This window comes from Prionailurus bengalensis, chromosome B1, assembly GCF_016509475.1.
Source record: "Prionailurus bengalensis isolate Pbe53 chromosome B1, Fcat_Pben_1.1_paternal_pri, whole genome shotgun sequence".
NCBI lineage: Eukaryota > Metazoa > Chordata > Mammalia > Carnivora > Felidae > Prionailurus > Prionailurus bengalensis.
In genome coordinates, this window is record NC_057344.1 from 92547890 (window position 1) to 92692068 (window position 144179).

The 144179-nt window shown below is 35.7% G+C and overlaps 1 protein-coding gene and 1 long non-coding RNA gene across 4 annotated transcripts; one reads left to right on the plus strand and one right to left on the minus strand.

Annotated features, from left to right (window-relative positions):
• Positions 1-52770: 52770 nt before the first annotated feature.
• On the minus strand, positions 52771-115115 carry PCDH10 (protocadherin 10). 3 transcript variants are annotated; one of them, XM_043568457.1, is made up of 5 exons: positions 111542-115115; positions 109902-109960; positions 109242-109348; positions 100999-101304; positions 52771-53270 (listed from the first exon to the last, which is right to left on the minus strand). In XM_043568457.1, exons 1-5 carry the CDS (start codon positions 114170-114172, stop codon positions 53203-53205), a joined length of 3171 nt encoding a protein of 1056 aa, XP_043424392.1. In that variant the 5' UTR covers positions 114173-115115; the 3' UTR covers positions 52771-53202. The 3 variants fall into 3 exon arrangements, with proteins under 3 accessions (XP_043424392.1, XP_043424411.1, XP_043424402.1); XM_043568476.1 differs by lacking the exon at positions 52771-53270 and adding an exon at positions 70824-75318 and having other exon boundaries at positions 111542-115114; XM_043568467.1 differs by lacking the exon at positions 52771-53270 and adding an exon at positions 95108-95384.
• A 1129-nt stretch (positions 115116-116244) lies between these two features.
• On the plus strand, positions 116245-117206 carry LOC122467976. Its single transcript, XR_006293120.1, has 2 exons — positions 116245-116680; positions 117129-117206. It is a non-coding gene; the product is annotated as an uncharacterized LOC122467976 (long non-coding RNA).
• Positions 117207-144179: the final 26973 nt, after the last annotated feature.

A 144179-nucleotide genomic window follows, 5' to 3' on the forward strand; every position in this document is an offset into this window, starting at 1 on the left:
CACTTGTTATAACTCATATAGTGCTTCCATTTCTATGCAATCAAGTTCAATATGAGGTAGCCATTTTCATAATGGAGTAATTGCAAGTTTTTATACCAGCACTAACAGCACGTATTTAATTATTGGCTTTGGGACTCCTGGGTGGTTCAGCAAGTTAAGCAACCAACTCTCGATTTCAGTTCAGGTCATGATCCCAGGGTCATGGGATGGAGCCATGCATCCAGTCCTGCATCATGCTGGTCATGAAGCCTGCTTAAGAATCTCTTTCTCTCTCTCCCTCTACCTGCCTCATGCAGATGCAGTCTCTCTCACTCAAATTAATATATATATATATATATATGTGAAAATGCCTGAACTTTCTTTTAATCAATAATCAATAAGTGTTAGTAATTAATATCATGAAAACTTGTTTGATTTTAAATCATCTACATATTTCAAAAATCTCTAAATTTAATTTTTTCATAATATTCTACATTTTAATGTGAGTTTTTACAGGATTCGAGTATATGTTCAACAGTCAAACTTTTCCATTTGAAAATGTGATTTAAATTATTCTGTTTCAAAAACTTAAATAATAAAGTGTTAACATGAAAAATAAAATAATGACTATAGATATAATCGTGGTTAAATTGCAATTAAATTCAGATTATTTCTTTTTAATAATTTTGTATCATTAATTTATCCCACTTCATAAACTTCTAATCATGAAAAGTGTAGCATGAAATAAGACTTTGAAAAATCTTTCTGTAATTATCTTTTAAATCTTAAATTTTTGAACCTCTTCCAAACAAGGCTGAAAAACTGACCTTCTGAAATAATGCAGGAAAGAGTTTTTTCAGATGAAAGATAATGCCCACAAACTTGCCCACTTCTGACCATTAAAAGGTTTTGATCATGTCTCTACTTATGTTTGATGATGAAGGTGAAATACACTAATTAGACTTTTACTGTTACTTGCTTAATCTTTTTCTTATCCACATTTCAGAGAATGTGTTTGATCTAAAGATGTGATTTAGAATAAATTTCAATTGAGTACAAGATGGAATTTTAAAAAGGTAATGAATTTAACTTCTGATGAACTAGAAATTTTATATAATCTTGTATAATAGCAATGTGGAACACTCAAACAAATGAGTATGTCAAGATAACGTATATTTATAAAATGTCTTAGCAATTTCAAGTAGTTTTTATATAAATTTAATTAATTACAAAAATTATTAACTCCAATAGTGGAAACATGAACAGTGGAAAATAGTTGAAAACATCTTAAATGAAGAATAATTTTAAATCATTTTTGAAGCATTTTTGTTTTGCAATATTTAACTGAAAACTCCTAAAATTTATAAAACATTGCACAGCTAAAGGAAGGAAGAGAAATTTAACTTTTTGAGCTCTATTTTAATATATATTATTATAAAAGTTGTTTGTAATTTCCACAAGTGGGATATAAAACCTGTTACATACTTTTGGACTTCTATATTAAAGAACTGCTAAGAGATCTTTAATTCAACTGAAAGATCTTTAAGGTTTTTAAATAAAAACAAAGATCTAAACAACAAAATCTAGTTCACAAGAGATTAACAACCCAATCAAGTATTACCAAATATCAGTGAATAATTCTAGGAACAACGAAAAATTTTAACACACAAAAGAACAGGGGTGCCTGAGTGGCTCAGTCGGTTGAGGTTAAGCATCAGATTCAGCTCAGTTCATGATCTCATGGTTCATGGGTTCGAGCCCCTCATTGGGCTCTGTGCTGACAACTCAGAGCCTGCAGCCTGCTTTAGATTCTGTGTCTCCCTCTGTCTCTGCTCCTCCCTTGCTCGTTCTCTGTCTCTCTCACTCTCTTTCTCTCTCAAAAATAAATAAACATTAAAAAAAAAAAAAAACAGGACTGTAAGAGGGACATAAAAAAGTAAAAAGAATAGAATTGTAATAGCTGGTGTGTTAGGTAGCCAGGTTCTCCAGAGAAACAGAACCAATGGAAGATCTATCAATAGATATATAGATAGATAAAATTAATTAATTAATAATTATTCAACAATTAACAATTATTAATTATTGAATAATAATTAATAATTAATTAATTATAGGCATTGACCCATGCATGTATGAAAGCTGAAAACTTCCATGACTTACACCCTCAAAGCTGAAGAACCAGGAAAACCAGTGGGAAATTCAGTTTGAGTCAAAAGCCCTGACAGGAGGGTTGATGTCAAGTGCAGGAGAAGATGCATGTCCCAACTTAACCAGAGAGAAAATATGCCCTTCCTCCATCTTTCTGTTCTATTCAGGCCCTAAACATGTTGGGTGATACCACCCTGCACTGGTAAAGGTGATATTGTTTACATAGTCTAGTAATGCAAATGCTAATCTCTCACAGACATACCCAGAAGTAATGTTTTCCCAGCTATCTCTGCATCCGTTTGCCAAACTGTCACATAAAATTAATGACCACAATTACTTGAAACTATGAATTTTAGAGTTCTGAAGAGACTGAGAGATGAACAGATTTTAATCTATATGCAAGTATTACTCAAAAAATATATAATTTGAGGAGAAATCCAAGCCACCTAAAACATTATATCAGTTTATTTACCATAGTACACAATAATAAATGGTCCTGACTTGGCACTTATATCTCTATAATGAAAAAAGGAAGTTTAAGATGCTGTTGTTTCATGAAAACATCTCTAGAAACTTGGTGCTCTGTACCCATTAAAAGAAAAATAATTTTGGTCTAGCATGTGACTTTTGATCTTGGACCCATGAATTCGAGCCCCACACTAGTGACAGAGTCTACTTTAAAAAAATATGTTAAAACATATGGGTTTTTATTACAGAAAGAAAGGACTAATTAGATGCTGATGTTTTTCATTTAATAATAATATTAAATAATATTAATATTTTATATTATATGTGTTATATTATATTAGATAAATAATATTATCATTTATAAAAATGGTAATTTGGCATTCTAATTTTAGTATAATTTTCACAAAAAATAATTAGCAAGACAGCAAAATTATTGTGGAAAATGGTACTACATATTAATTATAAAAAACTCTGCTTGGAGTCTTGTCTTCCATTGTACAGCTTTGAATCCTTGGGCAACATACTTAAGCCCTCTGATCATTGGTTTTCTCCACATGTAAAATGAGGATACTAAAATAGGATTGGTAAACTTATCTTTTTTTAAATTTTTTTTTCAACGTTTATTTATTTTGGGGACAGAGAGAGACAGAGTGTGAACGGGGGAGGGGCAGAGAGAGAGGGAGACACAGAATCGGAAGCAGGCTCCAGGCTTCGAGCCGTCAGCCCAGAGCCCGACGCGGGGCTCGAACTCACGGCCGCGAGATCGTGACCTGGCTGAAGGACGCTTAACCGACTGCGCCACCCAGGCGCCCCTGGTAAACTTATCTTTAAGCCAGGAAATAGATATTTGTTAAGTGAGAATACTGAAACCACACTTTAAAAACATTGGATTAACAAGATCTCAACCATATAAAAATAAAAGCAGACAGCCTACAATGAGATATTGCTGTAATTCCTATTGAATAAAAATGAAAAAAAATAGGTATAGAATCAATTTATTCAGCCAAACTGCACATGTCATAAGTTAATTGTTATATTATCCTTGACTTATTTTGTCTAATTATTTTTTTAATGCTTATTTATTTATTTTAAGAGAGAAAGCACTCGTGGGAGAGGGGCAAAGAGAGAGACAGAGAATCCCAAGCAGGCTCTGTGCTGTCAGCATGAAGCCTGATACGGGGTTTGATTTCACGAACTGTGAGATCACAACCAGCTCTGAAATCAAGAGTCGGACACTTATGACCAACAAGTACATGAAACATTAGCCATCAGCGAAATACAAATTAAACCCACCGCGAGATGTCACTAGGCACCTACCAGAAGGGCCGAAATAAAAACGGTGGCAGCGCCAGATTCTAATGAGGATGTAAAGCAACTACATCACTCATTCACTGCTGTGGCAACAAGAGATGGCTTGCCACTCTGGAAAACAGTTTGGCAATTTCTTTTAATAAACTAAATGTACAGCTACCATATGGCTCAACAATCACACTGCTAGGCTTTTACCCTGGAGAAATGAAAACTTACATTTGCACAAAAACCTGTGCAAGAATGTTTATAGAAGTTTGTCCATAAGAGCCAAAACTTGAAAACACTCCAGATATCCTTTCGTAGGTTATTGGTTAAGCCGTGGTCCAAGCATTCCGTATGCAAAGGTATCAGCAATAAAAAGGAACCAACTACTGATACGCTGATGAATCTCCAGGGAATTTTGCTGAGTGCAAAAGGTCAATCCCAAAAGACTTCATACTGTGTGCTCTCATTTACGACACTTCTCTGGACTGAAAAATGTTATAAATGGGAACAGTTTCATGATTGCCAAGGGTTAAGGTAGGGTGGGGGTAGTAAGGAAGTGGGCGTAGCTGTAAAAATACAACACGAGGGACCTGGCAGTGACGGAATATTCTGTATCTCGACTGAATCAATGTCAACATCCTGGTTTTGATACTCTGCTGTAATTTTGCAAGATACCACCTTTGAGGAAACTGGGTATAGGCCTCATGATATCTTTCCATTGTTTCTTACAAGTGTGCGTGAATCCACAATTATCTCAAAATAAATAGTTCAATTTAAAGAAAAAAAAAAAGAGGCGCTTCACCAACTGAGCCACCCAGGTGCTGCATCCCTGACTCACTTTTCAATGCTAGTTTAAGGATATGATAACAATCATTGCCACAGTGACCGTGGAGTGTGGCTCTCGATCAAAATATGAATAATTATTTTGGTTTACATTTTTAAATATCTGAACATCTCCAGAATTGACTGAGTGAAATGCCTGAGTTGTTCATTATAATCACTAAAATGATGTGCTAACATCTTTAATTGAACCCAGGTATTTATGTGTGTTTTAGCCCACCAGTGCATTTTATTGTTTGTAGAATCTAGACCTAAGAAGTGAAGAGGGGCGCCTGGGTGGCTCAGTCGGTTGAGCTTCGGGCTTCGGCTCGGGTCATGATCTTACAGTTTGTGGGTTTGAGCCCCGCATCGGGCTCTGTGCTGACAGCTTAAAGCCTGGAGCCTGTTTCGAATTCTGTGTCTCCCTCTCTCTCTGCTCCTTCCCTGCTCATGTTCTGTCTCTCTGTGTCTCCTTCAAAAATAAAGAAAAACATTAAATTTTTTTTTAATTAAAGAAAAAAAAGAAGTGAAGAGAAGCTGCAATATTGATGCCAGAGAGCTAAGAAGGCCCTGTAAACTAGTGAAAATTGTGAAAGTGTTACTTTTTTCTTTTCTTGTAAAGTATTGTGTATAGTGACCAATAAATTCTAATGTATGTGAACAAATTAAAGAATATATGTTTGCAATAAAGAATTACTTGTTTTTTATGCAATTTTAAAATTAATAGACAAGACTTGTAAAACTTTTTATGTTTATGGACAAGATATTAAAAATATATAAAGTTATGGATTTCAACACTTTTGTTGTATATTCCAGGTCTCAATGAAGCAGAAATATATGAAACATAACAGCAGGAAACAGGTTGAAAGCATTTATTTTTTAAAAACATAATATTTGTGTATGGAGCTTCATTATAATGCTATCTAAAGGCTAAGGAAATTGCCTTCTTAGGAAGGCATATTTTATTATGAATTTCCTTAGTAATTTAGTAAGGATATATCCTTGAATATTTTCCAATGGTATCCTTTTATATTAGTTACTTTACATGCCAAAATATTTTATTGGAATTTTCTCATTTTTGAATATATTTATATGTGCATATATTAACACAAATTTAGACACATCATGCACTTATTTATTATGTGGAGTTCTGTAATGATCAAATATTCAATATTCTATATTGTACATAACAAAATATTCAATCTTCTACACGGAGTAGGTTAACTGTAAATAAGAAATCTGATATTGCATTATATACAAAATATTACTAGAATCATGTTTATATTCTCAAGAGAAAACCATATTAAGTGTTAGGAATTATGTTTTCTATCTTCTCTATTTCACACTGATTTTAGCACTTTCCTAGTTGACTCAGTAGTCGACATGAACTTAGCAAAAACAAGTTATGCCAAATTACCTTAGCTTTATTTTTAGGTGCGGTTTCCACTCTATAATCCAGAGGAAGTCCTGGATGTAGTGGATCTTGTTTTCTGTGAATAAAATGCAAACTGGCTAGCCATTTGCCAGGATTCTAAAGGGATTCCAAGAGTGGGTAGAAGGGATGATTACTTCTTCTATGTGTGGCCTCCTCCAGCTCAGATGATCTGTAACCACCTCTTTTCTTGTGCCGTATGCTGGTTTATCGTGTACTAGATAAGACCTGCAATGCATGTGTCACTTATTCAGTGATATGATTTTACATGAATGCTTACCTCAAGGATTCTTGTTTTCCCACTCGTGTCCCAATGTGGTTTTGCATTCCGCTTGTTTACCTGAGTCAGGTCCATAATAGGCATTGGACTCTGAACTGAACTTAGAATCAAGCCAACATAAACTTGTTATGTGTAGAGGAAAATAAAATATGTGATGAAAACTTTAGTGAAGATATTACTGACTCTCCTATCTTGTTTTGGCCTTGGCCTTCATACATTGCCTATACAGATGTATGTAGGATATTTAATTATCTGTATGCTCTAAAAAATGTTTATCTGCTACCTAAATTGTATTAAATGTGTACTGTCATGTCCCCATATACATTTCATTTATAGATCAATTTACTCTCAAAACCCAAGCTCTTTATGACAAGGAAAAAAAAAAAAAAGCAATGTTACTTAGGGTATAGACTTTGGAATTATTGCCTCCATGCTCTTAGCTCCAAAAATGATTATTAATTTTTATCAAGTTTACCTCCACAATTACTTTTAATGTTATTCAATTTTCTTCATATCTGTTGCTATCTTATTCTGACCACATTCCCAGCTGTGTTACAGCAACAGCCTCCAACTGCTCTCCCTAGATCCAGTAGTTATCTCAAAACTACCCGTCAAGCCATCCTTCCCCCGTCACCAAAACTCCAAAGTATAAACTCCAAGTCTAACCATACCAATCTCTTGTTTATACCTTTAAAATGTTCTGATTTAGGGGCGCCTGGGGGGCTCAGTCGGTTAAGCGTCCGACTTTAGCTCAGGTCACGATCTCGTGGTCCCTGAGTTCGAGCCCCACGTCGGGCTCTGGGCTGATGGCTCGGAGCCTGGAGCCTGCTTCCGATTCTGTGTCTCCCTCTCTCTCTGCCCCTCCCCCATTCATGCTCTGTCTCTCTCTGTCCCAGAAATAAATAAACATTAAAAAAAATTAAAAAAAATAAAATGTTCTGATTTAAATCAAAACTTCTGAACATGATTTGCAAGTTTTTCATGATCAAGAACCAGTTTTACATGCAAAGTACATTACTGAATTATTTTCAGTCCCATTAAAGTGCCATGTTCATTCTGTTCTAACTCACCTCTTTACCTTTGAGAAGACTGTTTTCTTTCCTGGAAATATTTTTCCACCACACTCACTAACTTTTCTCTGAGCTACATGATTCATCTATCAGTTTAAGTTTTCCTTCCCTGAGATTGCCTTTGCTGACCCCCAGAACACTCAGTTTTGAAGATTTCATGTGTGAATTTATGCAACCTTAGGACCAAGTCCCTGCCCTGTAAGGGAAGTTGTCCTGTTCTGTGTATTCTTATTGACTTGTTACTTTTTTCCAGAAGAGTTTTTAGCACGGAGTGAATACTCAATGTCCCTTTTGAGAGAAAAGAAGGAATAAAAAAAGGGAGGGAAGAAAGGAGGCAGAAAAGGAGGAAAGGAGGAAGGGGGAAAACGAATGGTTAAAGCAGGAAGAAAAGTAAGAAAGTATTTTTTTAATTAAATAAGTACTTATTCATCAATTATTAATTATAATTATTAAATTAGTACTCATTTAATTCATTATCAACCTAATGAAATAAATATATTTTACTTTTATTTAATATGGTATTATAAGAATGACCATCAATGACATTTTTCAATATGTGAAAATCATAAGCAAGTTTTTACTTTTTTTTAGATTGTCCTAACCATGATGTGTTCAACCAATTCATTGGAAGAGAAAAAAAAACAGAAAAGAAGAAGAAAGATATTCCAGGTGATAAAATTAAAATTTTAAGAGAAAAACAGAAAACAGTCTATTAGATACCTTTTTACTTAGTAACACTACAACTTTTTAGCATTTTAAAACTTTGTTATTTTAAGTGTGATAATTAGGTATTTAATTGAACAGAGCTGACAAAATATTAAAACGTAATAGATTTGCTCATTTGTTCAGTACTTTTACTAATTCAATGAGATTCATACACAGGTTAGTAACTTACACTTCTGCATGATTCATTATAACAGAACACTATTTAATTTGAAAGTCTCTGAGATAAAGTGATGATACTCTGTATAAACATGTAAGTTAAATTATCTTGCTAATATCAAACTTAGAAGATGTTAGACTGAGAACATAAGACACAAAGTATGGAAAAGATACAAGCAGAAAATACTAAGTTCGGTGGTGATTTATAAGAGAAAAAAATTCCAGCAATATCCTTATTCCAACTTGTTTTCAAATGCAGATCTGTGGTTTCAAATGCAGATCTAGGTCTGTGGTTTGAAGTGTTTAATTCTTTTTTTTTTAAGTTATTTATTACTTGGAAAGAGAAAGAGAAAGAAGAAAGAGAAAGAGAAAGAGAAAGAGAAAGAGAAAGAGAAAGAGAAAGAGAGAGAAAGAGAGAGAGAGAGAGAGAGAGAGAGAGAGAGAGAGAGAAAGGGAGAGAGACAATGAGCAAGAGGGGTAGAGAGAGAGAGGGAGAGAGAGAGAATCCCAAGCAGGCTCTGTGCTGACAGCACAGTGCCTGACATGGGACTCAAACTCAGGAATCATGAGATCGTGACCTGAACTGAAACCATGAGTTGGGCACTTAACTGACTGAACCACCCAGGTGCCCCTGAGGCGACTAATTTTTTATTCACATAATAAATGTTGAATCTGCATAAAGGTGAAAAATATTTGAAATCAGTGCTTAGCAATTCTTTGTGACCAAATTATGAATTCAATTTGGAAAGAAAAACAGTATATAAATCTCTCACAAAATAGCACGTTAGCTAAACTGTGATTTGAAAGTCATCATGGACACTGTGGGAATACTACTATAAATTTCAGAAAACTGGAGATGTAATTGGAAAGACTTTTTTATTCAATTACAAGTGAAATCAAACTAACTTGATATGTTCTTAGATAAAAAGGGGGGAGGAATTTCACAGAATCGTTCTTCTCCCTCCCCCCACCCATCACTCCATGCATCTGTTCAGCTTTCTTTCTAGCCCTCGTCTTTCTCCCTGTCCTCCATGCCCTTTTTTTCCTCACTACTCTCTGCTGTCCCTGTTTCTGGATGTTCCTTCTTTTTTATGAAGACCAGCTTCTTCAACTTAACAGGGACCAGGACTCCCGAAATTTCTAGCATCACATGTCTCTTTACTTTCAGAAAGGAAGTCTAAGTCACTGCCTGAATGGAGGAGGGAATAAGGACTGCCTTAGCTTAGATCAAGTGCCTACTTCCAAGACAGAAAATTCTAAGGTAAAAGCTCTCATTTCAGCCACATGTTTAGGAGAATTTTCCGGATACAGGGGATGCTGCTTTTGTCAGCAAAACGGTAGATGGCATTTCACAAGGTGTGCGGGATTATATAGGAACAGAAAGAGGCAAAGATAAACCTATGACAGTTTTCTGAAAAATATTTTCTAGAGGAACATAATCATGTCAATATATCAAGGAAAGAACCAAGGCTATTTCTCTGTGAAGTGATCTAAAATTAACTAGAATTAGTCAATACATCCATTTAAAGCTTTTTATAAAAGCTACTTTCTTCTTGTTCTTTTTTCTACTGTCCAAACTCCTTTTGCCCGACAACAAACTATTATATTTTGGCAAATTTACTTTCTGGCATTCCTAGGGGAGTTGCACACAGTCAAACCACAGAAGGGCATGTCTATCCCTATTCTAGGTTACAGTGAAAGCAAATAAAAATGCTTGCCAGGGCACAATGCCTCACAAACCCATTTCTAGTTTGGGATTCAGCCCAAAGTAGAGGATATTTGGGCTGCTGGTTTGCCCACTTCTGTTTCCAAGGTTTGTTTACATTTTATGACTCATGAAAACATCAACAGTCTCAGAGTACCTTAATTTTAGATCCACAAATGTATTACCTTTTTCATTTCCACCTAATCAGCCAGCATTATCAATATTTACAACATTTCGTGGTTTTATAAATTTTCTAGATATTATGCATACATTTTCTCAGCAAAGTTTTTTCTTAATCATTTCAATGGCTGCATCAGCTAGTTATATTTGTTTTCATTTTTGAAGAAAACAAAGAAGCAAGGTTAAAGAACTTCCCCAAGTTCGTGTAACTAGGAAATGTGAGTTTCACTCACAGCCATGACTGACAGTGTTGTCTGTGTTCTTAATACTTCGGCAACAGTGACATCCAAATATTTCTTAAACACATTGTTTTTGTTGCCTACTGCTGGCCTTATTACCTAATGTTTGCATATTTCATTAAGTATATAGCCCATCTTAGGTCTTTCCTTAGCTCAGTCTATTCTTCAGGTCCTTGCCATATCGGATTTCTTCCACATTACGGTAAATGGCACTCACTCTCAAAAACCATCAAGACCAAATGGGATAATTTACATACCATTTTCTCGTACATTCCTGATGAGAAGTAGGTATCCAATGTAAGCATTAAGAGAAGGAACACTGGTTATTAATTGCAATCATAATCAAATCCAAACAACCCCCAATTCTACTCTACATTTAACTAAATGGACACCTATTTAAGGCCCCCCACTTTGAGTCTTTACATCTTTGTGCTGCCTGTTGTGGGCCACTCAGAAATCATTATTAGCTCTTAGCTCCTATGGATCTCCCATGACTGGCCACCTGCTATCTAAGTTTTTCATATTTACCCTTTCTGCAGCTGTTTGGCCCATGTACTTGAGACGTGAGGTTAGGAATTGTGTAAAACTTTTTGTATACTGAACAGCATCTATCAATGGTCTTGGATATAAATAATCCAATAAAAACCTTACTTTCTCTTAGTTGTTCATAACCTTGTTTAACTAATAATAGGTAATTTCATAGCGGGATTAAAATATTCTCAAGTAGTAGTATTTTTGTTTGTTTTCCTGCTAAGAATTTACCACATACCTGCTTAGGGATTTTTTTTAATTACAAGAAGTGAAGGAGATTAATTCAACTGGGAGAAAGAGAAGGCTATGATGATATAGATGATGTCTATACCAGATATAAATAAAAAGTAGAACAGATACTTCCATTCATGTAAGGAGAGACAGAAAATGTGGCAGGTGGGTAGTTTTGGGGAATTCATATAATGAGACAAGTAGGTTCTAGCTGCTATCCTCTATGACAAAATCCTAGAGAGATGTTACATAATATGGGTAGCAAGACAAGAGATTGTGCCCTGAAATACTTTTGGGATTTTGGGGGCGACCACTAAGCAGGCATTCCCAAATGAAACCAGGGAGAGAAGGGGTATCTAAAACAAACTAAAAATGACATCATGACATAGCAGGCTGAGAAAGGAACAGAATAGTACTCCAGAGGGTCTTACAAATTCTACTCATCAGGAAAATCTTCCAATTTTCAGTATGCCTCGAGGCTGAGTTGAGACTCGTGGGTCAGTCATGTAAGGGGAGAGGTGACCTTACACTGGAGGGTGATTATGAATGGACATCCCAAGCCAGACTCTCAGTGGAGGACATGGCTAAAACTCAAGAAGAGTCTGCTGAGTCTGTGTGATTACAACTGGGTTTGGCAGAGAGAAAGCACTGGGCACTTACCCAACAAATGAATGGAAGATTTCATCAATGGCCATTTTGACAGATAAAAGTACAAGCAATTGGGAGACCACTCAAGCCAGCAACCTTGCAGCTGAGTCCAGTTCAAGGACAAAGAAAAAGCTCTGTGTTACGTTAAGGATTTTCCTCCTTTATCCAGGGTTTAAAGGAACTTTCGCACTCAAATCCCTTTTGGGACAGGAACAAGGAGAAGGAAATAGTTATAAGAAGACTGGTTAAAATAGAGAAAAACTGCCTCAAATAATAATAGATCAAAGGTACCTTAACTGGAAAGTTTAAGGACTTCATTTTTCTGCTGGTAACACACTGTTTTGACTACTACAGCTTACTAGTATATCTTGGAATCTGGAATCATGATAGCTACAGCTTTGTTGTTCTTTCTCTAGATCGTTTTTGCTCTTTGGGGGTCTTTTTAGGTCAGTACAAATTTCCGTATTATTTGTCCTAGTGATGGGAAACATGCTGTTGGCATTTGGATAAGGCTTGCACTGAATCTGTAGATTACTTTGGGTAGTATGGGCATTGTAACAATATTAATTCTTCTAATCCACGAGCATAAAATATCTTTTCATTTGTAAGTGTCATCTTCAAATTTTGAATCAATTTTTCATTGTGTTCAGAGTACAGGTCTTTCATCTCCTTGCTTAAGTTTATGTCTGGGTATTTTTTTAGGTGCAATTATAGATAAAATTGTTTTCTTAATTTCTCTTTCTGCTTCTTTGTTATCAACGTATAGAAACACAACTGATTTCTGGGTATTAATTTTGTATCCTGCAACTTTACTGATTTTATGTACTACCTCTGGTAGCTGTGGGAGTGAATAAATCATGGGACTCAGGCACAGCGTAGGGAATATAGTCAATGATATTGTAACAGCGCGATATGGTGACAGACGGTAGGTCCGCTTGTGGCGGGCATAGCACAACATGTAGAGAAGCTGAATCACTACGTTGTACGTCAGAAACTAAAGCAATATTGTGTGTCAACTCTACTCAAATTAAAAAAAAAATTAAATAGAAGAATTCCTTCATCCAGTAATCAGGAAGGAGAGGGATTCTTGAGATTAAGTTCAGAGAATGTATACAAAATAAAAGTATTTTTTTTTCCTTTGCATTTAAGTAAAGAGCACTAAATTTGGGAATTGGATGCAGTTTAAATTCTATCTGTAAGGACTGGGTATTGAAGCATTTTTGTCAAAGGTTCTAATTCCAAGTTTGAGGGAAAAAACTGAACAGACCTTTCGGCAGACTGGTGAATGTCTACTTCAATGTCTACTCACACTTATTGCTTTAGAAATAAAAACCTCTAAGCATTTTAACTGAACACATAGTCATTCAAAATAAGTACTACAGTTACTGACAACCTCCCTACCAGGGGATGTGACTAAGTTCAGGACAGTAAAATATGTGAATCCTTAAGTGATATCTTCTGGAAAAAAAATGATTAACCCCCAGTATACTGGGAAACATGGTTATCACCAGTTACTATCTGGCTCCAATGGACTCTTAACTCTTCTTTTTACAAGTAATGAATGTCTTATAAATAATGTGCTAGAGTACAAAATAAGGAGTTTAAAGAAGCTTTATTAGAAATATCAATAAAAGATAAACGTAACAAGCTTCTCTGTATCAGATTAGTTTTGGAGCACAAATATCTTAAAGGCTAAAAAGAGACACAGTCATTTTTCCTTGCAACATGGAGAATGATCCAAATTATTTTAGAAATGTATGATGAAGTCCTTTCTGCAAGTGACTAACTGGATGAGGATATCATTGCCTAAGAAATGTGTATTTCACAAATTAATTCTTGTGTTTGAGAAAACTTAACTAGGGTATTGTAGTCTGAGTATTCATAGTCTGAGATTCCATTTACAAGATCAATTTCCCAGTCACCGTTAGAGTCTAGAGGAGTGCTAATAGAATTCTATGAGTTACATATATAATTTAAAAATATTATAGTCACATTAAAAATGTAAAAAGAAATAGGTGCAATTAATTTAACAATATATTTTATTTAATCCAACACATCTAAAATATTATCATTTCGACAGGAAATAAATATAAATTATAATGATATATTATTTTGCATCTTTTTTTTCATACTAAGATTTCAAAATATGGTTATGCTCACAACACATCTTTTTTTTTCAACGTTTATTTATTTGTGGGACAGAGAGAGACAGAGCATGAACGGGGGAGGGGCAGAGAGAGAGGGAGACACAGAATCGGAAACAGGCTCCAGGCTCTGAGCCATCAGCCCAGAGCCCGACGCGGGGCTCGAACTCACGGACCGCGAGATCGTGACCTGGCTGAAGTCGGACGCTTAACCGACTGCGCCACCCAGGCGCCCCATCACAACACATCTTAATTTGAGCTCATTCCAGGTGCCCAATAATCACAGGTGGCTATTAATGACTATCAGATTGGATGGTATCTTTCTAGACAATTATTTGCCTCCTTGCAGTTAACTTCTAGTAATTGCAAAACATCTAACTTTACCAAGTTTTTCCTCTTTGTCATTATAGGTGGAAAATGCTCATCTGAATTATCAACTGTGTTCAATAAAAGCTCAAAGCAGACTATCAGTTTTCTTTATACCTTCTTTTTTAATTTTTAATTTATTCTTCATATTTATGTACTTTTGAGAGAGAGAGAGAGCACAAGCAGGGGAGGGGCAGAGAGAGAAGGAGACATAGAATCTGAAGCAGGCTCCAGGCTCTGAGCCGTCAGCACAGAGCCTGACATGGGGCTCGAACTCACAAACCCTCCAAAGTGGGATGCTTAAACAACTGACCCACCCCAGTTGACCCACCCCACTCTATAAAGAGGAACCCTCTTGAAATAATGATGCAATACCTGAAACAACTGAGTAAGAACACTGACGGATGGTGATACTATTATAGCATTTTTTCATATAGTGTCTTTTTTTTTTAGCATGGTTTGGAATAATTGATGAGTGATGAAATAAATCCAATGAGGATCACGGCAAAAATTTTCAAGACATGGCAAAAATAAGTTAAGAACCCATAATGTATCTAAAATTGATAAAAGGATCCGGTAGACACATACAAGTAATTGCAAAATATGAATCTTATTCTACTATCAAAGAAAATGATGCTTTTTTCCCCCTCTGATCTTTAGAAGACCTCATAGAAAATAATAAAATATTAACCACCATGAACAGTTAGAAGTGTTCAAACAAAAACTGAAACTATGTACAATGCACACTAATAGTATATTGAAGACTAAAGATGTATGTTGCATACCACTGGCCATTTTGTCTGTGCATTCCTCTCTTGAACTGCCTACCATGTGATGTCGTTTCAGACACTATAGCAGTCATCTTGACCCCTGAGCACAAAGTTCACACACTCAGAGTTATTAGAATGGTGAGATGAGGGGCGCCTGGGTGGCGCAGTCGGTTAAGCGTCCGACTTCAGCCAGGTCACGATCTCGCGGTCCGTGAGTTCGAGCCCCGCGTCAGGCTCTGGGCTGATGGCTCAGAGCCTGGAGCCTGTTTCCGATTCTGTGTCTCTCTCTCTCTCTGCCCCTCCCCTGTTCATGCTCTGTCTCTCTCTGTCCCAAAAATAAATAAACGTTGAAAAAAAAAATTAAAAAAAAAAAAAAAAAAGAATGGTGAGATGAAAGAATCTGGTTACCAAACCAGAAGCTACCTCCTGGCTTTTTATTACTAATATTTGTTTTTACCATTCGGTGGTTGCCCTCAGTATGGCCCTCTTACAGAATGGTGAACAAATGAAGATTATGCCCATGTTTTTAAGGTTATTCTCCCAACCAAAGATACTTTCACATCGGGCAGTGATAAAGTCAATAGTAAATTACACTGAAAAACAAAAACAAACAAACAAAAAACCACCTGTCTTTTTTATTTAAAATATCTTTTACTTAACTTCCGTTGTTTTCTTATTTTTACTTTGTACTTGTTTACCGAATGACCAGACAATGCAAATGTCAATCAGGGTTTCTTTCATTTCGAAGAATGCGTTGATGTCACAATGATGAGATCTTATGAATAATAATTATCATGTAAAGTGAACTATATTGGAAAAATATTGTAAAATACTGACGGATTTTTGAACAGATGAAAATTCTATTAGTATGTTTATTCCATCTCCAAATGGTGCTAGTTCATTCAAACAGGACTATAGCTGTTACAGTATGACTTTTAGCTTTTTTTTTTTTTTTCTGCTTGCTTTCTTAAGTCTGGGCACTATATTTGTATTATCTGTATTTGTTTCATGGTTGACTATGAATAAAACATCAGAAACTAAGTTATATGTCCAAGTAATATAAAATTGCCTTGACCTCTTTGTAAATATCATCAAATGTAGCAGAAAAACACATTTTCTTTATTTCCAAACTAGAGGGTGGTTTGTTTTGAAATGAGTAGGTCAAAAAACAAATTGTACACATTTTAAAATATGAATATAGGAAACTACAAAGAAGGAAAGGAACATGTGGGTCAGGCTAATGATGCTTTGCTTATCACAACCTGACCAAAATCTATAAATGGTAAAATATATTTTAGGTTATTTCCTCTGCACCAACTTCCAGTGTAGGAAAGCCTGCACAGAAATGTGACGTTAAACTACTGTTTTCTAAACACTCAGCCCAGTTTTCCTTTTGGTGTTCACACATCTAAGAAGATATATAAACACCGCGTTTATGACTACAGGGGCTTAGATGGAGAGAACTAGAATGACTAAGTCAGAAAAAAACAATGTTTTGGGTGAAACAAAAAAATACATGAACTTTTCTTAAAGAGAAAAAAAAAAGTAACCACAAGCATCACGCATCATTCTTCAAAAGCATCTTTGTCTTAGTGGCGTTTAGCGTGAAATAAGATTAAAGGTGAAATTTACAAATAAATGAAGGTCTTGCGAGTTCATGTCTTCATTATTCATCTCTAATACCTGAAAAAGACTTGCAACATGTATTGTCCTTTTATTTTAAAAATAAATCTATTTGTGAGCAGACTCTAGTTTGAAATAATTTATTGGAAATTAAAGGCATAGCAACAAACACACAGAAGACAATAACTGCCTTCTGAATTCTACCCTGACCTTTATCTTTCAAAACAGTAACTCTCCAAAATTGCTGAAAGGTTAACTAATCTCTTAAAAGGTCACCTGTCTTTAAACTAGCTACAGTATATAAATGCTTTTCTGCTATCCTGGAGCAATTCATCAATAACTCATTAAAATAGCACTGTTTCTTTCTTAAAGTTTTTACTTTCCTGAAAGGCTATTTCCTCTTGGTCAATATAACATTTAACATATGTCATAAGTTATGAAAATATGACTATATAAGACTATTATAGCTCAGTTCGTGTAATTAAAACTATTTATTGAGTACATAGTATATGCCAGATGCAGGTCTAGTTGCTAGCAAACGGCAGCACAGAAAAAATCATAGAACGGAAGAAATGCTTGCTGCAATATGTGTTTATGTTTAGCGAGTATAATGAATATCAGCATGTGGTATTTAAGCCTAAATAATGTTTCATTAAACACTTTGAAAGATAATGCATTTGATATTATTGAATTGATTTAAACATTTTCAAAACTATTTTTTTTTTCCTAACTTGAAAGGCTACAGTGTTTCTTTCTTAACATCTTGAATGTTAAATACAAATCACCGCAAAACTCATCCTTGGAGATCCAACTAGATATTTAAACGTGATAAAAAAAAAATCACTGAAAGTTTAATGGGTTGAATAAGGTGACTATAGTAGTTGAAAAGGGGCTTCTAATTGTGGACAAAGATGGGATTCCAGAGTAATAACGCAGGGTTTCTTTCTATGTTCTGCAATTTGATATATAATCTTTTTTTTTGGTGTTGCTATTTAAGGGGATACAAAATATTTTTGTATATTTTTTGTTTATTATTTAAAAATGAATCTGACAAAAGTCCTTGTATAGGAATTAGACTTAACCATTGCCCACTCATTAATCGAGGCCCGGTGTGCAATTCTCCTCAGGAAGACCATGCTATGCTTCATGAAGAAAGACCTACTTCTTCCAAAGAAGTAACAGTTTATCTGCCCTGTGGATGAACAATTACGGTTAATAATAAACGTGCAATGCAGTTTATAAATCCATCTTGCTTAAAAGTGTTCTCATTTTTGACATTTCTTAAATTCATATTTTTCAAGCTATGGCTCTGACATATATTATGTTTTTTCCCCAGCATAAAAAAATATAGAACAGAAAATGAATCAAGAAATATCAGAGTGTACCAACTATAGTAAAGCCAAGAAGTGCTTTATGAAACTTGCGCTTCAATTATGTTTATTGGCGTGTCTCTGTATATGTATTTATGTATACTTGGTTGCAGTGTAAATAGCTTTTCCTATGAAGTTTTTTCATTATTTGAAAGACACTGAATTAGAACATTAAATCAGTCTTGAAAGCATCAATAAGAAATAATGTTTGATTTTCACAAATACTCATTAAGTCCACATCTCTTACTTTTCCTGAGAATAAGCCAAAAGTTATACCATTCATTAAATTGAAGGTACGGAAATCCACATTGATTTGAAAAGAGAATTCAAAGTTGTGATTGGAGTTGTAGGAAAAGAGAAAAATAAATGGAAGTTATCGGAAGGCACTTACGTTCAGAAAGTACAAGTTCATTCACCAGTGCACCCAACTTAGCTAAATGACTGTGAGATAAACTTAACTAATACAGTTCATGCAGAAGGTCATTTACAATTTTAGCTATATTAGCTATCTAAGAACATCGTTTTAAACACAATTTTACATCTCTTTGTTTTTAAAAATATATAGTCAGGCTTCTAATTCAATGAGGGAAATTGAAGCAGTCATTCTTTATCTTAGTGCTGTTATTGTTGCCTTTTAAACTATCTGCATGAAAGTCTGTATTATTTACTTTATGTATTTACTTACTTTTGAACTCTCGCCTATAGGAGTGTCTTAGCTCCAATGTACTCCCTATGAGAAACTTCTCTTTTCTTCTCCAAACTAAAGCACTATCTCCTTTTGCAATGCCAGTCACTAATTAGAATGTCGTTCTGTTTTATTTTCTTGATAGTAATTTTGTCATTGGAATGACAGCACTTGATTATAGAAAACCAACAAAAACCATGAGAGGTTGGAAGTCCTTTTAATGTAAAGACGCTTTTTTTTTTTTAAGCTTTCTCTACAAAAGAACCTATGCAGAGAAAGCAGAGGACAGATCAGTACATTGCATTTCAGATAACCTTCCCAAGAGCCCTTAAACTCCAGCACATTCTATGTTTACCTTCACTGGAGGAAATGAAGGCAATTTATCTGGAGGAGGAGAAATAGGCTTCAGGCTTGCTTGAAGTCCTTTTCTATTAGTTCACCTCACCTATGTTTCAGTATTTTTACAGTACCACCTTTCCAGTCTTATCCTGACTTACCTTTCTAAAATGTTTCTTTTATTTTTCATAGCTATTGTTTTTACTATGATAAACTACATGCACCGCACCACCCAGGAAGGGAAGGGTATTACATTTAATTAAATAAATCTAAGCATTCTACATGTATTTGTGAATTGAAGGTCACTTCTCTTTTTTCCTTTGGGAAAGTAGGCAACTATCAATTGACTCACATGGACAGGTGTATATTTGTTGTATCACTCCTTATTCTACTTATACCACTTGAGGATCATTATGGCCCTATAGTCATTCGTGAAGTAATCTCTATTTATTGTGTTGTTTTCCTGCTCTAATTGTTAGTAGTGTGTGTGTGTGTGTTTATATGTATATACATGTGCATATATATGTATTATGTATATACATAATATGTACATATGTATATATGTGTATGCATATATATGTATTGTGTATATGCATAATATGTATCTGTGTGTATATATATACATATATATATATACACACACATATATATGTATATAACATACACATTTTGATTTTGATAATTTTTTTTGGTTTCTTATTAACAATATCTGTTAAGGGCGCCTTGGTGGCCAGTCAGTTAAGCATCCGACTACGGCTCAGGTTATGATCTCACGGTTCATGAGTTCGAACCCCGCATCTGGCTCTGTGCTGACAGCTCGGAGTCTAGAGCCTGCTTCAGATTCTGTGTCTCTCTCTTTCTCTCTGCCCCTCCCCCACTCAAGCAGGAGCATGCACTCTTTCTGTCTGTCTCTCTCTCTTTGTCTCTCAAAAATAAATAAACATTTAAAAATTTTTTAAAAATATGTTAAGGCTTAGCTCTGAAATCTCAATGATATCCAGCACTTGTACTCACCCCGCACCATTTTGATACATGTGCCACTTGTTTTTCCCTTGAATTTTTTTGTCAGTTTCAAGTCTTCTTTCCTTAATCAGTGTTAGATGCATTTGCTGCTTCTTTCTTTCTTTCTTTCTTTCTTTCGAGTATGTTATACTTTTTTTCATGTAACCCCTTAACTGAGGGCTTCTAGTCATTCTCTGTATTTTTCATTATTGCTAACAACTCACCTTCTGAGCTACTTTTGCTTTCGGTTGCATCTGATTCCTTTTCAGCAAGTCTGGTGTTATTTTTCTTTTTTTTCCTCATGGTCAAAGATACATTTATCCCTCTCTTTGCAAATAGATGGATACATTTATTTTGTTTTCATTTTGCAGGGACTTGCAAATATTCAATTGTTAGTATGAAGGGGTCACATAAATCTTGAAACATAGTTTCTAACCCTGCTCACCTATCTCATAGAGGGACATTTCTCACTCTCTTTTGGACCTAGAAGCCCCTTCCAAAGTCACACATAATCCCATTAAAAGTATAAAGAATTACTCACAGGGTACTTAGTATAAGATGTATTTCATAGTAAATTTTTGTTAAAGAATCCATTATAACATTCATTCTGGTAAAGTAACATTATTCATAATATAATACACTTTCAATAGTGATTTTTTTATATTTAATAGTGGCACATTTTTATTGATGTAAATTTAAATTAAATTTATTTAAAGTGTAGATATATTATTAAGTTTGTAAACGGTACATTCTCTTGTATTTTGTCTTTGTGTGGAAAAAAAAAGGTTTGCATGTTAACTTAATTTTACATCATGGTATCAAAATAGACAAAAGCCATCGTTGTGCTTTGAATTACTTGTTTCCTAACAAATAAAAACTTAATTTATTTTGATAATTCTATAGATAATTTTCCACTGAAAAAAATTAGAAAATGGCTTCAGGATGCTATTTGCTATCTCTTTTCCTCAACAAATTTTGAAAAATATTTTACAATTTTATGCACAGTGAATAAAATCCACTTAGCAGAAATCATCGTTTTACTCTTACTTTATAATACCAGTTTTTGACATACAGAAATATTTTTGTTTGATCGTATGAATAAAAACTTGAGATCTTTTGAAATTTACCTTGAGGCTAATTTTTAAATTTTAAGATCTCTGTTTCTTAATATTGTAGTATTTCAACGTTAGTGTTTTTTTTAATCTAATAGGCTGTTATGGATATGAAATAAATAACACATAGAATTAACAGTGGAAATAAATTTAATGGACTAACACTCAACACACCACATTGGTGAACAGCTTTTGCCTCAGTGATTATCAAAGTTAATGAGTGCAGCATCAGTTTTCTCAGCTGAAATTCACAGTTAGCTATACATGCTAACACAATACACGCTGTTAAGCTCTCAAAAGATGGCATGAGGGATATAGTTATACAGTTAAATGTAAATAAAATGTTCTAAGTTGCTTGCATTGTGTGGGAAGTAGAGAAAGTGCTCTTACATTAGCCTTTCATAAGGTAAGGAGCCAACTTGTGGACTTTGAAGCAATATTGATAAAGAACTACTAAAAGAGTATAATCAGCAAGCTAAAATACAATAATAATAATAATAATACTTGACTTTTCTGAAAAGAGCAAAAAGTGGGCTACATATTCCAATTAAAAGAGAAAGTCACCATAATGGATTGAACTGTATCTTTCCAAAATTCACACTGAAGTCTGAACCTTCAGGATCTCAGAATGTAACCTTATTTGGAAATAAGCTCTTTGCAGATATAATTAGTTACATTAAGATAAACTCAAACTCAATAAGGTGCGCCCCTAGTTCAATGACTGATGTCTTCATTGGACACAAAGACACACATACTTAAAAGAAAGCTGGTTGAAAATTGGAGACATATTCTCATAAGTCAACAACTACCAAGATAGGAGGAGTTCTCTGGAACAGACTCTTCCCTAGTGTCATCAGAAGGAGGGAGCATGGTCCTGCTCACACATTGATCACAGACTTGTAGCCTCAAGAGTAATGAACAATACATTTCTGTCATATGAGCCACTCAGGTTCTGGCACTTTTTATGGCAGCATTTGCAAACTAAGTCAGAATTTTTAAAAAAGAAATCCAAATATATTGAATATATGTAGTTTGCAAAATCTATACATTACAATATAAACATTAAATCTAAAAGTGGAAGGAAAGAAAAAGTTACACTATGTAAAAAACTAACCATTGAAACTAATGCGAATTACACAAGGTAAAGAAGGATGTTTCACGTAGTGCTGGAGCAAAGAGACATCCACAGGCAAGAAAAAAGAAAAAAGACACATTGAACTAAATCTCCTACTTTATACCAAAATTAACTCATAATAGACCACGTACTTAAAAGTAAAATGCAAACCTGCAAACTTAAGTAAAAGAGACAAAAACTTCAGGATCTCGGGATAAACAAAGAGGTCTTGGGCTCAACACCAAAGCACTAGCCATAAAAGCAAAAATTGCTAAATTTGATATCAACAAACATAAGAAAAGGAAAAGAGAAAAGAAAGAAAATAAAAGTGAAAAGAGAAGAAAAGTGAAAAGAGAAGGAAAGGAAGGAAAGGAAAGGAAGGAAAAGAAAAGACAAGGAAAAACAAAAAAGAAAAAGACAAGACAAGAAAAAAGGAAAGGAAAGGAAAGAAAAGAAACTAGGAAAGAAGGGAGAAAGAAAAAAAGAATGAAAGAAATGAAAGAAAGAAAAAAGAAAGAAAGAAAGAAAGAGAAAGAAAGAAAGAAAGAAAGGTTAAATACTTGCATACCACATAGCTGAGTAAAGCTATCTAGATTATATAAAACACTCTCAAAATTCAACAGTAAAAACAAAATCTATTTAATTAGAAACTATATTTTTAAAGTATTAATTAGACATGAGACATGAAGAGGAATTTCACTAAAGAGGAGATATAGTTGCCAAATAAGTGCATAAAAAGATATTCAATGCCATTAGCCATTAGGAAAGTGGAAATTTAAACCAAAAGTACACATCTCTCAGAATAGCAAAAATAAAAATAATAATAATAATAATAAACGATAGTGTGGATACAGAGAAATTGTGTCATTCGTATTTTTCTGCTTGGAATATAAAATGGTAGAACCACCCTGGAAAAGAGTTTGGCAGTTTCTAAAAAAAGGGAAAGTTGCAACTACCATATAGACCAGGCATTGCACTCTTGGGAATTTAGGCCAGAAAAATAAATAAATAAAAAGTTGTGTTCACACAAACACCTGCACATGAATGTTTATAACAACTTTATGTATGTTGCCCAAAACTGGAAACAACAAAGGTACTTTTCAGCGGGTGAATGGTTAAACAAAATGTGGTGTATTCACACCATGTAATACTCTCAGAAATAATACTTCTAATGATACTTCTAACTATATGGATGAATCTACAGACAATTATGCTTAGTGAAAAAAGCCAATCCCAAAAGGCTCCATACTATATAAATCTGCATAACATTCTTGAAATAACAAAATTATAGAAATACAAAACAAGTTAGTAATAGGCTGGGGCCAAAAGAAGAAAAGAGTCAAAACACAGAGAAGAGAATGTGGCCAGAAAAATTCAACATAAGACATCTTTGTAGTGATGGAAATGTTCTGTATCTTGATTATCAATGTCCATACCCTGGCTTTGATATTGTACTATGATTTTGCAAGATGTTTCCATTGGGGCAAACTAAATGAAGAGTCCATGGGCTATTCCTGTATAATTTCTTACAACTGCATGTGAATATACAATTATTTCCAAATAAAAAGTTTAATTTAAAATATTTACTCTTTATAGGAACATGGAAGAACATCACATAAGTAGGAAAACATCTAAGGAACAGGTATCTACAAATATAACAATAGAATGTTACTGAAGAAGACCTAAATAAAGAAAGGGTTAGGGGTGCCTGGGTGGCTGAGTTGGTTAAGCATCCAACTTCAGCTCAGGTCATGATCTTGTGGGTCATGAGTTTGAGCCCCAATTCAGGCTCTGTGCTGACAGCTCAGAGCCTGGAGCCTCCTTCGAATTCGGTGTCTCCCTCTCTCTCTCTGCTCTTCCCCCACTCTCACTCTGTCTCCGTCTCTCTCTCCCAAAAATAAATACACATTAAAAAATTTTTAAAAAGGGTTATACTGTATTCATAAATTGGAAAACTTTATACCGTAAGGATGAAACTTTTCCACATACTGATTTCTGGAATCAAAGCAAAGCTAATCAAACCTACAGCATTGTTTTCTGTCTTTGTTTTTTTCTGGAATTTGAAATTTTTATTCTAAAATGTATGTGGAAATGAGGCTCCTGGGTGGCTCAGTGGGTTAAGCTTCTGACTTCAGCTCAGGTAACGATTTCAAAGTCTCTGAGTTCGAGCCCAGCGTCGGGCTCTTCCCTGGCAGCTCAGAGACTGGGGCCTGCTTCGGATTCTGTGTCTCCCTCTCTCTCTGCCCTTCCCATGCTCATGCTCTGTCTCTCTAAAAAATAAATAAATATGAAAAATTAAAAAAAATAATAAATTGTATGTGGAAAGACAAAGGACAAAAGAATGGCCAAAATAATCTTTAAGAATACTTACCTAATATTAAGGGCATTGCTACCAGTTTTCAGGATACATTATGAAATTATAGTAATTAAGGCATATTAGAGTTGCCCAAGGAAAAACAAATTTGTATCAAAGATCCAACTCCAGTTTAGTGGAGAATACATGGTCTTCCCAAGAAATAGAGTTGAGTCAACTGGTTATCTGTAAGAAAAAAAAAAAAAACTGTATGTATATATATGTGTGTGTGTGTGAATGTGTGTGTGTGTGTGTATATATATATATATATATATATATACATATATATATATATATATATATATATTCCTGGCACATATCTCATACAATACATTTCATGTAAATGAAATACAAGTAGACTTTAGATACAAATGTAAAAAAAACTAAGTAATAATGTTAGTATAATTACTAAAATATATCACAATGGAGAAACAGGGTAACTACAAAAGAAAATATTGATAAGCTAGGCTACATCACAAGTAACAACTTCTGCTCATCAAGAGTCACCTTAAAGAAAATGGCAAGACAAGCAACAGGATGGAAAATGTTTTTTTTCAATACATACCTCTGAAGAAATATGTGAAATCTTCTTTCACAACTTTTTATAAATAAGAAAATGGCGACCAGTCACATCTGAAAGGAAAGGTATAAGAATAAGACAGAATGTAGCATGCTCTACCCAGGTCTGCTACTCATTTTGGGTAAATTATGCTTTCTCCATCTTTGAAGGGAATTTCAATTTTGGCTATGTTAGTGGGGTACTCTGGAGGGGTGCAGTGTGCTATCTAACCGTTACAAGTGAGAGTCCTGTGCAGAGGCAGATATATACAGACATGCAAACCTAGATCCTGGATCTAAAGAATCAGATAGTAATAATTTATTTTTTTTTTTTTACGTTGAAAAGTAACAGTTGGAAAACTATTGGGAGTGACCTCTGTCAAACAGACCTTGGTAAACTTTTTTGGTAAGCAGTAACAACAACCAAGTAAGATCTAGCCCAGGTGTACGGTCCAATGTTGAGTAACCGATCAATTATTTTTGTACATTCTATTGGATTTAATTATAAAAATAGTCACTTTAGTAGCAGTAATAATGTAAAGCAAACCATATAAGATGTTATATATTCAAGCATTTATAAAAGAAAAGAATACAATTAAAATCAGAGAGTGTGCAGATAAAAGAACGCTCATATCTGTAACTTCATGTAATATCAAACAAAGCATGAAGTCTTTCTACCAGCCACTGTAAATTAGATTGAGAGTCGTGAAACACAAAGTCTTATCCTATACGTTTTTCCTCCTGTTGGATGATACATAAAAATGTTGATTATAGTATAGTTCCTCTGATTTCAAAAAATGCACTTTCCCTTGCAATGTTAGGGAAGCAGTCTTTGGAAACTTCTTTTCCCACTGAAGTATTTTCTAAATAGACATAAGATTTTTCAAAGTGATGTTACCTTAACATCATCTTGTATTAGAAAACCTAAAATATACATGTAAATTAATTCATAGAGTGGTCTGCTCACTCTGAAACTTAAATCACTGCCTGGTAAAAATATAGACACTTCAGAAGGCACATTTACTCTTAAAAGCTACTGCCACATGTAAGTTAGCTCACTGTAGCAATAGTGTGCTAAATGGCACCCATTAATGTCTCATTACGTAGAAACCTATTTTAGAAGAGCTTCTAATCTCTTTCAGAACACATGCAAAAGACTCAGAAATCTTCATTTTCAGTACTAACCACTAAGCAAAGTTGCCAAACTTAAGATAAGTACTCATTATCCCTGCAATCAATTTTTTAAAAGAAAGGAACTAATTGTCAGCTTTGTGGCCAAATCTTAACAGAGACGAACTATTGAATATTTTTAGAAACTTAGGGGTGATGTATAAGCTCTCAATATAAATTTGTTCCTCACTCTTACTGTTAATTATTCCATAAAAAAGGAATATAAAATACATTTAGGGAACTCTATAAATCAACTATTGAATGAAATGACAGAGCTTATTTCACTTCTCTAAAGAAAAGGCACAGCAATGACCTTATAAGAGTCATTACACAGTCTTTTCTATAGTGTTACAAACATGGAATTGGAACACGGATTATCTTCCATTATCTCCACTATGTACGCTTTCTTGGACACTCAACTTCCATACAGAAAACAATTTACCAGAGATAATTTTGATTTCATTTATTCAATTTTCACTTGAAGGAAAGTGATCAAGTACCTTCAGTTTTAATCAAGTTGCATTTGGTTGCAAAGAATACATTGAATACTATCGTAAAATAATTCATGATCAAAAGATCATTTATCTCAGCTGCTTCTAAAATTCAAAGAACTAATAACATCAAATATCTTTTTCTCTCATTTGCCTAGTTTTGCCTGTCTTTGGTATTCTTTATTTCTTGGTTGTATTCCTTTCTTCTTCAAATAGGCTGCATCTCTTTTCTGGGAAGGGTAGACTCCCAGCAGCCCCCATCTTAACATCCTTGTGAGGTAAAACCCTAAAAGAAAAGGAAACTACTTTTTCTAGCTACTACCTAAATGACAGTTCAGAAGAATCTAGACAATGGGATATTTGTCCTACTTTTAGACCAAAGCCTATACCCCAAGTCTAGGTTCAGTGAATGATAATCACACCAACACTACAGGAGATGGGAGAGAAATTCTCTAAAGAAAGCATAGTGGGTTTTTTTGTTTTTTGTTTTTAGACCAAAAATGTGTGGGAAACCATGCTAAGCAGATGAAATGAACAAACAAATAAAAAGCACAGTCTACCACATCTTTCATATCTAAAGTATTTAAAATTTCTATTTGGCCTTCTATGAGATATATAAAGCTAATGTACTTTTCATATAGTGAAAGGTACTTATAATTTTATTTTGTTTTAGATAAATGATAATATGCAATCATAATAATCAAGTCGAGCACTTTTAAAAAACACACATTTGGCAAATGACTGCATTTAAAAAATTATCATTTCTGTTTATGATTACCACACTATTTTATTAATTTAATATTAATTTTAAGAAGTATACGAAGAAATAAAATATTTCCCTTAACATTATAATTCAAAACTTCTTGGTGTACAAACCATGATACCTTGTATATACAAGGCCATGTATGGAGTAGTACATGCAATTTAGAGGGCCAAGATTTAGGAGATAGGTGGGTAAATTAATTTTATTCAGAGGAGGCTGCTGATTTAAAAAAAAAAATGTTTAAAAATCATATTCTGTGAGAAATTTGAAGAACAGAAAAAGTAATTCCTAAATGTTAGAATCTTTAAGCATACAATTTTAAAAATATCTACAAATAGTTGAAGAATCTTTTGTTAGAAGAATATATTCACTGCAGTTCCAAAGGCCACTAGAAGAAATAAATGCAAGTCGCATTTATAGGTTGAAGTTGACTCCAGCTATACATTTTAGTAACGTGACAAATAAAAATTAAATGAGGGTCTCTTGCAAACTACCTCTCATTCAAAATACTTTGCTTTTAATTTGTTTAATGTTTATTTCTTTTTGAGACAATGTGCAAGACAGAGTGCAAGAAGAAGAAGCAGCAGAGGGGCAGACAGAAGGAGACAGAGAATCTGAAGCCTACTCCAGGCTCGGAGGTGTCAGCCCAGAGCCAGATGTGGGGCTCGAACCCATGAACCGTGGTGAGCTCATGAACCGTGGTGAGCTCATGACCTGAGCCGAAGTCAGATGCTTAACCCACTGAGCCACTGAAGTGCCCCTCATTCAAAATTCTTAAACAGAGACAGAATGAGTGTTCTAAGAGCTAAAGGAAGACTTCAAGCGGTTAGAAGTTAGGAAAATAATTAATGCCTGTATGGTTAATAATTCTTTAAAACAAACCCGAGATGTGTTATTTCTATTTTTACCTTGCGTAGGTCACTGAAACTGAAATAAATGTTCATCTTGATCAGGAATGGAATAAATGATGAATATTTTAGAAAGAATGCCAATTAATTATTGTATGTCTTAACCTTTTGACCTCATACATAGCTATTTTTGAGAGTCAATTTTGTTTAAGCGAATAATGCCTGAATTACAATCAACCTAATTGATATATTATTGATGGCAGGAAATGATACTTATTGTAACTTTAGTAAAATGCTAAACGAATTGGTTTTCCCATGATATATAACAAATTATTAAAACATATTAAGTAACATGTTACACTAATAGTATGGTAGCATTACATTGTAGAATTATAGGAAGACACCAGAAAGGACCTAAAGGTAATGTCTAGATACAACTTATCTCACTGATGAGAAAACGGAGTCAGGTATAAGTTATTTATTTCAAGACACCGGTTAATAATTTATTCCCAATCAATGATAAATTCAAGTTTCTTCACATATTTAATGATCTCACATACTGCTACTCTTTACTGATCCGCTCACTTGGAGATTCTTGTTCTTTAGGACCGCATTTACAACATCATCAAGTTAGTGTTTCCTCCGGAAAAGTGTGACCAACATGTAAGAGGTTTGGAGGACGCGACACGTAGGAAGCAGTTTTGGAAATGAGGGATCCCTTTACGAAAATCAGCAACTAAGTCTCAGGTAATGAAACGTTGAAATTTGAGAGCTCAGGGTAATTTGCTTTCTTCCTTAAATCCAACAGAGTCAAACACCGCTGAAACCAGCGCTTCCACAGCCTTCACTATTTTAGCCCCTGACCTGCCCAACCTGCACTTACTTTAGTGTTGTGGTCTCTCAACTAGCTAGCCTCCCTCATTGTCATCTTCCAGAGCACCAAATGCCGTGACCAGTACATAATATAGCCTGCTTGAAAACTATGTGATTCTTGGGGCGCCTGGGTGGCTCAGTCGGTTGAGCGACCGACTTTGGCTCAGGTCGTGATCTCACGGTTTGTGAGTTCCAGCCCCGTGTCAGGCTCTGTGCTGACAGCTCAGAGCTTGGAGCCTGCTTCTGATTCTGTGTCTCCCTCTCTCTCTGCTCTTCCCCCACTCATGCTCCGTCTCTCTCTGTCTCAGAAATAAATATGGGCGCCTGGGTGGCGCAGTCGGGTAAGCATCCAACTTCAGCCAGGTCACGATCTCGCGGTCTGTGAGTTCGAGCCCCGCGTCGGGCTCTGGGCTGATGGCTCAGAGCCTGGAGCCTGTTTCCGATTCTGTGTCTCCCTCTCTCTCTGCCCCTCCCCCGTTCATGCTCTGTCTCTCTCTGTCCCAAAAATAAATAAACGTTGAAAAAAAAATTAAAAAAAAAAAGAAATAAATAAACATAAAAAAAAAATTTTAAATAAAATTACATGATTCTATCTGCCAGTGATTCTCAAAGAATGGTCCAGGAATTCCCAGAGTCCCTGAGATACTTTCATGGGGTCCACAGTATCAATGCTCTTTTCATAAAAATAGAATTTGAAGAAGTTTATTGATATGGCTTCAGATTCTACATTGCCACATGTGGAAACAACCATCTGTCAAGTGTGGTATCAGAGAAAATACCTATAATTATCTGAAATGCCCCTTCCTTTTCCAACTACATATGTGTGTACTTTATATAGATGTTACTTATATTCTTTTTTTTTTAATTTTTTTAATGTTTTATTTATTCTTGAGAGAGAGAGAGAGAGACAGAGCATGAGTGAGGGAGGGGCACAGCGAGAGAGGAACACAGAATCCAAAGCAGATTCCAGGTTCTGAGCTGTCAGCACAGAGCCCGACCTGGGGCTGGAACTCACGAGCTGTGAGATCATGATCTGAGCTGACGTTCAACCGACTGAGCCACCCAGATGCCCCTCTTTTTTTTTTTTTTTTTTCACATTCTTGAAAGCCTGGAAATGGGTCAGGCTTGATGTTTTAAAGACCACTGTAGCTGTTGCTCTGTGAAAAAGAGGAGAGTGTTAGAAAACATAGCTAGGCAATCAAAAGCTATATTAATAGGGCCTTTATACTTAAAAACTGATTTTAATTTGGATACAAAGACAAACCAATGGACATTTTAAGTTAGGCTAGGACAAATAAGGTTTGGAAGGTAGTGATATGGTCCAAATCAAATTCTAAAGACTTCCAGTGCCTAAGTGGAGGATGCAATATAGTAAACAATGGAAGCAGGAGAAAAATTAGTATAACTTTGCAGAAATCTGGGAGTAAATTGGTGTGGCAAAGAAGTCATCCCAAAAGATATATTTTGAAAGCAGAGCTGATGTATTGACTATTGTATTGGATTTAGAAAATTCTTAATGTTTATTTATCTTTGAGAAAAAGGAGGAGACAGAGCAAGACCAAAGGATGAGCAGAGAGAGAGGGAGACACAGAATCCAAAGCAGGCTCCAGGCTCTGAGCCGTCAGCACAGAGCCTGAGGTGGGGCTCGAACCCACGAACTCTGAGATCATGACCTGAGCCGAAGTCGGACGCTCAACCCACTGAGCCTGCCAGATGCTCCTAGAATTCTAAGAGAATTAATAAAGAAAGACTTCCAGATATTTAACTTGTGAAAACGTGTGGACAATAGTTTCATTAACTGATATGAGAAAGATATGCATAGCGACAAGGGTTGGGAAAAAAATTTCCAGATCTTAGTTCTAGACACATTAAATTTAAGTTACATACTAGACTTCCAAGTGAAAATGGTAAGTAATAAGTTTTATAGTCAAATCTATAACTTTAGGGAAACCTGGAAGTCTGTACTGTCTCAGCTGTGCATCTATCTGTAACCTAACAGTGCCTGACCAATTGTATGTACTCTCAGAGTATTTGTTGACTAAATGATGCAACACCTAGTTCCCTTACTCTTAATCTTAACTCTTCATATAGTCTCCTAATTAACTCATTTATTATTAATTATCCTTCAAGCTTACACCTTATGAGGATGAATGATGACATAAATAAGAAATCTGAGCATTTCCCTCACTGAAAAGAAAGCTCCTTGAATAAATTCTTAGAGTGAAATATTTCATGTAAACTGAGATTGCGTTAATACTTACCAAACATATAACACCGCCTAATATCCAAGAAAATTTAAGTTCCGGGTGTTACGTGTCTTGTCATTGCTGTTTACCATGACAAGCTCTGCCTATGAAGAACGTATGTATTTATTTATATGTTCATTTATTTCACTGATTTTGACAAATATTTATTGCTCAGTGCTCTCCACTAAGCATTTCAGGTGGTCATATGGAAGAATAATGTCTCTGCCTTAGAGTCTAGGCACTGGGGTCTAGTCATATTCCAGAATTACAATCAATACCTTGCATCCAAGAGAATGGTATTCATAAGTCTAATGGAAACAAGACGTGGGATGTTCTAGAGAGTTCCTGGCAGTTAGGAAACATTTTGTAATATTTTACATGAAACTAGTAACAGAGAGTTTGAAAGGGTAGTCCAGGCAAAGGGTACAGTGTATCTTCTGATTGGAATATTATAGAAAATACTGTGGCAATATTTTAAACAATAAACTGAAAAGGTCAGCAGTAAAAGGAAGAGAAGGAGGTATGAAACTAGAAACGGGGAAAAGGATAAGAAAGCTATTTGAATAATCTAAGGGAACTCTCTGAACTAAGGCAATGACACTTTAGATAAAATATGGCTTCCAAATTTCAGACTTTGACATTTTGGTTGGCTAATACCATCATCTAAAGGTGCTAAGGAAAAAACAGGAGAGAGATCTTGAGACATCCATGTGGGGATGTCTAGAAGGATAGGAAGGTCTGGAGGAACACTGAAATTTAATCCATAGTGAATAGTTATATCAATGATCATTTAAGACATAAGTGTGACTATATTTACCCAGCAAGAGTAAAAAGAGCCTCTACCAGAGGCAGAGTCCAAGAAAAGAAATGTAAAAATAAGGGGAAAAGGGTGTGTGTGTGTGTGTGTGTGTGTGCGCGCGCGCGCGCGCGTGTGTGTGTGTGTGTGTGTGTGAAACTGAGTCGAAATAGACAGAAATACACCTACAGAAGTAATAGGATGCAATGTCGTGAAAACCAAGAGAGCAGTGTGTAATGAGCAGTGGAGACTTAATAACGCCAGAGGACACAAACATAAAATTGAAATGCAAAACATTGAAATAAATTTTGATATAGTTATGCAAGATGGAGGAAGACAATAGGGCATTTCTTCTGCCATCATGAACAATGGTCAAAGTTTTCATAGGAGAATGTGTAGCTTTTTTGAACAATGTACTTCCAAAGAAAATTCTTTGAGGAAAGTTTGAAAGATAGTTAAAAGACTGCAAGATGTGGCACAGCAACAGATGATTTTAAAAAGCCGAGGTCTTTAGTCTATAGGAAATAGATTTAATGTAGTTTTCCCAGTAGTCCTTACTTATATGAAGGGCTCTTACATGGGATCTTCTCTGGAACATACCTGTGGGAATTAAGAAGTTAATACCAGAATAATATTTCACTGGGAAACGCCATACTCTAATTTGGAAGAAAGGAACAAGATTGTGACTAATGAAGTAAAAAAAAAAAATATATTTGAATTTGTTTGGCTTTGGAAGAGGTAGGAGTCATAAAGTTATAAAGATACATATTATGGTACCAAAGGGAATGCCAATGTTTAATTGAAGAAAATAATGTCTTAATGAAGTAGTTTTATTTTCAGACTAATAAGTATGCATTAGGGTTTTGTTTGTTTGTTTGTTTGTTTGTTTGTTTTTGCAGACTACCCTAATGTAACATTTCATGAAGATGAAACAGGTTTTGCTTCCAGTTATAAGAGAATATACTATGTCACTTTTATCTTTTCTTGAAATTTGATGCAGTTTCATGTTTCTAGAATGAGTATCATAAGCACAGTAAATTTTTGCTTTTCATTTCCAATTGCTTGCAAACCTGGAAAATATTATACGTATTAGAATCATTATTTAATCTTTATTAGGTACTGAAACTTGCATACTCTGAAAGCATATGAAGATTGAAATTATACTTCCATGACAAAAGAAAGTATAAACCTCATCAATTGTGTTTTTTAATCCAGGAAAATCATGTAGATCTAAATTATCCTGATAACTCCAAGTTTTAATATGTATTTTTTTTGTGATCTCTTTAATATGAAAATGACAAGAAATAGTCTCCTTGAATATATATGAAAACTATTTAGACCTTAAGTGGTATAATAGTATATTTTAGGAATATATGATTGACCTTTCATGACTAATGGCTGGTGATTTATTATTTTACCTCCCTTCCATAAAAACAGACTGTAAGACAGTGACAGACACTTAAAAGGAATCGAGGGTCTTTTTCCTGGCCAAATTTATGATAGACTTTACTATGCTTCCAAGAAAGAAAAGGATATCTTCAAGGATGGTCATCTTGGGCATAAATTTAGCCATTATTGATTATATTGTCCTCTAGTTGAAGTAACTAATCCTTCAGCTGATGGCAAATGGAAGTAAAATGGTCTGATTATTTCACTTTGAATTTTAAAAGGCACACAGTCAAGTTTAAACTTAGCCAGCTAAAAATAAAATAATGGAAAAAGGTGTTGTCAGCTAGCTGAATAAAAATAGAAATGTTTTCATTACTTCAAAAATAATGAAAATATATTTTAGTAAAGAAGAAATCAACACTCCATTTCCCAGCATTATTTTGGAAACAGATCATAGGATGATAATGTAAGAAGACCAGATGGGAAACACAAGAAACAAGAATTAGACTTTCAAAATACTTCAGTGTAAGGTACATGGGAACCTGGAAAATAACTCCATGCTTTATAAGTAATTTGTTATTAATTACACAAAAATTTACCAAGGACACTTTATATTAAGACTCACATGGAAAAAATTAAATAAAGCATATATATATATATGTATATATATATGAATATATGTATTTGTGTATATATGTGTATGTTTATACAGTGTGTATATATGTGTGTGTATACATGTGTGTGTATTATATATATTATATATATATATAATACACACACATGTATATAAAATACACACACACACACTTTAAGCATATTTTGGTCTTAATTAAATGAAACATAAAATGAAAACCATTCAATGGTTTTGTGGAATTTATTAAAATATCAAAAAAAAAAAAACTTTGCGAATGTTGTAACATATAGTGTGGTACTGAATGCAATCAACTGTAGCATATTATAAACTTTTCCACAACTAGTCTCTACTTTGACTCTAAGAAAAATTACTGCTAATATTTTCTTCATTGGAATTTGTGCTTTATATTTGAAAAGAATTCAAAAGAACAGTTACAAAGAAAAAAAATATACTACTTGATGGAAGGTGTAACACTAGTTGCAATTTAGCATATTGCTTTTGAAAATAATAGGGTCAATCACTTCTTTTCAGTTTGTATGATAAAAATTGCATACCACCCAAATTAGGGCTAATGCATCACATATTCAGTGTAGCATTTGTTTCAATAGGCCATTTACTCAAATTTCAGTGGCCACTTTTAAAAATCAGAGTCTGTAATTTCTTAATCAAATACTATTGAATAAAGTTATTTGTGAATTTTTCACAGCTGTGAAATATCAAATATGACCAGAACTCCACAGTTAAAAATAAACAAAATTTATGAAATTATTTTGATACTTAAGAACTGACATGCTGTATATATATTTTTATATGACTTATTTTTCCAAAGCAAAGCAAACTGAGACAACATACATAAAGAGGAATTATGGAATTGAAGCGATTGACAATTAAAATTAGGTTTCTATGGTTTCAAATGGCATGATTAATTCTAGAGAAATCTATGCTGAAAATAAAGAAGACCAGTCACGAGATGACTTTGACCTATTAACATAAGTTCCTGTGAATACAGTTTAAGTTATTTATAAATAAGAAAATCACAGAGCTCTTTCATATGTTTATATAAAGCGTTACCCTTGATTCACTCATAGGAAAGAAAAAAAGAAACTTACTATTACCCTAGGACTGTGAAAGGTACTTAGAATAAAGAATTGTATAAAAAGTGGTTTCCTCATCTTAAAGTAACTGAGGATCCTGTGCAGCAGGCAGGTATTACAAGGTAGGCTTTGTACCTCTGAATCTGTCACTACCACTCCCTGTCCTTCTCACTTCTATCCGGCCACTGATAGCCTGCCTTTATTTTTCAGATGCACAAAAGACTTTCCATCTCAGGTGCTTGCTCTGAAGTTTCTATCTGGCTGGGGCGCCCGATGTGACCAGCTATTTCCCAAACTAAGGTCTTAGGAATTCACTAATAGTTGCCAATTCTGTATGCTTATCTCCTGTCTTTTTGCCTAAAATTTTACATGGAGGAAAAGATGATGCCTATTCCAAGCCAAGTATAATAAAAACTGTATGCTTTCTTAATTTCCTGTCTATTAGGGCATATATATTCCCCAGTTGTAATACAATGTAGGCAAAAATCTGTTGGACACTACATTGGGAAATCTGTTGTTTCTCTAAAAACATACAACAAATGTAACTACTCCTTCTTTCTTTCTGCTTTGAAAAGAGGTGGGATAGATGGAAATGAAGAAGCTATTGGGTAACCATGAGGCAGCAAGCAGGAGGGAGAAAGCAACAAGCTAACAATAAGTTTGTCCTGTTTGCATAACTGAACACTTAAACCACTGTAGCAAAGGACTACTTCTAGATTTCTCAATGGGAAAAAAAAAACTACCTATTTTTTTAATAAATTTGTTTTATTTTTTAAAGTGTATTTATTTATTTTGAGAGAGAGAAAGAGAGAGAGAGAGAAAGAGAGGGAGAGAGAGAGAGAAAGAGAGCCAGCCCAGGCAGGAGAGGGGGAGAGAGAGAGAGAGAGAGAGAGAGAGAGAGAATCCTAAGCAGGCTCCACACTATGTTTAACTGACTGAGCCACCCAGGTGCCCTTATAAATTTTTTTTACCTTTTTTTTTTTTTTTTTTTTTTTTTTTTGAGAGAGAGAGCAGGGGAAGCGCAGAGAGAGAAAAGGAGAGAGAATCCCAAGCAGGCTCTACACTGACAGCACTGAGCCTGATGTGCAGCTCTACCTCACAAACCATGAGATCATGACCTGAGCCAAAATCAAGAGTGGGACACTTAACTGCCTCAGCCACCCAGGCACCCCAAAACTATCTATTTATTTTTATGCTACTATAGTTAAATGCCATTACTGACTGGTACAAAGCCCCAGTTCAAGTTCTCTGTTCAAACCATAGAGGACGTTCTCTAAAATTCCTTCCCCAACTAGTTATGTTTAAGTACCTGAACTTTTTTATTTACTTCCAAGCGTGTATAATAACATGTGATTTTCTCATTTACTTTATGTGTTCACTTGTTTGTTGTCTCTCTCCAACTCTGGATGGAATGGAATCTCCACGAAGGCAGGGACTTTGTCTTTTCATGTACCTTTGTATTGTCAGCACTTGAACCTATCGGAGAGACAACCCGGGGCAGGTGAAAACTGTCCGAATCTAGGAGACAGAGGAGAAATTGTGCATGTGCGTGGAAAGGAGAAATATTCTAGGCAAGACAAACTAATTTGGGAAAAGACAAGGAAACTTGAAGTGGCAAGCAGTTCTTCCTGGGTGGAAGAGTGTGATTGAAAATAGTACAAGATGAGGTTGTAAAAGATGTCACGTGGGCAGGAGATTATCCCTCACCTGCTCTAACATGGGGACTCACTGATGGAATTGAGTCAACAAGGAATGCGATAGTTATGCCTTTCCAACAGGTGAGTTTGATGCCTTGTGTCTTAGGGAAGAAATGAGGTTGCTACCAGTAAAAAAAAAAAAAAAAAGAAGAAGAAGAAAAAAATTCTGCCACAGTGAGTTATGCAAAGAAGCTTCAATCAGGCTGAATATACTGGGATGGAAGAGGACAGGCGTATTAAGGAGACTTGGAGCTAGAACCTATGTTTTGGTGATGAATTATAAGAAAAAGTTAGTTTCATATCGGTATTTCAGAAGAAGGAACACATTAGGTATAACAATAAAATTGGTTTTATTCATCTTGATTTTGAAGTGCCTGTAGAACAGTAAGGTGCCAGGATGTAATGATAATCAATAGGCGGTAATTAACCTGGACTGGAACTAAGATAAACCATCACGTCTGAAGATGCATACAGGTATGAGTTTAAAAATGTGGACGTGGAGAGATACCTTTCAGGCAGAGCATGTAGAAAGAGATGATGGAAAGGCCAGAGGAGAACTTTGGAGAAAACCAATATTGGATGGAAAGGAGGAAGAAAAATGAGAGAAGTTATAGTTAAAAAAAAAAAAACCTGAGAAAATCAGAAAAGAATAATTCTTCAGAATGCAATTAAAAGGACAGGTCGGCATCTGGTGAGAAAATATTTGAATCTCTCCTCTTGGAGCACTAGAAAACTCTCTATTACATTTAAAGTTTTTCTGCCGATATGAGTATACGTGCACAACTCTGCTCTTGTCAAAAGAGGAATAGAAAAAGAGGAAGGATCTCCATTAGTTGGACATCTCCCGACTGTGGTAAATGTGATAGGAGAACCAAATTCAATTTAATTTAGGAAATCGTAAAATGTGCTGCTTCTGGCACACACATGTTCTGCAGCATAGTATGCCTACGGGGTACAAATCAACAGCACGACTAAAGATGACTACCTCGTGCACAATAAATAGAATACATCTTGTCAGTGGATATAATTCCATCAGGAGCAAACCATCCATCCTTAACTTACCATTTCCAGTTATTTTTAAAATCCGAAATGACAACTGGTAATAAATGTTACTGAGTCTGGAAGAGTAGCACTCACTATTCTCTCAATGAGAGAAAAGACTCCTCTATTTAATGAGGGATATTTCTGACTTACACTTACATGGTAACAGCTGAATGTGTGCCTCCGTGTTACACGGCAACTCATGCACAAACGCTGATTTAGTTTTGTCATCTTTTTTTTTTTGTCCTTAAATTCTCTTAGCTACTAACTGTTTCTGCATTTATTCCCACAACAGAATTCCCCCACATTTCTGAAAAGGGGGTTCGTGTTTTTGTATGTCTCTGGAATAACTGTGTTCTTTGGCATGTTTGAATTTTTGCTGAAATTAAACTGCATTGAGAAAACTGCACGTCATGGGGTCGCTCACAAACAAAGTTCCCCTGAATGATCAGCACCTAAAGCAAGACCTGGAATTGTACCAGATCCTAATCCTTCCTTATGCCTGTTCAGATATTACTGAACAAACTATAACCATTACCCTGAATTCTAACATCATATATTATTTGGTCTTTTCTTGCACCCTATCTACACAGAATTTTACAACGTGTACTCTTTTGTGTCATATTTTAGTAGCACAACATTATGTTTGTGACATTTATCACATTATTATATGTACTTATAGATTATTCATTCTCATTACTGTATAATATTTCATTGTATACCTATAACTAAAATTTATTTAGCCATCTATTTTTGTTAGCCATTTGAATAGTTTTAGTTTGCTTTCTGTTTTCTTTTATGAGAGTTACCTGTTTGTTTCTTTTTTTTTCCCAGGTTTTGTTTTTTGTTTTAATTGTGTATTTGTATGTCTGAGTATATGTTTACTACAAATAGAGCAGGATCTTAAAATATGTTTATGTTCTTTAGCAAATATTGCCCATATTTCCATACTGTATGAGAATCCCCATTGCTCTGAATCTTGCCCCCAAATTTGTATTATCTGTTTTTCATTTTAGCCATTGCAGTGAATGTGTAATGTATCCCATGGTGGTCTTGATTTGCATTTGTTTGATGACCAACACAGTTAGCACCATTTGTATGTTTACTGCATTTTGGTTATTTGGATTTTTTCTTTTGTTAAATATCTGTTGAAATCTTTTACCCATATTTCCACTGGATTTATGTGTTTTCACTATTACTTTGTAAGAGTTCTTAATTTATTTAAAAGTCTTTTATTTGAATACACGTACTGTAAAATCTTCTCCGTTGTATGGGTTGTTTTTTCACTCTGTGTCGAGTGTGAATTGAAGGTAGACATTCTTATTTTTAATGCAGTCCAAATTATTTTCACTTCTCATTAGGTCTGTTTAAAAAATCTTATCTACTTCAAAGTCACAAAGATACTGCATGATATTTTCTTCTACAATATGACATCAATCTACAATTGATTTTTATGTATGATGCAAAGGAAGGGTATGTAGGCATGTGTGTGGTATATATGTGTATGTATATATATATGTGTGTGTGTGTGTGTGTGTGTGTGTGTGTGTGTATTAGTTGTGCAACATAAATGGGTGAAATTCTAAAGCTGTGGATTATACAATTCTTTACTCTTAAATGTTAACCTTAACCCTCTGAAACTTTCTTACAATTTTAACAAGGAAAAAAAAATGTTGCAGTGAAAGCAGACCTTGCTATCCTAAAACCTACTACAGAGAGTTAATTACAATAGGACACGGAAAATCACAAACTAAATCTGTATCTTCATCAGAAAGATCCAGGAAAGGTATACTCACAGAGAACAGTGGGCCCTGGATGAAAGGAGACAGAAAGCCTGGAAGGCAGAGTAGAGAGCTATATAATAGAGATATATTTACATATATTTCACAGGAAATCCAGCATACTATATAATGTAAACATTTTAATATGTTTCCCCTACAAAAATCTTTGGTAATTTTCTAATAATATTCACTAAATGAAGAATATTAATTTTATCAATCTGCATTTGGCAGCTCTATTTCTTTCTTCAATCTTCGTACATATTCAGGTTGGCCTTGTATTATATATTCCATCATGTTTCATATTTGTTAGCCAAGAACATGTAGCCTAATGCAATGTCTGATAATAAAGAAAGAGATATGGAATGACAAATATAATACCAGATTTGCATGAAAGATTTCAGTAGTCTTCCTTATTAAACACATAATTTGGTCTACAATTCATTAGATGGCCCAGGATATTTTTATAGCAAGTAATGAAATATCAAAGTTGTATTGTTTAAATTCTGTGAATCAAATGACATTGATGGCTTAAGTTATCTGTAATATACAAATACATAAAAGTCAAATAGACTCTCAAAAAAAAAAATGCCTCGGAACAACCTAAGTTAACTATTAAAGGAATCAATGAATTTATCATTATCAGAGGTTTCTTTTGGCATTTTAAGTCCGTAGATCAATTACCATTGATATTTAACTTGCTTTGATGGGAAAATAAAGTCAGCATTTGTAGCCCATATAATTTAATAAAAATTTCATTGGGGTACTCGTGTTTTGCTTCATTTCAGATTTGATTTCAGACTTGAAGAATGGTTTGTCTACTATGGAGCTCACAGCAAACCTCAAACCAGAGAATATGCTCAAAAAACATATTCCATAGTTATTAGGAAATAATGCTACTGAGCACACTATCCTTGACTATACAGAAGATAGATTCTTCCTAGTGGCTGTATGCTTACATGTATATTGTAAACAAAATGATATGTTCATTCGTTTATATAGTTTAGAGAACTTTTTGCTCATTAAAGCTTCTTACTCCAAAGCAGTGGTGGTTTCTTGATAACGGCATTTTCCTGACTATGGCAGTGACAGAATTGATACACCTGCTGATCACGGACAAGACAGTGTTTCTCTTACAAACTTGCTCTTGCAATGTCGCATTAAAAGGGGTTCCTAAATTCTCACCCAAAGATCTCTTTTCCTTAACTCTACTTAGGATTATGTGAGACACTTAACAATCTGTAATAAATTCCCTCCTGCTTAAAATAGCTAGAGAGGATTTCTTTCTTTCCAATGTACTTTGACCAATAGTATGTGGTGCAAAAATTAAGTGTGATGTAAATTGATTAACACAGTGACTGGGATATAGTTAATGTACAACAAATGTTAGTATCATGATTATTGAGGAGTCCTTAAATATGTATGAGTTATAAGGTATAGCTAACTAGTTGTAGATTAAACAAGTTTTTGAGCAAAGTTTAAAGGCAAATAAAATTCCTGGGAATTTTAAGATACCTTTGGCTATCTTTTACAATCTTTCTTATTGTCAATTGCAATTTACTTTACAATAACTTGGGGATGTTGACCTTATTCTTATCTTCATAGATGAAAATTTTGATGCCATTCTGCCTCAGTTACAGTTCAGAGACTCTGTAAACCTCATTTGTGATTGCCTTTAAACAGAGTCTGGTACGTAAGATATACTTGAAGACCAAATGAAGGAATACAACTCCTCTTTGGATGTCCTCTAAGCTTATCTAAGTGTTTATTTCTAGGAAAAAAGGATATTATTCTGCTCCATCTGAAATGAAGAGAAGATGAAACCTTCAGACCAGATGAAGACAATTTGGACAAGCTTAGCCAGTTTGCATCATAATATTTTTCATGATCATGGAATACTCATGCAAGCAACGGAACATTTGGATATGATGTTCTGAACTGCCAAAGCTGCCTCACCCATCAATGAATCCCATGATCTTAGCCCAGGGCTGGTAGGGCGGCTCACTTGAAAATTATCCTTGTCACCATTAACACCATAGCAACGAAAAAAAAAATCTACCAATTACTGCCACTTTATAGTTTGTCCATGTAACAGTGTTTGGGGAAAGATATTACAAACTCAAATTTACCCAAGTAGGCTCTGAGAATCATTGAAATTACCCACTATTACACCAATAGAAAGTGGCAGAACCAAACATTGAACAGAGATTTTTCTAAAAGATCTCAGTGAGTGAATGGTAGAAACCTCCTTCAGTATGAAATATCGTTCTCCCTCCCCCCATGGCAATTCGGAGATGTTGCTACTACTTGCCTTCCCCAACTATCATTTTTATCAACTGAACACAATGCGGATTTACTGACCCCTCTACTTCTACAACTAAAGATATTGTGTCTCTTCAAGCTTCTCCTCTGCCTTAAAGAAAAAAAAAAAAAAAAACAGACCTACAGGAATTCCTTCTTGAAGCCATTTTTTCTCTATGATTAAATGAAATAATTGTATTTATTAAAAAATGACATTGTATTAAATAAATAAATGTCAAAAAATAAGATAAAACTGGGGCACCTGGGTGGCTCAGTCGGTTGGGCGGCCGACTACAGCTTAGGTCATGATCTCGTGGTCCGTGAGTTCGAGCCCCACGTTGGGCTCTGTCCTGAGCACTCAGAGCTTGGAGCCTGCTTCCGATTCTGTGTCTCCCTGTCTCTCTGCCCCTTCCCTGCTTGTTCTCTCTATGTCTCTCTAAAATAATAATAATAATAATAATAAACAATAAACAATTTAAAAAAAGATAAAACTAAAATGATAAAACAGATTCCATAAGAAAAAATGGCAAATATTTCATATATTTTGTTTTTGTAAACACTAAAATAAAACAAAAAAATAAAAATAGATAATGAACATTCTTTGAAAACTATTATATGTACAGTTGGCAATTGACTTTTAAATAACGTGGGGGTAGAGGGACCGAACTCCTACACAATTGAAAATCCACATGCAACTTTTGACTCCCTAAAAACTTAACTACTAATAGCCTACTGTTGGCCAGAAACCTTACTGATAACACAAAAAGTTGATTAACACGTATTTTGTATGTTTTATGTTTTTATACTGCATTCGTATAATGAAGTAAGCTGGAGACAAAGAAATGTTAAGAAAATCATAAAGAATAAAAAACACATTTACAGTACTATACTGTGTTTATTTTTAAAAATCCACGTATAAGTGGACCTGCTGTTCAAACCCAAGTTGTTCAGGGTCAACTGTAAATATAATTGTGTCTGTAAAATTAAAGGAAACAGTTATTCAAAGAACTCATATCATTTCGCTAAAGGCAATTAAGTCACACCATGGAGATACAGTTTCAAAGAGTTGGAAACCTATCCAGATATTCCTTCTGTTGCCAAAATAAACTTTCTCTGCTTTTATAACATTCTATGAAAAAAGTCACGTTACTTCTCAGATTAATGCAGATCATCACCTGAATTGAACTGCTTCATTCATAAAGGCTTTTAACTCAGAATAAATATTTAAAGTATACTAAATATTGGACAAAGTGCCAAACTCCTAGGATGATAAAAATTAATTCTTTATAGTTCCTGATATTGATATCATTACTGCTAAGCCAAACGCTGGAAATAGAAAAATCTTTCCCAAATAGTTTTGATGAACATGGTTAAGAAAACTCAAAATGCCTTTTATTTCAATGTTCTAAAAAGTCTAGTCTGTACTTCACTGACAATGTACAGATAAGATGGTAACTTATATATACAGCAATAATAATACTAACTATTCATAAACAATTTAAAATCTATGGCTGTTATATTAAAATGGTCACTTTTTCAACATATTGCTTTAATGTATAAACATTACATTAACAAAATTGGAGCACTTGGGTAGCTCAGTCGGGTGAGCACCTGATCTGATTTCGGCTTAGATCATGATCCAAGGATCGTAGGATTGAGCCCCACGTTGGGCTCCACGCTCAGCATGAAGCCTGCTTAAGATTCTCTATCTCTCTCTCTCTCTCTCTCTCTCCCTCTGCCCCTTTCCCCCACTTGTGCTCTCTCTCTCAAATAATTTAATTAATTAATTAATTAAATAATTAAAGCGGTCTTTACTATAATACAAGATTTATAAAGAGCATACATACAGCTTATTACTAATAAGTGATAATAGAGATAAACTAGTCACACATAGTATACTTTCCTTTGTTTTCTGTAATCTCTAAAACTAATCTGTATAAATAAATCATCCCCAGTAAACTCTACATAGACTTACTCCATAATTTCTCACTTCATAACATATCTTTTTTTTAAATGTTTATTTATTTTGAGGGAGAGACAGAGAGCGGGCAGGGGAGGGACAGAGAAAGAGGGAGACACAGAATCTGAAGCAGGCTCCAGTCTCTGAGCTGTCAGCACAGAGCCCAACATGGGGCCCAAACCCACGAACTGTGAGATCATGACCTGAGCCAAAATTGTATGCTTAACCAACTGAGCCACCCAGGCGCCCCACTTCATAACATATCTTACTTAGACAATGCTTGTAAATTGTCTTCCTCATTATTAAGCATTTTGCATGTGACTCTCAGATATATCTAGATTATAAACAACATAGTGGCAAAAGTCATTCTTCGATTTATTTTCAAGTTACTTCTAGGAGAAGTGGAACAGAATCAAGTAAAAGAAGGGTAGACATTTATCTAGAGCAAAGATGTCACAGAATAATCAGCATTTGAATGATTAAGGAGTGAAGAATGAATTGGGGTTTCTTAGAAAAAGTGACTGAGACTGTTCCACACAAAATGAATATCAAATGCCCAGGGCAAAGAGATTGAGGGAGGTTTGTTCAACTAAGAAATACAACTCAGGGTTCCTAGACTGAAAAATGTGACGCAAAGTTAGGGAAAAGAAAGGTTGACTCACTGGTCAGAATATGCACTGAAGTTGTTTATGTTTTATCCAGTAAGTCAATGGTGTTAAAATATTTTAGAGGTAAAAATATTTTGAAATATTCTTTGGTATCTTAAACATAAAATAGACAAAAGGGAACTGCCAATAGTTTCTGGATAAGTTGCTGTAGCTTTTTTTTTTTTTAATGTTTATTTATTTTTGAGAGAGACAGAGACAGAATGTTTGTGGGTTAGGGGCAGAGAGAGAAGGAGACACAGAAGCAGAAGCAGGCTCCAGGTATACCTCAGAGATACTGTGGGTTCAGTTCCACACCATAGGAATAAAACCAATACTGAAATAAATCAGGTCGAGTGAATTTTTTTGTTTTCCCAGTTTATATAAAAAGTTATGTTTGCACTGTATTATAATCGATTAAGTGTATGATAGCATTATGTCTAAACAGGTACCTACCTTAATTTAAGAATACTTTATCACTAAAAATTACTCTCATCTGGGCTTTCAGCAAGCCACAATCTTTCTGTTGGTGAAGGGTCTTGCTTCGCTGTTGATGGCTGCTGACTGAACAGGATGGTGCTTGCTGAAAGGTTGGCAATTCTGAAAATGTGGCAATTTCTGAAAATAAGACAACAGTGAGGTTTGCTGCATCTACTGATTCTTTCCTTCATGAATGATTTCTATTTGATAGCATTTTACCTGCAGAAACTTCTTCAAAATTGCAGTCAGTCCTCTCAAAGCTTGCTGTTGCTTTATCAATGAAGTTTATACAGTATTCTAAATCCTTTGCTGTCGTTTCAACAACCTTCACATCATCTTCACCACTAGTGGTTTCCGTCAAGGAGCCACTTTCTGATTCTAGTGCTTCTGCTATTTCCACGACACCTGTTCTTACTTTTCCCACCGAAGTCTCGAACTCCTCAACGTCATCCATGAGGGCTAGAATCCACTTCTTTCAAACTGTTGATGTTGATATTTTGACCTCTTCCCATGAATCATTAGTGTTCCTTGTGGCATCTAGAATCCCTGTTCGAAGACTTTTTCGATTTACTTCATCCAGATCCATCAAAGGAATTACTATCTCTGGCAGTTATGTCCTAATGAAATATATTTCTTAAATCATAAGACTTGAGAGTAGAAATTACTCCTTCGTCCATGAGCTATAGAATAGACGTTGCATTGCATGAATCTTGTTATATACCTCTCCATCAGAGCTCTTGGATAATCAGACCCATTTCCAATGAGCAGTCATATTTTGAAAGGAATCTTTTTTTTTTTTTCTGAGCAGTAGATTTCAGCAGAGACTGAAAATATTCCGTAAACCATCTTATAAAAAGATGTGCTGTCATCCAGGCTTTGTTATTCCGTTGACAGAGCACAGACAGAGTAGGTTTAGCATAATTCTGAAGGGCACTAGGATTTCCAGAATGATAAATGCGCATTGGCTTCCATTTAAGACACCATCTGCATTAACCCCTCGCAAGAGATTCACCCTATCCTTTAATGCTTTGAAACCAGGTATTGACTTCTCCCTTCTAGCTATGAAGGCCGAGGTGGTATCTTCTTCCAATAGAAGGATGTTTCATCTACACAGAAAATCTGTTGTTTAACTAGTCATCCTTCTTATTTATCTTATCTAGATCTTCTAGACAACTTGCTGTAGCTTCTCTATCAGCCGCTTACCTCGCACTTTTATGCTGTGGAGATAGTTTCTTTTCTTACACCTCATAAACCAATCTCTACTAGCTTCTACTGTTCTTCTGCAGCTTCCTCACCCCTCTCAGCCTTCATAGAGTTAAAAGAGTTAGGGCCTTGCTCTGGATTAGGCTTCGGTTAGAGGAAATGTTGTGGCTGGTTTGATCTTCTATTCAGACCGCTGAAACTTTCTCCATAGTCAGCAATAAGGCTGTTTTGCTTTCTTATAATTCATGCGTTCATTGGAGAAGCACTTTTAATTTCCTTCAGGAACCTTTTCTTTGTATTCACATTCTGGGTAACCGTTTGGCACAGGAGGCTTAGCTTTTGGCCCATCTCCGTTTTCAATAGGCCTTCTCACTAAACTTAATCATTTTAGCTATGGTTTAACGTGAAAACCATGTGACTCTTCCTTTCACTTGAACACTCAGCGACTATTATAGGGTTAATAATTGGCCTAATTTCAGTATTTCAGGGAATAGGGAGAGGGAGAGGGGTGGGGGAATTACCAGTGGGTAGGTCAGTGAGAACACATATTTATTGACTCAATTTTCTGTTTTATCTGGGTATTGTCAATAGTGCCTCAAAATCGTAGCCTCAAAAATTACTGATCACACACACAGAAAAATCACTGATTACATATCACCGTGACAAATACAATAATAACAAAAATGTTTGGAGGGCACCTGGGTGGCTCAGTCAGTTAAGCGTCTGGCTCTTGATTTCTGCTCAGGTCATGATCTCGCAGTTCAAGAGATGGCGCCCTGCATTGGGCGCTGTGCTGACAGTAACAGAGCCTACTTGAGGTTCTCTTTCTTCCTCTCTCTCTCTCTCTCTCTGCCCCATCCTCATGCACTCTCTCTCTCCCAAAATAAATAGAAACTATAAAAATTTGGAAATATTGGGAGAATTACTAAAATGTGACACAAAGACATGAAGTGAATAAATGCCATAAGAAAAATGGGACCCCAAGACTTGATGGAGTCCTTTGCCACAAATCTTCAATTTATAAAAAATTTACTTATCTGTGAAGGGCAATAAAGCAACTTATGCCTGTCATTCCTTTAGTAAGAGGAGGCCTTGGCTCATTTAAGTTGGAAGTGAATCCAGAAAATCTGTTAAGTGTGAACAGAAGAGCTGAAAAGCAAGGATTCTCAGAGACTAAATAGTGTTTGGCTCTAGCTTTGGAGAGTACCTTGATCACTTTTGTGGCAGAGGTAAATCAGCAGTACCAGGACAAATTCTGTAGGGTCCACAGCGAGGCTTTAATTTTCTGGTGTGTTGAGTTTGAGAAATCGGCATGAGAAACATGAGGGTTTGAGGTGCAGGGACATCTGAGTGGTTGAGCTAGGATATACAGAGAGAAAGTGAGAAACCACACATATATCAATCCAGATGTTGTGTAAGTGTGTATTTTTAAGTTAGGGTAGCTTGGACATGTTTATATACCGAGAGACAAACATGAAATGTTACTGGAGAGGAGGAAAGAAAGGAAGAGATAATTGATGGAGAAAGATGTCCAAAGAGCAAGCAAGAAGAAATGGGATTAAAATCGCAAGGGAATGGATCAACCTTAAATTTAAGACTTAGTCTTGTTTCTCACTTGGATCCTTGAATACACCCATGCATAGACCTTTCAGTTACCTGAGCCAAAGTACTCCTTTCCTCTTAAGTCAGTGTAGGTTGACATTCTGTCACTTACAAGTCTTGACAAAGACAAACAGTGACAAAAATTTTCCTTTTAAGACGTAAAGATGGATGCAGATGATGTTGAGACTATGAGACGTTTAGAAGAAGTTACAGGATCCTTTCTGATGGCCAAACTATTTCTCTAAATTAGGAGGCAAGCTCACCCCTGAAATGTATGGGTGAGACAGGCTTAGGGTTCAGGCTTGAGTAGAGTAGTGATGGGTTAACATTGAGCAGGGAAGGAATAGAAAATAGTATGAAATGAGATGGCATTGCAAAGCCTAGACTGTGTGATGCCTGATTCGAGGAAATTTAACTAACTATAGAAGGTATTGTCAGATTATCCAATTTGCTAAGAACCATTTTTCAGAAAAAAACCCACATTTTTATCAAATGTTATGTTAATTCTGATATCCCTTGGGTTTTGAATTGGAAATCTAGGTATCCTTACCCTATATCAACTATTCAAACTTGAAAATGTAGTTACATGATCTGGTATTCCTGATAATTGCACACATCAAACATTAACTAGACAAATCATATTAGAAAGGCTTCCCATTAGAAAGGCTAAAAAAAAAAAAACCTATCATTTCCTCCAATGCTTATATTAATTCCCCTCTCTCCATTAAAGTGTGTTTTCGATTCCTTTTAATTAAGAATAAGTAATGAATACAATTTATCAGTGTCTTAAAAAGTTCCTTATGAGCCTTGATTTCATGCAAATCAATTACAAATAATTTGTTTTTAAACAAAAAACACTGTTTTTCACAGCATTTCTGAAGGATGATATACTTTTAGATCATCAGGTAAAATGTTTATTGCATTTTATATATTGTATAACATGCAGGTCTGTATTTATATGTGTGTGTATACATATGCACATACTTGGCTAAAAAGCATTAAACAGGACTTTTGTAAGTTGTAAGACTCCTGTGAGACTTTTAACATGGCAAGGTGAATTATAAATCTTTCAGCATGCAATGTCTACTTGAAAATTCCTGGGGCTCCTGGGTGGCTCAGTCGGTTAAGCATCTGACTTTTGATTTTGGCCCAGGTCATGACCTTACAGGTTTGTAAGTTCAAGCCCCACATCCGGTTCCATGCTGACAGGGCAGGGCCTGCTTGGAATCTCTCTGCCATCTTAAAAAATGAAAACCAAGATTCCTATACTTTTCCCTTTTCCCCCACTTTCAATGAAGTGAAACTGAAGTTCATGTAACACGTTTTGGGAAATTTTAGACAAGGAGATCTCTAAATCCCATTTTACTGCAGCATATTCTATGGAACTTTATTCTATACTATTTTGTTCATGTCCAGTATTGTGACCATGAAGTTCCTACCTCATTTTGCACACACACACACACACACACACACACACATATGCATACAGAGTCTGTATGAATTGTAATTTAAAGGTGTAGCAAAAGCATACAACCTACAATTTAAATCTGCTCATCTTTTTCCTCATTTCTAATACGTGTAATACACACTTTGTTTAAACCACAAGGATACGTGGTTTAAATGTGAGAGAAATATGTATATCTTGGTTTATATTTAAAATTTGGCACGTATCTATTTGGGGCATTTCTAATGAAACATAACATGCTTAATTGCCTCATTTTATTTTTTCTTCTTTCCATATTATTTTTTTTAATTTTTTAAAATGTTTATTATTTTTGAGAGAGAAAGAGCAAGCAGGGGAGAGGCAGAAAGGGAGGAGATACAGAATCTAAAGCAGGCTCTAGGCTCTGAGTTGCTAGCACAGAGCCCGATGCGGGGCTTGAACTCACAGACCATGAGATCATGACCTGATCTGAAGTCAGACACTTAACCGACTCAGCCACCCAGGTGCCCCATTCTTTCCATATTATTTAAGGTAGCTGATAGCAGGGGTCCATATGTCAGAAGTTACTTTTAAGTTTCAACACTCACTAGCCTTATAATTAAGAAATAATCAAGTGTACATGCTTCTCATAGTTTCATCATCTGTAAATTGATTAAAAATATCACTTTTTCATACAAATGTTGTGATGAATAGCACAGTACTTGTCACAGATGGAATATTTAAGAAATATTCGTTTTCATTATAACTTTAAAAGCATCATAGTTTTGATTTTAATGTGAGCCCTATAGGTTTACCTTGGTTTGTGCAACAATTTGGAATTGTAAAAAATTCATGGTAGCGATCGTTTATCACCTTTATCAAGAAAAGATTATTCGTAACACCCACCAATATAACTTAGAATATAACTATTCTCCATCACTAATAACTAGAACCATCTTAGTAGATGGGATTGACAGAGTTTTTTTAGTTTGTTTTTTATGCTAATCCAGAACTTCCACTGAGCAAGGAGTTTCACATGAATTCATGGAATGAGTATGCCCCCCACTCTGATCATAAAAGATTCTCTCTAGAAAATGAAGATTGTTTTCTTCTTTAAAAAAAAATAATGTTTATTTTTTATTTTTATGTTTGAGAGAGACAGAGAGAGAGGGAAGGAGAGAGAGATTGAGGGAGCGGGAGAGGAGCAGAGAGAGAGGGAGACACAGAATCCGAAGCGGGCTCCAGGCTCTGAGCTGTCACCACAGAGCCTGATGCAGGGCTTGAACTCACAAACCGCGAGATCATGGCCTGAGCCAAAGTAGGACGCCTAACGGACTGAGCCACCCAGGCACCCGGGGATTGTTTTTTTCTTAAATTATTCCCAACTCAACTTTGATTCCTGACCTTAATTTAGATATGAGAACTGATTTGAGTCTCCAGATCAACTTCAGAAATTTACCTAGGTCACATGATTTTCAGCAGTAGACCTAGCAGAATCCAGTTTGAAATAATTTCAGAGGTATCCTGCTGATCCTTACACACTGTGTATTTTCTACAGTATCAAAGTTAAGAGTGGTACTAATCTAATATATACATTAAGTTACATGTCATATATATATATATATATACACACACATATATATTTTTTTAAATTATAGCGCCAAAGCTAATTAATGATTATGTTTTTCTCAACTACTGCTTGAGTTATCATTTCCTTTCATATATATTTTGCAGATTAATCAGTGGTAAGCTTTGCAAAATGCCAAACACAGTACAATTCCCTAGCTGTATTGAACACATAAATACTCTATTCATCATCTTCTCAATTCTGCTTGAATCAGTATTAGTATCAAAGCGTCTATTTTGTCCAAAGTTTTGCCCCCCTCTTGCTCTGATTTCAATTATACTTTCTTAGTATCTCTGCACAAGCTAGAAACACCAGAGTTTAGGCGATTTTCATCTTCAATTTTAAGACATATTTCCCTTTACTGACAAAACCAGATGAGATGAATATTTCATTCTTCTGTTTGGATTATAATTTCAAGAAAGAATGTGCCCTTTAAACAGAAAAAAAAAATCTTTATTCATGACTGCTCCAAAGAACACTTCTAAGATGTACTTTTACTTAACGCAAAGCGGTTGGGATATTAAAAATGAGCAGTGCGTACTCTTTCAACATAAAGTTAGGGTTTTTAGATTCTCCTCGTAAATAAACATAGTATTGATTTTCAGGTTTGGAACATAGAAAATGCACTGGTTTCCTTTTATGCTTTTATCTTCCTGCTAGCTGTAAGGAAGAGTGTGGGCGCTTTAAATCCCCTTGATGTGTCTGTCACTGGCACAATAAACTCCCCTCCTGTGCAGAAGAGACCCGTGTCTGTCACTGGATCTCTACGGAGGTGAAGATTGCCAAGTGGGTTTTCTGTCGACTTCCGAAAATGTAACCTCCTCATCTAGGCTGCCATCTCTAGGGTGACAGATTGGGTGGATGATTCCATCATCTCATCATACTATGTTTTACCATGTGGGGCCAGATGTCATCTTTGGGGAAGAGAGTTAAAGCTTTTGTCAGAGAGTATTTCTCTTGTTTCACTTAACATCTACTCACCTTTTGGTATTGAAAGAATAAAAAATACAAACTGATAAGACTATCCCCAGGCAGAGTTTTCGTGCTACCCAAAGCAGTCTTGGCAGTTATAAAGATCCTTCAATAATCTGTCAAAAACTGACATCACTGTGTAAAGAGCTGTTCATTTCTATATCTCATTTTGGATTGATGTACGTGCACTTTTATATCCTTCAGTTCGATATAACATTTGGCCTTTCATGTTCTCAGTTTAAGCTACAGGGAATTCAAAGCTATTTCAAAGCATAATTATATCAATCTGCATATAAAAGGCTCTATGTCCTACAGAGGGTTCGATGGAAAAGCAAACTCTTTCAAAGAAGAAAATTAGAAGTAATTCCCACAACTAAAATTCACAAAAGTTAATACATTTTTCATCTGATGAGAACAGTTTTATTTTTTTTAAGCCAATAGGAGTTTAATCAAGAAAGTGATGGGGACTTTTGTGTGAGGTAGGGAGGAGAAGAGGAAGAAAGGAGAGCAGAAAATTGGAGAGGAAGGCAAAGAAACGATGCATGTACATTATACATATTGTTCGATTATACACATCACATCAGAAAACATCAAGAATTCATATTGCTGTGGCAGACAATAGGATTCTCACTTCCATATTGTATTAGTTATCTATTGCCGCATAACAATATATTCCAAATTCAAATTCGTATGATTCAAAATTCTTAGTGCACTTTAACTGGGTGTCTCTGACTAAGGTCTCTTCTGGGACTGCACTCCAGATGTTGGCAGAAGCTCTGGTCTCCTTTGAAGATGCCGCCTGGGGAAGGGAGTCTGCTTCAGGGCTCACTCATGTGTTTGTTGAGAGGCCTTGATCTCGCGCCGCGTGGGTCTCACCACAGAGCTGCCTCCAGATCTCTGCAAGCAATCCAAAAGAGAATGAGAGCGTGTATAAGAAGCTTCCCAAGATGGAAAACATAACCTTTTCATAACTTAACATCAGGACCACATTCTGTTTCATAGAAGTGGGTTCCGTATCTCAACAAGCTTCAAGGGAAGGGGGGTACTCAAGCGTTCAATACCAGGATATGGAAATCACGATGGGCCATTCCAGGGGCTGCCTACCCTGTGTATATACATCCATGTGAAGTTGCTTTGGGCACTTTTTTTATATTACGAAAGACTTTTCAAAATAGAAGTCCTGTGAATATGGTTTTAACCTGAAAGTAAATGTGACCACACAAATTTATTTTTTCCAAATATTTGCTCTCCAAATATGATCTTAGTAGTTTTCAAATGTTTCATAACTTGAAAATCACAAGTACAGTTGCTTCAATCTTTAAAGTGACCCTTTTTAATCTTTTTTTTTTTTATCATCACATAAGGAAATTTTTTTTAAAAAAACCTCCCAAACAAAATTCTGTAAATTCTGGAGCTAGCGAAATACTTAGCACCGAAGTTATGGAGCATATGGTTATCCTAGTCCCAAACAGTAAAATGCGTCTGTCTGTGCCAGCTCTTCATTACCGGCTCATTAACACTCAGGTGCCAATTGCTGGTGGCAAAGGCAATACCCAAATGGCCTAGTTTCTGTCATGCACAGTGTAATTACATTGACCTCAAGTACTAAAGCTCGCAAGTTGCCTGATACGATTTGGACACTAATTTCAGGCACTATTCAAAGTAGAATAATATGGTGAATAAACCAACGTAATAAGAGAAAAGCACTATGAGGTTTCCAGGTATTTTTTTTTTCATATGTAACTGTAACCTTAAAGACAGTCGACTGTTCTGTTACATACGACAACACATAGGACACGTTTGGCTTTAACATTATTGATCTAAAATTTTGTTAGATCTCGAGATAATGATAAAGTTGTTACAAGCCAAAAGTGAAAACTAAGTTGTTGTAATAGTCACGTTTGGGAAAATAGAAATTCCATATCATAGTTTATAATCTCACTTATTGATATGTAATGGGAGCATTATTTATATCTTATTTAAATTATGAATTCCCAGGGGGGCCTGGGGGGGCCCAATCGGTTAAGAGTCTGACTTCGACTCAGATAATGTTCTCATGGTTCATGAGTTCGAACCTCACGTTGGGCTCTGTGCTGACAGCTCAGAGCCTGGAGCCTGCTTCGGATTCTGCGTCTCCCTCTCTCTCTGCCCCTCCCCACTCTCACTCTGTCTCTCTCCCTCAAAAATAAATAAACATTAAAAAAATTTTAAATATTAATTTAAATGTGACCAAATGTAAAGCAAATCTATATAATCCTAGCAACCAATAAATATGTACTTCCAGCAAGAATTACACCATCTCTTAATAATCTAAGAGCAGATTTCTTCATCACTTTCTGTTTCAGACTTTGCTATTATGTGCAAAGCTTATTTTTAAGGTTCCAGTTGAAAAGACAGAGGGGATGAATTCATGCATGAAACTTAACTTTTTATAAAACTTCACAGAAACGAAAAGAACATTTTATATGGAAAAATTTACAAGAACAATTCAAAGACAAAAAACAAAACAAAATAAAACAAAACACCCACTACCAACAACAACAGTGAGAAAACAACCGTAACAAAATTTTGGAAGTTTGGAAGTGGACCACCAAAATGTTATCGACTTACTAGTTTTGAAAGTGTTTAATTTTGAGCTGAAAGTTAAGAGTTAAAAGAAAAAAAATCTGATTTATCCCACAGAATATTCCAAAGTCTCAGGAATTAATAGAACAAATTAGTTCTGAAGTGGGAGTGAATATAAAAATAAAAAGAAGGATCAAAAATGTCATTTAGAGGCAATTAGACTCCCAGGTTTCCCTCATCCACTGTGCATAAGTAGGTGATCAATTATCCCCTCTGGTTAGAAGACAGGAGATTTATTCTCGAAGGAGGTTAAAACAGAGGTGCAGAAGACAGCAGGTACAGTTTAATGTGAGATCATCATACCCAGAAAACTTAGGATTTTGAGTATTCCAGACATCTTTCCCCAATTAACTTTCAGAATGCATGTGCCCAGGCAGAAGACCCAAAAATACTTCCCTGAATATCTCTAACTAGCCTAAGAAGAAAAATATACTGAACACATTTACACTGGGATTTCCTTAACTAAATGATCCAGCAAGATCACCCTATAGACAAACATATTCAACAAGCTTTCCACACAAACCAGTTTTACCTTCAGCAATTTTGAATACTGGTTTTTTTTTTTCGATAATTTATTGTCAAGTTAGCTAACATACAGCATAGTCTTGCCTTCAGGAGTAGATTCCCGTGAATCATCACTTATGTACAACACCCAGTGCTCATCCCAACAAGTGCCCTCCTCAATGCCCATCAACCACTTTCCTTTCTCCCCCAACACCCATCACCCTCAGTTTGTTCTCTGCATTTAAGAGTCTCTTATGTTTTGCCTCCCTCTCTGTTTGTAACTTATCTTCCTACTCTTTTTTTTTTTAAGTTTATTTATTTTTGAGAAAGAGAGTGAGTGAGAGCAGGGGAGGGGCAGAGAGAGAGGGAGACAAAGGATCTGAAGCGGGCTCTGTGCTGACAGCAGAAAGCCCCATGGGGGGCTCAAACCCAAGGACTGTGAAATTATCACCAGAAGCTCAACAGACTGAGCCACCCAGGAGCCCCTAGAGTACTGTTCTTAATTATGGGTACACAGCTAAGTGTAAATGTCACCAGACATCTGCAAAAAACCCCTACCATAATTCCTGGAAAGAGATATTATTCAGGGAAAATGAAATGAAATATAAACTATCATCACTATTTTCAGATGAATAAGAGAAAATATTGAATACATGAAAAGAGTTCAAAATACCTTAAAAAAGAATTTTGGGAAAACATGAAGAACTTTTATACTTAAAATAATAAAATAATGAAGTTAAAAACTCTATAGAAGGTTGGAAGATAAACATAAGAAAATCACTGAGAAAGTAGATTAAAAAACTGTAGAAAGTAGGGAAGAAAACATGAAGAATATTGGTAGGGTCAGTAAAGGAGGTTCTATATTCAAATAATAAAGGATAAAAAAGATGAAAAAAATGGAAGAAATGATGAAAGCAATAATTCAAAAAAAAATCCAAAACTTGAAAGGCTTGGGTTTAAAGATTGAAGAAACTTAATAAGTGTCTGCGATTCAGATGGAAACAGGTCCACATCAAATTACATGATATTATGAAATTTCAGAACTTGATGACAAAGAGACCCTCCCATAAGAATCCCATAGGAGGTGGGGGACCTATGTTCATAAAAAGTTTAGTTTAGTTTTACTTTGGAAAATGTTCTACTTTAAAAAAATATATAGAAAACGTTTCAAAGAATCAAAGCTTAATATCTGACAAATTTGGTTTGAATCTAGTGACTGAGACCTACATCCTTCAAGGGGTCTCAGGGATTTTGGTCCTCTGAAACAGCCTACTGTTCATTCTTGCAGTATGACCAAAATTAAGCCCAATATATGTGTTGTCTTGACATCTGGAATAACCAGGAAGACTTGAAACAACCTAACTCCAAGTTTCTCTCTCCATTCTGCTCCCAAAGATGATATTCCCTAGCAGGACAACCCTACTGGCCAAAGGGCTCAGGTGAAGGTGGGTGTCAGTTCCCTACTAACTTGCAAAACAAGCCAATTCAAAAAGCCTATCCTATCTCATCAGAATCAGGGAGCACCTCACCCTCTTGATGCTACAAAGACCTGCCTCCATGACCCCTGGTTGTTCACTCTGTTCCTGAGTGCAGCCCTGTGAGGCCTTGTGCAGGATCCTTCCTGCCACCTTCCACCCCAGGGTTGTGATTATATGAGACTAACAAATTGCTGTTGGTCTATTCTGTCCTATGTCAGGTGCTACATAGTCTCCAATTCCATTACTCTGGAGCAAAAATTTTCCCCTCACCAATGGAGTGATTAGGAGGCAAGTTAAACACCTTAAACAAGATGATCCAACAATGACCCAGTCAGCTTGAATTAACTTCTCTTGGATAACTAAATGGTTTCATGATACAGGGAAGGCTGCCTGGGACTAAACTGCTTGTTACTGGTGGACTTGCACTTCAGCCTACTGGACCCTGTGTTGTCTTTAGCGGGTATTTCCCTCCCTTTCCACCCCAAAATGCTCTTGTTCTAAAGAAGAGAACTGTGGTTAATTCCCTATACCTCAGCATGATGTTTTGTCAGTTTTAGTCTACATTTGGCAGGTGTCTCTAGGACCTCTGCCTGTAAAAGCAGTGATAACACAGCACCATACCTGGTCTTCTGGTTCTTCAGCTCTACTTACCAAGGAATAAGCTAGAGCTCTCTGGTCACTGGATCTAACTTGGGAATCATTACTAGCTGCTTGGATAGCCATCTGGACATTACTGTGATTGCACACCATCAGAGGGATTCCAGGGATGGCTCATTATGTGGTTCGTGGAAAAGAAGGACATCACTACCCTACAGAAGATTAATCATGGGACCTAAGTCACTTAATAAGTCACTTAATAAGAGTCGCTCAGGCAATGGCAGCTACCTTGCCCATTTCCTGTGCTACTGTTTCCCGTGCTGCTATCCCAAGTATTTTCCTGATCTCCAAGTGTAGGTATACATGTCTGGCAACCCATGGACCAGGCACTGATGAAAAAAAAAAAAAAAAAAGGAGGAAAAAGAAGAAGAAGAAGAAGAAGAAGAAGAAGAGGAGGAGGAAGGAGAAGGACTTTATAAAGTCCAGGAGAAGAAGGGGAAGGGGAAAGAGCATTGGGTACCAGTTCCTCCCCAAACAATGGAAGAGGTAGCACAACTGCCTTCTCAATGAAAAGGCCCTAGCAGGGATGACTGGGTGTCTCAGTTAGTTAAGCATATGACTTTGGCTCAGGTCATGATCTCACAGTTTGTGGCATTGGGGTCTGTGCTGATAGCTCAGAGCCTGGAGCCTGCTTTGGATTCTGTGTCTCCCTCATTTTCTGCCCCTCCCCTGTTTGTGCTCTGTCTCTTTCAAAAATAAATAAACATTAAAAATTAAAAAAAAATAAGATAAAAGTCCATAGACAATGTGCCTGGGCTTGTCTTAGTGCTGCTGGCTACTAGCATGCCAAAGGGCTTTCTAATCATAGGGCTTGACTGCATGACTAGCACCATAGACAGGAGGATTTTACTAGAGGTGAACCCTGACCTTGGGAACATCGTTCAACTCTGGAAAAGGAGATAGCTGTCTATAGGAGTTGCTGGGCTGCCAGGTTTTTCTCTTCCCCTATGCAGAAGGTCTGCACCAGGTTGTAAGTTTCCCGTGGACTTCTGATAAAGGAAACTGCTCTCCTTGGCCTTACACTATATACCATTAGAGTGGTAGTTCTTGGCCACCCACTGAGCTCTTCTGAAAACGGTCTCTCACAGCCCCTGCACATCTATTCCTCCATACCAAGCCAACCATTACGCCTTGGGTCGTGGAGCTAACATGCTCCGTGCTTTGCACGGCTCACAAGCTTTGCACAGTTATCAAGCCTTCCGTTCTACAAGCTGGAGTCAAATCTGACCCTCTGACATATCCCATCTGCAGGGTGGTGTAGCCCCACCTCTCCTCAGTTCCTTGACACATGACATGGTGGTAGAGGAGATCAACCCTCTCCTAGACCCCTTAGCCACATGGAGAGCCCCTTAGGAGCAACCGATTGAAAAATTAAAGGGAGTTTATATACTTTATGGGCCATATTGCCACTCTTCTCATATATGATGGAACTTGGTGGAATGTTTCTGGGTTTCATTCTTTATTCAGGATGTCCTTGTAAAACAACAGGATCTAAGGGTCAGCCATACATCAGGTAGTCATCTTAGCACCACATACCCTGGCCAGAAAATGGCTCCATACGTACATATTCATAAACTCTTGGTGTATTACATAAGAATTGCTTCCTTTGAGGTAAAGCACTCTGGGAACCGCTTGTCTCACAGAGACCCAAAATATAAATCAAGGTAACAGATGTCACTACCTGTACTAAAGCCACAATTCAAGGCTTTGCCGGTATACTCTTCATCCCCTTTGGAATTTCAGAGATTATTGATAGTGGCCAAGGCATTCATTTCACTTCTCAAAACAGACAATGTTGGACTCTTGAAGAAGACATTCAATACAACTTCCATGCCCTCTATATACCTAATGTCCCCTTCAAAGAATTCCAAATAGAGCAAATAACCCCCCATGATTGCCACAGATATGGTTTAGTCTCAATCCACGTGCCATGGGGACATGCAGTCTCTATACTAATGCCACCAGCTTCCTTAATTTCCTTTACTGGTCATAAAGGGAAGATCTCTAAAGTTCATGTTTTCAAAGGTCACCTCACTATGTGGCCCTCTGTGTTGGGGGGGGGTGCGTAGCTGATGTATTAAATTAAAAAAATGCAGTTTATGATCTGCTGAATGAGGAGGCATAAGTCACCCATACAAGTTTGGCAGATAGCTCCCTTAGCATCTGAGCTCCCACTTTGGGGAAGTAAAACCCAGGATTATTTTGATCAATAACACAGTTTCAATACACTCACACAAAGGAAATAAAATCACAAGGTTTAGTAGTTACAAATCTCAGGGTGGGGGGCAAAGAGCCAGGGAAAGGGCAGTCCCCTGTCCCAGGCCACGAGTAAGGAGACAGAGAGCAGGGTAGTAGGCACCTATAAGGTGGTTGGGGTGGAGATCACTAACTTTTCACTGGCTTGATTCTAAGTGGTTATTCTAAAAGGTGTCCTGGGAAAAGCAAAGCAGGAACTTTTGATGGGAATCCTAAGCTCAGGTCCTTATCTAAATGTCCAGACTCTGGGTCTATGCAGGGTTATCATACTGTGGAATTCTTAGACAGCAACTCAAAATAGTTCTTTTTCTCATCACACTGCCTCTTCCTCCAGGTCAAGTGCCTACTTCATGTGTTGGAGAGGTACTTCTCTTACCTAGAAATCTCAGTTCATCACCAAGATAAAAATTGATGTCAAGACATCGGGGAGTCAATTTGATATGAGGACTAAAATTAAAGCTCAATATTATGTGGTGCCTTGACATCTGGCCTATCTTAGAGTGCCTTGAATGGTCTAATCTTACCTCCCTCATTCCCTTCTGGAAAGGGAGATCCAAAGAGCCGAACAGCTCTGCTGGACAGGGGAACCAGGCCCAGTTCATTCTTAAGTAGTGAGGTTTCATTTCCCTGCTAGCTCCACTTAATTCTCCCTGGTCACATCCTCCAGCAGGAACCAGAGAGAATCCCTCCCTCTTGATACCAAAAGAAAGCCTGCCTCTCACGGCCCCTGGTAGTGTCGCCCTGTGTTTCGTGTGATATCCTTCTTCCCCAGCCTGTGAAAATACATAACTCATAAATTGTTGTCAATTTCATCTGTCTGTCCAGTGTCAGATGTTGTATGTTCTCCATCCCCATAACCCTAGGATGGAAATCTCTCCCTCTCCAACAGGGTGAATAGTGGATGACTAAAACCACCCTTTATCTAACTTCTTTTTCTTTCAGTATTTCACTAAATTAGTTGAACTTAGTTGACGATGATTTTATAAAGTCCAGTTATTCAGACCTATTCTTGGTGAAGCGGCAGTTGCTATATGGGATTTCTCTGGGAGATGTACTCATATTTGTTTGACTTTAGTTTTGCTTATTCACTGCCAACATAGCATGTTGTTAAGAGGAATAAAAATGCATATGTTAAAACAACATTTTATTCTAAATATAAACCATAAAAGGACAGTCAAAACTGTCTAGTTTCTTAGGCCACATTTCATGGTGCCTTATACATGTGAACCATCCTTAGAAATGAGCATGTGGCATAGGGGGAGCATTGAAATTTAAAAATATGAAGTGGAGTTCTAGATGCTATAACTTATTTTTATATTTTTTAAATATAGTTACTTCTAGGATTTCAAGTTAAAATAAGACACAGGGACTAGAAATGCAGCCTGGCACAGGTGAGGAATTCAGTCAAGAGATAGGGTTCAGGCGTTAAGTTCATGGTTATGCTCTGCCATCATCTGGTCTATATTGGTCTCATTTTCTTCATAAGTAGGTTAAGGACCAGAATATTTTCAAAGACTTGCTCTGCACTAAAAGCCTATTATTCTGTGGGACCCACTTAAAAAGAAATAAAGCATAGAAAATAACATTCATTGCTGATAGTAGTTGATGAATAAAGGTCAAGCACCATAAAGGTGTTTTGATTAAAAAAAAAAATCTGCTGAAAATGTTAGTTGAACTTAGATGGAAAGGAAATATAAATAAATAGATTTTATGATTCTTATAACTTTATTTTTATTTATGTATCTTCCTCTTCATTATGTAGTATCATGCATGAGTCGCAAAAAGAGTGAGAGGGTTTGTGACTTAATCTGCATCCTTTTTAAATTAGTCAAGACCCCTTTTGGCATATACACTAGCCAAAGTTGCACAAGGGAAAAAAAGAAAACCTTTAAAAATATTTCTAATTTACATATTACATATGTATTACATATTACATATGTAATTATTTCTACATAAACATAATGAAAAAATTCAGGTTAAGAGACATAATTTAAATGATTCTAGTTATATTACTACATGGAGAATAAACTAGAATACAGTAGAGAGACTACTTTTGATATAAGGATAAAAATCTAAAATTTTATGGTATGTTTAAATATAACTCAGTTCAATTTCCACTTGGATAGCAAGCATAGCAAAAAATTGAATGATAAAAGGAAATTAGCAAACCCTGCTACAAATAAGATTACCTTTCTCACAAAGCTTTTTCTTTCTTTTATGTTGCCTTATTTAAGTACAGCATGATCCACTCAGGTGCACACAAAACCCCCGTCATAGTTACTTGTCCCTCTCCTTCATCAGTCAGGGAGCAAGTATAATCTGTTTTCTGAAATGTCTCCCAGTTGTGTCCTTCTTCTTCCGTTTTTACTAGTCCAGACTGAAAGTTAATTGTGCTCACTTGCTTCTTAGCTAAAGATTTACAATAGATCTCTGTTATCCCAATTTCTTTTTTTTCTCTTTTTTTTTTTTTTAATTTATTTTGAGAGAGAGAGAGAGAGAGAGAGAGAGAGAGAGAGAGAGAGAGAGCTGCATGAACAAGGAAGGGGCACAGGGAGAGAGAATCTAAGGCAGGGTCCATGCTCAGCACAGAGCCGGAGGTGGAGCTTAATCTTATGACGCTGGGATCATGACCTGAACCAAAATCAGGAGTCAGTTGCTTAACCCACTGGCCCCCCGTGCCCCCCCTTTTTCTTGTTTTTAATGTTATGAATCATCTCATAACATTATCTAAATTAGTAATGCTTTTACATTATGTGCAGCATTTATTTTCATCTTTTCATTATTATTATATCTAATACTGGAATAGACTCTTCTAGAGTGCCAAAGGAAGTATTACATTTAAACTAAAACTGTGCTTCATATGTAAACTTTAAAAATACTAATAGGGGTGCCTGGGTGGCTCAGTCGGTTAAGCGTCCAACTTCGACTCAGGTCACGATCTCGCGGTCCCTGAGTTCGAGCCCCGCATCAGGCTCTGGGCTTATGGCTCGGAGCCTGTTTCCGATTCTGTGTCTCCCTCTCTCTCTGCCCCTCCCCCGTTCATGCTCTGTCTCTCTCTGTCTCAAAAATAAATAAACGTTATTTTTTTTAAATAAAAATACTAATATACTTTGTTCACTTCACCCAATTGATGTGCGATAGAAAACACTCTTCCCACCTCAGCAGCAATACTCTTGACTAATAATCAGTGTTGTAAACTTGCCATGTAGCTTTATGAAATGTTATGCCAGTGTCACCTGATTCTGCATGATCTGTTCACAGTATTCCCAGTTTCTCCCCTGTACTGGTCCGTATAATTGGAAATGCATTTTCTTAAGATGATTGAGACGCCTTTGAACCCAGTAATATTTGCACACATTGCCATGTAAATCCATACATCCTTGTCAGAGAAACAAGGCACACAAAGCAAACATCTACAGAGGCATTCCAATGAGATAGCTTGGTATTCTTAGATTTTAAAATAAAATTTATATATCCTTTCTGTGTTTGATTCCTTTCTAGGGTATACCAGGTCACTTTACCTCATTCTTTATTGTATTTTAACTAGAAATACTCAACCATCTTTTATTTTCATTACTTTTCTCCTTGTTTTAACTTATATATGTATACGACCACATGAACTTTGAAAATCATAGCTGCTTCTCAGTCTTTTAAAACTTACTGGAGAATGAAGGAAGACAATTGTTATATTCTCTTTCCTTCTTTTTGGCCTCACATTTCTTACTTTCTCTCTCTAATTCAACTTTACTTGGTACATTTTATTATAAACATTGTGTTGTCTCTTTGTGGTCTTTGTCGCCCAGTATAAAATAAGGGTTCTTATCAGAGACTGTCAAAAGAAATTGACTATTGATTGCCCACCAGTGGAAAAGCCCATGGTAGGGGCACCTGGCTGGCTCAGTCGGTTGAGTGTCCGACTTTGGCTCAGGTCGTGATCTCGAGGTTCGTGAGTTTGAGCCCCGCATTTGTCTCTGTGCTGACAGTTCAGAGCCTGGAGTCTGCTTTCGATTCTGTGTCTCCCTCTCTCTTGCCCCATCCTTGCTCATAGTCTCTCTCTCCCTCTTTCTCTCTCTGTCTCTCGAAAAACAAATAAACATTAGAAAAAATTAAAACAAACAAAAATAAAACCAGAAAAGTCCATGGTAGCTTGTTGAAGATCAACCAGGTTTTCTGATAGTCTAAATATTAATTAATAAATGGGCACAGAATGTGTGTGTTTGCATATAGGATTATTCCCTTCATGTATTCCTCCATGAGTCTCCTTTGTGTTGCTTAATACCTCTCTCCATCTCACACACACACACACACACACACACACACACATCAATTTTGAGAAAAATGTATTGCCAGAAAACCTTGAAGTTGGCCATTCTCTCCATTGTTAATTAGGAAACACAGCTAAGAATATAAACACTCTCACACTATGAGGATACAATTCAGTTTCAGGCTTATGCAATTCACCACACCAACGCTTGTTTTCTTCGCTTTTTTCATGATTAAAAGAAGAGTCACTCACAATGATAAAGGGAAAAAGAGGATGGTGACTGTGTTCCAAATTAGATAATTGCAACATTCATTAAATGTTTCTTACGCCCAGGCAGACTGGTTGAGCAATGACCCAATGATTAGCAACTGCTCTCAAAGAAAAGTAAATATGTAAGATGAAACAAAACAAAAACTGTCTTCAATTACACAATATTCTCAATAGAAGTTTTTACATGGATTGATACATTTCTTTTAAAATAGAAATGCTCCCTCTGAGACATTTAGTCACAGATTAATATGAACTGCTTTATTTGATAAGTTTAAAACCCTAGCTTTCAAAATAAGGAAATAAAAATTGCGATTGATTAACAGAGAAAAGCGGAAAATAAAATAATTTTGAACAACCCGAGGACAGCTCTAGAGAACCGGGTCTGCCGAGCTAAGAAATTACAAGTTCAACAAGTCTACATTTAGAACCACCAGTGAAAAAATCCATTTGATAGAGCAGATACTAAGTACTGCAGATTTACAGGGCACCCTTTTAACTAACCCTGATGTAATCTTGATGTTTACAGGTCATGTTGTAGAAATGAAGAAAGACATTTCCAAGCTCACCAGGTGCTTGCTTTCCAATAAGGACTATTTGAAAGGGGGAATTTCCCAACAAGTGAAGTCAGACCAACAAGCAGATCCCAGGCCCTCACCAGACCATGTCAGTTATCAGAAGGACAAACTGTTAATATTTATACTAACAGCCAGTATGTTTTGAGGGATGTTATGGAAACAAAGGGGTTTTCTTATGCTCTCTGAGACCCCAGTCAAAAACAGAGAAATAAATGAACTATTCTTTTACTTTCTGAAATTTCTCTCATCAATATTGAGGCCCACACTGAAAGGATTGAACCTGAATCTCAAGGAAATGCCCTAGCTGACTTTCCTGCACAGACAGCAGCAACAGAATCTTAAAAGTTGTGGCTCAGGTGGTGGACTTTATTCTGCTTCGGCAAAAAATTAACCCTCATTGTCAGACTTTTTTGTCATCCTGATGTTCTTGGCACATAGTAATTGTCTGTTCCTGATTCAGAAAAAATAATAATAATAATAATAATAATAATAATAAGATAGGCAAACAGTGGTTTAAATCAAACAGTTTGGGGCTATGGGAGACCCAAGATGATAGTTTACCCTGGCTCCCTAGTAAACCCCAACTTTGGATTTTTGCACTCCTTTATCTGCCATGGTGCATTTAAGAGGACTCAAATTATGAATAGACATTGGTATAGCAACTTCTATACAATTGAGAAAACAGTTTACTACCAACATCTAACCTGTCAGATCCATAACACTGGAAAAACTATTTTTGTCCCAAGAGGCCTCAGACTTAATCCTTCTGGTCCTTTTCAGCACTGGCAGCTGGACTTTATTCAACTGCTACTTATTATGGGTTATTGATATGTATTTCTTATTTTATTTATGTTTTCCACATGGTTTGGAGCCTCCCCCTGCCACAATGCTGATGCTCTCGCCATGGCAAAGAGATTATTAGAGACTGTGTTTCCCACTTGGGGCATACCTTCCACAATCTCCAGGGATCAAGGCACCCACTTCACTGGATAAATCATATAAGCCTTAATGAAAATCTTGCAGACTTCTTGGAATGATTGCTGTCCTTATTATCCTCAGTCATCAGGCAAGGTCGAGAAAACTAATGGGATCCTCAAACTCAAAATCTCTAAACTTGTTGGAACTACTGGACTCCCTTGACCTAAGGTATTGCCTCTGGCCTTGCTGACTGCTCGCAGATCCCTTTCGGGAAACAAACTAACTCTACATGAGATAGTCACCAGTAGACCAATGTCTATTGGTATACAACTTTCTGCTGATCCCTTGTTGTCATGATAGTATGACTCGTTACCAAAAGTATTTCATGTCTTATATTAATATATATTAATAAATATGTCAATAATGTCTTATTTAGTGTCTTATATACGATCATTATTTAACATTTCTAAGTATCAACAGATTAAAGAAGACTTCCAAGTCTTGGGATCCAAGATCTCAATTCAAAAGATTCTGTTTGTTGGTCATTGTCTGAAGCTTAGTGACTGGGTATTCTGGAAACATCAACCTGAGCCCCACTGGAAAGAACATTACTGAGTCTTCTTGACCACTGACACTGCTGCAAATCTAGAAGACACTGAGTCTAAGGTACACATCTCACAGCTAAAGAAGGCTTTACCTGACATCTTGGCCTGTACAGAAGCTGAAGACCCCCAAATCAAACTGACGAGGAATAGAAGCAGCTGACATGAGTGTAGGCTCCTTCTACCCAGGACACCAGATCCACATTTCATACTTTAACTGAACATGAAAGCTTTTTTTTTTTTCCTTCTCTTTCTTTCCTTTACTCTGACATTGGTCTGGAAAGATACACAACACCCCCATCCATATTTCCTACACCAATGCTAATGGGGGTGAACTCGTCAATCTTGGAAGTCTCTTACCAAGTTCCACTTTTATGATCAGAATATCCAGTGCCTTGTTTTTTTCCCTTTCTCCAATTATAGCTGTATTTAAGCAGTTAGACCCATATACCTATGTAAATCTTTGTACAATCCCACTCCCACATTGCCATGAGCATCTGGATCAGATCTGCCCACTAAGAAATCTCTTCAGCAGCACCCATATTTGCAAGGCCTTTTTATTTCAGACAATGAGATTTACTTTCTGAATGTGCTGAGAACCTCATTGACCCCTGGGTTGAATGGGGTAAATGCATTAATCTCTGTAAACGAATCCATTAACAGAACCTCCTTAATGGGAATGGTTTGTGCCCTAATTGGCTTTGTCTTTGTCTATGATACTTTTCATTCTTCTTGGACCTGAATACCTAGTTATGGCTGGTACATAACTGGGCCATGCCTCTTGGGTTATCCAACTGTGCCTCTAATTTTCCACAAACTAAGATACTTCGTGAATTGACTCCCCTGAATTCACGCCATCCAATTAGAAAGAACCTCTCAGGAGGCACTAGTGACTCAGGATTTGCTTCCTTTGGCAGGGCCATACTTCCTTGGCCAGGAGTAAATGTAAATGAGAATATGATGGGAAACCTCTCCCTAATTCTTGAAGATATTGTAGAATCTGATGCTAAAACAATAGCTACCCAAGAAAAATTTTTAGACGTTTCTGACCAAGGTAGTTCTTAAGGACAAGATAGCTCTTAATTACCTTTTTTTTAATTAAAAAAATTTTTTTTATTTATTTTTGAGATAGAGAGACACAGAGCATGAGCAGGGGAGAGGCAGAGAGAGAGGGAGGGAGACAGACAGAATCTGAAGCAGGTTCCAGGCTCTGAGCTATCAGCACAGAGCCTGACGCGGGGCTTGAACTCACAGACTGTGAGATCATGACCTGAACCGAAGTGGGACACCCAACCGACTGAGCCACCCAGGCGCCCCAGCCCTTGATTATCTTTAAGCTCAGCAAGAAGGTATCAGTGCTATGGCCAACACCAATGTGCTGTACCTGGATTAATACTTCTGTGGAAGTTGAAACCCGGTTATATAAGATCATTGAGCAAGCCACTTGGCTTAAAAAGGTGACTCTTTTAGGGGGGTCTTTCTTTGACTTTTTTGATTTTGATTGGTTTGGGTTTGGGGGACCATGGCTCCAAAGTGCAGGCCACACATTAAAAACTATCCTGCCTATTATAATCATAATAATCTCCCTAGTGCATTGTATTCTCTCAAAAGCTTTAAATGTATGTTCACAGCTGCTAGCCACCAAGAAAATGATGTCCCCAAGACTGGGATTTCAAAAAAAGAAGCAAAGAGAATGATGAATCTAAGGACTATGAACCTGGAACAGTGACCTATGGAAACCACACAAAGAAACAACAAAAGCTGCGAGTGGTAGCCGAGAGGGGTGCTAATGCCTTCAATTTTGATGACATATCTCAGTCAAGCTGACAGTCTGATCTAAAGGAAGGAATTGTTGAAAAGGAAACCACACATCCAAAATGGAGTTGCTTCTGCTAGGCCCGCATTGCCAAACAGGGGCTTTATTCCTAACCTAATTGTAGTTTCAACCTTCCCCAGAAATGCAACCTTAGTCAGTCTGGAATTCTCTGCTCAGCACCAGTGAAGTAATCCACATAATAAGTCCCTGTTAGCCCCCAAAGGGAGGCGATCTTGCCTATCTTGCCTGAAATAGTCCTTTATTTGGTTTATGATTCCCTTGTTCTGGATTTATGAAACCTTTCCCTTTCTGTAGCCCTTTGGAGCTCTTTTCTACTTGCTAGATGAGATGTCAGATTTCTGAATTGTTCGATAAAGCCAGTTAGAACTTTAAAATTTACTCAATTGAATTTTTGTTATTTAACACTGTCCAGATCCATTTTATGATATGTCATATGCAAAAAAATATGATTCTGTCAATTATTCAGTAACTCCAACAAACATTTATTTGCATGGAAATAGAAAGTTATTCAAAAAGCACATTGGGGGTCAAGGGGGAAATATCAGGTAAATATATCCTAGTGCAATCATACATATATATTTTTCAATAGTAGGGATAGAGGGCTATTTGAGAGTTGCAAAGGGGGGCGAGGGAAACGACTGGAGCTCAGCAGCTGTGAGTTTTACTTCCTGGACTCCATACCACCAATAAATAGAGAGGCAAAGGTGAACTGAGCTGATGAGTAGATACCAAAGGCAAGTTAACTTTCATCTTGCAATTTTGCAATCAGCGCTGGTTAAATACAACTCAGAAGCAGACTAGAGTTTTGAGAAAGGAATGATTTCCATTTGTTGCCTGTATTCCATACTTTTGAGAATCAAGAATAGCGACAAAGTGATGAAAAGCAATATTAATAATTAAATACACCACTTAATGTGCGTTAGCATTGTGCTATGCATTTCACACGTGTCAGTTCACCTAATTCTCATAAGAATTTCACAGCTAAGTGTACTTCGTATTTTACAAAAGTAAAGATCAAAATTCAGATGTGAGATAACTTTTTGAAAAGATCTCCCCTGACTTTCTATAGCATTAAAGAAATTTAAATTTGAAATAGTGATCATACGATGCGGTGCTTTTCAAACATTTGGGTAATGATTCACAGCGAGAAATATATTTCACATTGTGACCTATTTTACACATGTATCGGAAAAAAAATGTTTCACAAAGAACTATTTGTTTTTACCATGAGTGACATGTTTTCATACTCTTCTACTCTACTTTTTTTCCTATTCTATTTACTTCTAGTTTTATTTTTATGTTATCGTCTTAATACACTGAATTACTCTTGTGACCCACTATTGGGTTTTGACCACAAATTTGATTACTTAATTATTTGACTGTTGAATTATTTCACATTTTCCTATAGTTTCTTTGGTTCTCAAAGCAAACTAGAATTTTCATGAAGGCAGATATTACTATGCAATCCTACCTCTCCTCATTGTTGGACCTTAATAGAAGTGTGTAATTTAATAAAATTTAATTTTTACATCTGAAAATTCATAATCTTGGTTACATAGAAGAGTCCATGATATGATTCCCAGAAAGGGTAAAAGTAAGGGACAGGAGGGACAGGTCTAGGGGAACAAAGCAACTTGTAACTATCGCTGTTAACATTCTCTTGAGAATCATTCCTGTATATTTTTATTAGTTTTTTTTTTCCCACCATAGGGCTGGCTTTTTTAGACATAAAGAGCAAGAGAAATACCTAGTCCTATCCCTATCCCTTGTTGCTTCATAAAATGAGTTTCTGTCCAGGTATGTGTAGTTTGAACTCAAGAAAATTGGTTATGTAAACCACACATTAGGTTACAAAGCACACTTTTCTTTTACCTTTTAGTTATTTCAGAATATAAATTTCTGTAAGATTTGTCCAGATTATTATCATTATTAAAAAACACTATACCTTAATTTATGTTTTCTTCTTGGAATATGATACCCATATGAATTTTATTTTTTTTCTTATGTGTCCATTGATTTTAAATATGAAATAATTTGTGTCTAAAATTTTAGATAAAATATTTTCCTTTTATTGCTCGAAGGCACTCATATCCTGTGTCAAACATCTACATTATTCCTTGTGGGCCCTTGGTATTACTACAAGTCAAAAAACTTAAGAAGAAAATATAACAATAGGTGGAAAAATATATACATTTAAAATATTCATTGTGGGTATCATGAGAATCATATAGAATTAAATGCCTACTTTCAAAAGTGTAAATATCGCAAAATCCTTTAAACCTAGCATATGTTTCTTCGAATGAGACTCAGTTTTGAACAGATGTCCCCTTAGACCTGTTATATTAAGACTGAATTTACTAAATCAGCATTAGTTGTTTTTAAACTTAGGGCCATATTTTGCCACTGATTTTTATTCAAAGCTCCCACGGGCGTCAGTGGAAGATCCATGCATGGAAAAATGGCATAATATGTATCCTAGTTTTATTTATTTCATGTGTATACAGCAGTATAAAATAATATATTACATTTACACTCACTTTACTTATGTATTATTATAGCATTCACAGTAACAAACACTATAGTTAAGATTTAAACTCATCTTTTGTTATAATACCCTGTTTTCACTCACAGATAACTGTCTTGAAAATGTGTTTAGAGCTGAAATTCCCTGCTTACTTTCAGCTCTATGATGTACGGATGTATTGGAAGTCTGAGTTCTATCGTTCAGAAGCTTTTGAGTCTCATGCGAGATTTTAATATTTGCGTCAATAATGCAAAAATTGCACGCAACTCAAAAACGTCTGAAGTGTAAAACTTCAAACTAAGCATGTGACAAGTTTTCAAGAAATAAAAGTCATTTTTCTAATTTTACAAATACTTAAAAAATAACAGTGGTTAGAAATACATGCATGCACACTAAAGGTATTAGAATTTTAGTCATATTATTGCCTGCAATACTCTGGCGGCACCCATCTCCCAGCATTCTCATAGAATGCTATAATCTAAAACCTATGCCAAGTTTTAGAAGAAACAAAAATATTCTATTGAACAGTAGCTTCACAAATTACTGTATAAGGATTTTGTTCGACCTAGCAGAGGGATAGTCCTTGAAGTGCTAACAATATATATAAAATAATTTTACTACTCCATGGCATAAAAAATATGGAATTTTGTCATTTTCTGTTTTTCCTTGTTAAAAAGGAACATAAAAAGGATGTTAAGTGCAAAGCCTTTACCACTACAAAATTAGAGTTTTGAAAAAGATAAAGAACCCAAGAAATTGCAATATGAAAAATAGAAGATTTTCAGAAAAATTATCAAGTATACCAAGATTTTAAATGTTTTTGAGTTCCTCGGGTATTAAAAGCACACATAGAAATATGAGGGGGAGAAAGAAACCACATGTCATGACAAATAACAGTGCTATGATCAGTCAGCACCGTAAATAATTTTCTTTATGCTGCCTAACATTTGCAACATTGAGTCAGTAGTCGTATTAAATATTAATTTTACTCCAGTAAACTATTTTTGTAAAGTTAAAACGGCATAATTAATAGACAGTTATTAAAGTTTATGTTGAGAATTGTGAGGATGTTTTTTCTTCCCCTTATTGAAGAAATAAGAAGGTTTCTACAGTACAGGAGATCCGGCGGCAAATTATAACACTATTAAGAAATGAAACAGGAGGAAATTAAAAGGAAATGGGAGTAATTAAAATATTTAAATCCTCTACTATAGTACTTAATTTGCAATGTTTGATAAAGGCATTGCATTTAATATCTTCAAAAAACAAAATATACATATTTCTCAATAGTTCCCAAGAAAGATGATACACTTAGAGTGATACCATTATATCTGTAAAGTAATTATGATGTGATACTTAAATATTGATTTAAAATGATTTCACAAAATTATGTTTACAAGATAAGAATTAGAATTTTACACGTGGAGGAAATATTTCTAAAAATTGTCGTTTGACATACCTTTGAAACGTTAAGACACTGTTTCCACAGGAAAATATTTTGACATTTTTACTACTTTAGAACGAACTGTGTTTATCAAGGAGTAAATGTCATGATCATTCGTTTCTGAAGTAATTTATTGACCAAATGTCATCTAATAATTTAGATAGTATTTTTTGATATGTATGAAATTATGTAAGACTGGGTATTAAGATGACTAGATTAAACAGAAAAACTATTCTAAAATTCCTTTTCATGGTAATCTAATACATGTTTTTTTGTAAACCTTTATTATTGATTGGTTGCTTTTCTATTTTATAGTCCCCCTCTCATTGGTAGAAAACATCCTAGCCAATTAGCTAAAATTATATCATTACTCTCTGGTAACTTCTGATTTATTCTGGATACAATACATGATTAATAACTGTTTAGCATTTTAGCAAATTCTATCTTTCCCACAAATTGGGCAAAATTTTCTTGTTTTTGTTGTTTGTTTTTGTTGATTAATGATATAATTTAATAATTAGAATGTAAATTAGAATAACTGTTACTATGATATATAAAAACCGAATGCGTAAATATATGGCATAAGAAGTTTGTTCAAGGGAGATGATATACGATGACATAAAAGTCTAAATAATTAAAGAAACCTTCTTAACATTGAATGAATGAATATAAACATAATACATGGAATGAATATAACCTTACTTTTAATGCATGTGATAAGGCAGATGGATGTGTGTTTTCCGCCATAATTGGAAAATGATGAATGAAAGGTTTTAATTAAAGCAGTGATTCAACAAGAAAATCATTTTCTTGTTTAAAAAGCAATTACAACAAACAGACATTTTTCCAGCTAAATTATATAGAAACATATCCTTATTAAAATAGTCTATCATTCAAAATCTTAATGAAGTAGCGCCAAAAGTTTGAGAAAATGTTACTGCTGCACTTTTGTGAACGTATGTGCTTTTGTGTCATATGCGATGGATTGGTTTTTACGTGTTTTTAAAGGGTCCCCAAAAGACTGGAATATTACACATACTTCAATAGATAAAATGATTGGGATTACGACATATTAATCTCTGTCATTTGGTAAGTCAAATGAGTGATGCCAAGATATCACTCAAATCTACATATCAAGGTCCTCTGAAAATATGTATGCATTTTATTGTTAAATCGAAGGAAAATATTCCCATTTACATGACCATAAAACTAGGTGGGAAACATTTGTTATGTGTTAAGCTTTAGTCTGCTCTTTAATAATATAGCACAGCTCAAACTATCACTGAATCCAGAAGATCAGTTAGCAGTTAAGGTAAATGTGTCAAAATTGATCTGTAATTTGGATTGGGCAAACATTTAGAAATGTTGAAGGCTTTCTTAGGAGGGAGCTTTGAGAATTCTGTTTTTTGCTAAGATTATCTCACATCCTCTGATTTTTTTCTCTTAATGTCTCTCTTAATTAAGCAATAAAAAACAGCTGGTAAAAAGAAAACTATGTAAAAGAAAGGAAAATACATCTAAAGGAATTTAATAATTGACTACGTGGACATGAAAATAAAAGGCAAGCTTAACTTTTCAAGGCTGACTCAAAGAATTTTCTCATTAATAAAACACTGACTATATTTAAGCTATAAAATCTTCACATGTAAGATAATACTGAAACAATAATGTACCATATTTCTATCTCCAAATTTATTTAACTTATTTTAAATTTAGAGATCACTTATATCTTATAGTTACTCTTTACCAGTTCAGATACTTATATATCTCTATATGTTCATATAGAGTTATAAATAGATTTTATATTCATGTGTTAGTAAGAGTCACAAAACTATGTAAAACTATGTAAAATAAAATTCTGTGTGAGTTATACGGTTGAGGACTTCTTAAAATAGTAATCTCGATTACGTATTTTACACCACAAAATGTACAGACACCCAGTGTTTGTTTTTGTTTTTTTTTCTAACAACAAATACAGGTGGATTTATAGATTCTTTATAAAAGCTTTAAATGATTCTAAATTCAAAGCCATAGAAATAGAATCGAAAGAATGTAGATTGTTAGATATTCTGATATTACATATTCAGTGCTCTTCTGATAACATCGACAGCTATATCTTTGGCATTGAAAATTCAGTACAAGTTCTTGACAAAATTGTGTAGCTTAGAGCTTCATTTTCTTTTAAACAAGGAAAAACAGGGTTGTATAAGATGAAAATTGGGAGGAAACTATTAATGATTATTCTTTTCTTAGTAAGTTTATCTTTGGGACCCTGAATTACCTTCACTTTACTATATGATGTGGACTGTATGAATCCATTTAAAAACCAACTGAGTTGTACCACATTTTAGGAAAATTATATAATATAATATATATATTTTATATTTATTTAGAAGCTTTGAAATAGTACAGTAAACACTTTGCAACACGGTGTATAAACTACAGAATGTCTTTGATATTTTGTGGGTCTTCAGAATACAACATTTTTTATAACCCACAGGTGAAAAGAACATAATCACAATCTGTCTTGTAAAGTTGGAATAGTTTGGGGAACACTTGATCACACAAAAAGAATATAAAACAGTCAAGTTTAAAACAGTGATATTGCATTTATAATGCACAAATTTCCTTTATCTTTATGACTGGCTTCTCGTGGTGAATATAAACATGTAAAGGGCTCAGTGACATTTGGAGAGAGAAAGATATATAGTGCTGTAAACAGGCACACACTGATCGGAGAGGCAAAAGCAGTTGCCTCTAAAGTTTCTACAGTTCTGCACATTTCAACTCATTTCTCAGGCCTGCTGAGAGCAATTAGGTCCTATAATTGGCCACGATGACTCCGCCGGCAATCTAGTACTCGGTTACACACAACTAACTGATGGCCAAGATAATGAAGTTGAAAAGTTGATGCTTTTGTTGGTCGACTTTGTGCAAATCATGCTGCTTCAGGTAAATCCTGTAGAATTGACTAGCATATCCTTTTCCGTGCTGTGAAAAAGAAAGAAAAATACTCTAAGAAAAGGAGCCTGCGTTTGGGAGTTTAGAATTGCACGTTACTGGAAAAGAAACAAATACAACTGGAAATAAGTCGTCTCCCTATACCAGACCCACGTCGTGTCAGAGTATTTCAGTGTTAGCCTTGGTTTCTAATTGTCAAGTCAATCCGTTGCGTGGGTTTCTAAAAATGTCAATTTTGGTATTTTAGAAAATGAGTTTTGTGTGGGAAAGGTATGTTTTATATATCAAGCACCAATTATGTGGAGATTAAACTTTTGAACTTACATACAGAACAATCCCCACTTCATTACTTATGCACGATCAGAGTATAGAAAAAAAAAGTGTGGCCTGTAAACATTCTAGAATGAGTCATTAGAATATCTACAAATAACTGGTTATACGTTTAATTGAAAAAATTCCAAATTATATATATTAAATCAACATATCATACAGAAACCTGTACTAGAAAATGTTGATGTAATTAAAAAGTTAAAAAATGCTTCACATTTTCTGGTTTTACTTTACTTCATCGTTTATATTATGTAAAAACCAAACCTTTTAATGTGTATAAAAATAATAATAATAATAAATTTATTCCCTAAAAGGAATCCGTTTTCTTATAAAAGGGTGACAGGAAAAAAGATATTGAATTTGGTCCAGTCTTATAAAATGTACTGAATTATGAGGTAGAATTTCCAAATCCAATCAGTTAGATTTTATGATTTTAAGTATTTTACTTATTTATAATGATAACGGATATTTCTTCCTACCTTTCTATAATCTTTATATTAGGCAATGAGCACAATGAGAGCAGAAACTGCATTGGCTAGGTCAGCATCTGGCACGTAATAGATATATAATGAAAATGTGCGGAAAATAGTGTTCAATTGTGATAAAAAGCAATTCTGTTGTGTAAAATCGATTATAATAATATATATACATATATAAATTAAAATATAATTAAAAATTAAGAATTACACTAAATGGCATAACTGGATTGTCTCAATCTGGTAAATAGTTAGCTTTTTTGTTTCTTTGTTTTTTTTAACACGAACATAAGAACATACTGATCAGAATAATTTTTCTTCTGTGGTATTTCCATTTATTTCAAGTAGATTATCTAGTTAATAATATTTTTTCTTAATTTATTTCTCCAATTCTCACATTTATTTTTCCTCACAAATTCAGTTTCTGAACAAATCACCAAACATTTCTTCCCTAGGTCACCATTTAGCAGACACATCAACTAAAATTGGAAAAGTCAGGCACCATAATTGACAGAAATAAAGTGAAAATGAATATTTACATGTCCCTGGTGGTAACTCATATTGAGCAATCAAAATATATATATTTTTGTAACATAATATCATGAATTATAAAACCAGTTAGCTACAACCCAGGATTATATGGTAGTTATTATAACTTACCTGGTCATAATGCTATAGAGAATATTCTATTAAAGGAAATAGAAATTTTCCTCTTTTTAAGCAATCAAATCTTATTTTCCTATGTCCTTGAATTCGAATTCCCTGTTTCATGATAAACGTGAATATATATAGTTTAAATATATTTTGTTTATACCAATCAGAATTTAAAATGCCTCAGTAAATGACAATAACTAAGCACCATGGAAATTCAGGTTTGTAAAATGAATTTGAACAAATAATTGCAGGGGTCAAATAATTTACTGTCTAATCCAAATAATTGTGTGAGTAAAAGGAAGCACAGGACATAATCTTGTGCTTTCATGGATAACTCAGGACACACGAACATCCTGCAAATAACACTACTTTTCTCAAAATAAGGAGGGGATACTACTTACAGGATGAAACTTTTTTTTTCTTAAACTACTGATTTATAAGAAACAACTTTCTAGTAATTCGAGGACAAAACAAACTCGAGTGACCTATCCACAACCTATAGAGTAATTTATTATGTGTAAAAATTAATATACCGAAAGGCACATGGCAGTATAAGGCAGAAATTAGTCAACCTAACACATATTTAAATCAGTCAAATGTTTCTCATTAGGTTATAAAATACTTATGGAGAAACCCTTTAGCGTGGATATTACATGTTTATTTCATGTAGTCAAAATACACACACAAATTGTTTTTACTGAAATAGTCCAGGATTTTAAGAACACAGAAGTTTAGCACACATTATACTTGATACCTTAAATCTCAACATAAATTTAAAATGCATATTTTAGTTACTGCTTAGGGTTACTTGTGTGCCGCTTTTATTTAAAGTGCACCTATTTCAAGTAGTTGTATGAATAATATAGCCGCCTTTTATTAAATTACCACCTCCCACCTATCTGTTAAGCCAGGAATGCAAATCTGAATAGGACAAGCGTAAAGGCTGAGGTTGAAGGTCAGAACCAAGTAGGATGGGAAGGAAAGATTTCCTCTATTTCAGCATCAAATTTCCCACATGTGAAGTAGTGCCAGATAAACTAGAGAAAATGAAATATTATTACTAAAGTTATAGTCACATACATTTTGTTTCAAGCCTTTTAAGAGCTGATTTTGAATACTGAATATTCATTGTCCTTGGGGGCTGTCTGGGTTAATGTTGGACATGCAGCACACAAATATATATACATATATAAAAGCAATGTTATTACACTTTAGAGTCAGTGCCAAGGACAGTTATTCCGCAGTGTTAACTATTATGGGTATGCATTTGCTGAAACATTTCAGGCTAGAGAGAATGGGTCAAATACGCTGAATCTCTATGCTTTATGATATATTCTACATATGTTTTAGAATTATGAAAGCGTACTTGAATTTTTTTTTTTTTTTGCTTTTTCTCTTCACTTCACAAATGCATTTTTCCCCTAGTTATTCATCAGCATACATAAGGAGCTGGTCACTTGATACAGATGAAAGATTTTCTTTTCAGTCAAATCTAAAGTAAAGGCAAAGGACTGTTGGTATTCTTTTTATATCAATTTATTCATTCACTTCATTTATTCTTCAAAGTGAGTCATAAAAATCTTACATTTAAGACCTTTATATTATTTTCTGAACTATGGATGAAAAAATTACTCTTAATGGAAAAGAGATATTCAAATATCTCCTTTTTTATAATTTTGCATACATGTATGTATGCATATATTTAACATTATAGGTATGTATATATTTAACATATAGGTTTTAATGACACTTTTATGATACAATTTTTCTTTGACAGAAACAGAGTACGAGCATGACCTGGGAAGGGGCAGAGAGAGAGAGGGAGACACAGAATCCGAAGTAGGCTCCAGGCTCTGAGCTGTCAGCACAGAGCCTGACGCGGGGCTCGAACTCACAAACCGTGAGATCATGACCTGGGCCGAAGTCGGATGCTCAATCGACTGAGCCACTCAGGCGCCCCGATGCATATTTTTCTTTATATTGTGTCATCCTGTTATTGCCTTTGATCATCTGTAAAGTATGATATTAAACTTTGGGACATTTACAAATTCTGATTAATGACATAAGAAGAATAACTATAAGCATGTATGCTGCAGAAATAATTGTAAAAATAAAAGTGCTGATAATCTATTTATACCATGAATAATATTATAATTTGCCTGCCGAAAAATAATTTAGTATAATATATTAAAATGAACATTAAATAACTAGAATATTCACATTTCTATATTTGCATAACAGGAAGCAAGTTATCCTTTATACTTTATGACAGTATGAACCACAGAAGCTAAAGAAATATATAAACGTGTGAAGTGATCTAACCTACTTCTGTGACTGAAAGAAAGAACAGCCTTCAAATATCCCAAATGACTGAGACTCCAGTGCAGTGAAAAACTTCCAGATACTGAGATCAGTAACCTACTCCAGAGCGCATTCAAAAGTTTAATGAGCCTCAAGGTCAGGACACTTCTTTATAAGTAAAGTGAAACTAGCAGAGACAAGTTAAAGCCCATTACCCATTCTAGAAGTCAGAAACACCTGCCCTCTGTGTCCTGAGTAAAAGCATATCATAAACTGAAAGATCGTTTAAAAGGAAGTCTCCATTAGAGATCTGTCCAGCTGAATAATCAATTCATTTAACTTTCCTCTATCTTATTCCTGAGACATTTTTGAGGATTCTCTTTAAAAATGTATTTTTTTTTCTGTTTAACAGTAAAGTCCAGAGATAAGCATAGTAGAGGTTACTATTAAAAGTGGGTCACTGCTTGATTTGTCTTTTATCTTCCCACTTGAACAGTATTATATTTGTTTTTATATTTTAAGATATAATCGTACATTGTCCATATTGTAAATGCTTTCCTTTTCACAAAAAAATGACAAAAAGGTTTAAAATTTTAAGATCCATATAAGGCAAAAACTGATTAAATGTTATAATTATTATGAATTATAAAAAGCTTGAAAGCCTTCTGTTATTATATATTGTCTTTTGTCTAATAGTACTAACTTAGTGCAGCATAATCTTGAGGTCTTACATTTATTTCGTAATATTCACACCATCCTCATGTTAAATTTCCTTTTTTCCTTTCATCAAACAGTATGCTCTTTATTTTAGGTTGACAGAGCTAAGAGATTATAGAATACATTTAGAAAACGAGAGTTCATCTGGAGAAAGTGGTTCCCATATGTAAACTTGATTAGTTTTTTAGAAAGAAAAATTTATAAAATGAATGACTCAAACAAGCCTTCAGAACATTCATGCGACAGATATGTATTAAATCCAAGTGTTTAGTTTAGTCTTTAGATTTATGTAATGCTTACAATGTAGTTTACAATTAATAAATGTTTATTACAAGTTAAATTCATGGGTGTTCGCAGAGATAGGTAATTGGCAAGTGTAGTTTTGTGGTATAGAATTTTACACCAAGAATGAGCAAAATGGATCATTTCTGAGAGAAAACAAGCATGTTGAGCATATTCTTTTCAGAAATATTAAAAAGAAAACCATTGCCTGCCGTTTTCATCTTTCAAAATGGCATCACTTGGACCAAATTCCTATACAGGAGCCTCATACCTAATCTATTTGCAGTTTCAACCTCTCCCTCCCAGAAATCCAGTGTTAATCGTCAGTCAGAAGAAACTTTTCTTTTTGATTAGCGATTAGGGACACAAGGGCCCTCTCTCTTCCCCAAAGGAAGATGAGGTAATTTGCATGATAAATCCCTTTCTTACCCCCGCTATGGGAAAGCAGCCTTGCCTGGAACAATCCTTTCCTTCCTTCCCTTCGTTTTGCTAATAACTTTCTTGCCCCAACTTTCTTCTATAAAAACCTTCCATTTTGTAAAATTCCTCAGGGGCCCCCTGTATTTGCCAGATCGGATGCTGTCCAATTGGTGAATCATTTAATAAAGCCAATTAGATCTTTAAAATTTACTCGGTTGGATTTCTGTTACTTAACAACAGTCACCATCCCCCCTAAAAATCCAAAGTAACCAATACTGCTATATTTCACTTGTGGTAAAGACTATATACCAATTTGAGGCTATGGATTAAAAATGAATTAGGACTCGTATTCTCACTAAGAATGGTTATGTACAAAGATACTTTATTTTATAAGCTGGAATATGCTCCCAATATCAAGTAGAGGTTGATGTACTGTACAAAGCCCTGAATTTACTACCAGGGAAAATTTAGGAATTCGTTGCTCAAAATTTATTTTCAAGCCAAACTTTATCGTTATTTAAAAGATTTAACAACCTTCAAAACAGGAGCTTCTATTTGTCCACAAGTACAGTCCACAACTATGACATATATCATGACCCTCACACAACTCTGTATGAGGACGTTAGTCTCCTGAAACATCATGGGTTCTTTCTAGATAGAGGATCCATAGGCTTTTAGAAATTTCTATATACTTGCGTGTGTTTATGTGCATATGGGTATGTGTTATTTAAAATGACCTTCTCACAAAGGTACGTTTACAACTGGTTCACTAGAAAATATCTACCCTGTGGGTTACTGCGACCATGTCAACTATCACTACTATTTTTAACAGGAAAGCTGTACAATTATAGTAACTGAATTTTGTTTTTAAAATCTTTAATTCTAATTAGCTAAATTAATTAAGAGTGCTTTGAACTCTACAGCAAAAACCAGTGATCATGTATCAGGTCCTTTAATTAGACAATACACTTTGATTATTATCATTATCTAAATTGATTCAAGCTAGATATCTAAAAACACAGTAATCATGCATAATTTTTCCATCTAAACACAAGAGTGGTCAGTATTCTAAATATCTGTTCTTGAAAGATTAAAACCATTAAGCTTTTAAATTATTTATGAAAAAATAAAAACCCATATGACAAGGTATTGCATAAAAGTTACAGATTGAAGGAATCATCTAGAAATGTGGAAAATTATGCCTTAGAGGCTTAAGAAATTTTCCCTGAGAGGGGAAAAATAGTAGAAGGCGACAATACCTAGCACACATTGGCCACTCTGTCAGGCTCTCTTGATGAATAAAACCACCTTGCATCATTGGTATCTTAAAATCAAAGCTGGGGATTGAGTTAGTTTTTTAATACTTCCATCCCACATCGGCATATATTTAGGCAATGGAACTCTAATATATATTGCCCTCTATGTTTATAATATCATCGAACATTTTTTCTGGAATCCTTTATCATAATCCACTAAAATATGAACACTATGATTTGTTCCAGAGTTATTTGAAAACCACATTTTTTTTATGTTGGTAATAAAGAAGTACCCTTGAAATATCTCTTGAAGACAAGCCACTCAGTTATCTTGCTTTAATAATGACAAAGGATGCTTTCACTTAAGTTACACAAATACCATTAGTTTATGTATCTAAAATTCTAAGAGGATATCCTTATACTCCTTTACAGAATAAATGGTTCTTCTTTTTTCTTTGACAATTATGAGCGATAACATTTACTGACATTTAGACGCTTGTATTTCAACTAGTTTTCTTCAAAACATTATAAGGAGATCAAATTAGTTGTTTCCCTGTAAGGCTGCAATTAGCATTAATTTTCAAAGCAGAAAACATGAAAAATGCCTGAATGGGATCGGTCATTCCTACAGGTATAAGGATCTTATGTACATAGACCTATCTGCAACAAACATCATTGTACCACAATATTAGATCAATTACTAGTGATGTGTGCACCTTTGTCTTTTATATGAAAACTAATCATAAATTCCAGCAAAGAAAGATAGGAAAAACTTTAAAAACAAATACATAAAACCTTCATTTAAAAATATATAGCTATGCATCTAATTTATTAACCACTAATAACCTACTTAAGCCAAATACAATTTCAAAATAATGTAAGTAAAACCTTAGATAATTAAGCCATGAAAATAAATGCAAAATCTTCAGGACTGGGAAATAAAATACTTATGACACAATTCACACAAATTTATTTTCAAAAAAGACACACACGATACACACAGCTTAGAAATTATGTATAAAAATATGGCTGTATATTTGATATACTTAATGATCCGATTTCCCCTAACATAACTCAGTTGCTTCTATGTGTGAACAAAGAGCAGATTAAAAAGAGGAATTTGCAGGCTCAGATAGGGGTTGAAATGCTGACATACTGAGAAGTGAAAGCTGACCACTGTTTTTTCTGTATTCAGAAAACAACCCTCACACTCAACCATGTCAGAAACTCCAAGACTACGTATGGGCTTCCATAACGCCTTGAGCAGGATTGCCAGATAAAATACAGAATGCCCTTACATTTGAATTTCAAGTAAATAATGAATAATTTGTTAGTATACATAAGCTCCATGCAACATTTAGGTGTCATGTCATTTATTTGTTAAACCTGGCAGCCCTATCCTAAAGCATCTGTTTCATGACACCACAGGTGACACTAGTTACTACTGAGGTAAATGGTACAGTGTTTTCTAGAAAAACATGTTGCGTTACATTTTCTAATTATTTTATAACACTATGATTCCTAAATTTCATATGTATTTCAGTCTACAATGATTTACAATTAAGATAACGATTTTTTTTAATTTAAGATTGAAAATTCAAAGAAGAAAATAAATAAATAAAAATAATAAAATTCAAAAGACAGAGAAATGAAATGCAGTTATCTACAATATAAATTCATATGTAATGAATTTAATATCATACACGAAGGCAATCTTTATTGTCATTTAAATTATTTCTTTGTATCATGATTAAATTGTAACCTTGGTTTTGAATGAAATCTTTGTTTTTATGAGATGTGGATATAGCATATTAGATCAAATCTTCTTTCTCTTTGTGCATAGTAACATAATTTTTAATCATTTATTCTAAAATCTAAGCCTATGTATACATTTTAATTTTAGTTATCTCCTAGAAACTCATTAAACCACCTCCCTTTGCCCTTTCAATTTAACCTATCATCAGATAATTAAAGATTTGAAAACTGATACGCAGTGAACTATACTCACCTTTAAAATAATGGCAAACATGCGGATTGTTGAAACAAGATCACATTATGCTTGTTAAAGGTTAAAATAATTTTAGTTATGTACTAATTAAATGACAAGATTTGGATCCTTAAATAGTTGTGTTACATCTCATAACTTTACACTTTTGTTTAAATAGGATTCACCTTAATTACTGTAAATATTTAACCACATAATAAATAAAAGTCATATTAGACACTTAGTATTTATGAAAAATACCACAATAAATCTAGAAAAAAATTCAAATTTTAAATAATCGATCTTTGCTGGGGCAGCAACAGATTCTGGTTAAATAGTATTGGCAGTGTATGTTTATATATAAGATATCTATATCATTATTAAAACATGACAAATGTACAAACCTACCTACATAGGTACAAACCTACCTACCTATCTTACGATAAAGTTCTCACACAAAAAAATCAAAATTCTACCTTATGAAAAAAGAAGTATGAGACAGTCAGTTGCCACAAGGCCATAGAGAAAGAGTTGTCTAAGAAAACAATTTGAAAATAACTTTTGCAATAATGATGATGAGTAAAGATAACAAAGACTTAAAAACTGTTAGTTACATGGAAACCCCCCAAACCTAAAGGAAAGTCAGTTAAATTGCTTGTAGCCATAGTTATCCTGTATTATTAACAAGTTCCTGCCCTTGCCCATAATCATGTATTTAAAGTGGATCTCCTTTTATGTTCATATTTAATTATCTTATATTGACTTAATTTTTACAAATATGTTTGTAAATTATATACAACAAACCATTGAAACAATATATTAGTTAAACGAGCAGTTGGTGATGGTGAAACATGAGGCTTAGGGAGTTTTTAAAGAAAAAGTAATCAATCAGAAAAAAAGAATAAAAAGACTAATACAGTTAAGACCAGAATAAAAAGGACAAAGAAATTATGGAAGGTTAAAAATTGATGAAACCCAGGGGCGAGTATGTTAGGAATAGAAATGGTTAGGTTTGGGGGATTGTTTGTTTGTTTTGGCATTAAGAGATTATTACTATTCTATTAATTTGCATAAGTCGGGAAGATGCCTAGATAACCAAACAGGAAAAAAAAAAGTTCTCTCTTAGTTTCAAGGTGTTTCATTTATTGATTCATTGATGTAGTCTATAAGCATTTATGGGTGTTTACTTTGCTGTAGACATCATTCTGGGATTTGAGACTCTAAAATGAATACACATGAATTCTGTTCCAAAAGAGTTAACGATTCAGTGGTAAAAACAATATTTTACAAGATATTTTAAAAATAACAATCATGTATAAAAATCTAGAAGAAGTTACAAAAAGAATGCATATCTCTTTTTGGACAGGCTTCATTATTAAAAGTAAAATTAGGGACGCCTGGGTAGCTCAGTGGGTTAAGCATCCAGCTTTGGCTCAGGTCATGATCTCACGGTTCGTGGGTTCGAGCCCTGCACTGGGCTCTGTGCTGACAGCTCAGAGGCTAGAGCCTGCTTCGAATTCTGTGTCTCCCCCTCCCTCTTCCCTTCCTCTGCTCATGCTCTGTCTCTATCTCTCAAGAATAAATAAACTTAAAAAAAATTAAAAAATAAAAAGTAAAATGAGTTGAATCTTAATTGACGAGTATGAGATGGCCAAACAGATGTGGTGAGGAGTGGTTTTGTAGGTGAGAGAGCATTCCAGAAAGAGAATAGAATGTGTCAAATCACAAGAAGCTGACAATCACTGAATGACATACAGCAAAACTACAGGCAGGGTTTAAACATAAAAAGCTTATAAAGCTACTGATCATTATTGTGGTCACAACAGGGAGCTTCTCAAAAATTTTAGAGGACTATCGAAGTCAAATGTCTGTAAACATAAATTAATACTCTACTTAACAGTAGAAGCCAGATGGAAAAACAGAGGGATCTTCATTAATTTTGGTGAACTAAGCACATAGGACCGGGCTTGGAGAATGCAAAAGAAAGTATACCTGTGTCTCCTCACAGAGTCCAGCAGAGAGGTTTATACTTTACATATCTGGAAATAATTTGCATTCCACCCTAAATCTCCCAAATGTAATAAATTATTTTGCAATCAAATGACTGCCTGGGTGTTTTGGAGCTGATAATTCAATATTAAAGATAATTTTGAAAGACAAAAATTGGTGAAAGGACCTGCTCAAAGAAGTGATTCTGTCCCAAATCTCAAGCCTCGCGTAGTGTCAGCAGCAATAAAACTAGGCGCCTAGAGAAAAGCGTGGGATGTTTTTCACACACATTTTAACAAAGAAAAATTAAGGCAGATGATGCTCATAGCCTAACATTAAATTTACTTTATAACCATGAAACCGAAACTTTGTAAATAAAATATGGCTCCTGAGTTTACTCTTTCAAAGAGACACTCACAAGTAAAGCTCACCCTAAGAACATCTGGGTCTGCAATTCACAGAAATAGTGAAGACACAGGAACAATTTTAATTGTTGCATTTAAAATAATATATTTTAAGTGATTAAAGGTCACATGCATTTGATCAAATCTTTCCTATCCAAAATTAACCCCTGTCATATCTCTGCCTACTAGAATTTTCAGTTATCACCTTACCTTGTATCTACTTTTCACTTCCAAAAATCTTGATACAAAAAGTATACATTTTTTACAGTCTCACAATTAACTGTGACACTGTGTAAAAAATTTCAGACTTTTGATATATATTTTGCTTTTGATACATAATTTTTCATCTTTTTCCATTTGATTGAACTGTCCTTTCAAGGGTGTTCCTAGCTGGTTGGTTATTAGTTTTTCAATCAAAATGTATTCCCTTTCCTTCAGTAGTTGTATATAAGAGGGATGCAACCTTTTCCCAAACATTCATTCAGAAGATTTCACAACCATCCTTGATAACTATTTTCTTTATCTTTTATTGCTACATTTAGAATTCTAATACTTCCTTTTTTTTTCTTTCTTTTTTTTTTTTTTTTAATTTCTCTAAAGGTAAACTTCAGTTGTCATTCTCCTCCGGGGTCTTATTGCCACGAAGCTTGACGACTGGAATACACTCTGCTGATAAAACAAAATGCAAAACAATACCGTACAATACATCCTTCCTGACTTCTCTCTGAATAGTGTCCAATTTCTTAAGCCTGGGATTCAAGTAGTGAATTGGTTACAAGTAAATGCTTACTCTAGAATCAGGTGGTCTCAAGTAAAAAGCCTAGCTCTCCCTCACTAGCCATCAGACCATGGACAAGCTACTGGACATCCCTTTTTCTTAATTTTATCATCTGTAAATGGAGACAGAAAACTTATTTCATTTGCTTTTTGAGTAAGGCTTCAAACACTAGTTCATCACTAGTGCTGGGCTGACAAGTTCTTAACAACTCTTAGCTACTATCATTATTAGCGTTCTTATTCAAAACACGTCTTCATCCATCCTAAACATAACTTTCAAACTTTAACTTCCACTATTCCCTCTGGATTTATCTTATAGATTTGGCAACTCAGAATACTCACTTCTTCATATTTATTTGCTGTCTAGTTCCACATTTTTGTTCATTCAACTTTGTCCTCCTAGAATGCCATTTTTCTTTATCAGTTAAAATCATTCAGATAGTGCTCCAATAATGGCCCCAAAGTGGAGCTCTATAAATCCTTCCTTGGTTATACTCTAAGAGATCTTCTCCAAAGATAGCCAAAGACATTTATTATAATAAAGTAACCATCTTATTTACCTGTTAATGAGATAAGAAACTTAAAGTACAATCACCGAAAAACTGCATTTTGAGAAGAGAGAAATGCTTAATTGCCGTTGACATTGCAATTTCATTCACAGATATGTAAATGAAACAAACAATTAAATCTGCTTTAAAATTTCATTTTTGCCAGAGTTGGGCAAAAGTACTATTAAATGGAGGAAATTTCACCATTTTATAAAAAAAGATGAGAAATTTTTGTTTGTATATGAGGCATGAACATAAAAAGACATAAGAAAATATAATGCTGGATTGTAATCGGGCACTAAAACTTACTTGTTAGGTCTCTTGTTATTCAGGCAAAATAGCAATGTACATATAAGGCAGTATATATGGGATATGTACAGGAAGGCAGAGGACAGAAAACAGAGAAACATAAAATCATGAGAGTTACGTAAGACAGCCCGACGAATAAACCATAAACAGAAACTAAAGTTTGGATAGTCTTTTAAGAATTTCTCCAAACGAGGCTAGGTAAGATCATTTGCTAGTCTTATGTTATTTTTAAAAAACAAAGTTACAAAAATATAAATATAATTCTGGGTGAGAGAATTCGGTTTATCAGATAATAGGATTTTAGGGCAGAAAAAGAGGCAGGGAAATATTGGAGTTCCTGCATGTCAAATACTGACTTACGGCAGGCAGAGTCTTTGGGATATCTTCTAGAAAGACTCTATTTTCACATAGTAGCAGACTGTTCTCATTTACTTTGTGTGATGATTTGGGGGCATCTGTGTCATCTACACAGAGATATCAGAACTTTTTGGAGTAACAATGTCCTAAGGCCAGAATTTACTCTAATGGGCTAGTATAATTGTCGAAATGCAGATTATGTCAAATTAGATATGGGCATCTATTTGTACCACTTAAAATTTGGAGGGGGGCGGGGAGCCCCAAGAAACGTAAGGTTTCTTTTTTCAAATATAATATGCTGCTTCTTACACCGAAATAAGAATCTGTTGTCTCAAAAGTGTATTCTTTGTCAAATTATTTTAACTGCTTGTTGTACATGATCAAGTATATTTACTCACTGTAAATACACAAGTTAAGTAAAATAATGAGAATATAATTTTTTTTTAAATTATAATCATGCTCTGTGACTAACATCACCACAAAATGAATACAACCCAGTCTTTAGTGGGCATCATACCTTTGGTTCTATTCAATCTGTCTCATTGGTTTTACAGATGAAAAAGAAAAATACGGATGCTGTCCTTTGAAAACATATGTATTATGTGGAAGAATATATACTGCAGATGTAACATAGTGATATATCGTGAAAAGAACATTTGGAGTCTGATTTTTCTCTGGGAGTAAAAGAAAGCATAATTAGTTCTATTTAAGCCAGAATTTTAATTTTCTCCATACTCAGGCTGATGTCATTGTTCCAATTTTAACTGAATATATGGTTGCCTTGAACACTTAATGAGTGCTTCCTTTGGGCCAGGCACTCCCTGCTTTAGATATGATAAATAATTTAATCTCTACAATGAGCTTTCGAGGATCTATGTCACAGATGAGGAAAATGAGTTACAGGAAGGTTAAATGAATTCTAGAGGTCACACAGCTAGTAACTGGCTGGATGAGTATTGGAACTCCGGGTAGATTGGCCCTGTAACCAGAGCTCTTAATTATACCACATCACATCTCTGATATGAGGACAGACAGAAAGACCTACTCTTGTAATTATGTAGTAGGCTATGAGTCCAAAGCAAGTATGCACATACCTTAAGAACAAAATCAGAAAGTGATATTTGCTGGAGTTAAAAATTCCATGTTCTCATACAGACAAAATGGGAAAAAAATTAGTGATGCTTAGGAAAACCTACCTGAAAATAATAAGACTAGAGTATTTTCCAAATATTTGCTAAGACCACAATCCAACTAGGTAAGTAGGCTGTGTTTCATGTACATTTTAAAGGAAATTGAGAACTTTTCACTAGTGTTGGAAAATGCCAAGTTTTGGTTATTCATTTTTGTTTTTTACAAAATTATCTCAAAAGAGAGCTGGTAGTTAGCATGAAGTATAGCGTGGGAGGATATCAATAATTAAAAATGCTTTTGCGTATTTCTGGAATGGTGCAGAGCAGGTGACACTGAGATGACCTGATCTGAGTATGTTGATCTATGCTCAAGGGCAAACAAAACTGAAAATCACTGTGCCTAGAACATAGTTGGTGCTCAACTGTAAGTTTTCTTGAATGTGTGTCATACTGTTTTTGTCAGTAGCTTGGGAAGATCTGCCTAAAACAGCTGGTTAAAAACTTTTTTACAGTTCTAAACTGCCATGGCACTACTTTATAATAAATAATAGTATTACAAATAGTAGGACCTATTGACATCCTCTGAAATTAGAAAGTAATTGAAATATGAAAAACTTTGAAAGATTAATGAAGGGTATAGAATTAAAATTAACTTCAAAGAAATATAATATGCCCTTCATAAACTATATTAAATGTTTTTATTTAAGAGGAAGATAACATTTCCCCATATTAGATATATCAGCACACTTTCTCTATTAGCATTATGAAAATATAATTTCTATGAAGAATTCCTACAAAGCAAGCAATTGAAGTTCTCAAGGATTATGTCCCTAGATCCCAGGCTCAATTTTAAATGTGAGAGATGAAAATTAAATTATTTAATGTCAAGTATTTCCTAAAAATAATTCTAAGTAAGCCTGCATTAAAAAAAAATAAGTTTCTTAGTAATTTTAATGAGTCAATATTTTATTTTTATAATTTGAGATAATTGTCTTCATTCCTTATATAATTTAAAAAAATATCATTTTCTCAAATCCTTAGCTTAATTCAAGTTCAAAGGAGTTAGAATTCACTCCAATCCATCAACAAAAGCCATTTCTACATTGTCTAATACCAAACAATCCCTTTGTCTCTATAAAATTAAGTATATTTATATAATCATAAAATATGAATGTATCTAATTCAAAAAATATTTCATGACCCTTGATTGATAAAAAGAGCTATCCCCTTACAACACTGGTTGTGTATTTACAAAATCAGTGCCTTTTTTGTGTCTTATTTCATCTTTTCGTGCCTACAAAATGGGCACTCAGTAGTAGCTAGTACTGTTATTAAATTTAGACTTAATGTTTAGCTAATACAATTTACCGTTACACTGTTCTTTTCATTTTCTATTCTTTTTTAAAATTATTTTTAATGTTTATTTATTTTTGAGAGAGAAAGAGAGAGACAGAGTGTGAGCAGGGGAGGAGCAAAGAGAGAGAGAGACACAGAATCTGAAGCAGGCTCCAGGCTCCCCATTGTCAGCGGGGCTTGAACTCACAAACCACAAGATCATGACCTGAGCAGGAAGGAGTCAGACGCCTAACCAACTGAGCCACCCAGGTGCCCCTCATTTTATTTTCTTAAGTGCAGAATTAACTCCTGCTTTCATGTTACCAAGCTAATGCTCCATTTACTTTCCAAAATAAAACTCAAAATGTAATGATCACATATAGTCAGCTTGCTATATCTTCCAATATAATTAAGAAAGCTTGTATGACTACTAGGTTTAAGGAGTAGGCAACTTGACTGTGAATCATTATTAACGGCTGTTTCATTTTTTGTTTAATTGTGAGCCATTTCACAGTAACTGACACCAGGGATTTCCTTAAAATTCAGCAGAAGATAATATGATACCAAAAGGGGAAAATTCTTATTATAAGAGAAATAAGTCAGCTAGATAAAGATTCAATATTTGACAAAGTAAGCTATTTAAAATCTATAGTCATCTGTCTTCCTTTTATAAATTATTATCATATAGTGTGAAGCTTCACATTTTTTAAGTTGTAATGCATACTTTTAATAGACACAATCTATGTTATATATTTCATATAAACAATAATTAATTATTCAATAATTTAATAAACATTTTACACTTAGCTTTTGCCCTCTACATATTTCCCCAAACTTCCTTCTAAAACTATGATTTCTCAATTTCTGTTCTTGGATAGTCAATCATCAATTGCAATTCATTGTGTGAGAGGGAATCAAAGGCTTTAAGAAACCAATTTTTTTTCCCTTTCAGAATCTCTAAGAAAGAATAAGAAGTCATCTATATAGAAACAGGAAGGGAAGGAAATAGATAAAAACCTAGGCTTCCTCAATTGCTTTTCCTTTGTCCTCCAGTAAAATTGAGCCTCATCCCTTTCACTCCTTCACCAGCCCCAATGCCGGGAAAGGTGTTTTTGCAGGAAGTACATCACAGGGCTAGAAAGTGCCTTTCTACCAAATCACAGTTGACATATGCCTACGTTTGTAGTTTGTAAAGCTTTCTAGGTAAAGTGTTTCCATATCTCTCAGGAGAAAATACCAATGTCAGGGTCAGGATATTTCCCATAATGTGCAATTTACATCTCTCAGGATGCAATATAGATCCATTTTCTCTTTTCTGCTCTCAATAAAGACAGATTAACCGATCACTATCTTATCTGTGTAGTATTTGTTTAAGCACTTAACATTTGTTAAGTCACCTCTCCCCTTTCTTCTCAATTCACAGTCCCTCAATCCTTTTAAACTCTAGTCAGATATGCTATTTTCTAAAATGTTAATGTCTTTATTTTATTAACTCTTCCTTCAGCATCATGGGTGCCAGTTTGCCACAGTCCTCTAACCTAGACTCAAAGAAATGTGAAATACAGACATTACGATTTTTCTACTCTCGTTTTAATCTGGTATTCAAATCAATATATTTAAATATTTGTTTCTATAAAACACCTCTAAGTTAACAGATTATGTTTCAATCAAAAATAAAGATATAAAGACAGGTACCAAGCATTTCTGAAAGACTAGACATGACAAGAATTCCAAAAAATAGCAAGATAAATCATGTTCAAGGAGAATACACGTTAACTGGTCTTTTTAGCTTACACGTTTTAGGCTCTGCTGATTGCTTTCCCTGTATTAACAGAGAGAATAACTGGCTATTACATTTTAGTGAAACAAATACATTATACTATTCCACTTATTCAAATTATATAAAACTGAAAACCCAGAAAAACTAAATTTGGTTAGGGGCTAGGATAGTGGCACCCCTGGGGTGGTCATAGCTGGAAGAAGACAGAATACAGGACTTTTTTAGGTACTTGTAATGTTTTGGCTACTCGACCCAGTTAATGTGGCCACTGATTACACACGTGAGCTCATTTTGTAAAAACTGGAGTTATACATCTGTGATTTTTGTATTTTTCTATATGCATATTATACTTTAATAAAAAGTTTAAAAATAAAAATGAGTTGCCATGTATGGAACTTATTTCAAGCATGAATCAAATTAATTGTAAGTGTAAATAATATTTATGAGAAAATTATGGAGATGGGAAGAATAATTAGACAATCAATGATAGTAAAAACTTTCTTGTTGAAGAGGAATAGGTTCTTGTGGTGATGTTAAAAATAAACTTCATCTTTAATAAACATACGCTGAAATAGTAATGGATTAAGCAGTCAGAACCCTGGATTTGCTCCAAAACTGTGAGGAAAAAGACAGTATGTTAGCATTTGGATGAAATAAATTTGGCCAAAATCTGATAATTGTTTAGGCTGGAGAACATGGAGAGTTTAGTACTATTCTCTCTATTTTATATGCTTGAAATTACCCATCATTTTTTAAAATGTTTAAAAGTAAAATTTAGTGGAACTCTACGAGCTCCGAGCAGTATTGTTTTCTATTACCATAGTTCTCATAAAAAAAGTTTGAGGTAAATCAAGAATCAAGATACATCTACCAAAACAAAACTAGGTTTCATGCTCTCCAGTGTAATCGTCTGAGGAGTATTTCTCTGGCAAACAAAACTTAAACCCACACCATTAGTAACTGGCAAGGGGACGAGTTCTTGTATAAGGTTTATCAACAGTGGGGAAAACAAGTACCATGGTTTTATACTAATTTTACAGGTTAGCCTCCAGATTTTCTATACATTTTCTAAGAATAAAATGATAGCAACTGTCAAACTAGAACATTAACTTTCCTATCTATGGACCTATTCCTAAAACTATTTTGATTAAACCTACAAGTGAGATATTTCATCTTATGTACACCATCAGGTATATACCATCAAGACAACATGTATGCTTATTCTACTGTTGCCGTTGTTGACTCCGAACTTTCTACCATGTGTTGTACATGAGACAAAACACAATGAAATGTTCAGTGAGCTATGAGACAGACCCTTCCCCATAGCTACTTCTTTATCCTGGGTGATTCAAAATTTAACTCAAGAAATATACATTTGATACTGGCTTTATTTATGTATTTCTCCTAGGCCTGGGTCTTTTCATCTTCTCTAAGGCACTTATTTGACGATTTTAACAAAAACACATTTACAACTATGCTTTTTATGGAATAATGCAGTCATTGGCCAACTTTCAGCTGAAATATAGTGACTGGCATAAATATAAACCTTAGGACACTTGATCACAAACGAAGTCACTTTTCTAGGAAGTATAAAATATATGATTAAATATCCAGCACAGGTAACTTGGAATCTGGTGCAGGATTCTGGCTGATAGCAACATTAAAAGAGGAAAAAAAGTCCTATTCATTACAATATTTTTGCAAACAATAAAAATCATGTTTTCCTCGTAATACAGACACCTATTTCCTCTACAGGTCAATTCTGCTTTAATGTGCAATGTGAACTGGTCCTCAAAAAGTACAACAAGCACCTAAAAAATAAAGAAACGGACCAAAACCGATTGCTACTTATCTGTTTCTCAAAAAGTGCCAAATTTTCATGTTTAACAGTTTCTGATACTGAAGTAGCCATTAGTTAAATAATCATGCTCTGTTCTTTCTCTGGTAACTGATAGATATAATTAAAAATTAAATTAAATTAAAGACATAATGCTTCTATATGGGATGTCTATATGCATAAATGCATCCATATAACAGAATCATGACTACAGAACACAGAAAAAGGATTTACAATCACTTGTTAAGCTCATTGTTGAGCTCAATGACTTAAAAGCTGTCAGTGGTAGTTTTTGTTTTGTTTTGTTTTGGTTTGGTTTGTTTTGTTTTGGTTTGGTTTTGGGTTTTTTGTCATTGATTATTTAATAACACTCTACTGGCCAGATTATAAAAAATTTGTTGAAATGAAGTTCACATATACTCTTTTCAATCCTCACAGTTAAAAGAAATGTATCTCCAGGAGAAAGAATACAGTATGTGCCTAGGTAGAAGGTACAAATATAATTTCATGCAATGTATCAGTTAACGAATCAGAAATAAAACCCTGAATTTTATCTGTGAAAATTTCTAGCTTATAATTTGTTTTCATCCGTGTCCTTTTGTATGTAATTACATTTTCGGGATTCAGTGTTTCCAAATCTTCTATACTGTCCCCACCTAAACTGATGTAGGTGATTAGGGGCCACTAATGCAGTAATTAGGAAGTCTTATGAACCTTGATACAAAACTTCCAGGATTTTATTACACTTTGGGAAACATTAAATTGACTCACATTATGTTAAGTTCAGTCTTGATTTGAGAGTATTATTTAATCTTAAACACTAAACCTCAGAGTACAAAACAGTTTCCAAGCTCTATTATCTAAATGACACTATCTGATTCCTATTAAAAGGACTTCAGAAGACGCAGACTCACCCAAAAAAAGTCTGGCACATTGAGTATTGAATAATGTTTAATGATATTTATAAGCAATTGAATTTATATAATCCAGACTTCTTTACAATATCTTTATAACTCAATGCATTTAAATTTTGACCCACACATCTTCAGTATGATGAGGCAGGAAAAAATCCCAGGTAGATAATCCTTTTCATTGAATAATTCTATTTATATTTTAATTGATAATCTTCCTTTGTTAGGCTCACATGGCAGACAAATGCTTATATGGATTTATTTCCAATGTACAAAATAAGAAAGAGGGTGGAAATGATCTGTAATATAAAATCAGGTATATAAATAATATTAATATGCTGAATGTTTGCTCAATAAAATGCAAAGTATGCACCAAATAAACTGCTTTAAATAACTGATGGACACTCACACATGGAGTGTAAAATACTGAATAAAGATATAAATTACTTTTAGCAATTAAGTTTTTTCTATATACCCTTAAATATATATTTTATTGAACTATATATCTGTGAATTCAAAAACAGAGTTAATAACATGCAAATAAGTAATTCCTACATGGGAATTATATAAGAAAAACAAGTGATGATACCAGAGGAAAATTTGGATCTATTAACTTTACAAAGAAATGAAAGATGGGACCGAAACCATGAGAGCTGTTAGTAAATAAAATATGTCCAAAAAAGCTTATCTCAATGACCTGGTAAGAAAGGGGAGTACTTAGAATTGTAAGAGAACTAACAGGTATGAAACAAATTTAACACTTTTTTAGGATATAAGTTCTTAGAATGAATCAAAGGGAAGCCTCAAAGCATAGAAAAACTCCACCTATATACATAACAAAGCACCTTGGTTGGGTGCATTTCAATATTTTGAATGAGTTCACGATCTACTTCCCCTTATAAAAACTTGGAGGTAATAGCACCAGAGAAATACAACTAATTTAAAACATATTTTAAAAATTAGAAGAGAAGAAAGTTTGCCTGGAGATTAAAAACAACTGCAGACGTATGTGTAAATGAAAAGTATAATGAGAGCATTAAAGATTATTTGGATACTTTAAAAACACTCATTCAGCCAGTCATTCATTTTTCATCACATAATTATTTAGCATTTATAATATGCATAGCCGGGTAATGAGTCTCAATACGCCAAGAGAGTATTGGATACTAACTAGTTCCAATGCACCCAAAGGCACACATTTTAAATGACATGTGATAAGTCACAGAGAAGCACTGATGTCTGAATAAGTAAAAACAAATTGCCTACAGAAATTGCCATATGTATAGATGTACAAATGAACTGTTCACCTCAGAAGATTTTTACAGCTTCCGATGTAAATCATATTAATTGAGGTAGACCATTACTTAACGAAAGAAGAAATAAGATAATATTATCATATCTCATTTATCTGGAGGTACAGGAAAGTTCCAGGCAGCTGCTGCATCAGCTAACTGGAGTAATGATACCAGTTGTGAACAGATGATCATTTTTCAAAGAAGTAAAATATCATAAAATTCAGTGAACATTAAATCTAACAATAGATATGCAGAGAATATGAACTGGGATTGAGTTATCATTTGTTTCCTGTTCATGGAGTTGAGGTGCGTAAATTATGTCGATTATGAAAGATCAATTCTTAATCACTAAACAAAGGAATTTAATGAAAAATAGAAGGATTGGTGTGATTCAAAGACTACAGATTTGTCACAAAGAGATAAACTAAAAAAGTGAGAAAGTTAGGCTCACAAATCTAGAGCTATTCTTCTAGAGAAGAGTGAGAGGAGCAAAAGTCTCAGGAATAGGATATTATAGAAAAGTAACACAACTTGGAGACAAAGGGGAACAGAAATTAACATAAGTACTAGGAAAAAAATAATCCTGAAAAAGATGTGCATCTATTTAGTGATGTATGGAGCTAGGAGACAGGGATGTTAAAAAGGCCACATACAAGAATGCTTTTTTGTGGACTTTAATATTTGAAAAAGTGATGCTATGTTTATGACATTATAGGAATATACAAATCCCAGAGAAAACACTATATGAAGATATGTAAATATGAGGGTGCTGTGTGCCAATAAGAGAAGTTGTTTATTTTGAATCCTATGTACACTCTTACCACACTATTGAGTTCAACAGATTAAGAAAACTCACAGAAGGCAGATTGAGATAATGAAGGGATTGAAAGAAATGTGACTAAACAAAACATGCTCTACAATTTTAATCAACTGAAAACTTGAAGTGCACCATAGAAATAACATCGATGCCCAAAAGAATTTTCTCAAAATGACGTTTACTGAAAAGAAGTCTACGTAAAGTGTCAGCAATTTTTCAAATGGAATGTTTCAAAAGTTCTGACACCTTTTCTTGTGTTAAGAGCAAATTTAATTGAAGTTTGAAGGGGATTCAAAAAGTAGGCAAAATTAAAATTAGGTCAGGAGACAGCTCGTAATTTTTTGGCATGCACGGACTGGTCTAAATGACGTGTAATACGAAGGCAACATGGACCATGACACTTCAGTAAATCGTTCTTTACAGTTCTAGAAACCTAGAATATTTCATGAATACAGTATTTAAAAATTAATTATGTCACTGTATTTCTTCATTTCATTCAACATAATTTATTATCTCATGACCTTTCAAATTAATGAAAAAAGATTTTCACAAATATATTTTAGATGAAATTTCATTGGTCATTGTCTTTTGACTGTTGCTAATTCTTAGGCACTGATTATGTTTATCAACAAGAAATCAAATTTCCAAATAATGAATGCTGAAATCCTGAAATCCTTTGTTTCATTTAGGCTTATTTGAACCGAAAGATATGTCTCATCCACTGACAAAATCAATCGTTAAGTGATGATGTTCAAAATGTGTAGCCAAACTCATAAGCAAGAATGATTGCAAAGATAACATAATTGTTTTAACTACTGGGTTTTTCTAAATTACCTTGATAATACAGCTTTTATCAACGATTCTGGAACTTAAACTATTTTTATGCTCCTTATTTGCTGATATTATTCAGAATGTGTCATTTGAAAGACTGATTTTATATAAGGTGTCTATAATACTAAAGAATTTCATGAATTCTTCACTATAAAATGTGACGTTATTTTTAAAGTCCAGGTAATTTTTTTTGTGTTTCATTTTAATAAGTGTTCAAAACAATGATTAACTTTTATTAAAAGTTAAAGGGATACTTTAGAATTTCTTATTATTCTAAAAAAGGTAAAGCCAAGCTAAAATTCATCAGCATTTTAAGATAAATCTAAACACTGAGTTTTGAATATGACCATATTCTACATATTTACATTTATTTCTTCAGTCCTTCAGTGTATCCCTTTGGTTTTTACCAGAGTTTTAACAAACCACAATATCGTAACAAAAATAAGAGCAAACAAGCTCATAAGGTGTTCATGACTAACGAGTATTAATAGAAACTTTCAAAATCGCTCCTGATTTAAAAACAAACTTTCATTTCATTAAATGCATCACGTATATTCTTCACAGATCTTTTCTTACACATTGGAAAAAAAAAGAAAAAATATAGCTGTATGTGAGCATTTCTTTAAAAAAAGAAACACAGAAACTTTCTTTAACATGTGCATACACGTACTTTTATGTAAAAGTTGGTTTCTTGCAAGTTTAAATTTTAAATTTTGCAATCACAAGTATAGAAACGGGAAGTCCTTGGGCACAGACAATGATCTCATTTGTATTATTAAGCATATTACCATTTCCTCATCATTTTATAAATGGCAGTGGTAGCTTCATTAGGCTTTATTTTTAGAGCTCTACAAAAATAACCAAATATACAGTTGTTTTTCTCAACATCAAAATGTACGTTATGTTTACTAAAGAACTAAATGCATGTTTAGCAAAATAAAACTCTATCTCAATAATTATTTAAATATTCTGATTCAAAATAAGTTATAGATGTCAAAATTTTAATTTAGTTACGTAAGGGACATGCTTTCAATTTAGAAGATGAGAATACTTCCATTCCTGATGATAAATAATACAAATATGAATGACTACCACCATGTGAATTTGGAGGGCAAAATGGTCAGGCATGGTTTTGATTTATAGTTTATACTATTAAATTAACCATAAAATTGACTATGTCTATTAATATCGGGCTCATGATGTAATTTTAAGTTAATATTAAACACTAAAAGTTGAAGTCATACAAATAGCTAAGGAGAGTATAAGTAAAAACAACAAAATACTTATATTTTTGCTTCTTTTTCACCTAGGGCGCGCTTCATCCCAAACCCTAAATTTTGAGTGGTGTGAGCTGGCTAAAACAGAAAAAAAATAGTTTTTTAAAACTAATTTATTCTACCATATCTGAGTAATATGGAAAAAAAATCTTAATTTTCTTAATTAAATGATATATGAATTCTTTGATTTCTAGCAACACACATAATAACTATTTTAGGTTATTTTAAACCACTAATGTGTGTAGATGTGTGAGCTAAACTTTAGGACTTTAGCATCCAAATTTCATCAGTTATGACGTTGGACATTTCAATACTTTCTAAGTATATGTGGTCTCCTTGCATTTTATAACGCCAAAAAATAAAGCAAAATAAATATCAATAGTTTATAGACAGGAGTAGTTATTTGGTTCTGAAATGATATGAGGTAATGGTATTTCCAAGAAATCTGAAAAGTTGAATTGAATCCTTCATAAAACAGTTTAATCGGTGTTGCCATCACAATGTATGTTTCCAATGGCAGATCCATGCCTTTATCAATGTCTAGAGTAGTAGTCTTGTCCTCGGTGTATTCAATACATGCCTTTCATATTTACATTCATGAGTTAAAATATATGTCCTTCTAGTTTGTCTTTCCTTTAGGTTTTTTTTTTTCTATTTCCCTCCCCTTCCTGAAGTCATGAAAGTAATGATACATCTGCAAACTGTTTTATTTTTGTTTCTAGCTTATGATCCCATGATTTTCTTTTTTTTCTTTTTTTTTTTTTGTACTAGGGGATGAAAGTAAGAAAACACCATGTACGTTAGATTTGCAATACAAAATAAAAGTCATCTTTTGATTGAGTCTTTATGAGTTTCATCCTTATCAAGTATTAGTTTATGTGGTTTGACCAAACTATTGAATTGTCAGTGGTATTTACCGATTAACTAAAAGAAAAAAAAGATTCCTATGTAGCAGAGAATAATAGGATAATTTCATTACCAAGACCCTCAAAGAAATATACTACAGAATCTCTAAACATTTTTACTTTCACTGTGGTTGTATAAAATAATCCACTTAGAGAATATGGTCCCAATATTGAAAGAGAGAAGTACAATTTTGAACATCTCCATTGTTAGAAGAATGTATTATTTTAAGTAAATGAAGAATATTGCTTTATTCGTATGTTTCCATCACATAGTTCCTCTGATTCTGACCATATGAACATATTACTAAATCACGTTGAATGGTCAAAGTGATAGCTGCGCTGATTTCTTAATTTAGCCTAAAATGTTTAATGTCACTGTGGGAAAAGGATGATTATGTGAAAATGCTGGCATCAATAAAAAAATGAGATCTCCCAGTGACTCAAGTGTCAAGAGATGTTTTTCCATCTTAATTAAGCCCTTCAAAACACATGGAAATCAAGTAAGCAAGCGAGCAATATTCAAAGGAAATATGAAATGCATTTGAAAAATGTTTTCAACATCAAAAGTTATGTTGGATTGTTGTCAACAACCATGTCCTAACACAGAAACCTGTCTTCCTGTTAAGATATTCATTTTTCCATAGTAAAGGACTGCCTGCATCCAAGAGTCACTTTTATCTTTGTTTCTGAAAAACAACCTGAGCTCTATTTTCACTAAGAAGAATGGCATGTTGAACTTTATTCCCTCAAAGGGAATACTTTGATAAAGGCTTTTATGTAATACTTACTCAAATATGGTGGTTTGTAAGGCGCTCGTGTATTAGACAGCAGTCCATCCAGCTCCTTCCTCTCCAGGGTGCTGTGAAGGGCCTTCTCTTTGCCAAAGGTGGAGAAAGACCTCTCCGCCCCAGGCTGGGCTTCTGGAGTTTCAAACACCTCAGTGTCTGGAACAGAGTCCATGCCAGGAACATGCAGATTGCTGCGATAATCCGCAGCCTGGCGTCCATCCGCGGGGACAAAAGAAGGCATCCAGCACCGATCTGAATGGCCCAGCGCTTTACATTCCTCAGTACAGTTGGAGAAGAGATCCATGCCTGTAAACAAAAGGGAAACTATGGATCCAGGTTTCACTAATGTGAAAGATTACAGGTAGCATAAAGAGTGCTGGGTGAATGCGTTTTAACAAATTTTTCTTGCCTTAACCTCATAGACATCAAAAATGTCTTTGTACTATTGTGCAAAGGGTTAGACTCTTCTAGCAAAGAGGACCTTAAGGTAGATAGATCTTTCTAAAATTCTCAGAGTTGGGAAAAAGCTGTGGGAAAAAAAAAAAACAAAAAACAAAAAACAAACTAGGGAATGGTGAGTAGAAAAAGGATGAATATTTTTAAAAATCTCTGGTGAAATTCATAATAGAGAAAAATATAAGTATAAAGCTTTTATAATCCATAATCTCTAATGATGATAAGGCATCCAACATGTTTATTTTTCCCTTAGAGACAAAAACATCAGAAATACGTAAAGCACAAATGATGATATTTAGATTAAGAAATCTAGACATTAAACAGAAAGTGAAATCCAAGAGAAATACGGCACACATATTGATAAACCAATAAATAACAAGAATGAAACAACATTTTGTGAGTGGCCAAGAGCATGCTTTCTTAGCATTTCAGAAAATGACCCTAAAAGGTATAGCTCAATGACATTCTGGTAGCCCATATTACTACTTATTATTCGCCACTGCAGACAAACCCAGAACAAATGACTATAATTAGTGAAACCAAGGTAATCAAGTATAATGTGAGTCAGCTGCAGATACTATTGACAAATACCTTATTACTTGTTTCACACTGGAAACGCTTGTCCTAGTGAACACAGAACTGTTTCCTTACTAATCCTAGGATACTAAGATTTCAAATGACACCTTCAAGTTTCATCGTCTCCCACAGATTGACAAGACTATTAAATATTATCTGGTTGTGACTCAAGAAAGCTCAGTTTCTTAGGCAAAGCATAATAATTTTGAGCATTATAGAATACTATTTGACATTCATTTTGGTAACTACCCCTATTCAGAAAAACAAGTACATAAACCATAATCACATTTTAATATTTTTCTAAACATACTAACACATTTATTGTGCATGTTTTTAAACAGGATCAATTTAAAATAACTCAAGTATGATTATTCTGCATAAAAGAAGCTCTCAAATGCATGAGCAGTCTGGAAAAACGATGAATTTCTTTTTTAATCAACAGAGTCATATTTATTTAATGAACCCATCTGATTGTTTCTTCTTACAAATATCAGGAGTGATTTTGAACTCTTGAGTTTTGGTTTTTAAATTCCTAATGGCCTTTTGTCACAAACTGCTTTACGTGTTTGTGTGTGTATATATTAACATCTGTATATATAAAGTATAGAAAATAATTTTTTTTCAGAGTATTAATCTTCTAGATTGTCCACAAGTATTTTGGAGATAAGAACAGTTAATTATGTAAATTATGTTTAAAGAAATAAAATGAATCTTCTTATCATATATTAATCTCACTTTATGACTTTTTTATTTTAAATTAAACTATGTATAATGCCGAGTCTGGCTTCGATTATAGTGTTCCATTGATAATTGTCATGCATAAGCCTTGAAATAAATTACTGATCAGTGAACTGTTGAGGAACTTAAACGTGAGCTGAAACCTGGATAAGGAACCAGGTTAAGAAAGCATGTAAAATATGTCAGTGTTTTTTTGACACCAGGGTAGCTGAGGTTTTGTTTTTTGGTTTTTTTTTTTCCCTATTTCTTCACAGAGATATTTAGAAAGAAAAAGAAAAAGGAAAGAAATTGATACACATTGACATCCTAGGTTGGTAGAAGCTATAGAACCAAAGAGATTTATATTTGAATATTGTACTAGAAACGCTCCCTATTTGAAATATGATAGAGCAAAAAAAAAAAAAAGATTTTTTGATAGATGGAATTACTGTTCAAAGTAAAATGATTGTGAGCAATTATTTATTTTAAAATTAAATCCAAATCATAATTAAGTTTGAAGTTGGTGGAATTAATACAAATATTAGGATAATACTACATTATTAAACCATAATAATAATGGGTATTAATGCAAAATTTGGAATACAGTTTTTTCTCACATGACCGATGAATATCATTTTAAATATACCACATGATACCATTAACAATCTTTCCCATCTTTTTGAGCAGCTATACTCTCAAGTACTCTCCTAATTTTAAATGTGATCATCTGTCTTATAGAAAAATTTTAATAAACTAGTCTCTCAACATTATTAAGATGTTGTATGTGTTAGGAGGTACTTTTAGTAGAACTTGTTTAATTAAATAGTTTATACTCAGTTGCGCCCATTTTCTTTTCTTGAAGTGTCTGGTTTTCTGGTCTTCGGCTTCTTTAATTATTAGAAACTAGTTAACATTCTCTCAGACGATGTAATCAAGTTCTCACGAGTCGAGAACCCGTACAAAAATGATATCATGTGCATAACAAGAAAAATGAGAAATAGGATGAAGTTTTATGCTGGAAGAACAATTTTACTTGACAGAGAAAACACTTGTAAATGATGTTCTTACTGAATTCATGAACTAGTCTTTTAAAAGTGTGATTCCCACAGTAATACCACACAGCTATATGTAACCAGAATGAAAGATAAAGTGCTACAAATTGTGCATGAACATACTCCACCAGTTTTACTGACAAAACAAGTGTACCAGTTTCTCAGGAGGAAAATGTCAGACTCAGAAGCAAAATTAAAAAATAATAACATAAAAACTACATCAATACATGTCAAATCATTTGTCTTTTAGATACATGATTTGAGAACCAAGTAAATATACCTGTTACCATTCCTCACTTGAGGGAGTCACTGAACGACTAACTATTCTTTTCTTTTTTTTTTTTTACCTTCTTTCATTTATCGCCAGTCCCATTAAATATACTGTTTAATGGCCAAATAAACAGAAGTATGTTTAAGTTCTGTTGTGATAAATGACTACATGATATACAGGAATGCCAGGTCTTCCGGGACAGGTGATGTATTAAAATGTATGCTTTTCACATTCCCCTTGGAATTTTTTAATAGCTCAAAGTGAAGGCCCCAGAGAAAATAAATTTAAGGTGATTTTTATATTTTCTCATTCAAATGCCCCTAAGTATAGAACCTGTGAGATTTGTTTAGCAGAAAAATACAGGCCAAACCTCAGTTTTGAAGTTTTTGTAATTTCTAAGAATCATCTCAACATATATATATATATATATATATATATATATATATATACACATATATACACACACACACATATACATACACATATACACATATATGTATATACATGCATATATGTATATACATATATACACATATACATACATACATATATATATATACACATATACACACATACATATACATTACTTGAAATTTCTTCTCCTAGTTATTTATTTTTCCCACTTCTCAGAAATAATCTGTTCTACAAGGCATGACAGCTGACGTGATAGACTGCTTGTTATGCAAAGATATATTTAGACAAATTTTAAAATACATATTTTTGAACTGGCAAGTAACTTGTTCTTTATAGTCAGAGGCAGTGCTATTACCATTGAGAACAAATCATGATTTCAAAAATATTATAATTGTATTCAGTTTGTGCTGTTTTCTGATGAATGTAACAATATAAAGTTATGTGTGCATTTCTTTCTCATGCACCAAGACATCATAAAAACGCTTAATTTTTCGTAACACGATAAATTAATTTTAAAGAAAATCAATACTTAATTTTTTGAGGAAATTTCCAGTCTTCCTTTAACCACTTACCAACAACAAAAAAATGGAGAGATATTAATTATAACCGCAAAAATTGGCATAAGTTTTAGGAAAAGATAGCTTGGACGCAGATATTTATTAACATGATTCACTCATGAAAAAATCAAAACATGTGCATCAAAATTTCTCCTCATTTATCAATCTTCCAGTGTGTTGATATTTTTCTCCATTTTCTCTAATATTTTGTCATATGCGTTTTTCCAATTATAAATCTCTCTGTTGCATCAAGTGGCAGTTCAGATTTTCACCAGTACCACGAATAAGCTTTTGCAAACAATCATATAAATTCACTTTATTTACAAATCCAGATGCTAATCTGCCAGTATCTACATTCTGAGTGGAGCTGGGAAAGGGAAATTTGTATTGATGATAAATCAAAAATTGTCTTGTTGGTCTTGTAAGAATGGTGCAATCGCTGAATATGTTTCATGGTATACTTTACAAGTTTGGAAATACTGGCAACTCCAGTCAGTTTGTTTTTTTTAACATGTAGCCAAATTTTGACCGCATATCCTGCATCGATCTCAATAATTAAAATTAACACACCTAGTCTAAGTTTCCTTGTAACTGAAGGTCAAACGTACAAGGAAGAGAGGTTTGACAATTTTCAGGTAAACTATAACACGTAACATTAACAGAATCATTTATTAGGTTGTCCTTTTCAATGTATTTTTTAAGAGGACACAGATATTAGAAATAAATTGATAAGTCTAATAGTGTGCATATCACAAATATTTAATAAGCGAGGCAAAAAATTCTTATAACTAAATATATCTCCTTAGATGTGCCTGTAATAATGTTAAAATGTTTAAGAATATGCAACTAAAATTTTTGTATCAGTATTCCAAATCAGAAAAAGATATTTTAATCTCATGATATAATAAACCAAATTGAAACCATATTTCTTTTAAGTACACTTTGACTTATTTGTGGCTATTTAAGCTGTGATTAATCAGATTTTCCTCTTGTGATGGTTTATGCATACATTTACCACATCTCCCTGGACTTCTGCCATATCTAACCAATACATCAATAGCACACTGAAAAAAACGGAAAGCACCTTGACAAGGCTATAGAAAGAAAATGCCACAGAGCAGTGGTCAAGCCGAAGAATTTCACACATGGAGCCAGGTGCAGTAGAAAACTGAAAAAGCTTATGTGATTCTCTGTGCAGCTGCCTCCGTGTTTAAAGCCCTTCTATGAACAAGATTGGTGACTCCAAATGGCTTAGAAAGGAGAAAAGCAAGGGGGGGGGGGGGGTGGAGAAAGAACAAAAAAGAAAACTATTCATAGTAGAATAAATAGAAGGCATATCGAAATAAATAAATACAAAATAATGCTAACAGAAAAAGAAATCAGGGATAAATAAAAAGTTAGCAAGTTTAAACAGGTGAAGCACTGAGCTAAATAGTGTATATAATGAAATATGGAAGAAGGTACACACTGAAGTAGAGATTTCAGAGTCTGTATCTTTCTAATGTTATTTTTCCATGGCAATCTGGTGTTCTTCCCCTAAAAACTAGCTCAGTGAGATTTGCTGATGTGTATGAATTTTTTTTTCATATCCTAAACCTGGATATAGACGTGCTATGAATAATATTTCCTAAATATTACACAACTAGAAGATCATTAGTACCTGGCATTACAAGAAAATAAAACAGATGTACTTATTTCCCTGAAATGGGCTTAACTTTTAGGAAATATTGTAGCCACTTGGTGTGAAGTTTATAGGACACAACATCAGTAGGGACTGGAAAAAGTCATTAAGTAAATGGATTTCAATTCTCTGCACTTAGGGTTTCATACTTAAAAAAAGAAAACACTTCAAAATCATTCTTACCATAAAATTAGACATATTAAATCTGATTGCAATTCAGCACACAAAGGTGAGATTACTTCTTAATACAAGCGTGTCATTACAATTCTAAAAGAGCAATTATCGCACTCAGTATGTTGTGCCTGCCTTGTAACTGCCAAGGAAATACAAAAGTAAATTGTTAATTCTGTGATACTTTTCGTGTTTAAGAATGTAAAGACACAGGCAAATTTTACCACTGATAAAGAAAAATACAAACTGCCTTGCTTTTTGGAAATTTTTCCGGTACACAATGTAGCATTTTAATTTTCCTTGTAATGCTTTGACATCTCAAATAATTTGAAAGAAACATTACCGAAATGGCAACAGTGAGTGCCTGTGAAATAAAACAGCTACTGGGAAGACGCATTGATAAGAATATATTCCCATCCATCTTCCAAATTTAGCACTTTTTGCAGATGTTTATTCGTTTCTCTTTCTTTGGTTAGGTTATTATGGCTCATTATGTCTGAGGGACTAAACTAATTGAAATGTTCATTGAGATTGGAGTGCTACAGAAAAACAACAACAACAACAACAACAACAACAACAAAACAAAGCAGAGGGTGGGGGAGTGGGAAAAGAATAAAATGCACCCAAGGAAACATGCACCAGATACTCTGTTTTAATATTAAACATTTTGTTTTAAAAGTTTAAAAAAGGCTAACTTAAATTAGAAACCCTGGAAAAAGAACAGGAATGAGCAATTCTACATGTACAGCTTTTTAAAGATAACAATAAATCATATGCCATATATAGGCCAAAAATGAAAGGGACTTTGTACTCAAATATAAACTTCTGGCAAGATCTGGTTTGTTGTCAGGTTCCCAGACACTAAATAGATGCTCTGTTCACTTAGCGTGAAGGCCCGCAAGGGGCAGGGACCTCCGGGGATTCTTGGCAGTTCTCAAGTCTCATTAGGTCTGCATATTAATGACTTGCAGCAATATAAAGAGACCCTTGAGCAGCCTTTCCCCCCCTCCTCCTGCCTGTGTTTCCCAAGGCTAAGTCAGCCTCAGACACAGCACACATTGGCCAAGTGGGAGGCTTGCAGTAACCACTGCTGCCAGGCGACCGTGGGGTGTGGGCTGCCCTTTGACACACTGCCTCAGCACAGTTTAGAGGTCCACCGAGTGTGTTAAGGAATGTGTGCTCTCTAGGACCAATATTACCTTGAGAATCAGGACTCTCTCACTCTAGGGTTACATCATTAACCAAAATGGAGCTCAAAAGCATGTGACCAGAGTTGAATCCAGAGATGGCCCAATGATGGACATTTTTACCAGTCACAAAAGTTAATTCATTCGCCTTTCCATTTCTTTTCGCATGTCAGAAAACCACAAACTTCAAAAAAGAAAAATTAAAAAAAAAAACAAACAACAATCACCCTATCCTTCTTGGTTGAAAGGCCAACGAAGTGGAAAATCCAACCTCATTTAATCCAACCTCAAATATGAAATCATTTTCATCATTGTAAGGTATGTATTTTATCTTTAAAGTGTCTTCTTTAAGTATTAGTAAGCAGAGTTATCGGCATCCTATAAAACTTAACAGTTAAATTTATATAGACAAAAGTAAAGCAAATAAACAATGTAAAACATCTGTGTCACATTGCAACCCCATCAGTGACTATCATTAAGCTCGTATACAAATACACACAGGGTTCAACTTCTGACAGGTCATGGGCCTTATTGAAAATATGAGGAAATCTAGGATGCTCGAGAAAATACACATTATCAAATGTTTCCTAATCTCCTGAAGCCTAAGAACCCAGCATTGGAAACCCTGCTTTCAGGCTATTCATGACTTTTCATCACCATTCCTTCTACCATTCAACACTCGGTGGCTTACAAAATGCACTGCTCTCAAAAGCAAGAAATTTGGATTCTAGTTCCCAATCATCCAATTATTCTCTTGTGACTTTGTACAGTTCAATCAATTTCATTCATCTTCAGCTACCTCATCCATAAACAAGTCTAATAATACCTTAATTGACTAAAGACTGAGGACTGGACCAGGTGAGAAATCTATAGCTCTTTGTATGCAATACAATTGCACTAAAGAACATAAGGAAGAAATAGCTCATATTCTAACATATTTCACAATACATCTCTAGCTTTACCTCTCTGAAGGAACATCAAATTTTTATAATCCTCTTTGAATATACACTTATCAACATAACATGACACCATTTTTTCTGTGGATTTACCAACATTAAACCTACAGAAAATTACCTAGGACATCATTCTTTCTAGATTTATTTAAAACAACAACAACAACAAAAACCATAAAAGTCAGCATTGCTCTTTGAACACACTTACCAGCTGACTGGCCGCGGTTGGTGGCATCGTGATCACTATCTCCTTGTTCACTGTCTCCATGACCACTGTCCTTAGAGCTTACTATGTCGGCTTCCTGGAATGCAGAACTAGAAGTACAAAAACGTGAATATTAGAATAAAAAAGGTGAAGAAACACAGAAAACATTCTTCTGCCACCACATGGTCAACAATGGTGCTGCAGATTCATAGACCTCTCAGTTGCCTTTATTTCTGCATAAAGCTGGTTTTCATCACCTTAAACTTAGCTCTTTAAAACTGAGCATAGCAGGTGGTTGAGCCCTTAAGGTGTATCTAGTTTAGCCATTTTCTATGATTAGAGTTATGTATATGTTTATATGATTTTCATAAAAGAGAGTATCCACCTGGAACAGTTAGGGAGACTATCAGAAGCAGCGTAGGCGTGTAAATTGATAAGATATTCAAATATATTCAGTAAGTTGTATATAAATAAAATATGCCCAGATTTTAATGTATTGTCTAGGAACCCCAACATAATTAGCATGTATGTTCTGCCTTAACTGGAAATGCTTTATACATTTTATATTTTAATATTGAATAATACCCCTAATTCCTAATTTTAGTAGGTTGTAAATTGTCCACACACCAAGGTAGGAAAAAAAAAAAAAAAAAGAGTCCATACCTGTTAACTCGGCGAGGTCTGTCAACTAGATAGCTGAGCTCTGCTCGCTGGTGTTTAGTCTAGAAAAAAAATAAATAAATCAAGAGCATTTGAATGCTAAGGGTTTAACTACCAGTCCTTTTTTTGAGGTAAGGAACTGAGTCTAGTTTAAGTAATTGTGTGCATTTTTATGAATTTTCAAGCTATTCTAAGACCTCACCCTAGTGACTGCTGGGTAAGGGGTGGGGGGATATGCAGAGACACTCAATCTAGACTTTCAGTAAAGGTTAAAAAAAAAATTCCAAAAATAAAAAGCCAATTTTAAACGTGTGTATGTGTGTTTTTAAGGAGAGAATGCAAATGACCTCATAGCTAGGGCTCATAAACTATTGTCCCTAATAGAGTCAACCTAGGTAAACTCTACAGTCTTTCTTTCAGTGGCCTAAAACAGTGTTTAGGTGCATACTGGTTGACACAAGAAAAACAGCACGCTCAATAAGCAAAAAGTTTGGATATTTTATGGAATTATTTTGTTGTTTATTTTCAAAATGTGCTTAAGATACAAATGAACTGTACAAATATTCATGAAAGTCAATTAATAATATCTAAGACTCAAATAAAATAACCTGCCAAGAAAGGAATTCATAAAGCCCCCTCCCCCATTCTTTTCCCCCTCCAAACGCCCTCTGCATTCTCCTCCCCCCACCTCCAGCATCCACACACCTTTTCCGGTCCAAACTTTCTAATACATAAATCAACCCTGTTCTCCCCCTCCCTCCCACCTTCCAACTCTGCCACTTCTCCATCTTTTAAATAGAAATCGGAATTGACAAGCCAAATTCTTTGAGGAAGAAAGCCATCAGTGGTGATTTATCAAGAACAGTGGCAAGAGGTGATTATTAGTTAAAAGATATATTTAAGGTAACAATTGTTTAAGCCTTTCTTTAGTTTACGCTTACAGGGGTTTGTGCCAAAGTAACTTCATTCAAATTCACACTGTGTGGGCCTTGGGTTTCAAGAGCGTCTGTAAATGCTGTCCAGAGCAGAACTGAAGGCTTTTCTGCAACCCGAGTTCAGGGGACAAGGATCTGATAAATTATTCGCTAAAACATGCATTCGAGTTTAGACGACTGTGCAAAGTTAAACAATCTATAGCTTACTTTTACACGCGACTGAAAGCATCGATAAACAAAGCAAACAGCATTAACTTTATTAACGCCTGGGACAAACGCAAAGAGAAAAAGACCTTTGCCGGTGCCAGAAAGTCCCTCCATCACATTTCCCTCGGTCCCCCTCCTACTTTTCCCTTTACCCTCAGAAAACTGAGAAGGGAAAGGACTGAGAAGGGGTTAGGATTTTAAAGGAACGATGCCTGACGTCCCGAGGGAAGAAGGAAGGTCCAAGATGGCAAAGCACCAAGGGGAGGAAATGAAAGTAAATGTGGAGGGGTGGAGCGCAGAAAATTAGGGACAACACGAAGTTTAGGTTACATACGAAGGGGTGGGATAGCCTCCCCCGCCCAATTCCTGCCCCCACAAAGATACAAAGAAGTTAATATCCTAAATATAAATACAGAGTGCACCAGAGATACAAGGGCCGGGCTAGAGGAGGCTTTCAGATGGAGGAGATGAGAGATGGTGGTCCTTTCGCTTCAGCCTTACCTCGTTGGACAAAATGCTTCCGTTGGAGATGATGTCGGGCTGCTGGTCTGTGTAGCCGGTGACGATGGCCCCGCAGGGGTTGTGCTCAGTGTCCGTACTCCGCGATGGGCTGCAGGGCTTAAGGAACATCAGGTCGGTCTTGGCGGACTCAGGGGTCAGGCAGACCTGGTAGCAGTAATTCTGGTTGTGGTGGTGGGAGCCAAAGCCCCCGGACTCCTCCACCGGCACTTGGGCCGGGTTACTGGGTACGTTGGAGCTTTGCACCAGCATGATGTCCGACTTGCTGAGTTTTTTCTTGCGCGCCCGGGCTTGGCGGCCGCAGCAGGTAGAGCCCCCACCGCCACAGCAGCAGCAGCAGAGGCAGCAGTCACTGGCCAGACAGGTGTAGATGTTCAGCTTCTTCTCTTTTTGGCAACGCACAGCAAGCACGATCATGGCTAGCAGGAATATGAAAGACACCGAGCCCAGCGCAATGATGAGGATGAGGGTGAGGTCCAGCGAGGTCTCCGCGCCGCCGGAGCGGCTGGGGCGCTGATGCTCCCCTGACCCCCCGCTACCGCCCCCGCCCCCTCCCTGGGGCTCCACGGCTCCATCCACCAGCTGCACCACCAGTGTGGCAGTGGAGGACAGGGGCGGCTGCCCGTGGTCGCGCACCTCAATCACCAGCTCGTAAGGCCGCTGGGGGTCGCGCTTGGCCGGCACCCGGCGCGCGGTGCGGAGTTCCCCGGTGCGCCAGTCCATGCGGAAGAGGTTCATTTCGTTGCCCCGCACAATGCTGTAGGTGAGCCGGGCGTTCTCGCCGTCGTCTGCGTCCACTGCGGCCACGCGGGTCAGCAGGTAGCCTGGCTCCGCCGACCGGGGCAGCACCTCCCGCGCCGGAGTCCCGTTGCGCCCAGGCAGGGGCGCCACGATGGCAGGGGCGTTGTCGTTCTGGTCCACGATGAGGATGTTGACGGTGGCGTTACCGGCCAGAGCCTGGGGGCTGCCGGCGTCCCGAGCTTCCACCTGGAAGCTGAAGTCCTTGAGCTGCTCGTAATCGAAGGAGCGCAGGGCGTACAAGTAGCCGTTCTCAGAGTTGATGGACACGTAAGTGAAGACGCTCATGCCCTGGATCTGGCACTCGAGGATAGAGTAGGCTAGCTGGGCGTTGGCGCCCTCGTCGCGGTCTGTGGCGCTTACCGCGTAGATATAGGCGCCGGGCACGTTGTTCTCGGTCACATACACGTCGTAGACCGGCTGGCTAAACCGCGGTGCGTTGTCGTTCACATCTGACACTTGCACCTGGATCGACTTACTGGTGGAGAGCGCCGGCTCGCCCCGGTCCCGAGCCACAACGGTCAGGGTGTAGGAGTCCCCGGCCTCTCGGTCCAGGGGGGCTTCGGTCACGATCGTATAGTAGTTCTTGAAGGAAGACTTGAGGCGGAACGGCACATCCCCCAGCAGCTCGCACTGCACCTGCCCATTCTCCTCGGAGTCGCGGTCGGTCACGCTGAACAGGGCCACCACGGTCCCGGGCGCCGCGCCTTCGCTCACCGCCTCCTTCACCGTGCTGAAGCTGATCTCCGGAGCGTTGTCGTTAGCATCCAGTACTCGCACAAGCACCTTGCAGTGCGCGGGCACCGCGTTGGGGCCCAGGTCCTTGGCTTGTACGTACACTTGGTACACCGGGCTCTCTTCATAGTCTAGCTCTCCGCTCACCTCCAGCCGGCCAGTGCGTGGGGAGAGTCCAAAGAGCTCCCGCGCCCGGGGCGAAATGTGGCTGCTGAAGGAATACACGACTTCGCCATTCTGGCCCTCATCTGGGTCTGTGGCGTTGAGCTGGATTACGAGCGTGCCCGGCGGCGAGTTCTCTGGTAGAGACACAGTGTAGACGGGTTGGTCGAAGGCGGGGACGTTGTCGTTGGAGTCCAGCACTCGGATGGTGAGTAGGGCAGTGCCGGTGCGCTGCTGTTGGGGGGGCAGGCCCCCTCCCCCGCCGCCTCCCCCTCCTTCTCCTCCTCCTCCCCCTCCTCCCCCGTCCACCGCGGTCAGCACGTAGCGGTGCACCGCTTGCTGCTCTCGGTCCAGCGGCTTCTCCAGCACCAGCTCGGCGAATCGGTTGCCATCCCCCTGGGTCTGCACGTCCAGGGAGAAGTAGCTGTTGGGGGTGATCTCGTAGTCGCGCAAGGAGTTGGTGCCCACGTCTGGGTCGAATGCGCTCTCCAGCGGGAAGCGGGTGCCCGGCGTGGCGCTCTCAGAGATCTCCACAGTCAGGTCCGGCTCCGGGAAGGAGGGGGGGTTGTCATTGATGTCCAGCACTTCGATCTCCACACGGAAGAGCTCGAGGGGGTTCTCCAGGAAGACCTCCAGGTGCAGGACGCAGGACGGGCTCTGCTTGCAGATTTGCTCGCGGTCGATCTTCTCGTTCACGTACAGCACCCCGGTCTCCAGGTTGAGGTCCAAGTAAGGGGTCCGCGAGTTGGGCACCGTTTGAAACCTGCGAGCTGAAAGTTTTGTAATGTCCAAGCCCAGATCTTCAGCGATATTCCCCACGAAAGTGCCATGTTCCTGCTCCTCCTGCACTGTGTAGTGAAGCTGGGAAAAGACTCCTTCCACCATCCAGAGCAAGGCAAAGAATAATAGCACAATCATCTCCAAAGGGAAAGGAAGCAGCTTCCCGCAGCCAGTCAGCCACCCAATCACCTCCCCCACCACCACGGAAAAAAAAAAAAAAATCTTAAAAAAAAAAAAAAACAAATAAAAGTGCGCTGTGTGGGGGGCTCCTGTGGCTTTCTGTCCTGAAAAATCTTATTCCTTTTGCTTCATTTTAGGGCTTCCCCCAACTCAGCCTCATTTTTCAATCTTAGCGCAGGAAGGGTGACAGGCGTCCCCTTTCCTCATCGGTAATCTTCCCACTGACCAATTAATAAAATAATAATACAATAGTCAGCGTCCTTTATTCCGACAGTCTTGGCGCAACGCGGCGCTGGCAAATCCCAAGGAGGAAATTTCGATATTTCAAGACTGTCCTCGGTTTGTCTTCTTGCTGATGGGAGGAGAAGGAGGAGGAGGAAAAGGAGGAGGGGGAGGAGGAGGAGGAGGAGGTGGTGGTGGTGGTGGCGGTGGTGGTGATGGTGATGGTGGAGGAAGATGAGGAGGAGGAAGATGAAGAGGAAGAGGAGAAGGAAGAGGAGACGCTGCTGGCACCGCTGAACATGCCTCAATGTCAACGGCTGGCAAATGCAAAAGGGCTTAAAAACAGCAAGAGGATTTTTTGCCGGAAAAACATAGAACGGCTCTGCAGCATAAAACTTTCATTCTCTTCATTTCTCCGGATGGATGTTCTTCTTGGCATTTTCTCCTCTTTCGTTTTATTTGTATTTTTTGGCTCTCATAGTTTTGTCTTTCTCTGTCCTCATCTCCAGCATCATTTGCCTCTCTAGAAGTGTGATGAGCGGCTTCTTTCCTGCTGTTTTCTTCCCAAGCCTCTTTCCCTCTAACCTGTCTCTCTTCCTTCCAGTCTTTCCCTCCTCCTGCTTCAGTCCTAGAGACTGTGATCTCGGCTGGCAGTTTCTGAGCTCCGAGCGCTCCGCTTTTCTGTTTTTGCGCAGCGCCCTCATTCTGCCAACCAATCGCTGAGGAGCACCACCCACCGAGCCACCGCTAACTGGCAGATATGGCTGTCAATCATGAGCGTCACTCGGCAGCCGGGAGGGGCGGGATGGAACCCGCGTTCGGGCGGGCTGCCGGGGTGAGTGTGAGTGTGAGAGTGAGAACAGCCCGGCAGGTCCCGAGGCGCTGGCTGGGGACTCTGCCGCGGAAAGTTCCCAGTCCCCAGCCGCAGGTAATGGAGAGGGAATAGAGAGGTTCCCCTGTTTGCATCAGCAAATGCGAAAACATAATAGCAACAGCAGCGGTATCCTCTCCCAGGAGCGGGGTTTCCAATGACGCTAACATTCTTTTTCCTTTAAGGTGTTTTCCTTTACTACCGATCGTGGAAATAAATCACCGAGAAGGGGAAAAGTTGCAGAGGGGCCGCTAACTGACAGGGGTTACCTAACGAAGGGGCTCTGGCCGAGACTGCCTGTACGATTTAAAAAAAGGGATATAACATGGGTTGTGTCAAACTAAGCGGGAGGGTCTATCGGGGCTGGATGCAGCGGAGTGAGGCAGTTGGGGCGTGGGGCGGAGGTGGGTCCTGAAAAGCCGAGGAATTCACGCCGGGAGATGTGGGCTGGCAGCTACTATAGATGTGCAGACGCGTTAGACGTGCCTCTGCCCTTCTTCAGTGTATATCCGTAACATTCTTACCAAACAGATTATCTCCCCTGGGGACCTAGTTAGGGCTACGAACGCTTTGATCAATGACTGAGGAATTCCATTTGAGCACTACCTGCAAGCACGCCAGCCTAACGCCCGACTCGCTGGCAACCGAGCGCCGCTGGGCGCTGTAAGGCGCCTCGGATATCCCTGCGCCTCGCCCTGCCAAGTGCTTCGCTGCGGCGGCGCGCACGGGCTATTTTCTGCTTTTTGTGACATTTGGAGATCCCCTTCCCCGCCCCCATTATAGACCCGGGCAGCGATTCTTGCCCAGTTTGGGGCAAGACCGCTGGGTGAAAACAGCGGGGCTGCTGAGAACACGCGCAGGGGTGGGGGTGGGTAGGCGGGCAGGGGCTGAGCACATGCGGGGCCCGAGTCTGTGCCTCTGCGGTTATCAGCGAAGGCGCTCGCACACTGACGGCGCTCGCATCCATCCTCCCCCATGCCGGAACACAGGTCTGTGAAAGCCCCAGCGGAGTCCCGAACCCCCCCACCCGGATCTCGAAGGATGCGCTTGACGAACTCTGAGGGCCCACTGCCGTGGCGCGGGGGCAAAGCAGAGCATGCATGCATCCACTTCTTGTGAAGTTAAAATACAGCGCGAACTCTTGTTAGAGAGTGGAATGAATGTCCATTCTCCGAGAAAAAAGATTTTTTAAAGCATGTTTTTATACTAATTAATGGGCTGTACGGGGGTTGTTTATTCACTAAAGCTGCCCCAGTTTAGTTTTCTTATGCCACAATATAGGACGATCCCTCGCGGCTTCCTGGTAATGAATGACCCGAGGGTAACACCAACACAACCTTCGAGAAAAGGCGGACCATTTCCCCAAGCCCGAGGTACGTTTTCATCTCTTCGTGATAGGGAATTAAACAGAGCAAGTGTCCACGGGCGTGATTGCAGACGGAGGCATGCCTCTGTGAGTCCCGAGAGTGCGTGTCTACTGCCCTGCCCCCCCACCCCCCCCCCCCCCCGCTCCATCCGCCACCACCCCCCCCTCCGCCCTGGGCTCTTTCATGGAGATGGGTCGTGCCTTTGAGCGGTTGGAAGGAAAGGATGCCAGCAAAAATGGCTAATCCTTTTTCAGCTGCAGTAAATTGACTACTGGCCATAGCCAAGAGAAAACCGCTGCAGTTAAAATGATTTTAGCATCACGTCTACTGCTGAGAATGGAATGGCAGTTTATAAAAACGACCTGTGGATCAATGAAAAGGAGATTATAGTATATCTGAATATTAATAACGGCATTGCATCTGTACTTTCCACCCTTCCCCCCTTTTTCTTTAGATCTGCAGGACTGAAATGAAATATTTTGAGCTCTTCTAGCTGACTCATCAGAATCCTGGAGCATTTTTTAAAATGACGGTAATTTTCTAATGTTTTCATTTATACATATGGAAACACTTGTGTGTGCGCGCGCGTGTGCACGCGTGTTTGCGTGTGAGAGACATGTGGCTGAATGACAATGCAGATCTGAAACTGTTTGGGGAAGAGGGTTTGTGTTTTCAAAACGTAGATGAAGTTTGCGCGGACTTGAGGCGTTCTCTGAGAGCCAAAGAGCTTCCAGAGGTGGAGATGAGAACGTGGAGAGATGGCCAGATTTGCCTGTAAATAATCACTACATCCACTGTAACACTTGAGCTGCTTTTTTTTTTCTTTTTTTTTTTTTTTTTTTTTTTTTTTTTTTTTTGGAGCTGTTGTGTTTGAGCCGGGAACTCTCTCGCAAACGTGGGTTACAGGCGTCTCCTAGCGGCGAAAGCAGCATAGGGCAAGCCAGAGAATTTTGCTTTGGAGCTCCCATTCCGCAGGGTTCGCCTGTTGGGGGCTCTGCAGGATTTCTTGGGTCACAGAGGCCTGTGTCCGCGCAGGCGACGCCGGCCCGGGCCCTCTAGAGGTCTCGCCTCTCGAACTTCTAGTCTCTAAGGCTCCCCTGGACCCTCAGGGTGACAGCGGGGTCTTCTGCTAGGGGGAACAGACCCGAGCCCGGCCTTGTCTTCCTTCTAGGTAGCTCCAGCCAAAGACAACTGCGAGAGCATTTTGTTCCGAACAAGATTCGGATACTGGCATTAATAGCCTTTTCCGCTTCTTTATCCTGGAACCATAAAACGGCCCCACCCCGTCACCCACAAAACAACAGCCTTTTAAAAATGCCTCTTAATTCCTTTTTCTTTTACGTGTCCTTCGGTGGACCCCAGAATTTAGTGAAGCCATGATTAAGTAAATAAGAGCCTCGGTGGTGGGTTCACGACCTCTTTGAAGTGCGGAACATCGTGTAATAAACCGCATCCCTCTATCCCCCTTCCCCCATTACTGGACCCGGAAGGGAGCAGTGATACCTATGGAGCACCTCCCTACCCCTACCTCCAACACCTTCTCCAGGGGAGCCAACCGTCTGGGCTAAAACAAATTGCATCCTAAATCAAAGTGGGAAAGCAGTAATTATTATTTCGAGAGGTGTATCAAAATCAATTTTCATAAAAGTCCTGGTTGGTGTATGAGAGTGATAATGCACATTCGTGTGTTTCATTGGCCTCTAAGTGCAGCAGAAGTTGGGGGGTGCAAAGGATCCCACAAATGCTTTTTATATACATAGTTAGAAACTTTGAAACTAGGTAACAGGGTTGCTTTCTTTCTTACCCTTTTGTGGAAAAAGCGGGAGGGAAACAAGTTTGTTAACCAGCGGTTGGATAAATGAGTGTTTGCAGTGATTTAACTTGACTTGAAAGCAATTTGTTTCTAAATCCTCTTATTATTGCAGTGTGCCCAGAGCTTTGAGAGAAGATTTTTTTTTTAAAGAAATGAAAGAAAAAAATTTAAATTGTCAATAAGAAGTCTTTCAAACACCAGACCTGGCCAGGATTGAGGTAGATGGTTCCTGGCATTTGCCATTCGCAGCAAGGAGAGTGCAGAGAGCAATCACAAAGGACCTGGACTGCGTTGCATCTCTTATGGCTATGAAATAGGTTTATTTGTGGTAGTGCAACCTAACTTTAGAGGTGGAAAGTTTTGGAGCCAAAGCCAGGGACGCTGATATTTTTGTTCATCTAGTTATAGAGACAATGTTGACTAAGTTTCTAGAAAAGATTGATAGCATATTTTAAGCATTTAGGTAACTCCTTAGTTACTGTGTTGTAATGCTCTCAACTCAACAGAGAACAAACTAATACATATTTTGGGGACTGGGAATACTAGATATTCCATTAAAGCATTACTTGATATTCAAAGTAGAAATGTTCTTCTCCATTTTGTTTAACCTCGTTAATATTGGTACGGCTTCACATTTCAGTGTCTTTTCAGTTATCAGTCAGGGCCAGCATTTTGTTAAACTCTAAACAGTGAATTAAAAGCACTGATGAGCTGAAGCAGCCCTCTAATGCAAAATGACAAATTGCACTTAAGCAATACATGAAGAAGAAAATGATTTATGGATTTTTACAATGGTCTGAGCAAATGAAAGCAACATGAATTATACATCCTAATGCTCACGATATCATTTTCTAATAATACTGTTTCAGTTCAGATGCTACACTCTCATCCTTTCTATAAGAGATATTGATCAATAAGAGGTCCAGGAATATTTTTAAATTAGGCAATGGTGTCCGATATGGGTTCCAGATATATATTTTTTCCCCGAGTGTGGGTGGTGAACATTTAACATACTAACATTCTGGTCAGTTCCTTCACATACTGTATCACTGAGTGATAAATAATCTTTGGGAAACTAATGTTTTGTTCCACACCTTCTTTCAGAATGCAAATAAATAGATCTAATTTAGAATGACAATCCTTATTATGTCATGACCTCTTTCTCTGAAAATCAAAGTGTGTAATCGCATCTTACCTTTTTCTGTCATTGCTTTGGATATTGAAAAATCTGATTTCTCAAAAATGTCTCTTATCTTCTTCATCTTTGTTTCATCCTATTTTTCCAGAACATTGTTTACTTCCTTAGTGTGTTAAAGACACACCTGAATTAGTAAAAAGGTCATATGCCTTAGTTTTATTTTGGCCTTAGTAGACAGAATAGTTCTTTTGGCCATCTTAAATTACAGGAAAAAAAAATCAATCAGATAAAATTTTATGTGATGCTTGTTTTTTGAATCTGGAAAAAAAAATCTATTTACCTCTATGTTATGATGGGTGACTGCTCCCAGCACTTTTATTTAACCATTTGTGTCTTATGTAAGTATTTTAGCGTGTGGGTAGAATTTTAAGAGAAGATAGTATCTTTGCTGTATTACACATTTAACCCCAGGAAACTTCTAATTACCCAGAGGCCTCTACACTCACATTGTTAGGACTAATCTTAATTGTCCAGGTAGAAAAAGAAAAAGAAGAAGAAAAAAATGAATCACAGCTTTTGCTTTTGATAGCATTCATATCACTCTTACTGAAAGTTTACTGAAATCAATGATATTATTAGGAATGTGAGTAAGAACTACAAGACATCACATTTAAAAAGCAAGCTGTTTTACTAACATGAATGCCATGTGGGTTTTACTGATGGGGTCCAGAGGTAGAAATGAAGGTTTGAACATTTAGATCGGTTCAGAACAATTTCAAAAATTAATTGCAAGCCCTGATTAAGTTTGTCTGAGTAAGAAAAAAGGTATCTAGAATTCTGTGTTTTTTCTTCACCAGTGTGTTTGCTTCTTATCTGACAGTGATACAGTCAGCATAATGCTAGTGTTTATTTGGCAAGTATAAATTGTTTTCTTAAGGGGAAGCCCCTTGAGTTTATAAATACAGAATGAAATTATCCAAATTTTGATAATCCACAAGCATCCACATTGATAATCCACAAACCACAGCATTATTTTCTGAAGAGTTTGAAAATGTTATTGGAGACAGTCACCATGCAAAGAATATCAAACATAACTTGAGAATTATATTAGTAATTAGTAATTGGAATTATAATAGTAAACAGAACAAATAGATACTTCAATAAAAAAATTATCTATCTCAGTTTGACTGGCTAGTTAGTGTAATTTTTTTGTGTTAGAAACTTGATTTTCATGATGCCTCATTTAAATGGGCCTGGGAACACTATACTGTAATATTCTTTATTTTATTACAGTTTTGATTTTTTTTAAGTGAAACTGGATAATTAACTTTAAAGAGCCAATGTATTCCAAGCATTCTTACATAAGTTAGCATAACCTCCCATATCTAAAGGTATTATCATTTCAATATCATAGGTAAAGATAATAAGGATGTTCAGAATTTAAGCAACTCACCAAATCAATACAAAACTCAAATCCAGACCTCTTGATGCTAATGTTGAAGCTCATTTTTCTACAACACGATGTTTCTCTAGTTCGAGTTAGATTTACTTAAAAAGTAAAAAAAAAAACAAAAACAAAACAAAACTAATTTAGAAGTGGGGTTCATTCAGATTTTGTACTGACAAGAATACAGCTTTCATCATAGTCAAATGGCTAGTACATCATTGAGATGAGCCATGGAAATGTATTTAAGGAGGTATTTTGTGTGTGTGCATGTGCGGCGGGGGCACAGGGCATTGTCAGGAAACCGAAACTTGAATGTTTTGTTGTGTTTTGTTTTTTTACTAGAGTGAATAGACTATAAGCAGTCATCTCTTTCTCATGCAGTCCAGCCTGAAATGGAAATTGTAAGTTTTAATGATTGAAAATGGAAATTGATACAACACACGTGCCCAAGAGAAATGCATCTCCAGTTCCTTCAGTCCTGAAAGATAGGATGTTGATCAGCGGTCCCAGAAGCATTGCCTTGATTTCTCAGAGTTTGTTAAAAGCTAGGGAAAAAAAAAAAAGTGTAATCAGTCTATACAGTGCAAATATCTGTGTTTATTTTGTATATATTTCTGGTCTTTAAAAGGGAAATTCTGTTTCAACTATCATTTGATACTAACTTCTCCAATGTTGCTCAGAAAAGATTGTTTTAATTTGAAATTTCAAAGTTAAACAAATTTATTTGACCATCTTGTGCCGGCAGAAAATGGAAAGAAACAACTTCAAAATGCTCTTAAATGCAGAAAGAAATAATCAAAAGAAGATGATTTGGAATCTTATATACCTACTGTAAGTAAAATATGTATTATTATTTTGATAATAAGTACTGACAGAGGAACAATATTGTGTTTCTTTTAGAAGAGTACTTGGTAATTCAGGGTGTGTGTATTGGATGCCCTACAGGGTAGGTTCTATATGTGACTCATTTCTAAAGGCACCCAACTATGGCAGACAATGATACAGTAAATTATGAAGAACATAAACTTGAGAATTAAGCCAAATTGGGCTCAAATCCCTGCTTCTCAAAATATGTGAACTTGGGCACACTACTTAACTTCTTTGAAACTCTGTCAAAGTGTGTCAAACATGCCGAACATCTGTTAAAATATGATGATATATTGACCTTGTTGAGTCATTGTGAGGCTTACCTGAAATGTTATATGTAAAATTCTTGGCCTGTAGTAGACTCTCAGTCAGTGTTAAATATTTTGATAGCCAGATGTTTTGAATGAGGTATCCTGAAATAAGATAATTATGGAGAATAATTGGCATTGATTTTCCTAGTGGTTTTATTTCCTTCATGAAACACAAACTAAAGAATTTACTTTGAGGTGCAAAAACAGTTTAACATTGTTCCTATTTTACGGAAATTATAATATAATTTTGAAGAATTGGATGCAAATAATGAATGAAGAAGACTAAACTAACAAAATTTTAATTAGGCACCAAGACATAAAAATCAATAATGACCTTTATTTCATAATCATGTTTTATATTGAAACTTTTATTTACTTTTTTCCAGATAAGTTTACATTTTCTATAAGCTTTAATTTATATAATACTAATATGTAGATAGATTTTTAAAATCATCTTGATAAGAACATGGCTCTTTCGTTGCAAAAATATTTTTCTTCTATATTTGTCGCAATTTTAGGATTAAAGTACTCTTATTTGATAGATTCGCTTATCTTTCTTCCAGTTCCTTGATGTAAAGCCTTAATACCTTCTACTCTATCCATGCCGTTGAGTACTAAAATTCTCAAAATTAAAAACAAATTAGTGAAAATCAGTGACTGAAAATAGAATGAGTTTATTAGAATGACCAATTCTGAGTGTCAAGCCTCAATTGTATTTGACTTTCTCTTTAGCATTCTCCTCCTTGCAATTTCTCTGCCTAGTTTTGCTGTTAGTATTCTCTTCAGTAGCTTCTTATAAGTTTAGAAGCAAAAGCATGCACTGGTGCTGTTATGATAGGAGCACAGCCATAGGAATACTGAAATAATAGGAAAAAAAAATGTAGGGGGAGCCTGGGTGGCTCAGTCGGTTTAAACATCTGGCTTGGGCTCAGGTCACGATCTCGCGGTTGGTGAGTTTGAGCCCCGCATTGAGCTGTGTGTGCTGACAGGTCAGAGCCTGGAGCCTGCTTCAGATTCTGTGTCTCCCTCTCTCTCTCTGCCCCTCCCCTGCTCACGTTCTATCTCTGTCTCTCTCTCAAAAATAAGCATTAAAAAAAATTTAAAAAGCCAAAAATTTAAATCATGGGTATATTTTTTTAAGGATTCACGCTCAATGTGATAAATAAAGAATATACATTAACGGGTCTGAACATTGAACAGTAGGAAAATAAACCTGTTAAAACATATAATGACTATAAATGTTGAGTGCACGGAGAATAAAGAAAAGACTAGAATAACACCAATTAGGTAAGCAAAAATTTCTAGAAAAGGGCAGTTTTGTTACTGTTTTAAAGACAACAGTGATATGGGTTAGTAGAAAGACCTATCTGAAGTGAGAAGGACTTGCACAGTGAGGAAGTGAAGGCAGGGACAGCATAAAGCTTTTCTTACAGAGATCATCAAACAGCAAATTAATCTTTTCAATTACGGGGCAACATCCTGGCTTTGGACTCAGTTTATCCTGGCTTTGGATTCAATCTCATTGGAGATTGGCTTAAATCTCCAATGTCAGGAGGCCTTAATTTTATTTCATTAGATTTTCCCCTCCCCATCACCACGTGCAAGAACTTGACCAAATTTAAGGTCAGCAGAGAAGGGTGAGATCCTCATTCAGCATTCATACCTGAGTAATGCTTTGGGTATGATTTGGGCCAATAGCCAACTTTATCCTTAGAATTATGATAAAACCTAATATTATTGCTTGTTCATTAGCATATATATTTGAGGACCTTGGCCGCTGTTGCTAATCTAATGATGAAGTGCTGATTGCTGATTTTCGCCAACCATTTTTTAACCTTGCCTAGTCAGACTACCTAAGTATCGAATTTACCAAGAACATATTGTCATTCTGCTGAACAGGATAAGAGAGAGTACTGTTTAAGCCCAAGGAACCTAACAAACGTTCAGCTGAATGATCACATTTTTGATGAAATTGTTGGCTGCATAACCAGTACTTAATAAAGATGTGCTGCTAAACACATGAATGCTTGACCTTTTCACTTTCTGCTATTATTCATCTTAAAAGATATTTCTAAGATACTTCACTCAATTCCACAATATATGTTTTTAATAATCTGTATTTGAAAAAGGTCTTTTCAAGTAGATTATTGCTAAGAAACCTAATACGGAAAGCCCATGGTACGAGTGTGTTAAAAACACTTTATCTCTTACTTTCCACTAATGAAATGCATGTCTTCTCTCTCCAATTGCTATCATTATGATTTTCTTTGTTGTCTAATGTTAATCTTATTTTCTATTTACTGCATTGACTGTATGAATATGAATAGAGTAAGCAAAAAAGCCAATATTCTGGATTGTTTTATTTCTTTCATAAGGTCATGATGATACGGTAAGAAGGAGTCCTCTGTGATTAGAATGTTAGATGTTAAGGGTAAACAGAGAGGGAGATGGGAGAACATTTGCTGCCTTAGGTAGAATCGGGAGATACTATAATTTAGAAGAGTATTTCAGGGTTAATTTAAAAAGAAATGTTGATTAACTTTGTGGACTCAAAGCAATATACTGAATTTCAAGCCAGAGGGGACACTGTCTTGCTCCTAGCTTCTCATTTCTTCAATCTCCTGAAATGGAATTATGTCACTTCAAAAAAAAAAAAATGCTATTAGTTGCATATATATATATACATATATATATATATGTATATATATATATGCATTTCCATATTCCCCAGCTTCTTCATTCCATATTATGACACTTATATTATGTTATGGTTTAGATATTATGGAGTTTGGATATAATTCTGTAATTAGGCTCACAACTATTTTGCACATGCAAGATTAAGAGTAATCCTGTGAGGTTTTTCACAGGCTAATAAAGTCAGGATTAGTTGACCAGAGTGAAAGGATTTAAGTATAAAGGTAAAGTACACACGGTAGGGAAAAAAAAAAAAAAAGTATAGTAGTTAAAACTATGTTTTTTGGTATAAGAAAATAAAAACGTATCAGTGAAACAGGGCAGATGACACAACTTCAGGTGATGTAGAAGTTTGCTTGGTTTAAAATGGAGAAATTTCGTGTCTGTTGTGAAAAGAAAGGTGTAGTTTTTCATCTTTCGTGATATACAAAGATGAATTCCCACTGGATTTGAGCGTTAATTTAAAAAATATAAAACCATGGGCTAACTAGATCTATGATAGCATCTGTCAAAAAAAAAAAAAAAGGTAAATGGAGGAAAGTGCAAATACCAGAAATTTAGTTTATTCAGGAATAGCAGAAGCATTGCACAGGGAAGGCAAAAGGTAGGAACCTTTTGCAAAGTCTGAGTGCCTGGGGAGGCTGCATTTATCTGGGAGGAGCCCAAAGAGCAGGGAGTCCAGCCAGAGTCCAAGCAGTGAGTTTATTGGCTTAAGAAGGGGGATAGATTCTTTGCAGATGTTCCTTGGCTGGAAGAGAAGTTTCGCTCTTCTGTAAATAGGGGATTTACGGGGACAGCCTTCTAGTTCTTCAGTTGTGTGTCCCTTAGAGTGCATGGGTGAGGTGCTCCGTTTCAGATGCTCTGTTTCAGAGGCTCCATTGGTGCTTTCGATTGGAATCCTTTCACATGTGGAACATTTACATCACTCCAGGTTCTTGTTACAGGGCTTACCATTGTGCTGTTCAGGTCCACTCCTGAAGGCAAGTAAGAGAATTTCCCAAACAAATATGTGAGAGACAGCAGAAATTTTGCTCTTCCCACGAAGTGAGGCACTCAAATGGTGAGCAGGAGCCCTCTCCTGAGACCTGCTCATTCACTCCTAGGAGCCCCTGTTGACTGAAACCACTGATGGTGGCAACAGATGGAGGTTCTGGAAGGGGAAATCAAGGTTGTAATTATATGGACCTCTCTTAATTGCAGTATGAGGTGTTTTGTTTTTGTTTTTTTTTTTAAGTTTGTTTGTTTATTTATCTATTTAGAAAGAGAGCTAGCAAGTGCACACCCAGAGAGAGGAGGGAGAGGCTCTGTCAGCGCAGAGCCCAACATGGGACTTCAACTCATGAACCCTGGGATCACGACCTGAGCAGAGATCAACAGTCTGCCTTTAACTGACTGAACCAAGTGCCCCTACATGGTGAGTTCCTTTTGACATTGATGTGGGAAGACGGGAATTAAGATTGTTACCCTTTCAATAATTTCCTCATTAACAGGATTTTAAAACTTCCCAATTTTTAGTGTTGATATCCCAGAAACTCTAAGAGGCTTGTTTCAGTTAGAGAGTCCTGAGATAATAACCCGTTTTTCACATTCCGACTGGAGAGTATTTCTAACCTGCATAAAGAGCTTTGACAATGTCTTCTGATTGGAAAACTAAGTTACTAGTTGTTTTATGGTTCTTACTGAAATTCACATTAATATTTGTCTAAAAGGTTTTTGACTTTTCAGTTATTTATGTTTTAGTATAGCATTCCTTATTTGAGTAACTATTTTTCTAGAATTAAATGTATAAAATAATATTTATCTCTGAAAGGCAAAAAAATGAGTAAATATCAACCAAGAGCATGTGATTTATTTATCTTAAAAATCTACTGATCTTCGTCATAATTATTTTTAATAGCACACCCAAATTAATCTGGGATGGGAAAATTCATTTACAATTTTAAAATAAATGCCCGTTTAAAAAGTTCCCTTCTTCCTCACCCTTAAAATTAGTAGTTTGGATTTAGCTGGTTTTCTCATAATTTATGTAACATTTTTATGTTTAAAATAAGGGCATGCACGAGAGCATGAGATCTGATTCATAGATTGGAGAGTCTAACAAGAACAATTTATTTCTGTGCACTTAAATTTTACATATGAAGAATTTTAGGTGTAAAGGCAGCAATGTTACTGACTTTATAGTTTTATTCCAACTTTAATAATTGTGGGTAAAATGGATTAAAAAGTAAAGGTCACAGCATTTAAGAATATCTTTTTAATATGGTGCTGTTCTCTTAAATTGCTGATGATCACAGAGTCCCTGCTGATTTATATTGTGTTCAGCAACATTTGCAAATTTTCTTTTTTTTTTTTTTATCTGAGAAGAATGTGTTATATTTCAGTGAATTATAGGTGGCAGTATACACAGCTAAATTCTATGTTTTATTGCAGGTAGATAGAAGATATCTCAGTTGGTTAGCAATTTCATATTTAAGCTTATTGCAATTTTAACTCCCATTCTAAACTCCCCCTTCCTCTTTGTTATTAATATAAGAACATCAAATAAACTCTCACAAATAAGAGAATGCTCTTGGAAAGTATTTTAAATCTGAGGTTTATTCTGACAGATACAAAGTATTGTTTGTAATGTTATTAAAGATACATTACAAAGAGTGTAATAGTCACTGACCAGTTGACTTAATATTAACATCAGAATTTTAAAGCTTAAAGCCTTCTTAGAATTACATATCAAGCCAGTGACAAGAGAATTTTTTATTCTGTCTCTACCTCTTCTGTTTTAAAAGTTACAAGCAAATGTGTTTTGACTGCTAAGTTGTAAAAATTCAATACTTTCTTGATTTACTATCTTGAGGTGTGATATCTATCTTTGAGAATAAGTACAAAATTGCTATTCTTTATGCCTCATATCCACTCCAAAAGCATTATATCCATGAGTATAATAAAATTATACATGATATAGAGAAAGAGAAAACTTTAAATTGATGATCAATAGCCAGAGTGTGTCGTCTCATGGAGAATAAGAACCTTAGGCAGTAAAGTGGTCTATTGACACCATGCCTTCCAGAACTTTTCACAAGTGAATCCAGAAGTTTTAGGAAGGTTACTGAGAGACACGTGGGTTGGAAGATGGGGCAGAGAGAGTGGAGGTGAGAGCCAAAGAGGCAAGCAGGTCAAACTCTGGTGCCCTGCTATTTTCCTGTTGTTTTGTTTTACCTATTGAACTTTGTAAACTAACCTCTTTCCCTTCTAAACTAAAGTCATCTTATCTAATTCAAAATCCTCATGTTTAGAGCAGGTAATTGAGAATGGAGTAGATTCAGACACTTGCTAAGGGTCAAGTCAATAATTAGCAGTGTAGGGCTGACATTATGAATACTAACCACTGTACTGCTAACCAAGTAAGCGGTATTTACTTTGTATATGTGTTTTCTCCAGAGTCTTTTTTTTTTTCATTCATTTATTTATTTTGAGAGAGAGAGAGAGAGAGAGAGAGAGAGAGAGAGAGAGAGAAAGAGGGAGAGAGAATCCCAAGCAGGTCTGGATCCCAGGAATTGCAAGAACATGACCTGAGTCCAATGCTTAAGCGACTGAGCCACCCACACGCCCCTCCAGTGTGGCTTTTTATGTCTGTTTGCTGACTTGCTTTGTTTGTCCCTTTCCCCACCATAACTTGTTTATTCATTTTAATGCAGCCAATTACTTTGCAAATTTTGGCCTATATAGTAGCTTGTAACTTTCAAATAGATATGCTTGCTTGCAAATGTTCATGTTAATGCTGGGCAATTGTTTTAGGATCATTTGGTTCTCTCAAGCTGATATTTAAGCATTATTAATTCTAATAAGAAATAAGTAGACTTAGAGAAATTCAGAGAGAAACTATTCATTTTTTTTTCTCTTTCAAGGTCAGTAAGATAAGTTCTCAAAACTTGAATGTTTCTTAAGTACTTGCCAACGGATTTTATTGTTTTTTGATAAGATGTAGTTCTCTAGCATTTGGAAGTATGAATATCCTTAAGCATTTGGAGTTTAAAATAGGCATAAACCTGTAGAAATACAAAAAGACATCAGCTAAATGTATTGAGCTAAGTTCATTTGAAAAATAAATTGAAGCCATGAAAATGTTGGGAGACCAACCCCAAATCTCCTGTTTGGGCCGGAGAAGTGCAATGGGCCCCAGGTTGTAGCCTCTTTATTTTTAAATAATTTACTCTTGAATAGCTTTGGAATCAAATAGCATGTTAAGAATGGGCATCTCTTCACCTGAAAAAAATATGCTTGGAGCTACCGTATTCCTATGGAGTATGTCTAAGAATTTTTCCATTATTATATTAGTTGAGCTCTCAATCTTTCCCACTATTGATGCATATGTTTAATAAAAAGGTAAACAAACATCAATGGATATTGCAGTATGAGTGCAGCTGACTTATTTTGCATGTGTGGTTAGAGCCTAGGAAAAAAATCATTTATTTAGGTTGTGCTTGCATGGTCCTATGTGATAATCTGGATTTCAAGTTTATGAACTCAAGTTTATTAAATATAGCCCCCCCCCAGTAGTTAATAACTTGTAATGCTTCATGTAACTTCAACTTGAAATTTAAAAAAATGGGAAGAAATTTTGGTTGACTAATTCATTTATTTATTCAGGAAATACATATTCAACATCTGTGCCAAGCAAGGTGTTTAGGATACAATAGCGAACAAAACAGGCAAATGTTCTTGTCTTCATTTAAGTGTGGGTAAGTAGAGACAACAACAAATGAACGTATTAAATAAATAAGTCATCTAGCTTTTCAGAAGGTGAAAAGTGCTATGGAGAATAGGAAATGTTGAATAGGTTAAGAGGATCTTTTAATTTAAATTGAGTACCTCTGAAATTTGTGAGGGTTATGGAATTCGGAGATGAAATACAGAGGGTTATTAGTAAATGACTATGGTTGTTTTGCCATGGGAAGAGAAAACAAACACAACTTAAGCTGTTCTTTTTAAAGATTTCCTTCAGGAGTTGCTTTAAAGTAGATTTCTCATTAGCCATTAAATTGAATGTTTTCCCACTAGGCAATTTGCCCCAAACACTAAATTAGTGGGAGACCCACTAAAATAACTTTGTCATTCTAATGGCAATAAGGCTTTTAAAGTAAAGGTGTAAAGGGAAGTCTGGATATAGAGTAGGTTTCCTTTTTCTTTTTTTGTTCTTTTTTTTTTTTTTTTCTCTTGGCAGAAACATAAGGTAGGATTTAAGAACATGTCAGTGGAGGCAAAACTGTGGTTTAAGATGTTGAGTCCCCAGCAGGAGACATTTGAAGAATTTCTTGGTTACATTAACAAAACCCTTATCTTCCATGGGGAATAACTAAACAATAATAAAAATACAGGCAAAAAAGAAAATGTAGTTATTGTCACTTGAGCAAGTAAGTTTCACATGAACACTGATGACAAAAAGCTTTGTCAAAGCTGACTGCTCTAAGAGTCCACGTTCATTGCCCTTTGCAAAAATACCATTCTTACACAAGCAGTGGTCTTAGAACAAGTAATGTCTTCTGTGAATGCAAAATCAGTGATTACAAAATGCTCTTGTTTCATCCTCTGAAAGATGTTCTCCTGCCTAATTTTCCTAGTTTTATTTTAGAAGAATGCGTATCTCCCAAGCTTATTTATTTTCTGCTAATGTCATATATTTATTTACTCACTTGTTTAAAAATGTGCAATGAAGTCTTCTATGTTTGGGACATTGTGCTATAAGTGCATACAAAACCTTTTTCTGGTTAAAGAAATTCCTGTGAAAGGTGGTAAGGTGATATGGCTAGTCTGAGTGCCTGATTTAAGAGCCATTGGTTAGTTCTTTCTAGTTCACAGCTGTATGACATACAGCTGTGAGTCAACCATTTGATGACAGGGAAGATGTGCACAGAAGTATCACTAGATTTGGAAGCAAAGAACCAGAAATCTGGGTGAATTCAGGTAAGTGCTACACATGTGATGGTGTACACAATGAAGACAAAGAGAAAAAGTTACATGTTGTTTAATAAGAATAAGAGACATTTTTAATACATTTCAAAATGATTTCAAATTACATCAATGATAATGATCCTTTATATATTTAAGAAGTTTATGAAGTCCTTGATTAGCTATTTTTTTTAAATGTTTAATTATTTATTTTGATAGAGAGAGAGAAAGAGAGGGAGAGAGAGGAGAGAGACAATACCAAGCAGGCTCCATGCTGTCAGTGCAGAGCCCGACACAGGGCTCAAACTCATGAACCGTGAGATCATGACCTGAGCTGAAAAGTCAGACACTTAACTGACTGAGCCACCAGGAGCCCCTTTGATTAGCTATTTTTCCAGTTCTTTTGTAAAGAAAATTATCTTGTGTGGGTTATTTTATTTTTATAATATGATGAATAAATTACGCCATTATAGATTGCATTTAATCTATTTTTTGAAAAAGATGCTCCATAAATATTTAGCTTACTGATTTGCCATACCTGTTTTGCTGCAAACCTATTATTCTATAAAGACTCTCCTATATTTTATGGATTTACAGTGCAATTAGTGAATGTATTTATAACCCTAAATGTTAAAAGAATCATGTTTAAATCATTCTTTCATTTACATACAAGGAGCTCAGTCCAGTATACCATATCTTGTAAGTACTAACTTGTGGATATCTTGTTTCCAACAATTTCATCATGTGAAATTGGAAATGTGCACTTTAGTTTCTATAGAATGACTGTTAAATTTCACATAATATCTTTCTGTGAGAAATGTGAGTAATTAAGAAGCATGAAGCTTCCTATTTAATTAGCCTACTTGTATCCACAGAAGAATGTTTAGTTGTAAAAAGTCAGAGGGAGCTTGCCTTTAGTTAATTGAATCAGGGGATATTTTACCTTTTTACATTTCCCCCCATTCATTTTATTTAGTTTTATTCACTCTAAATGACTCACTGAAAAATTCCGACTGTATACTTTTGTCTCAGTAATATTTTGTTGAAGCCTCTCTATGGCCAAATCTAGGGTCAATATCAATCATATTTTGTGACCAAAAAGGCATGAATATGTTTTTATGATAAAGAAGTATTCAAATATGAAAATAGAGTTCATCGATCTTTAAGTGTAAGGGATTTAATGTTTTGACATCTAATGAATAGTTCAAAATGCACTTTGATTGCTGCTTAATCTTTCTTTCGAGTGGATATTGCTAAACCACAGGTGTGGAGAACTTGGCTTACATATAGATCCTTCTATCCCCAGATAATTGTAGTATTTACGGAGATGAACTTTATCTGTTTCAGCTTAATATTTCTTTGAAAGGGCAGTCCTAATTTAGAAGCAAGTGAATCTAAAGGCATCATGCTTTTAATTACTTTTTAAAAAGAACCTGATTCTTTCCCCTTTGAATACCCTAAATGAGATTAAACTTTTCGGGGAGAAACAAAGCACAGGGAGTTGTCAGTGGAGAAGTGTTTTGAAGCCAAATATAAGTTACCACTCCTTTTACGGAATGAAGGAAACTAAGGAAAACAGCAGCTGCCACTTCAGCTCAGTAACTCCAGTAGCTCCGAGTGAAACCATTTGGGGACTGCTGAGTAGAAATAGTTTAAAGGTCTATTGCAAAAAAACAATAATTTTATGCATTAATTAGACTTGTCAGAAACCGCTTTGATTTTGCAAAAGTGAATAACCTTTTATTCCCTGGTTATAGTGAAGTCCTTAAGCTCATTTGATTTCCTGTGCCCCACTCGATTTCACTTTAAGGTTTCACTTTTGCAAATGCATTATACCAGGCCAATCTCATTAATGTTTTCATTTCCCTCTTGCTTTAATAAAAAAGCAAAGAATGACTTTTCTTAAAATGAACATAAGACGGGGTGGGGGGGTGTAAATTGCAGAATTGAAGGCAGGAGTAATAGAATGAGTAGCATTTTGTTTGCGTGTTTCCTACCTCAACCTCAGACAGATGATGAAGACTGCTTCCTTTTTTCTTAGGAGTGATTTTTTTATGTTGCACCATATTGGATTTTTATGGAGATTGTTTTCAGTTTTGCTACTTTTTAGTTGAGGTTGATTCAAAGGCAGAATTTATGCCAGCATTTGGGATTTTGCTGTCTAGCATCTATCATATCTTAATTCACACTCGATTACTGTAGAATTTCTGAAAATTTCAGTGTAGTATTGGACTTTTTTGATATAGTGGAAAAGAGTACGCTAAACAAATAAATAGCGTAAAAAATTACATAGGAAAAGTATACATACTTGGAGATCAAGCAGTTTTCAAAGTTTTAAATATAGCTGAAAATTTTCAAAGCATTATTTTTCAATCATTTTGACATGACAGTTTCAACTTGCTTATTAATTATAGTATTGATGTTCCTAAGAAACATTGCCTTGTTTTAGGTTTTAACATATTTCAAGTTACAGTTTCTTAAAAATAACTAATTTTTAATTTAAGTTTTTTAATGTTTCTTTTTTTCTTTATTTATTTTGAGAGAGAGAGAGAGAGAGAGAGAGAGAGAGAGAGAGAGAGAGAAGTGAGCGGGGGAGGGGAAGAGAAGGAGACTGAGAATTCCAAGCAGCCTCTGTGCTGTCAGCACAGAACCCTAAGTGGGGCTCGATCCCAGGAACCATGAGATCATAACCTGAGTCAAAATCAAGATTTGTATACATTTTAACTAAATAGTTCAGTGTATAAAATACAGAGATCTTCTGCTCCCACCCTCCCCATCTCCCCATCCAAAGTACCCAGTCACTGAAGGCAAGTATTTGAATGTTAAAAGCTTTTTTTTTTTTGATAGTTTTAGTTACATATCTAAACATCTCATTGATATTTAGATTTCTTGACCTCTCAATTTTAGGCTGCTTCTAGCTATTAATGTCCCAGAGTAGAAGCTCTTTTAACAATCTGGGTATACATATAAAAACATGCTCCTACTGCTTCCATTATCCCACTAGAGTCTTATTATAATTTTTGGTTAAAACATTACTTGGTGTTTACATTATTACAAGTATGTAAATGTTTTTATATCTGAGTTAAATGCCATACACTAGGAAAATAATTGCTTTCTTCTTCAACTGTTTTTTTTTTTTTCTGGAGTTGATGATAAATTATATCTTTAATTTGTATGTACCTATCATTCCAAATTCTCCAGATACACTATGAAATTCTCTCAGTACGTACACATCAGATAATCTTCTAGATTTTTTTTTTTTCACTGCCAGCTTCTTATTTTATTCTGCAGCTTCTAAGCTGTAGGTCAGTGATACCGCTATCAATCCAGGACTTCCTTCACCATCATCCCAATATTTCCTGTGTGTAGCTCTTGTGTTTGGTTTATTTTTATTCTCCTTCCGGGTTATCCCTTAATTTTAGGTGAATATGTCCTCCAGAAACATATGAGAAAGGGATCTTGGGAGTTAACATTTTTGAGAGCCTACGATTCTAAAAAGCATTATGGAACACTGTATTTGACTGAAAATATAATTCTAGTTTAAAAATGTATATTTTTCCAAATGTTGAAGATTCCATTTCTTCCCCCTTCCAGAGTTGCTCTTGAAAAATCTGACATTCTGATTCTAAATCTAGCTCTTTGTGATGGGACCTATTGTGCTTATTTATGTCTCCAGAAGATTTTGGGATTTTCTCTTTATCTTTGGTATTCTGACATTTTAAGATGATACAACCTGTGCGTTGCTCCACACAAAATACGACGTTTCATTGGGCTCAGGACTCACTAGACCATTTTGCATTGTAAAATGTGTGTGTGTGTGTGCTTAAAGATATATATATTTATATATATTCATACATATATATATATTTATACACACATACAATCTTTCAGTTTGGGGAAATATTTTGATAGTATTTCTTAAATTTATTTTCTTCTATTTTGTTGTTCTCCTGTAATGCCCCCGATTTCGAATCCGAGAGACCACCAAGTAGCCGATACGGATGCAAACGCACGAGGGTTTATTTGCAAGCTCGAGCTTGGGCCCAAGGATACCCGACACAGCGGAGCAGGGACTTGGACCCCTAGGTTAAGAGGAGTAGCAGTTTTATAGGGGCCAGTGGCCAATGAGATTGTAACACACACAGAAAGTTGCATAGTCATGCCAGTCCACACACAGGTGGCCAATTGAATTACAATTTACCCTATAGTAACTGTCTGAACTAGCCTATCACTCTGGTCAGAATTGGCGCGTTATACATGAGATGGTGGGGGTAGCACAAAATGGAGTTAGTCTTGCTCTGCTTGTCCAGGGGTAGGGGATTTTTGTTAAATTCCTTGGGCCCCACACTCCTTTTTCTTGAAACTTAATTAAATCAGTGCCTTAATTTTATTACATTTTCCTATTATCCATGTCTTTGTGATTTTTTTCCTGCTGTCTAAACTTTTTTTCAATTTGGTCTTCCAAGTCTTCACGTGGTTATTTTCATTTCTGTTATCATATTTTTAATTTATAAGAGGTGTTTTACTCTGAATGTACCTTTTTAATATCTGAAAAAAATATTTTCTTTTGAATTTTTTCCAATGTTTTATTTGTTTGAGAATGAGCAGGGGACATGCAGAGAAGGAGGGGACAGGGGATCTGAAGTGGGCTCTGCACTGAGAGCACAGGACCCGATTTGGGGCTGGAACTCACAAAATGAGATCATGACCTGAGCTGAAGTCGGACGCTCGACTGACTGAGCCACCCAGGCACCCCTCTTTTGAATTATTATCCTTCACCTTTATTTATTCTCTTTCTTCTCTGATCCTATTTTCTGTTTATTGAATTTTTTCACTGTTTTTCATTTACAGTATTCTTTTTTGTGTGATGGCCATTGACAATCCATTCAGTTTTAAAAACAGAACTAAAATGTTGCTTTAAATGATTGGAATAAAAGAGTTCATTACATGCTCAGCATACAAGGGTCAGTTTGGGAATGGTACCTGTCCCTTGCAGTAGGGAGAGCCATTTAATCAGGGATTTTTAAATATCAATGTCGAGGGATCATTTATCCTCAACTAATCTGCATAAAACAGAATCTTCTAATCTCTTCCAGATAAATATGAAATGGGCTGGGGAATACAACTTTTGACTATGCGGACTTTCATGTTAAACCTTTTGGTTTTTGGGGGGTACCTCACCTTCACCTCTGTCACCTTTGTCTGGTGACCCAGAGATAAAAGCCTTTTTTCTTTTTAGGTTTATTTATTTTGAGAAAAAGAGAGAGAAAGAGTACAAGCAGGGAAGGGGCAGAGAGAGGGAGAGACAGAATCCCAAGCAGGCTCTGCACTGTCAATGCAGAGCCAGACGCAGGGCTCAAACTCAGCGAACCGTGAGATTATCACCTGAGCCCAGATCAAGAACCAGACACCAACTGAGCCACCCAAGCACCCCAATAAAGTATTTTTTGTTTACCATCTCCATAAAGTTAATGCGTGTTAAGAAGAGGTAGGGGTACTTTTAGGACTGGTGGGAAGGCTAGAAAGATCTGAGAAGTGATCTAGTCCATCTTTTGACAAATCTCCCTGTTTTCAGTTTTATCCTATATGCGTTACTACTGGTAAATTCAATTCCTGAAAAATTCAGTGGCCTTTTGAAGTGGGACATGACTTTCTTCCTGTGAGGGCACTTCAGCATTGGCTTTCTTTGCTGTCCTATGTCAGTTATCATGTATCCATCTTCTTCACCTTTGCCAAAAGAATTTCCTGATGTTTCTCATCTGCTGTTTCTTCTCTTTCTCTTATGTATATGTATTTTTTTATTCATTTACTTGTCACTTTATTTTTTATTTATTTTTAAATGTTTATTTATTTATTTTGAGAGGGAGGAAGGGAGAGAGAGAATCTCAAGCTGGCCCCACACTGTCAGCACAGAGCCAACACGGAGCTCAATTCCAACAACTGTGAGATCACGACCTGAGCCGAAATTGAGAGTCAGACTCTTAACCCACTGAGCTACCTAGGCATCCCTTTTTACTTGTCACTTTAATAGTTTTAAGAGGCAACAGAGGAAAAACCATGTTCAGCCGGAAGTCACATAATATAACTTCAATTTGTAAAACTGGCAGTTCGGAATTTTTATTATTTTATTTTAGTGAATTCACACTAATGACTGGTTACATTAAATGAGTGGCAAAATGTTCTCGTGAAAAATTATTACCTGCTGACTACAGTATTCACATCTGATCTTTCCTCCACTAGAATAAAGATGATTTAAAAATACATATATTTATATACTGATTGAATTCCTTCATCAGTAAAAGTGCATCACTGATCATACCAGAGCGTTCAATTGATTTTCTATAGTACTTGGTTTCAAATGTTAAAAATGTATGGATGAGATGTCCTATCATAGTATTGGTATCTGTGTTTAGCCTGTTGATAGAATAATTGCCACTGTTGTTGTAAAATGCAATGTTGTTGCATTTTAGGCCTTGTTAATGCTTATAAAAATATTGATATTATTGGCCGATATCATAAAATGTCCTACTCAAATGTATAGAATTCAGTAAGCATACTGACATGTCATATTAAATTTCTGTAATTGAGGTAGAGATAAGAACATACTATTGAAATAGGGGCAAGCTCAAAAATGAGATGACGTCAAGTCAATTCAAGGTGGTATCATTGACTATTCTGTATTACAAATGAGAGGAAGCTTCCTAGGAAATGTAGGTTTTGAATAAGGGGGCAGATACTGGTACGATTAATTGAGGCATGATGTATACAGGAAAGAAGTTTGCGGGAGACAGATGTTTTGGTTTCAGATGGATTAGCCTTGAGGATCTTTTGAAATGTTAAATAGTCTGTAATGTAGGATGGGAACTCATCAGAAAGGTCTGGTGTAAGTATATAGAATTGATCCAGTTAGCTAAGCTACGGCGAACAGGAATATGCCCACATCACAGGTGCGTAAACAAGATAGAGAATTATTCCACTCTTGTGGAAGAAGCATAGTGGAAGGCAGCTAGGGCTGAGGTGAGCACTAAAAATTCATCGAGACTTATTTCAGATCTCTATTCTGCCATTTGAAAGTGTGGCACTCCTTCTACTCCAAAGTCTCTGGTGTAAATGCTTCATCACAGTGGTGTCTCCAGTAGCAAAATGTAAGAAGGCAGAGCTCCTCCCTTTAAAGAGACTTAGCCAGACTTTCACCCCATTCTGCTTATATCTCTTTTATGAGAATTTAGTCATATCTCACCAAACTACCAGGAAGTCCTGAATATTATATTTTATTCTGTATGGTAACATGGAAGGCTAAAAAAAAAAATTGGTGTTTTATATTTAAATAGAAATAAGGGAATGGTAAATGGAGTATGCATGTCACAGTCCTGTATTAAGTCACTGGCATATAGATTGCATTTTGAAATATGGATATGTATGAATCACAGCATGTATATTAAAAACCTTATTTTGAAGTCAGATTTCTGTGGATTGAGCAACGAATGGCAGATGAGGCACTAAAGAGAAACAGACAAATCCTTCAAAAGGCTTGGATGAAAGACGAGGGAGAGAGGACAGTAGTCCAAACATTTAGGAATTGTGGAGAAGGAAGTGAACTCAGAATGTGGTGAATCAAGAATGCAGGGTGTGGTAAGGCTGATGACCAATTAATATGTATTAAGTGATGCTAGGTATTGGTGCTGTATTGAATGCTTTTATATGCACCAACTCCTTGCATCTATCATCCCCATTTTATAAGCAAATAAGCTAGGCCCGAAAGATTAAATGACTTAAATTGAGACCCAGAGTTGCTAAATACTAGCGCTAAGAATTTTTACACCTAAGGGACCCTTTGTCCACTCATAATTACAATCTACCTATTTCTTCTTACTTAAACAGGATCTCTCCTCTTAACGACCATCCAACTTAATTACCTTTGTTTTTAGTTAGGAAGTTAAAGAGCTCAGGTGAATGGATAATCTTAGTCAGAAAGGACAATGCATGAGCAAGCTTTTGGTGGAAAAAGCCTTCCTAATGATGACAAATTTCAAAACAGTTTTACCAGGAACCTAGGTTAGGTGCCAAAGGTACACGTTCTAGTTGTGTTTCCAAAGCAGAAACTGATCATCACATTTTAAATTAAATTAATGCTCAATCCTCTTTGAACTATAAATACTGCCTTAAAAGAGGGAATTAGTATTTGTGTTTTACATTTCATTATTTTTTATTTTTGTTTGATCTCTCATCATTTAAAATTTTCACTCAAGCACAATTTAATAACTATGATAATGTTATAATTACAGTTAATTTTGTTTATGTGAAAATGATACCATGGATGTCTATGTAGTCGGTGACAATATTTTCAGATGATTTTATTCTTTAGAACCATGCTTTACACTAGAGGTTCAAATAAGTGCACAGAATAGGAAAAGGGTGTGCTTTCTCCTTGGAGAAGGGCCGATAGTTTATTTCCTAAAAAGTCTTCATTTAAGTGGACTTTTCAGTTGCTGAAGAATGTGATTCTTTGAATATATTATGTCTGTTTCTCTGGTATCATTTCTTATTGACTAACAGTGAAAGACGGATGTACACTAGGAGAATGTATTTAAACCCAATTATAAGTAATTTAATAGAGAGCAGAGCTGTGTTACTAGAAAAGCTCCTTTACTTCATGTGGTTAAGCCTCTGCTGGGACCAGTTGCTAGGTGTTTCTGAAATGAGACTAAGGCAAGCTAATTTAATTTTACAGTATTATTAAAACTAGTCAATTCATTCATCTCTCATATGATGGCGTTTTCTGAAGAAAAGTCCATTATTTGTGGTGCATTGTGAAGAGAGGATATAAATGTGTATAATTATCCGGGCCCTTAACATGTACCAGTGTACTGAGGTCTTTTTCATGCTTTTGTTTTCCCTTTATTGCAACCTTTCCAGATGGATAATGTTATTCTCATTTGACAGATGATAAAACTGAGGTTAAAGAAACATTATGAATCGTTCAAGGGTTGTAAATGATTGACTCAGAATTGTCACCAAGGCCAATTCCATAACCCGAAATGGAAAGGACTCGGTGTACAATATTCCTATAGCATGCGTTTATCAGATTCTTCAGAACGCTGTAACAAATTGTCACCCACTTAGTGGCTTAAAATGACAGAAATTTGTTCTCTCAAAGGTGTGGAGGCCAGAAGTCCAAAATCAAGGTGTTGGCTTCCCACAAAGACTCTAGGGATGAATTCTATTTTGCCTTTTCCAGCTTCTGTGGGCTCACGGTTTTCTTTGGCCTACACCCATGTAACTCCAGTTTCCTCCTCCATTTTTTCATGGCTGCCTTCCTTGTATCTCTGTGTCTCCTCTTTTCTGTGTCTTGCAAGGAAATTTGTTATTGGATTTAGGACCCACCTTAATCCAGGATGATCTCTAGGGATTCTGATCTTAACTCCATTTGCAAAAACCCTTATTCCAAATATGGTCACATTCTGAAGTTCCAGGTAGACCTACCTTTTTAGGAGATTACTTTTCAACCCAGTACAATGGACATGGCCACGATTTTAAAAACATTTAAAAGTTGTAAGATAGGGGTGCCTGGGTGGCTCGTCGGTGAAGCTTCAGACTTCAGCTCAGGTCATGTTCTCACAGTTCGTGGGTTTGAGCCCTGCATCAGGCTCTGTGCTGACAGCTCAGAGCCTGGAGCCTGCTTCGAATTCTGTGTCTCCCTCTCTCTCTGTCCCTCCCCCACTCACACTCTGTCTCTCGCTCTCAAAAAATAAATAAAACATTAAAAAAAATTTTAAACATTGTAAAACATAGCAAAAGGACAGAAAAAAATATAATGCATCATATACAATATAATTAATAATAATAAAGTGATCACCTGAGTAGCCACCACCCACATTAAGACATAGAACTTTCCCAGCAATCTGAAAATATACTGTTTCCTTTAATGATTATCTCCCCATCTTTGTTCATTAGAACTGTTTTGATTTTATGGCAATAATTTCCTTACTTTAAAAAAAAAAATGTTTGCTATTCATGTAGCAAAATAATAGTTTTATACATGTTTGAATTTTATATAAATGAAACATGACTACATATTTTATTTTGTGTTCTGCTCTTCAAAAATTTTTTTAAATGTTTATTTATTATTGAGAGACAGAGAGAGCCAGAGCATGAGCAAGGGAGGGGCAGAGAGAGAGGGAGACAGAATCTGAGACAGGCTCCAGGCTCTGAGCTGTTAGCACAGAGCCCAACGCTGGGCTCAAACTCACAAACCGCGAGATCATGATGTGAGCTGAAGTCAGACACTTAACCAACTGAGCCACCCAGGCGCCCCAAGTGTTCTGCTCTTTTAAAATAATACTGCATTTATAGGAATGATACATATCATTGAGGGTGGCTATAGTTAATTTGTTTTCTTTACAACTTACACATTTTATTTTTGTTGCATATGTTTGTTAAATTCTCTTTTTTGGGCTATCACAAACACTATTGTTATAAACATTTTTATTATATTTATCCTCATATAATTGCACAATTTTATGTGAGATACATGCTTAGTAGATGATAACATATTTTCTTTTTTACTTATTTTTATTTTTATAGAGAGAGAGTGTGCTGGGGGAGGGGCAGAGGGAGAGAGAGAATCTTAAGCAGGCTCCATACTCAGCACAGAACCCAACACAGGGCTCCATACGACCACTGTGGGATCATGACCTGAGCTGAAATCAAGAGTCAGAAGCTGAACCAACTGAGCCACCCAGGCACCCCTGAGAACATATTTTCAAAGCAATTGTAGCAATTTACCTATCAGCAGTTTATGTGAGTTCCTATTGCTCATAATAACCCATGGCATCAGCTGAAATTTTAGTTATCTGATAATTTCATAAGTGTGCAGCCAAATTCCATGACAGTTTTCACATAAACATCCCTAGTTACCAATGAGTATCATAAATTTACTGGATTTGTACTTTTGTGAACTGACAGTCATTTCTTTTTCCCATTTCCAATTTGTCTTTCCTTATTATTTCTTTTTTCTTATAATTCTGGATAGGAGCCCATTTTTATTACATGTAATGTAAATATTTTTCTACCATATAATAGTTGTTTTTGTTCTCTTTTAGTGTATGTTTTGATGAACAGAAGTTCTTTTTTAATGTAGTCATTTGAATCTATCTCTTTCTTTATGATTAGGGCTTTAAACTTTTATTTTTCTATTATTTTCTACCAATGTTTCTGTTTGCAACCCTTTTTTGTTTGTTTGTTTGTTTCTTTAAACAACCAAATCCTTTTCTGACTGGCATTCTTTTTTAGACATGGTATATTTCGACTTTAAACAAGCCTTGCTTATCAGAAGCAATTCTTTCATTTTCAGGTGTGTTGTACATTTAGTTTGTTGATTTTTCTAGGCTAACTTAGAGGCCAGTCTTAATTTGCTCATTTTACTCTTGGGGAATTTGTTTACAGTAAGCCTTAGCTATCCAGTAAGTATGGATAAAAGTGGGTTGGCTTTAAAATTGGTTTTACTCTGCTTTTTGTATAAAGAATCTCCTCAACTGATTTCAGTGTCGGTCATACTTCATATTAGGTATCTGACTACATGGAAAATTTACCTTTACCAAATATTTGACATGTGATATTTCAATTATATATCATAAAAATTATTAATATATATAATAATTATCATATTATTGATGGAGATTACGAGATTGAGTGACGACATTAACTAATATACTCAAGGACAAATGAAGAAGTTACAAATTAAAAATATGTACTGAAGCTTCATTTTTTTCAGATTCCTTCGATGTCTCTCTTTAAATGCAATTTCAAACTTTAAAGTTACAGATTCACGTATTTTAAATGACATCGCCAATTTAAAAATAAGTGAAAGAACCCTGCTCTAATTTAAACTACTTCCAAATTTCTCCCTATGAGCATTCTTGCCTTATCCATATTCAAATAAAATTATTTACATTTATAATCCTTTTGAAAGTTATTCCTGTTGTTTTTCATGTTAGTTAATGTAATGTATTTTCTTTTTCTTTGAGGAATTTTGGGGTGAGTCATAGGGAGTCTTTCGAGGACAATTTGCTTAGCAAATAAACTTTCTCCCTTGTTTAATACTTTTTAGCAAGTATTTAAGATAAGAGAAAAAAAGGCAAGATGGTCAAGGCCAGAAAAAAGATCCAGTTAGAGAAGTTCACTTACCATTTGTCTGCAGTAGATTTTTGACTACAGTTGCTGTTTTGAAAGTTTATTCCTAAGAAGATATTTATTTACAGTTAAGTTATTACAGTTTTAGAATACATAAGTTTTATTTGCTTTAAAACCTTGAAAATCATATTTATAGATTTGTAAGGGGATGACTTCCAACCTTATATCTCAGGAATTATTCTTCAAAAACAGATTCAGTAATTCTAAATGCTTCTACTAATTCCAAACCAATGGTGAAGGCTACATGTCTGAAGTTATGGGATAGGCAAGGGAAGTGGTAAAATGAAGTGGGAATATCTCTCTTTTGAATCTATTAACACAAAGAGATGAAAATATAATAATTAACTGATAAATGTTGAGAAAAAATTTAAAGTGTAGTATCTAGTTTAATGGAGTATCTTCAGATAAATGTGCTCAATTTGTGAGATGTTCTAATCCCCATTTGTCTTCTAGCAATAAGGCTATGCATAATTTATTGTGTAATTAATTCTTAGAAATCATTATATTATTCATACAATGCTGAATTCTAATGATAATTTAGTTATTTAAAATAAGACTGAACCTAGACCAGTATTAGCCACTAAATTGTAAGCTGTCTTCTGCCCATGCTCCTACCTATGGTTGTTTTTTAGTATGATTTCTCATTTTGAAAAATCTTTTGTAGTTCCTAGGTTTGAAATCTTAGAATATATGTACTTCTTTCAAAAATTACTTGTACTTTGTAATTATAATTACATCTCTTTCAGAAAAAGAACAATAGAAAAGTTGGCTATTATATGCTAGTCTCTCAGATGGATTATATTCTATCATGCTGCTGTTGTCTAAATACAAATACATTGTATTACTAGTTGATATAGATTGAAATCTGAGTAATCTATATTATCATTCTACTGGGTGTTAGGGTTTCCCCTTAAAATCATGCTTTTCAATTTCCTTTGAGTCTCTTTGGTTCAATCTCCTGCTGTTGTAATCATTAGAAGTCCATAGAAAGTGAAATTTCTCAAAATATAGACAGCTTTATTCAGAACATGAGCCCTCAGGCATTTCTTTTCATTTTTACTTAGCTTGGGATATATAGATGCACCTTTGACTTTAATGTA

Coding starts and splice junctions, on each gene's coding strand:
- PCDH10 (XM_043568457.1), bottom strand. CDS start 114,172: ATGATTGTGCTATTATTCTTTGCCTTGCTCTGGATGGTGGAAGGAGTC. Junction 109,961..111,541: donor GAAGCATTTTGTCCAACGAG/GTAAGGCTGAAG, acceptor TTTTTTTTCTAG/ACTAAACACCAGCGAGCAGA. Junction 101,305..109,241: donor CAACCGCGGCCAGTCAGCTG/GTAAGTGTGTTC, acceptor TTTTGTTTACAG/GCATGGATCTCTTCTCCAAC.